Raw genomic sequence first — 121,896 nt, forward strand, 5'->3', positions numbered from 1 at the left:
TATATATAACCTTTCTCAAATCAGCCTGTTCTGTGAATCCCTGTTTTTGAAGGGAATGCGCTGATCCATTTCTGCCTAAATGTATCTTTGTTCCCACGAATCATTTGTGATCAAGCTTCATCAACAGAAGAAATGAGTATCTTTGCAAATCACCTTTACTTATATATGCTATTAAGCAAGTTTACAGTTTGTTCATTACCCCATGGAAGAGAGGGGCGGGGTCAGCAGAGCTCATTAGCATTTAAAGCAACAGACTAGAACAGTGTGCTGAAAACAGAGCTGATTTTGACAGGGTAAAAATTATGTTTTTACACTACCATTGAGAAATGAAATTTTAACCAAAGTATGTTATAGACTTTTCATTAAGACCCTAAACAATCATATCAGCTTGTGGAAAATGGGTATCTGATGTCCCCTTTATTACTTCACTCTAAATGGGTGGTTCTTACCTAGAATAAGCTGCTTTGTAAACCGCACCTTTTGCAACAATAATCAGTCAGTTCTGGACTTGAAAATCTATTTTCTTTCTTCTACATCCACTTTAAAGTAAATGAACTGTGAGCCACTCCTTCACACAAGCTGTTTGAGTAAGCTTTCCTTTCCTCAAACACTTGTTAAACAACACAAAGCAGGTCAGGCCAGGTTAATCTGTGCTACTCAGTAGAATAGATATTGATAAGCACTTGTGAATTAGGGGTGGGAACCTTTAGGCAATTAAATTATACTTATCAATTCAATATCATGTTTGTATATCTAATTTAATTTGTGCAGGATTTACTTTATTTTTTTATGATTATATAAGCAGACAACTTTTTAAAACAATTACTTATTTAAAATGAGTGTTCTTTAAGTATCCGAAAGTTTATAGACAATAGGCTAGTTATGGGGTTTTCTATTTTTTTCTCAGCATTATTTCCATTTGATTATTATTGATGAGATCATAGACAGTGGCAGCTTTAACAGGTTGCATTTACACTAATGCACAGATCTGTTTCGATATATCAGATGTTATGTCCTGCTCTGAAAACATAACTGGCTGTATTTACATCAGTTTAATCTAAAAGTATTTGGAGATGCAATGCATTTAACCACAGCCGTGATCGAGCTTCAGGCAAACAAACACAAAGTGCACGTGAAAGTCTGTCAGTGCACGGTTTCGTACATCTAATAGTACTGCATTCTAAATGAATGCATATCTAAAACATATTTAAATTAATTATCTAGCGTGCACCTGTGCCATTTGTGTGTGTGTGGGGGGGGGGGGGCATGCTCGATTCTGAAATATTCAGAATAGTTGAAAAAAGAATTGCGATGCATTCGAGAATACATTTTTTTCCAACTACTAGTGTGAATTATTAATAGAGGGGAAGACGAAACTCAGGTGCAGAACTGGAAATGAAGTAACGATTGAGACATTTTAAAGGCATAAAACAACGAAAAAGACAGAATTCAGTTTTGAATGAAGAACTTCAAGGCAATGCCATGAGAAACTGAGAGTGGGCCGTCGAAGGACGGTTGGATAACTGAGTGGAGGAGTAGAGAGAGGGTGACAGAGGCCTCCTTCGGTGAAATGATAAACACAGTAGCCTTTAGAGCCCAGGGTTTTCATGAGAGGGGTATCAAATGTAATGCCAAAGCAGAACCTCAGGAGAGGCTTACTGTATTTGCATCTCAGTCGCATTTACTTTGAAGATTTCCGCAATGTTACATACGCTTGGACGTACTGCACTTTTCCGTCCGCTGAAGTCAAGTCGGCCATAAACGGCATTTTGCCAGCTTTTTTCCCTGTTGTTGTCTGCCGCATAAGTGAAAGGTAAATTCGCTATGGCTTTGGTGCCACCATAACCTCCAGGGTTAGAATGTTAATCGGCATGGTAAACATGTTTTTGAAAATAATTTCACATTATGAAGGAACACAATACGATGAAGGGAGTTAAAGGATCAGTGTTGTTTCAGCTGTCTGTTAAATCTTTCAACTTATGCGAACGCGCCGGGAAAAAAGTACCTTTTTGAACAGAGTCGGAAGAATCAAAGTGTTGAAATGAGGAATGGTTACCACCAAGCAGTAAATGTGCACATTTTATGTGTGCAAGTTAATTATGCCACTTCAGAGGAGCTTGTGAAAGGATAAGGAAAGCTGCATAAATTTAGCTGTAATCCAGGCAGGCAGAACTCATTTGCAGGGATGGTCTTATCTGGGCACTGCAGCTTTCTCACAAAATTAACCTTGGATATTTGGGCCCAATTCAGAGAGTGTTTGATTCTCTCTCTCTCTCTCTCTCTCTCTCTCTCTCTCTCTCTCTTCCCCCCTCTTTTTTCACTCGCTTACCCCTGTAATTCTCTCATCCTTTTCACAATCCCTTTGCCGCTCTCATTCTAAGTCTCTCTCTCCCCCTCTCTCTCTCTTTCACGTTCAACCTCCCCTCCTCTGAGAGGAGGCCATAAAGAGTAACGCTGAGAAGAACAGAGTTCTTGGAGCGATGTTTGACAGAATAAATAAACAAGGCCACTACTAAGCCCTTATACATGAATGACAATGTACACTATACACAATTACACAACTGAATGTGTCCTTCAGTGTAAATTCTGTTTAATCAAAAGCATGTCAGTCTCGCTCTCCCTCTCTCCCTCTATGTCTCTTTTTCCCGCCCTCAGTGATCACATGGTCATTATTTTCTCAGAAGGGCCTCTGAATTTGACTGTAATTTTTTTTTTTTTTTTTTTTTTTTTGTGTGGTGCAGTCATGATTGTCATCATTATTATTCCTAAGAGCATGACTATTATAGATAAATTAGGTCTGCGAGTCGAAACTAATTTTAATCAAATTAATTATAAGATATGTTGATTAATTAATTAAATCACAGTTAATTGGATATATAAATATTTGCTAAGAAACCCCCCCAAGTTAAAATAATTAAAGACCTTACATTGATGTGGCAGAGTGAATCACTGGATAGGCAATTCAAAAAGTTGTAAATATATTACAAATTGACTAACTTAGCCCTTTAAAACTGTTGCTCCACAAAATTAATTAAATAATAAATTATTATGCTTTTTAACTAGGATATATTCCCAAGAGACATGACATCAATATAACATAAACTTGATGTTAGTATTTGATGCAGATTTGATGTTGACTTGATGTTGGACTGGTTACACAACCTAAAACAAAAAAACTGTGCATATGTTTTTTTTCATCAATGTGGCTTGCGATATGGTCTCTGTTAACCACTGGCATCACTGTGTCCATCTGGTAAGGTGAAGTCAACAACAGATAATGTATTAGACTGTGCTTTCGTTTGCTAATAGCTGCTTCTTTATGTATGTATATCTAGCTTAGTCGCTTCAAGCCCTTATGCTAACATATGCTAATCATTCCTCAGTGTCCACGAGGCAGGAGGCTTCAAAGTAGTGCTGCGAAATATCAAATTAAGATGTTATTTTTATTAAGTGGAAGAGCTTGAAAATGCTAAAGCCTCTTTTTATTGCACACTGTACTCTCCTCTAATGTTTGAGTATTCGTAGAAAGACAGGAAGATGACGTGTCCTTTTAAATCGGGGGAGGTTTGGAGAGAGATGTAGCCTTTGGTTTCCAAACGTTCACTTTCAGGAGTTTAACTGTACTTAGGATAAACTTTGAAGGTATTTGCTACTGTGCTGAACTTTTCTCATCCGCTATTAGCTAACTAAATATAGACCTGCTGTTTTCAGAAGTTTGTGAGGAAAAACAGCTACATTTAGTCTCAAAAAGACTAATGTAATTCCCTACGGTGTAATAATGCACACTTTTTGTGCATTCCAAGTCGCTTCACCAACAGACTCCGAAGAGTTAAGTGGTAATATTGAATTTCAAATTATAATTCCAACATCATATAAGCCACTTTAAGATGGTGTGTAAGAAGTCGCTCAGAATACGTGGCATATTCCTGCTGACTCCTCAGTTTGTGCTGCAAGGATAGAGCACAGTTCACTCCTTTGGGTATCGGAAAGAAAATCACAAACAGCATGGCAAACACAGATAAGCCCACAATTCGACATATTATTGACAGCGGCATGAAAATCACGGCTGATTGGACTAATTGAAATTCATGCACGAGTCATGGCATTTAGCTCCCTCTCTCTCTCTCCTCCCCCATAGAGCATTCATCCAGACAGCATGAAGGATTGATGTTAATTAGTTAACACTAAAATACCAAGCTCACTATACCTGGATCCCACTGCCTCCCACCCCACCCCAACATAAGGAGGGGTGCTCAGTGACTGTAAATGTGCTTTGTTTTGAGAGCATATCTTTCAAGGATTCAAAAAGGCCATCTAGGACACACCTCATTTCATTTCATGTATACATTATTGTCCAGAAAACGAGCTGAGCATACAATCTCCGCACAGTCGTGGCATGCTGCCACTACAGGAAGCGCAATGACACCCAGAATGAATTCGTACTGTCATCATTTACTCACCCTCATGTCGTTCCTGACATTAGGTGAGTGAATGATGACAAAATGTGCGATTTTCTTTCAGCTGTGGAACACAAAGATGTATATTTAGCATAGTGTCCCAGCTACTCTTTTCCATAAAATAGTAGGTGTCAAGCTACAAAAATAGACATAAATTATTATCAAAAATTGTAAAAATCCATATCCATCTATATATGAGAAATCGACTGGCAATGTAAAATAGCTGTCAAATTTATTCACTGAAAATGTATCTGGAGGCATCAGGTGTGTACAAGTGATAAATGAAAACCACATTGTCATTTTAGGTTAAACTATCCATTGTTTGGGGTCTCCGAGACCCTAAAGCCATTTGCAGGATCACTGAAATAATGAAATGAAAGTGTGTGGTTGATATGATTTATTTGTTTGTTTGTTTAGGATTAACTGATTATGAAAAAGTTTATGGGACTCTAGCAATAAAACATTAATGAATCCGAGGAATTTTCAATTTTTCAAAAAGATTGTTGTCCAAACCTGCCAGTTGTTTATTACAATAGATTTCTTTGAATTGTATTTTTCTACAGTGTGTTTATATGCCATCACATTTCTGTAGAGAACATGATTGTTATATGATAAAACAGATGGCTGAATTATTGTTATTACTATTATTATTATCATTATATTCCAATTTAATAACAACAATAATAATAATAATGTGCCAGATTTGTTGTGTCAAAGTTGAAGCATATGCAATAATTTTAATAAATAACCTATATACAAATATAATCTATCTTCAAAAAGGCAGAATATGTCTAAACCTTGATGCTGAGAGTGATTTTACTGTTATTTCCCTTTAAATACTTTAAAAATGTTCTTTTAACTAAATCAAGGCACAGACAACAGATAATATTATCTCTGGATCCCAAATATACCGACAATAAAATCATTATCAACAAAATATTAAGGTTTAGACATATACAGTAAGATTTGTATACAAGTTATTGGTTAAATTGTTGCATGTATGTTTCAACTTTGACACTATGTCTGTCCTACAATAAAGATTTTGGCATGCAGGAGTTTTCTGGCACATTTCAGGGAACAGTAAGAAATGACATTAGCATTCGTAGAGAAACAGATGGCATTCATCACCTGCTACCAAATCTATGAAAGCTCTCCAGTGCATATTCTCTATAAGTGCATGCATACTAATGACTTCCAGACTTCCCTTTTTCCCTAATTGGAGCGAAATGAAGTTAAAGAAACAGCAAGACAATTAACTGGGTGGTTTTATCAGGCTGGTGCAGTCGTGAGAAGCATCACTGCTAAAATGGTGGTGGCCCATCTGAGCTGCCAGGCACAATCTCCTCTGCACCGTTTCAGGGGCTTTGTTTATCTCATTTTTCAATTAACCTCTTCGATTTAACTCTCATCATAAAGCGGTGTGCATGTTTGCTCCAAAGAGCAAATAAAATCGCCTGGTTCTCTCCCTTACTTTCCTCCTCTCTCTGTTTCACACCAGTGTTCTCTCTCTCTCTCTCTCTCTCTCTGTGTGTGTGTGTGGTTGTAGACAGGCAGCGGTGGCTGTGCTTCACAGGACTGAGGTGGATTTTGAAGAGGACAGAGCCGCATGTTTCAGATTTGAAAGGCTGAATCTGTCATAAGCAGAGAGCACTTCGGAGATATTGCAGTGTTGTGATAAGTTAAAGTTCCTATACTGTACTTTGTTACTATGGCATCCTTTTCTGGCCGGATTTTGGCAAACAGAGCAAGACTGTGAAGAAATCTCTCTCTCTTTCTCTCTCTCTCTCTCTCTCTCTCTCTCTCTCTCTCTCTTTCTCTCTCTCTCTCTCTCTCTCTCTCTCTCTATATATATATATATATATAATAAATATGTATATGTTTATGTATAAATCTATCTATCTATCTATCTATCTATCTATCCATCCATCCATCCATCCATCTATCTATCTATGTATCTATCTAATCTACAATTGTGTTTAGTTTATATTTGCAGTGTACAGTACAAAAGTCAAGATCAGGAAGATATTTTTATTTATTATTATTAATTATTAATAAATTAAGAAAATTTATATTTATGCAAAATGTATGCAAAATATTTATATTTCAAGTAAATTCTGTTCTTTTGACCCTTTTATTTGCCAAAGCATCTTGAAAAAAAAAAAAAAAATTCCATAAAAATATTAAGCTGTTTTCAATAATACAAAATGTTTCTTGAGCATTAGCACATTAGAATGATTATACAGCTATTTTAAATAGTAATAATATTTCACAACATTTCTATTTTTACTGTATTTTTGATCAAATAAATGCAGCCTTGGTGAGCATAAGAGACTTATTTCAAAAACATTAAAAATCTTAAAAAGAGACCACTGTCCCTTTTATGGAAAGTATTCAATTCAAATGCCATAGGCTTAAGATAAAAAAGAAAAGCCAATGAAAATTCCCAACTTTGACAGGAAGTGTCAGAGAGAAACACATCAGCCTCAGCCAAGTGTACACATCCTTCTGTTTTTAAGGAGTCACAATAATGTAGCATGTTCCCTTTAATATTAAAGTTCCCCTACACTGTTAGCCCACTGAGCACTGTTAATTCCTTTCTTGAAAAGTTATAATGCAGGTCACTGCCTTGAGCTTTCCATTTAAGATGAAGGCTGAATTAACTCAGAACATAATGCTGGTGGAGTCAGACTTTGGAACGGGGTCCGGCTCAAAATGGAGGCTCAGCAAATGGAGGCTAAAAAGCAGCGGCACTCGCCGATTAATCACTACTAATGAGCTACGGGCCCTGAGGAATACAAGAAAAATCAAAACAAATTAATAGGAAGCAATGGAGAAGATTGTAAAATACTCATTTGCATCCCCTCACAACAGACAACAATTCCCCTATCCAATCAGTGGTGGGGCTTTAAGAAATCAAACATACTCTTATCTAGGGAGGGATGCTCCTCTGACAAGCCTGTGATTGAATGAATGCATTATCCATTGCTCAAAGAGACGCGCTGTTTCGTTCAACTTTTCCCAGTGTTGCTTGTCTGGGTCGGCTGCCGAGGTTGTCCTGTTATGGATGACTTGGGTGCATGGTGGAGAAAGACTCCTTCAAACTGATGGAGGGTGCGCTGCTTATTTCAGCACAAACGCTCACCCCGAGAGCAGGCGTTTAGCATCTTAAGCACAGGCCGCGATGTAGAGCGTGTCAACAGTACAGCTCTGATAGATCAATCTGGCTTCTCAAGATGAATTCAGTTCTGAATAATTTTCAACAGCATGGTGAACCTTTCACTGCTCAGCAAGTATATAAGACTTATTGAGATGTTCAAAGGGAGCACACTTGGGTGCGGTGTGTGTACTAGTGTACGACAAGTTGTATGTGCAGCCTTTATGGTGCGGTGATAGTATTTTTATTTATTTATTTATTTATTTATTTAATATACAGGAATGTAATGAATTATATTTGGTATATTTAATATTACAAATCTTCACAGAATGTTTTAGTCATTTTTCAAGTCCCTTGAAGGCATAACCATTATAAATTAATCAAGTGATTTTAATAAATTATGTATTTACTAGTATAGTATTTATTCATATTTTAAATAAGCTTTTATTTTGTATTTCATTTAAATTTAATGTTTTAGTAATTGAGTTACGTGCTTTTTGTTAGCTTTTTTAGCTTTATTTTATATTTATACTGGTATATAGTTCATTGTCTTTGGTACATTTAATATTAAAAAGCTTCCCAGAATATTTTCTTTTATGTATATTTAATTTTTCAGGTCCCTTGAAGGTATAATCATAATACATTCAAGACATTCCACTAATCAAAATGCAATCGAGTGATTTTAATCAAATTATTTGTAATTATATTCTAAAGAATATTTCAACATTTGCTAAGAGCCTATAATTTAAAGCCTACAAATGTAATGATTGCATATTACTGTGTCAGATAAGTAAATCATTAAATGACAATATAAAAAAGTGGCTTATTTTTTTACATTTCTTTTTATTTATTTAATTGTTTATTACATTTTGTTAAATAAATAAAGTGTTATTGTAGTGTACTAATAATGTATATTTCAATAATTAAATTGGTTAATTTTTGGTCATGCCATTATATTATATTATATTATATTATATTATATTATATTATATTATATTATATTATATTATATGAAATTTATTTTAGTATTGGGCATTTTAGTACTATTAGATTTTTTTTTTAATCTAATTTATATTTAGGAAATAATTTCTAATAGTTTTAGTAAACAGTAATACTGATAGCTAAAATAATAAAATCATAAATGGATTATTGAACATTTTTATAATATAATACATTTAAGTTTTATTTTACCTTTCGTTTCCATTTCATACAGTAAACAATAAACATACAGTAAGTTGCATCTCACTGTTTTTCAGTGCCTTGTGCCAGGAGCACCACATTTAAAGATGCTTTGTCATCCATTTAGTTTGTTTTCATTTGACAACAAAATGTGAGGGGTAAAGGCATTTTCCATTGCACACCTTCTAGCTATTTTTGAATGCAATGCATTTGTCCCTTATGTATGGCTGCTTACTCATTATGTGTTGCTTGGTTAAATTCCTTTGACATTATTTTTTATATAATTAACTGCATTAAATGAATGTGTTGAAACGACAGCCATAGTTTAAATGAAATGAGGCATGTTGATGAGTATTTGTGTTTCCTTAAATCTGCCCTTCTTGCTATCACACAATGGCTGCATGAGCCACATGTAAATCTTCCATATAGTGTCAATTCAGATTCAGTTCACGCACAGAGGGAAAAAACTCACAGCAGAGAGACGCTCTGATTACTACTCAGCCATAATCCCTTTTCTCTGATCTCTGCTGATTTTAGTTTAATATTCCTGGGACTTTTTTAGAAGGGGGAATTATTCAAATACAAGGTGGAAATCGCTTCTCTACCTGTAGGCATTTTAAGGCAAGTTTGGAGGGAGCGAGGGTGGGTGGGTGGGAGATAAATCACAGCAGAGTGCTTATATGGCCCCTGAGGTTTTTCCTCCCTGATGTTTCCTTCCACGTCAGCCGGACATCTCGAACACTCGAGGTCATTTCTCCTCCTGCCCTGCTAATTTACTTGCAGGTGGCATGTGTTTGGAGATGGCTAAAATCTCACTCTTCAGCTTCTGCTACCCACCCCCCAGGCCACCCAAACTCTCCCCCCAGATCCAGGGTGTTCACTGATAGCGGTGTGATAGCTGCCATGCCTTGAATTTCATTCCAGGATCACCCCTCGCCAGCAGAGGAACAGGGGCTGCTAAATCACCTCTGATAATCGGTTAGACGGCTAAAGCAGCCTAGCATGTCAACCATTTACAGGATATTTCCTCATTCTGTAAAGCTTGCAGCATGTGTGTGATGGGCTGTTGGTTGTTGTAGGTCTATTACTTCCTTTAAGTTCATACAATATGAAATAAAATTAAAGGTATATACCAGATTCAATCAGTACAAGTCAAGCTCAATCGACAGCATTTGTGGTACAGTGTTGATTATCACAGAGGTAATAATTGATTTGTCCCAAAAAACTGGGGCCAGTTTTGGGAGGATTCAAAAGGAGAAAATGTGAATCTTATCATTTTGTAAAATCATGTTAATTATTGTGGTAAAATATGTGTGTTATTTAAGTTGTAAATCTGTTTGAATAATTTATTTTTTATTTTGAATAGGTTATTTTTTGGCATTTCAGGATTTTGATGATCATTGTCATGTAATCATAAGCTTACAGAGAAAAGGTAAGTAATATTGTTCCATGCTAAATTAGTGTTAACATTCATGTGGTTTACATCTTGTTGCTATACTATTGGAACAGCATGTATTTTAATGTTTACAGACTTTTTTTCTTTTTTTTTTTGGTATTTAAGGAGAACATTCTGTTTTAAACCTCAAGCATGTCATTTCTGCACCATTAGTGTGACCAAATTTGGTCTATTTCATATATGAAGCCACTATAATACTTCAGGCAAGAAGAAATACAGTAACAAACAAAGAAATACAGTGCATGTGTTGTATGAATCACTTTTACTGTGATCCTGCATCTTTGTTAAAGCTTGGAATATTTATTTGCCATTTATTGTGACCAAAACATTCTTCAAAACATCTCCTTTTGGATTCCACTGAGAAAAGAAATGCATACAGGCTAGAAACAACATGAGGGTGAGTAAATATGGACAGCATTTTCAGCTGTTTGTGAACAAGTCATTAAAAACATTGAAAACATATACACTTCACCTTTCAATGACATATTTGTGTACCTGATAAACAAAGAGTATAGGGTGCAATCTATTTATCATAAATTTTGCAGAAGTGATGTATTACTGATGAAAAAATGCCATATTGCTGATAAAAACGCATACAGTATATTGAACAGACAAGTGACGTAAGCATGACAGCAAGACACATGATAACAACTGTCCCACCCATAATTAATTTTTTTTTTTTATAATAGCGAGTCTGTATTGGGGGTTGTTTGGCTGGAAAGCCAGGTCCAGAATGCAACCCCATCCTTACATCCAGGACTAGCTTTGTGTCAGTGCCAGCTTGGGGATTCACACTCCGGGAACAGTCACTTGGAGACCCACTGTCAACACAAACACAGCACAAAGAGTCCCAAACCACCTTCACTCTGACAATGTGCAGCTTTAAGCTCTCTGCCAGCTACCTGATTGGGGATGGTTGATGCCAGCAGAAGAGCTTAAGTACAGGCTTCAGAAAGGTTTACTACCAAGATCTGTATTTGCACAGCTTCCCTGCAAACTTCTGTTTTGCCTTTTCAAGGTATAACTAGCATCTTAATTTTCATACCAGATGCTGGCATAACATGTTTCTTATAAAGATGTCTTCATATTCTCTTGATGGTAGAATTGTGAAATTTTGTTCAGAAGCAGAATTGAGAAACCAAAACAAGAACTGTTATCACACAGGTTTCCCAGTTACTCTCCTATTTGTTGGTTGAGCCAGTGTTTATATGTTATAGGTTGGTCCTATATTGTTACAACACTTTTAAGACAGTTTATGGGAAAAGGAGTTACATTGAGATTGTGGCAAATTTGAAAATGATGGAGGAGGCAAGAAACAATGCATGGACAACGAACTGCCAATGGAAGTATTTAAACGCGTAGTATGGAATTTTTGGCCACCAGGGGTCACTCAATCAAAATAATAACATAAGACGTACTTTGATGGCGTCGGGAAAAGTGAAAGTGAAAGTGTAGGTGAAGTGACATTCAGCCAAGTATGGTGACCCATAGAATTTGCCTCAGAATTTGTGCTCTGCATTTAACCCATCCGAAATGCACACACACAGAGCAGTGAACACACACACACTGTGAGCAGCCATTTACGGGGAGCAGTTGGGGGTTCAATGCCTTGCTCAAGGGCACCTAAGTCAAGGTATTGAAGGTGGAGAGAGAGCTGTTCATTCACTCCCCCCACCCACAATTCCGTCCGGCCTGAGACTAGAACCCACAACCCTTCGATTGGGAGTCCAACCCTCTAACCATTAGGCCACGACTTCCCCGAGCGTCCGAGCGTACGAGCGTAAGAGCGTAAGGCTCATGCGAGTTGTTGTTCATTGGAACACGCGCTCTGTCGCTCCCTGTCATTCCTCACTCATTCTAACTTAGTATTTTGACAATCACGTCTTTTCAAAAGGAGAGATATAGACGGTTTCAACGGCAACAACATAAACAAACGTTACTGCGCATGAGCGCTTTTGTGGACCTAACTTAACTTCAGGTAGACTTCCAAATAGAATCAATAACAACAGCCAAGTCCCTCTAGAGTAGATATTTTTTGATAACAAACAAAATGTTTGCTGCGTGGATCAGGCGGACTTAATGAAAATGCAATTCATTATTTGCCAGCAGGAGATGTTTTAAAGCATAGACATAAAGCGCGAGAAATAGAGGTTTCCCCAGTGACAGCTGTAAACGAAGCAGAGCTGGTACGCTCACACGCTGCTTTATCAGGCATATAACATGCAAGTCTTTCTTCAGAAATACAGCGATATAAAATCAAATTTTGATATTTAAACATATAAATGTAAGGAATTATTATTATTAAACGTGCAGTACTTAACGTTACTCAATTAAGCCTTTTTACAAAAAATCAGTTTTAAAATTGTGGTGAGTCTCCAAAAATAAATAAATGTATGGGAAACACATCCCACAGCACAACCACCTAAGCCCAACTTCAGTCTACTCATCACCTTGCCTTTAACTGCGTTTGTAGAAGGCACTGCAGCCAGACCGATATACACAACACAGACCGGAAGTTAACTTTGGTCCAGGCGCGTTCGACCGATGAAACCGTCTATATGAATTATGAGACCCCTATTAAATCAATATTCCATCTAGCTAGTAGTAATATATGTTAAAAAACACGGCCGCCTTTCGTTAATAATTATAATTACGTTATACTATGATATCGAACAAGTTAGAGAACTGCATTTGAAGCTACTTTATTCAGCTAGATATAGAACAAATGTAGATTTACATGAAAGCTAGTCCATCTGCTTTTTACACAAGACATCATATCGTTTCACAAAATATACGGATAGATACAGTTAGCTGAATGGATGCATACCTGTTTATCAGAATGCAAGCGAGTTCGGCATCTCTGTGTAGTTTCAGCTTGTCACGAAGCTCTCGTAAATGCAACTCCAATATTTACCCGTGTCTTGTAGCTTCTCTTGTCCCAAAACCATCTCGGGTCATTTATTTCACCCGTGCGTTTACGCTTCACAGAACGTGCAGGCAAAGCATAATCATGATCCATAACTAAGTTATTGATTGAGGTTTAAATACGAATATAAATATAAAATATAATAGTCTCAATCAAGGCTACTACTTTTTCTTCTTCGTCTCGTCTTTGTTTCTGTTCACCTTTGTATTTGGCGGTTCCGCAGGAAGTTAGATAAACTAGAGGGGTCAAAGTTTATATGACACCATAGACGGGCGACAAAACGGAAATAAAGAAACGTGCCGTGTCTTCTAATTAAACTATAATTTTCTCCGGATTTGAAAGTTCGTGGAAACTGTCGGGATGATGTAAGTACACAACAAAAAAATATATATAACATAGATATAGTGATTTCTGCTATTTTTAAAGCAGAAAAATTACATATTGCGCCTTTAATGAGCAAAGTGAAAAGAAACTTTGTTTCTTTTCTTTACAAAATAGTACATATATTTTCATTACGACAACTCTGAAGATTTTAGCATGATAATGGATATGGTATGTTAATGGGTTTGGTCTTGGCAGAATAAATCTGCTACGCTGCTGCTGCAGTTGGTTATTGCTGCTGCAATGCAAGTACTTACTCGTTGTCTACACGTTGATCTATATATAACTACTATAAACTGCTCTAGTGAATGCTAACCAGACATTTAAAAGTAAAGCAGCAAGCTCATTGGCTTTCAATTAGTTTAATGCTGTGAATATCATATCTGTTATGGTGCGAATGAGACGAGAGGCATGCAGATCCATATGCAAGGCTTTATTTAGATAGAGACATGGTCATAAAACAGGCATTAGTCAGACAATGGCAAACAGGTATATTGAGGGCAAGACAGAAGAGTAATCCAGAACGGTTGTGGTCAATCAGCGGCTAACAATATCCAGTGGGCTTGACAAAAACCAAGGAATCCGAGGAACATGAACAATATTCCAGGCAAGGTGCAAATATAATCCAAGAGACAAAATTAAAGGTTAAGCCAAATGCTCAGGCAAGAATCAGAACACAGGAAAACAGGCAAGGCAAAACTATGACTAGACTTTGACCAGAACTAGGAACTAAGGCAAGGAACTGGCTCCATAAAGTAGCTATTAACTAACACAGTGATAAATGTTTTACAGAATTCTGCGTTGAATGGTGGTGTGAGACTGATATATAGTGTGTGTGATTGGTTTCAGGTGAGCTTGTGATTAGTGCAATGGATTATGTGAAATGTAGTCCAGGGTGATGTGTAACAGTTTGTGTAGTGCATTCGTGACTGCTGAGGACCACCACAGCTGAGAAGATAGGTCCGAAGATCCCCACGGCGGAGCAGAAAACCACCAGAGTAGGACAGAAGCCCACCAGGCCAGAGCAGAAGACCACAAAGGAGGAGCAGAAGATCCACAGGCTGGAGCCGAGAGAGCAGAAGACCTCCACAATGCAGCAGACGGGACTAAAGCCCACCAGGGTGGAGCAGACAGGACAGAGGCCCACTAGGCCAGAGAAGGTGGAGTTTAAGGCCTAGGGAAAGCAGAGACAGACAACACAGGCATGGTCCCAGGGACCGAGGCAGGGAGCACAAGAAGTTCATCAATGTTCTCTATGGCAGTGACAGGGTTAAAGGGAGAGACACAGAGTGCATTTATAGTCTCTGGGCTTATGACAGGCAAGTTTAAGGGTATAAAGGTGGGTTTTTGGGCTGTGACCGACAGGGCAGTAAACTTAGTCTCCTCAAGAGTGACTAGATAGATAGACAGTTCAATATTAGACTCATGGACTGTAACAGGAAATACAGATAATCCAGAATTAGGTATATGTGGGAGTTGTGGACTGACAGACAGATCAAGACTGGGTGCATTGATTGAAACTGGACAGGTAGATATTTCAGTAAGTGACATTAAAGAGGCAGACAATTCACAGTCAGAGTCCGTTGAAACAAAACAGGCAATACAAGATCAGAATTGACTGTAGAATTTAAACCAACAGACAGTTCATAGTGGGATGCATTGAGTGACACTAGATTGGCAGACAGTTCAGTGATTGAAGCTGGACAGACAGATAATTCACAGTCAAGCTCATTGACGGAAACTGGATAGATAGACTGTTAACTAGGGGTCACTTAGTCAATGGCAGAAGTAATGGGGCAAATATAGAGTTCATTTATGGTTCCCGGGTTATTGAAAGGCAGGGTTAAGAGTTCACAGGTGACTTTTCTGGCTGGAACAGAGCAGGCAAAGAGTTCATGGACAGCCTTCTTGGCCGGAGCAGAACAGGCAGAGAGTTCACAGACGGCCTCCTTGGCTGGAAACAAAACAGGCAGAGCATTCATACAGAGCTTCCTTGGCCGGAACAAAACAGGTAGAGTTCATAGACGGCCTCCTTGGCCAGAAAAAAAACAGGCAGAGCATTCATACAGAGCTTCCTTGGCCGGAACAAAACAGGTAGAGAGTTCATAGACGGCCTCCTTGGCCGGAACAAAACAGGTAGAGAGTTCATAGACGGCCTCCTTGGCCAGAACAAACCAGGTAGAGAGTTCACAGGTGGATACCACTGACACCTCTGGAGGTTCTGCAGTTGATGTGACGTGACTCTAGATGATCAGACGTGATGTGATGTTACTCTGGATGATCAACTATGATGTGATGTGACTCTGGATGATCAGCTGAGATGAAACCTGATTCATGAAGATCAGCAGTGTCTTGACAAATAAAGATCAACTGTGCCTTGACTCATGAAGATCAATTGTGATATGACTTGACCTATGAAGATCAGCTGTGACTTGACTTGACTCAGGAATGGAAGCTGTGACATGACTTGACTCATGTCGATCAACTGTGACTTGACTTATGATGATCAACTGTGACTTGACTTGATCCAGGATTGGCAGCTGTGACATAATGCGGCCCTGTTGTGTCCGCCATTTTGTGAGCATGCTCTAGTGTGGCCGCCATTACACGACTGAGTTAGTGCTTTTTATAACAGAAGATAAAACTTTCTTCAAAAAAGTGGATAATAGGCCAGTATGTCTTCATATTCTGTTAATATTAAAGGTGAGAGCTTTTTTGTTCTGCAGGCACCACCGAGCAGAAGTGAGAAAACAATGACTGTTTTCACACAGGTTTCCCAAACACTCTGTCCTCTCTATTAGTCAAAAAAAATAAACATAAAAAGAAAAAGAAAAAGATTTAAACCCTTGGTTGAGGTTATATTGCTGTCAGGCTGTTCCTATTTGTTGAGCTTTTTTATATGTATATTTGATTTTATTCAATTAGCAAAAAAACGTTTAACATTGTTTTAGTTGACTACAAATTTGATCATTTTGACAAAATAATACATCATTTTATTTTATATTTTATTTTGTTTCCATGTAGTTGCACATACTTTTTTTTTTTTCTTTTTTTTTAACATTCTAGGGCACTACGCTGCACATTTGTCAGTGTAAATATGCTACTCACATGACACCTCAATTGTATAAAATAGTATACAAGTATGCATAGTAGGATAGTGCCTCAGTGTTTTATAATTTTGGAGAAATCTTTTAGCAGTCCACTTCATCTCAGTTACAGTTGCATGCATTTGAATGATGTTGCTAGTCAACCAGAAGAGGCTAGCTGGGCCATGCTAACCAGCTAAACCTTGGCCCATTGGAGAGAGAAAAAAAAACACAATGTACTATTGGCTTACTTCTAGTTGTGTCTTTATACTAAGCTGGGAAAAGAAAATATTCAACATCCACAGTATTACATACATTAACTTTCATGTGAGAATTGTCTAATACATTCACATTTTTAGTGTTAGCTTTGGTTAAATGAGCTACAGTTCGATATCAGAGCTTTGGCTGAACTTTTCTTATGAGTTTGTGTTTTGACGGCAGCAGTCTCCACTTCTTTGCTCTAATGTACAGTGCCCTCTGCAGGCAATTTGTAACCCTCAAATTTGACGGAACTGGCAACATTTTCACTTCCTTTGAACACAGTATGCACATAATAGCCCATAGACACACGCAAACAGACACAGACACACACACACACACTGAAATACACGTATAAACAAAATTAACTTGGTTTAATACTTTTTGCATTGTACTTTTGACATGACAGACACTAACACAAACATACAGACTCACATATCCGCTCCTTCTAAAAATGTAAACGCCACTCAGAACGCGTAGAGCCCATATGAATTTTAAGCAGACAGATGCATGCTAATTAATCACACAAACTAATGCCTCGTACCCCAACAGGCTGTTTTCCCTGTGCTCTTCCTCTTGATATGGCAAATAACAGGCCTGCCTGCCACGCAGCTAGACACTTTGTCAAACAAATATGATCAAAACAAAGCTAATGACGTGTAAATTGTTTATGATGTTCTGTGCAATGAGCAGCCCTAGCATGTGTGTGTGTGTAAGGGAGGGTAATCACTGCCATCAGCTTGACATAATCAGGAGGAAATGAATATGAGTATTTCACAGCACACTTTGAGCCAAACAGCAATCTGGGGGCCTGTGATGGATGCAGGGCAATTCGAATAATGTGAGTGATCGCTCGTGTATATTTTTCCCTGTGAAGTATAGATCAAATGTGGGGCGTATGAAATGTATTGGAGTGAAACAGGTACATAATGGACTGGCATGTGTAAATGAATCAGGTTTTGAGGAAAACTGCAGGAGAACATGTGCTCTGAATTTATTATAGTAGTGTAGTATAAGAAATTTTGAAAGCTTTGAAAGCGTTGTTTGTAGGCCTATACATTACAGTCATATTGACAAACAGATTTAACATCTACAATAAAAACAAAAGGTTTTCATTGAAGAATCACTGAAAAATACTAATAGACTGTTTTTGAATACAAATTATATATATATATATATATATATATATATATATATATATATATATATATATATATATATATATATAGTTTTTTTTTTTTTTTTTTTTTTTTGGGTTACACTTTATGTTTCACAGTGTCTTTGTTACTGAGTACTGAGTAATATTAATTTACTACATGTACTTACTTTCTGGTTAGGGTTAAAATCAGGGTTTGGTTTGGGGTTAGTTGAATGCAATTGTGCCTAATGTATTATTACTATGGAACATACATGTAATGTGTAACAAGGACACTGTAAAATAAATTCTTACCTTATTTTCATGCCAGAAACTTGTCACATATGTATCCATCCATCCACTACAAAAGTAATTGCAAATAAGGTCTAAAATGATGAAAATTATTGTTCAGTGCTGTAAGTAATGCATAATAACAACATCATTGGCAAGTGTGTGTAAAAGGAGATGTTCATGCATCAAATTGAAAATGTACTTTAGCTCTCCAGACTGCAACCCAGCCAGCAGTTCAGGCAGTCTGCAGTGTCTTCTGTTAGGGGAATGCAGTGTGTTCCTGCTGGGTTGTCACACACCAGCCAAACGGAAGCAGAACCAACCCTAATCCAACACACTGAAGCAATGCATCGTTCTGCTGAATCCTCTGGCAGAAATACAGCACACACTCACACGTTTAGATGCATGCAAATGCAATACAAATACATACACATATACTATTTATTTTAATTCTAAAGTACATACTTTAAATTAATTATATGATTTTTATCTGCATAGAGAATTGTGATATGTCTTATTTCATGCATCATCATTCCATACTGTTATTGTGGTGTTCCTAATTAACCATTTAGAGCTGCCAAAGTGGTTTTGATACTTTATTTATGTAGAATCTAAGCCAGAAAACCAAAGCTTTAACATTATTTAGTGCTTCCTATAGTTGTCTTAGGTAAGGTTATCCCAGTATTATCACTGAAACAGATATGATTCAGTCTGAATCTTATAAATCTTTGAATTGAACAATGTGGTAAAATCATTGCCTTTGAGGAATAATGGGCATATACATATTTATAACCAAACATAAATACAAATACAAAGACACATACATCAAAACAAACAAACAAAGAGGACTAATCTGAATTTCAACATTTGTGCTATGGCTGTTCATGGCTCATTTTAGTGCATTTTGCACTATGCATAATCTAGAGCATTGAAATAGTAAATAAAATAACTATGGTAATTTCATGCAATTTCACGATATATCACTGAATAGTGGTTCCAGCTCTACTTGGCTCTGGTAGCACATATAGCGTTTGAACCTGAAAATAAAAAATGAAATTTCTTGACACAATCTCACCATGCAAGAGATGGATTTCCCTCTCCAGGAAACGAATGAACAAAAAGAGCATTCAATATGTAATTACCTGTCATAGACACAGTCACACCGGTGAAGGGAATTCAATATGCACCCGTGACACTTCCGGCGTAATGTGATGGAAATAAGTGTTTGTTTTGGTGGGTGGAAGGGGAGCTAGGCTAGTGTATGTGTATGTGTAGTTTGGTGGTGCCAGAGAAACTGCATATAGTTGTTCATTATGGCCAACCATAGAAGAAAATGAAGGCATGGGGAGATGTTTCGTTTCATGGACCAAAACATTGTTTGTGACACTTAAGTTTATCTCAGACATTTCAAAACATCTCTCTCTCTCTCTCTCTCTCTCTCTCTCCTTCTTTCACTCTTTGTAATGGTCGTGTGAGTCTCACTCAATATTTCTCATTCTTATTAACTGCATGGGTGCAATTTATTTTCCTCTCAGGCAACAGAGGTGGCTGGAAAGCTAGAGACTCTGGTAGACGCTGATAAGGCCACACTCACATACAGGCCTGCAGGAGGGACCAGATTTATCATGAAGACAATGTCCACTAGGTCACATACGTGCGCTTACACATGGACACGAGTGGAGTAATTTACTGCGACAACATAGATAAACTTAAACAGATAAACATACTAATACATGCTTATAGGAGCCAAACATGCATAATATCATTAAAAAAAAACTGTGTATAAAAAAATGTGTATAACGTCATATAACACATTCATTCAGATTATTCAGACCTTTTTTATGAACTCAATCAATTGAAAAGTTCTGATTCTAACGAATAAATAGTTCACAAAGCAGAAATACTTGAATTGCTATATGAGTTCTCAGGAAAAAATATTTTGGCCATCAGCATTTTTAGTGAATGATTAAATTCAACATTGTTTATCACATAAAGCAAATAAACGAGTCATTTGGGCCACTTTTAGGGGCTTTTCACACAAACACGTTTTTACATTTGAAAACAGGAGATGTAGAGCATAACAAAAATGGATTAGAAAAAATAAAACAGCATTCAACTTATTTTAACTTGAGTTCTAAACAATGTTCAAATTCATACGTCTAGCATAGAAATAGAAAAATAATGGAAAAAACAGAGCAGTGGAATGCAAGCATTCTGTGTAATTCGTAAAGAATTAAAAGAATTTGAGTAAATATTATCATAATTTTCATACATGAACAACGTATTCTGTCTGTCAGCAGCACTGTACGCAGATATGCTGTTTACACTTTGATCTGAACATAAACAACGTATTCGTGTACATACGTTGTTGACGTATGTGATACCCTCCAACATGGCACTATAGGGTGAAGCGGCAGAGCCAATTTGTTGAATAAAGTCATTATTTTTGTTTTCTTTGTGCACAAAAAAGTATTCTTGTAGCTTCGTAAAATTACGACTGAACCACTGATGTCACATGGATTTTTTAATCTCCTTGCTACGTTTCTGAGCCTTGATTGTGTAAGGACCCTTGCTGTCTATGGGAGGGTCGGAGAGCTATCGGGATGCATCACAAATATCTTAATTTGGGTTCCTAAGGTGAACGAAGGTCTTATGGGTTTGGAACGACATGTGGGAGAGCAATTAATGAATGAATTTTCATTTTTGGGTGAACTGTCCCTTTAAGTTTCTTCCCAACTTTCTAAAGGTGAATTAAACGAGATATAGTCACTGAATAGCAATTCCTTTTGTGCTGCTTAGTTAGTAACTAGCATGAAAGAGAAAGTTTCAGAGCTGTAAAAATATGTAATGATATTCCTCCCTAGTTGCTTGTTTGTGTTTATGTCTAGGAACCGAGCAGAGCAGCAGGACGATAAGGGAGAAAAACGACAGCGCGCACTGTGGCGTCAGGAGCACAGAGACGTCTATAAACTGAAAGAAGCACTGCACTGTCGGAATATGACAGCCAATCCATCAGGGGAATGGAAGCTCTGTCTACTGCACCAAGGAGAGAGTGGCCAGAACTTTTATAAATAGTCACGCATTTTTAAGGGAAATTGAAAGTTGTCAGACATACGCTTTTCAGTCTTTCTGTTGATCATCCAAGTGGGAGCGCTGGCTGAATATGATTGAACCATCAAAGCATACAAAGTAGGAAGGGTGAAGGCTAAGGGCATGATGGGTTGATTTCATTTGTGGCCTTGTGTCTAAGCAGATCTCAGCTTCGGTCTTCTGCAGGATTTTTATTGCCAAGCTAATAATTAAAATCAAATGTAACATTAAAACAAACAAATTGTACTGAACAATTATTTGATTAATTTTGAGCATCATTACTCCACTCAAATGATCCTTCAGAAAACATTCTAATATTCTGATTTGCTGCTTCAAAAAAAAAAAAAAAAACAACAACTAATAAAACCCTGATAATAATAATAATAATAAAAATGTTTCTTGAACAGCAAATCAGCATATCAGAATGATTTCTGAAGAATCATGTGACACTGAAGACTTTAGTAATGATGCTGAAAATTTACATTTGATCACAGGAATAAATTATAATAAACATTTTAAAATATATTCAAATAGAAAGCAGTTATTTTAAATAGTAAAAATATTTTACAGTATCAAATAAATGCAGACTTGGTGAGCATAAGATAATTCTTTAAAAAACATTAAAAATCTTACTGTTCAAAAACTTTTGACTGGTAGTGTATATATAAATCTGTTTACTTGCATGCCATGTGACCATTAATTGACACAATCTGCATTGTAAAAATTGCTATATAAATAATGGTGACTTGACATCAGAGAACCATGAACATGCAAATGTTCAAGTTATTTATTGAAATATTAACATTAAAATATCACAGTACTTCAAGTGAATGTTTTAGCTCTAATTGGTTATAATGAAGAGATAATGAAGGGATGATACTAATAGAATATAATGGAATAATGTAGAAAAGTGAAGCCTTTTTGGTTAATAACACTGGATTTGTTCCTTTGATCCAGCCAGGGCAGAGTGAGGTCAACCAGGGACAATGTGATTCCAGGATACATTTGTTAAAGATAAAATGGGAACGGGTTGATTATGGTCTTTATATAGTCAATAAGAAGTAAGAATGTCAGGATGTTTTCTTTATTTTGTCAAGAGACACCCAAAATGGTTGCTACCTCAGATATGAATCGTCATATGCAACCAAAACTTCCATACGAAACTGGAAGGGTTTCGACTTTTTACATTTGGGAAGAAAAAATGGAAATAATCATTGAGGATACAAAAATGAAATACAAATTTAACTTCAAAGAGGAAACACAGTGTATCTAATTCAAAGAATAGCAGAGTGAAATAGGCAGGAGAGGCAGCTGATTAAAGCTGAATATCTCCTCATGTGGAAATGTTAGGCAGACTTTTGAGAATGCCACACTGAAGAGACATCCCCCGAGGCTCGGGATAAAATACGTTACACGGACGTGTGGTCATCCTTTCATCTGTGCATGGCCTACGCTATTAACCTCATCTAAACTAGCATGGCCTGCAAGTCAAATATATGCCATGTCCTGAGGAATGTTTGCCACTGTTGTTCTTGGACAATAACTGAACCCACATGAAAAAGGAGTTTAACTTTGAAGTAACTGCTAGCGGTTGCAAAAGCAGTTGGAAAGAAGAGTCACATTAAGCTGACTGCCAATTAGCAGAAGGTGTAAGATAAAAGGAGGCCTGAAAATTAGCACCATCGCATGGAAGTCATTAGGTCCAGTGACTGAAGGAATATGCAATACAGTTTTGCTCATTTAGGTAGAGACAAATAAGTACAAAAACAAGTTTTTGCTTTCAATGTCAAATTCAAATAGCTTCCTCAATCATCAGACCTACACATCATTAGGGCTACAAGCAGGAAACTGTTATTGTTCAGAAAGTATTTAATTCTTAATTTCTTAATTCATAACCAATTCGATTTTTTTCTTTTAAAAACTGAAATTCATGACTTTCGGTTCCTTTGGTTATAGCATGAAAAGCATTCTCAGACTGTTCCCTGCAATGTTCAGCGCTAAGCACCCAGCACGACTAGTGAATGATTCCTATGAGCCCATTTTTATTGAATCAAAAGTGCGACATACAGTGTGTCCAGTGAAGTCCAATTTCCAAATGGATAACTCCTTTAAGGTGGTTCTTTGTAGTGAATCAAAAATAAACAGTCCGAACCAGGACAGTTTCTAGCCTTTCATAAGTACTTGGGCACAGGCCCCCCATCAAAAGTGCACAGATATTTCTGATACTCTTTCATGATATTGTTTTAGATATATGGATATAAATGGTGTATAACTGGAGAACTGAGTGTGTTGCTTATAGACAAACCGAATGGTGCAATAAAGAGCAGTTTTGTCACTAATACATATTAGACATATGTGTATTGTTTCATACTGTAGGCAAAAACTACTACTTCCAGGGATTTTTTTTTTTTCGTCTCACAAAGTAGCTCTTTAAGGTGTGAGAAACCATTGCAACTGAGTTAGTGTGTGTGTCAAATTATTCAGTGTTCTGTCCACATTAATCAAACTTAATTGCAAAGCAGACCTTTTTGTAAACACTTTCCCAATCACTAGTTCTGATTATAAACAGCTAATAGAAAACAGGCAAGACATGACTGCTGCAATATGGAAAATTATCAGTTTGGTATACAGTAATCTCCATCATCAGACAATAATTTATTAGGAATATTTCACTATTTCAGTAAAGGGTGGTGAAGCCCCGGACGCATATTTTATATGTATTTTATTTTTTGTCATTGGTATATATATATATATATTTAAAAAAAATACATTATGCTAACACATTTTGTTCTTAATGTCACTTTATGTGTCTTATTTTGGAACGATCCCAGAATTTGGAAACACTGTACTTTTGTTATCCAAGTATTCATTCCTCACATTTCCACCCCCTTGATTCAACAGTTCTTTTCCTTAAATGAAGAACAGAAGCTTTTCTGAACTCCTTGCATACTTGTACTCCTTAATAAGCTCTTTATATTGTAAGGGAAACAGGTCAATTTAGCTCAAAGGGAATCATTTAAGATTTTAAAGGGAATTTGAACAGAATCACTGTTTCACGGCTGTTCACGGAGACGCGCCTGCGGTTCAGTGAACGAGCCGTTTAACATCAAATCTGCGCTGGATACTAATATCCAAACTATAGTGAAACACTATCAATTAGCACAGTAACAAGATCGACAGTTTAAGACATTAACTTGTAAGCACAAAACACAAGATACTTCTGTTTTCAATATGAATAAGGCTTTATTAGATAAATCTAAGACATATAAACTAATCTAACACATAAACGCACGCACACACACATTCACACAAGTTGCAGGAAGGTCGAAAGTTAGGGAAAGATGAGTTTAAGAGAATGGAAATATGGAATCCCAAGTTAACAGCAATACGTTAAATTGCATAAACATGAACAACCATCAATCACGTAATTAGCGCTCGCATTGAGTTCCTCAATGAGGTTAAAATTATATTAGATACACCAGTAAAGGTCACAGTCTGGAGGTAAAGTTACTTGCATCTCCTGTGAAGAAGGAGCCTCGGTGAAAGGGCTATCCCGAGGTCGTTGATTGGCTGGAAGTTCAGTCTCTGAAGTGACGTCTTGGGAAGCCCGTGGTTGTTGGGCGTTGGCTGAAAGTGCAGAGTCGTGTTCGCTGGTTGAAGTTGAATGGACGTTACAAAACTTAACTCAGAACACGAAACTCTCAAACGGAAAAGAAAAGAAATAAAGTTTGACGAGACTAGGTTGTGTTCCTTCTCATTGTGGCATAAGTAGCAGCAGGCAGGCACGCTGGAACCGCGCTCAAAGAACAATGACGACTAACCGCATGGCTAGATGCTTATAGCTAAAGCTAGATAGCAAAGCTACAAGCTAAAGCTGCAAGCTAAAAGCTGGCATGACTGATAGCACGAGCAAGGCTGGAACTAAAAGCCGACATGGCTAATAGCAGCAGGCAGACTAGAACTAAAAGCAAGATTTAATCGTGTCAAAAGTTTTTAAACTTCCTTGTTGGCCAACCCTCAAATGTTGCCTTGACCAATCAGATATGTTCTTGGGGTGGGTATCATAAATCATTTGTTTATCTTACCAAGCATGTGGTTCTTGCCTCACAGGGTCTAATTTTGGACATGATTCCTATAACATGATTATGATATATTTTACAAATAAATGATTGTCAGGACAATATCAAGCAAGAAAATGCGATTATTTGAATACTAGACATGACTAGGTATCCTATAGTTATCAAAAGACATACACAATAAGTGATTATACATGATAGTCAAATGTGTGGGTTACACGTAAATGAATATGGAGTTAAGCAATGGAATGATTCATTCATAAGTCTTTTTTGAGTTCATTCTGGTCCATATATAATGTATAAAAAGCAGTTTCTTTGCCATTCTCTGGCAAAGGGACTTTTCTGTGAAGACAAAGGTTTAAAGCCCTTCCCCCTTAGGAATTTCAGTCTGGTTTCACTGGCTGGGGGGGGAAGTCAATGCAAGTATTTAACTTGATCTCCTGGGTTTACATGTGATGTCCAGCGTTGCATTCCAATCACGAACAATAAATTTGACAATCTCTTCTTCGAATTAAAATTGTCAATAATTGTTATATTGGTGTAAATGTTGAAAGCTGTTGTGTGAACAAGTTGGTTGGTTGGTTATCTTGCTTGGTTCTTGTGGCACTAGAACTGATTTATGACTTCCTGAGGAATTTGGCTCTCGTTTCAATGCACACAGCTCTGATAGACTCTTTGATTTGTCTGATTTGACTCATTTCTGCTACAATATATTGCCAGGCATATCAATTATTATGTCTACCTTTTGTAGTCATGTGCAGGTAATTTTAAAACATTATGAATGTAATCATGATTCTGCAACATAAAGATATCCTGCAATTCTTCTGTCAAATGCCAGATCAGATGTTTACCAGAATGTATGAGCTGCTCTCATCCATACAATTCAATTGAGAACCAGAGGGTTTCAAGCTCCAAAAAGCACCATGAAAGCATGATAAAAGTACCTTATGACTCACACACCATTTTCTACTTCTTCTGAAGCCACATGGTAGCTCAGTGTGAGGAACAAAGGTTGAGTAAATGATGGCAGAATTTTCATTTTCGGGTGATCTATTCCTTATAATGGCTTTGTTTTGCTCGGATGAGCTCCACGCTAATCATTTCAACAGCTTTCATAAGAATATTTCTTAACTTCTCTTTGCCAATTAATTTCAAGCATTTCAGTTTCCAATTGAATAAAGGATTGTGCATTGGTAAAGACTGTCTCTTTCCTAAGGAGTAAATAATCATATCTAAAATGACGATTAAATTAGAGCAGCCCTGCACACTGAGGGTGACATTAAGATAACACACAGATAACATCTCCACACAGGAGCGATGTGTTTGTAATCAAATTCACTCAATTTCAGCCACACGCTCCAGTGAAAGAGCTCGCGAGGAAAAGCAATGGGCACCTCAGCAAAGATAAACGGCGGCCAACGTAGTATGATTTACAACATATGAATGGATAAATATTTCAATTTAAATGCAAAACATTAAACTGGCACAGGCAGTCGATCAATGCAAGCATTCCGTAACATACTTCTTTAGGGTTCATAAATAATAGCCCATGCAATTACTCCTCTTCAAATGAAGTTTTAAAGCTGCCATTGCACGGCTTACGTCTTTATAGTAATGTTTGGATTTCCTAAACCTTGTGTTATTCTTGTTCTTAATGTAATTGCTTCTGTCTTTTGCATCATCAAGCTGACAGATATCTGCAGCACGATAGTTTCTCAAGATCTTCATTCCGGCTCCTCTGTGGGTTTCTCCATTTACAACCTCTTGGTCCATCACAGATATCGTCACTAGATACTGAATAATGCTGTATGCAAACTTAACATAGCCGTGAAGGTGTATTTTCAATGTAAGATTATAAGCACAAAGGTTACATGACTAGAACATACATTCAAGTTATCTAGTGTAACATTATCAAAACTATAAATTGTTTATGGAGCATTTTTCTGAAACATTTTATTTTTAAATGTACACACTTACTAGAGAACACACAGTAGTAACATTTCAGTAATCTTTGCAAATTAATAAAATGGAATGTTTCCTTTAATATTGTCTTTAACATTGACAGTGTTTTTTTTTTAACATTTAGAGAACATATTGAAATACTCATTACTTAATAGGAATATATAATTGGGAATAATACGTTCTTAGAAAATTATTTTGTTAATTGGGCAAGTCTGGGATTTATTATGTTGAGTAAAATATACTGTAAATTATTTTTATAATTACACATTTTTGTTTTCTGTTTTAAGATATTTAAAAATGTTATTTAAAAATGTCTTCAGTGTCATATTATCCTTTAAAAATAATTTTTAGTATGCCGAGTTTGTGCTTGAGAAACATTTCTGATTATAATCAATGTTGGAAATAATGCTTAAAATTTTTGTGGAAACCATTTTCAGAATGTTTTTTTTTTTTTTTTTTTTTTTTTTAATGAATAGAAAGTTCAAAAGAACAGTATTTATTTATGTTTGTGACAATGCACATGTCTTATGGTCAGTTTTGATTAATACTGTATATTATAATATATTAAGCATTAATAATGCAGTACACAGCAATTCATAAACTGCACCATAGATGCAGAATAATGCATTATTAATAAAAAATACAAATAAATAAATAGCACTTACTGACAGATATGTGCTCCTGCACAATCATATTCTCCTTGTATGAAACATTAATTTAATTCTTTGGCAATATCACACACATGTTGTCAACAACGGAAAATGCTGGCAATAGAATGGTGACAGTGATGATGACGATGATGCTTATGATGATATCCGAAAAGTGTTTTGATGCAAATGGATAAAAAACTGTGGCTTTCCAGCACAATACAGTGCCATTTGTCATCGGGCAAGGACAGTCGTAATCATCCCTTGCGCGTGCCTTTCCCCATCAGTCTTCCCCTCGTCGTGTATCAGGATCAATCTAGGCTCATTTATTTTAATCGTCTCCTGTTTGCTAAACTGGCAAAGTCAACAGAGGACGACAGAAATGAGCCTCGCTCTCAAAACAAGCCAAAAACAACATTTCCAGTCTTATAATATGGTTCTTGTTATTTAACGTACAATATGATAGATTCAAGACTTGTTTCAACCTTAAATGTGTCTTTAAATGTAAATTAAATTTTGGTCATTTTCTTTTCTAACAACGTTTAGAAAAAAAGGTAATGAAATGAATTATTAAACATCGTGTTTGAACTACAAGACAGGCCCAACCATAGTTATAAAAGTAAAGACTCATTATATTGAGAACTAGAGTGACCCTATTAAATATAGCTTAACAGTGTAACATTTATCAAACAAAACAGAGTCAAGTAAGTTAAATTAAATTTAAATTAATTTTCTAATTTCAAGTAAGTTAAATTCACAGCAAGCCCATGACAGTCTAACAGAGAGAGATGAGAATCTATTTACATCATTTTAACAGTGTGTAAAAAAAAAAAAAAAAAAAAAAAAAAACGGTTAATATTCAGTGTAGCATCAAGATTTAGGGAGAAATATAAGTGATAACCCTTACTGCCTCTTGATGCATTTTTCAACTCTTGATGCAACTCTACTGTATATCAATCAACAACACAGTGATTAAAATGATAGTTCAACCCAAAATTAAAATTTGATGAAAATTCACTCACCCATCTAAGATTCTCATTTGTAAGTCGCTTTGGATAAATGTAGAGGAGCTTGGTTCTCAAATAGAACAGAATACATCACTTGTTCACCAATGGATCCTCTGCAGTGAATGGGTGCCGTCAGAATGAAAGTCCAAACAGCTGATAAAACATCACAATAATATATAAGCGAGCACCATTTACAAGCAAAAACAGTTCTAAACAACATATCAGTGGATTTTGGTGTGAGAGGGCAGCAAGTGATGGACTTCCGAAGGCCTCGTTAGCTATTATGGACTATTATTTTTTTTCGATTTTTTTAATAACAAATAATGAAATGAATGAGTGAGTGAAATAGCCTATAGTTTTAAAACCACGACGCAAAATGTAAACAACACGATAACGTCGCTGATCCAACTGAAGCGGCGGTTGCTATGGTTTCCAACTCCCACTTTGTGAGTTGAACGTCAGCAAAATGTGTACACGTGATACACAATATCGTAAACGTAACACGCAGAACATGAGCTGAAGAGGCGTTCGTTGTACCTTTGTGCAAACTATCCGAACGCGAAAATCCCATAAAGTGAGTAATCGTCGCTATTATGTTATACATTTTGAAAGAGAAGAAATAGCGTCACTGAATCACCATTAGAATTTACAACATGTGATGTGAAATGAGAGAAATAAGCGTTAATAGATAGCATGAGGCTACTGGGGCTTTAGCTAGTTGGCTAACAGATGTGAAGTTCCTTTCTCCATCTTTCTACAAAACCTACAAAACACATAATATCACATATTTCAAAGAAATACGAGCAGTTTTCCACCTCATGTTTATATGATTATAATACAGTGCATTCTCGTATCTCCAGAAAGCTTCTGTTGACAGCTTGATAAAACAAACAGACTTTGTTTCTCTGTGAGCTGACAGCATCTCGGGGCATCACAGACCTGTGTGTGCTGATTTTTTTAGCCAACATAATGTGTGTGTGTGTGTGTGTGTGTGTGTGTGTGTGTGTGTTTGTGTGTGTGAGTGAGGGATTTGAAGCACAACTAAAGTCTGTCGTTATTTATTATTCGTTTCAAATAACGCATTTACACACTGAATACATTTACAGTCAGAGAACATAAGTGTGAAGATAATGTTTACATGGTGGTATGAAGGTATGAAGGTATCACACTCATAAATTGTGTTACCTATGTCAGTTACTGTATTTATATTTTTATGTATGCAGTGCAGCTTTATGACAGTTAAATAGAGTTGGTGCAAAAAGACTAATTTCCAACTAATTCCAAGTATTTGCAATCATTTAGTTAATTTTTAATTGTTTTACATCATTGTATTGTGCTTTCATATATGATATTTTAGTATTGTATTTCTTTCTAAAAAGTCTGAAAGTCTCATTGGGAATTGTTATTTCTTTATCTAGTGGATCGGGGGTCGAAGCGGCGGCAGGTGAAGCCTTTGGCTGACTCTTTGCTGGATGCTCTGGATTATGACAGCTCAGATGACAGTGATTTTGAAGTTGGAGATGCATTAGGTAAAAAAAAAAATAATCTCAAAACTTATTGTCAAATTGTGTTTTGTACACTGGGAATGTCAAAAAATGGTATTGTTGATCCGTTAAATAATGACAAGTCGTGATGACAAGTCTCATACAGTTGAGATATTCAAAACATAACATGGTTACATTTATATTTATACTGCAGCTGGCCATTTTAGACTTGGTCCCTGCATGGGTTTTCTCACCTGTCATGAAAACAGCTGCTGAGGTGGAGATGAGACCTTCATCATTACGTGCGTGCTGTTTTCCCCTGCCTGTAGATTAGACCTCCTGCAATGCTTTGCTAACACTGGAGTCACACAGGCGATGGCTTCATATCACCATGACAGACTGGAGGTTAACGCAAAGCCATCCCATCAAGCTGCTGTCAACAAAAGTGCTGAAATATCTGCAACCTGATAATGAAATTCTAACACTTTGACCCCTTTGAGTATTGAAGTTTTGCTGCATGAAAAAATTTCTGGTCAGAAATAAAATGCAGTGTCAAATTATTCTGATCTGGCAATATATCATTGTCATAGGCTGTATGAAATTATATAAATGTATCAATTACCAGCAACACTTTCAAAGTTCATGGTGGTGTTAAATGCATGGTGTGTCACATTTCATGAAGCCTTCTGTTGATGTTACATGGAAGGATGAGTTTTCATGTTTATACACTTTTTACACTAGGTTTAATTAGATTAATCACTCTTAATTAGATATTTACTCAGATTTAATCAATGTTTTCAAGATTTATTTGCAATTCAACATGTAGCATCTATGTTTACTAGGGGTGTAACGATACGCGTATTCGTATTGAACCGTTCGGTACGAGGCTTTCGGTTCGGTACGCGGTACGCATTATGTATACCGAGCGGTTCGTTGGACTAATTAATTATATTATATTATACCTTGTTGAACGCATATCATTATATTTCTCTTTTTTTTTTTTAAATATAATTAATTAGTCCAACGAACCGTTCGGTATACATAATGCGTACCGCGTACCGAACCGAAAGCCTCGTACCGAACGGTTCGTTGGACTAATTATATATATATATATATATATATATATATATAAAAAAAAGAGAAATATAATGATATGCGTTCAACAAGGTAGCCCAATAACCCAAACGATGTAACAGGCAACGCCACTGACACCCCCGAAGAAGAAAAAACATGTCAACTAATTTACGCCGACATCACCTTATTGTGTCAGTATCTGGGAAAAGACGAAAAAAAGGAGAAACATACAGGCAACAAACTATCCCCGCAGCATTTAGACACCGGTACACCATTATAGCTTACAGGGAATCCAAAGTGCTCCCAAACACCAGACCTGTTGGTTATTGGAGGATCTTCTATTTCTGGTCTGTTAAATGCATTAGACATTTTGCAACGAGCCTTCAGCGCATGCTGAGTGAGCGAGCACCTTAGGGGCCATTCACATATCGTGCTTAAAAACGCGTGGAAAACGCTAGTCGCGCCGCTTTCTCCTCCTTTCCAAAGCGCTTGGGCAGAAGCGCTCATGAGGCGTCTGTCTTTGCTAAGCAACAATGACGTGCTCTCTCCATGAGGCTCGGAAATTTCAGCAAAGGATAAATGGATTTGCAGCTCTAAAAATCGCTTGCAGTAGCTCTGCTACTAAATTTATTTCAAAATTGTAATCCATATACAACTATGATCAGCTGTTCCTTCATCTTGGCTGAGCTTTCAACGTTGTTACGGGAAAGGATGAAGCTGATTGGTTAGTTCTTGTCACATGACCCGCGCTGCGCTTGCGGCATTCTGAAAAGTTGAGATGTTTTTAAATTTTGCTGTATCTAAAACGTACCGAACCGAACTGAACCGTGATATCAGTGTATCGTATCGAACCGAACCGTGAATTTTGTGAACCGTTACACCCCTAATGTTTACATAACCAAATATAGGATGTGTTGGACAATATTTTTTATGTTGAAACAGTCACCCCAGAAGTACAAATATTTACTATAAATATTGCACATATTTAAAAAAATAATCATATTTTTACACATGCATTTATATAATAAATTCAAATGGTTATATATATGGTGAAAGTATCAGCATCTCCATAAAGGCCCCGATATACTTTAAACAAAATCGAAGAACGAACTGATATGACGTCATTTTGAACAAACTCAGGCCAAAACAGCTGACCAAAGAAGCAAACTCTCTGGGGGAGTTCGTTTGGCACCTAAACACCTTTGAGCTTCTATTGGTTTGCGGAGGTTATGCAGTTGTTGGGAGTGTTTTGAAACTCCACCTTATTTATTAGGGGTGTAACGATACGCGTATTCGTATTGAACCGTTCGGTACGAGGCTTTCGGTTCGGTACGCGGTACGCATTATGTACCGAACGGTTCGTTGGACTAATTAATTAAATTTGGAAAATAAAAAAGGTGTGTGAAATATAATGTTATGCGTTCAACAAGGTAGCCCAATAACCCAAACGACGTAACAGGCAATGCCCCTGACACCCCCGAAGAAAAAAAAACACCAACTTATATGTTTATGTTAGGCTACTCAGTCAGGCGCTCGTTCACTCAGTACGCGCTGAAGGCTCGGTACGGAGCCCCGCACGTCACCTGTAGGAGAGAAAAAACATCAATCCGTGGCGACGGTTTTGCAATCCGTCCCCTCAGTTTATAAACCGTGCTCATGAATTAATAAACTGTTCACTCGGTTTAACAAATCGTACCCAGGATTAACAAACCGTGCCCACGAATTCCCAGTCCGTGCGTTTAGATTGTGTAAACCGTACCCTCGGTTTTTGAATCCGTACCCACGAATTCATAATCCGTGCGCACGCTTTCGCAATCCATTCCCTCGGATTTGAAAACTGACACGCATTTTACACTTAACAGTGAAACATGCATCTAACTCCGGCAGGTGGGGTGAGGTGGGTGGAGCTTAGTATAATAAAATCACAAAAATAAGTCTTCATGTTAAGAAAGAATTGTACACAAGCATTTCCAAAACTGTCCAAAGGTTATTTAAAAATAAAGCAATTCACAAATTATTTTATGACAAATATTTTTACTGTCTTGTACTCATTTATTTAGCCTACAAATTAAAATTATAAAAAATAACTTTATTTTTATTTGTATCATTATTATATATTATTAAACAGGTTATGCATAAGAATCTTTTATCCAAAATAACTTACAAAAGAGGAAAAAATTACTCCAGAGTCAGTCACAATGCCAGGTTTATTGCACAATAATAATCAAGTGCTATTATAGATTATCAGCAATTGAACAAGATTTTAATGCGCATCTTTCTTATTAAATCTTTGTATTCCACCTCGTACTACACTTGATAGAGAATCACTTAAGACACTTTGCTGTAAACCTATTCCACATAATAATATTCAATAAAACTGTATGTTAACACGTAGGAGTTTGCTGCATGAATCCGTGAGTACGGTTTACAAATCCGAGGGAACGGATTGCGAAAGCGTGCGCACGGATTATGAATTCGTGGGTACGGATTCAAAAACCGAGGGTACGGTTTACAAAATCTAAGTGCACGGATTGGAAATTCGTGGGCATGGTTTGTTAATCCGTGGGCACGATTTGTTAAATCGAGTGAACAGTTTATGAATTCGTGAGTACGGTTTATAAACTGAGGGGACGGATTGCAAAACCGTCGCCACGGATTGCTTTTTTTTCTCCTACAGGTGACGTCCCGGGCTCCGTATACGGACATCACCGCAGCGAATGGTGCATTTACGTTATAGCCGCCGATATGAGACCTTACTCTGTAGTGGAAAACGCAGGTTTTAAGAACATGCTTAATGTAATTGAGCCCCATTACAATATTCCTTCACGAGCCCATTTCAGACAGACCGTAATTCCTGCTTTGTTCCAAAAAACATAAGCCCAAATAGAGAACCAATTGAGTAAAAACACACTAAATATAAAGAGTTATAGAGTTCCATATAAAAAGAGTTACATCTTTGTATTTGTTCATAACCACTACAACAATATTACATTTAATTTTAAAAAAAATTTTTATAAGGAGCTATTTTTGTTTTATACAGTATGCTGCTAAGAAAACACCATAGAAGATGGGTAAAGAATAGCTCCATCATTGTTCAATGTAAAAAAAACACATACTTTGTTAGTTTTAATAAATAAAACATTTTTAAAAAAATCAAGGAAATTTATCTGCCAATTTTTTCTTTTTGCTGTATCTAAAACGTACCGAACCGTACCGAACCGAACCGTGACATCAGTGTATTGAACCGAACCGAACCGTGAATTTTGTGAACCGTTACACCCCTATTATTTATATATATGACCTATATATATATATATATATATATATATATATATATATATATATATATATATATATATATATATATATAGGTATTTTCGTTTTTGTATTTGGATAAAAAAAAAAAAATCATCTATTTAATATCCATTTATTTCAGTTACCGCCCAATGTTGTCCAACACAACAATACATATTAAAGGCTATGAAAACAAATAAAGTTAATTTAACCATGTAAGCCTATATATTATGTGCAAAAAGGGTTCAAATTAGGGGTGTAACGATTCACCTATTTTCACGATGCGTCGATTACAAACCCTGACGATTCATATGTATCGATCTTGAAACATGATTTTTGAATCGTGAATTACGGATCTTGGACAGTAACTGATTTAAATCGCTAAAAATCGAATGAATCGCAATTTCTATAATAAATAGATTTCTATAATAAATAAAATTTCTGAATGATGCAGTGCTAATTGACATATCATTTATTACAGTACAGAAACTATAAAGTATATTTTCTACCTTATTCTGTGCAGAACATTTTTATAATTGCTAAATAAATGTAGCCTAGACAACTAAAACAATCATAAAATTGCCATTAGGAAAATATAGATTTCAAATGATTATTGTCCAGCAGTGTGTTTGATTTCTTACAGCTAATTAAAAAGTAATAAAACAAAGATAATTAAAGGGGTTAACCTATGGTTCTCTAACCATAAAGGCTGCTGTTATTTGACCCTGACTAAGCATCTAAAGAATTTAGGGAAACATTTAAATAATCCTGTGAATGCACTTAAAGAATGTGGAATCGAATCGTTATAATCAAATCAAATCGAATTGAATTGTGAATCTAATTGAATTGAATTGTTCTAAATTTGCAAAAATCGTTCTTGAATTGAATCGAAAACCTATGAATTGTGAATCTAATCAAAACGCTGCCTTCCTTAAAGATTCACAGCCCTAGTTAAAATCATTGTATTTTTTATTTAATTGATTTAAACGGGATTTAGTCATATCAAATTGCTTGTAAAAAAATATCAATATATCATACAAACTCGATATACCACCCAGCCCTACTACTGCTGCTCCTGTTTTTTCTTTCACTAAACTAATTTAATATTAAATGAAATGCCAAATGAACATACAATGATAAAACACCACGTGAAATTTAAAAAGGTATAACAATTTATCCAGTTTAATAAAATAAATCAACGGCAATAAAATAAAGTAACAAACTAGCCCCAATATTTATTTCCACTTCATGCTAAAGTTTTTAAACTTTGAGACATTCACACTTCCCATAAAGGGCTGATTATGGTTCTTTTGTATTGCAAACATGATTCTTTTCTCTGAACTGCTTCTAATCATTATTCTTTTGTCTATAATATTCTGATCATTGGGGCCCGTCTCTCACCTAGATTGCCTACACTTCATCATTTCATAGTTGTTTAGGGGATAGGCATGTGTGTTGCAATGCATATTTGCAATAATCTACACCCTGCCTCCAGCAGCGCAGGGATGTTGGAATGTTCGAAAACAGTATACCGTCGCCTTTTCAAACTTCTTTTTGCCCCCAAACAAAGAATGAAATCTATAAAGGGAATTTAATGCCTATTTGCATACACAGGTAACTGTACATAAAACTGTAAGCATAAATTAAGTTTGCATGCACAAGAAGCTTTGAAAATGTGTAAATCTCGTTTCAAGCGTAATTAAAAAATTATTTATAGCATTTTCCTGTTACTTGTGAGTGTAATTAATGTATTGTGAAACTGCAGTTTCATGCTAATGCAAAATAAACATGATATGCATTCTTTTGACTTCCATTTTTTACACCTTTACAAAGCTTCCCTTGGGCATAGAAACTTAATTTACGCTTCCTGTCTTATGTACATTTCCACACCCCCTACCCTGCATATGCAAGTCTTTTAGACATTCAATTACCTCCATAGAAAACGAACTTCGTTTGAAGCCTTAAAGCTTATCAGCAGATGGAAGCATAAAGTGCTCCAAAATCTCCTGGTAGACGGCTGCATTGACTCTGGACTTGATAAAACACAATGGACCAACACCAGTAGACTCATTTGGCAGCTAGAAAAATAAACTCTAGTGAGGAGCATTTTGCTAAATATATCAACCATATAATATTTATTATAACTTTTACTGTTCTTCAGTGCTTAATTTTTTCTTATTTTAGTTTTCTGACAGCCATTATTTAAAATAATAATAATAATAAAAATCTGTAACAAGTTGTGAAGGGGTAAATGAACTAGTTATAGCTATAACCTGTGAGAGAGAGAGAGAGAGAGCGAACAAAAGAAGGGTTATGTTGGAGCCCCATAACTCAAATTTGCTTAGGGCCCCCAAATCACTAAGTCTGACCCTGATCTGAAGTATGTTGTATTCCGCTCAAAAAAACACACTGCTAATGTAATCTCACGTACTTGTGTGTCAGGTTCAGAAGGCACTGGCAACGGGAGTGACGAGGAGGGTGCAAAGGACAGCGCTGCGGGCTCTGAGAGCGACTCTGACGCTGTTGGCTCAGCCGATGAAGAGGGCATAGATGACGAAGAGGCCAAAGAACTGAATGAAGACACCGAAGAAGAGGAGAAAGCCAAGGAGGAGTCATTTTCCGAGGAGACCAACAGCAAAGAAGCAGCAGGGACCTCCAAGAATCGCAAAAAAGGAGAAAAATCCTCAGATACAGAACCAAATGGTACTGGCATGGCGGAGGAAAGCTCGGCAGAGCCGAAAAAATGGAACCTGCGGCGGAACCGGCCCATGCTGGACTTCACTACAATGGAAGAGCTAAACGAAATGGATGATTATGACAGTGAGGATGACAATGACTGGAGGCCCACACAAGGAAAAAAGAAAGGAAAGGCATCATCTGGAAAGGAGAAAGAAGGGAGTGAGGAAGAGGAGGATGGGGGTAGTGATGAAGAGGACAATGAGGATGATGAGAACGAGACCTCTAGTAGTGACAGTGAGGAAGAAGAGAAGAAATCGAAGAGTAAAGGAGGCAAGAGCACAGGGGCGTTTGATGAGGAGGAGACCAATGACAGCCACAGCACATCACATGGGAAGGGCAATGAGGTAAAATCTCCTGATATTGCACCACCGTTGAAATGTTTAGCATCAATAAGAAATGTTTTTGAAAGGAGTTAATTCAGCAAAGATGCCTTAAATTGGTTAGAGGTGACTGTAAAGACTTTATAATGTTCCAAAGGATTTCTTTCGAACAAAGAATCCAGAAAAAAATCCATCACTGTTCTCACAAAATATTAATCAGCACAACTGTTTTTAACATTGATGATAATAAGAAATGTTTCTTGAGCAGTAAATCTAAATTTCTGAAGGATCGCGTGACACTGAAGACTGGAGTAATGGCTTTTATATTCCAGGAAGACATTACATTTTAAAATATATAAAAATAGAAATCAGTTATTATAAATTGCAACAATTTTCCAAAGTATTATTGCAGTTTTTAATGTAGTTTTGATCAAATAAATGTTTGTGAACATAAGAATCTTACAACCCTAAACTTCAATTATTCAAGTTGAATTTCAATTCAACTTTTCAATAGTAGTGTATGTAAAGATCAACAACTTATTACTTAACTAATTCGTACTCGAAACTAAAATTCTGTATTCTTCAAAATGCTCAATTTAATTTCTGCACACTTTATGGGCTTTATACTATCTAGTTATCAAAGATATATTGTGGCAGTCTTCCAAAGGTTTTCTCATTCTTGTTTGTTCAAATAATCTTACTCTAAATGTCATAACTCATACATCATGTTTATTGTTAAGATTTGAATACAATTCCACCTACAATTAATGCAAACAACTTCACAAAGTGCAATTCAGATTTGATTTATTAATAAACTAGGCGTCTGTCTCCCATAATTTACTGAAAACTGCTATGCGTGTGCCCTATTTTTCACATTGAATGCAGATCAAATCAAATAGCTGATCTGTCCACATGTTTCAATTTGTCCAAAAGTTCAGTTGTTTGGAATCGACTTGAATTCTCCAATGCAAATGTATCATTGTGCGTTTAGGAATGCACAAGCAATCAGATGATCCAGTAACTGGCTCACATGCCATCAGATTGTTGATACAAAAGAGCAATCCTTGTGAATGGGCTTATCGGAGAACTTCAGTTTATAGGATTGGCTAATCTTCCAAATCTCAGAGGTGGAATTAGAGCAGAAGTTTTGGAGTGGCTTTACTTTTTTGTCCACACTGGTCCTTTGCAGAGGAAGATATTTGGATGGTGTTGTAACATCACTTACGAGAGCTGGATTGCTAAATTATCCATTGCTTCCTCAGGACTCTCTGTTGGAACGGCCCCAGACCTGGAGCTCCCAGCGGATGGAGCATATCCTTATCTGCTGCGTGTGTCTGGGAGACAACAGCGAAGATTCGGATGAGATCATCCAGTGTGACAACTGTGGTGTGACCGTGCATGAAGGTAAAATCCCAAGCTCTGCAGTCTCACACCGAAAACTCAGCTCAAATATTGATCTCAAATGTTTGCACAAAGTTTAGAAAAATGAGTTTTAGAATAGATTTCAATATTCAGTTCATCCTTTCCCATCGCAAATCTCGGTGAACTCATATTTTACTGATGTGTAAGTGTCTAGCAGTTTTCAGACTTCATACACACATCAGTCTTCTAGACAAAGCTCACATTTATTTCAAATAATTAGCATTGTTATGCAATTCATGCACTTCATGTAAACGAGTTACTACTAATAATAAGGATGCACCTTATTTACATAGGAATTGGTACTCTTAAGATTAATAAGTAACCCTACATTTCAGGTAATTATTTGTCACTTAAATCTCAAGTAATAAATCTGTTTCTTGTTTGAGTTTGATGTGAAAATCGTCTCATGGTATGCCATACAATCGCTGTGCGCCTGTACACTAGATTGCCTTGTGTGAGGAGAATAAACACAGAACGGAGAGTGATCTTCATCATCCCACATTATTAGCTCATTGTGACTCTGACTGGTTGGTAACAAAAATCAATTACGCTTTAAACCGTCTTTTAGCGGCGGCCGTCTCATTCAGACAGGCCCGCTTAACACCAGCCAGGCTGGCTGGATCAATGTGTCACCACTAATTTTCAATTACTCACTGATTTATTTCTTTAATTATTTATTTACTGCTTGTTTTTGTGCTGATGTTCTGTTGATTTGCAGAAGCCTCACAGGTAGTACTACACGGGGGGGAAAAAAGAGTCGTAGAAGCCTGTTCTGCTTGAATTTTTTTGAGATTCAGTTTTGTGCACGTTTTAGGTATGAATGGAAATAACATTCAAAATAAATTAGCTAATTACAAATATTTTACTGGTTATGTGATCTCAAGATATGCAAAAAAAAAAAAAAAGCTTTAAATAATCTTATGAATATCCGTAGATAAATAGTTCACATTAAATCAATAATACACATCTGATGTGATTTAGTTTCATGTGGTGTGGCATAGTGCCAAAGGATGAGGATTGTTCAGAGTAAATCAAAAGGTTGCTTGTTCAAACCCCCCGAGGAACCACAGTCACTGTTGTGCCCTTGGGCAACAAGCTTAATCTCCAGAGGGATTGTCTTTGTAACAAGTAAGTCACTTTGGATTAAAGCATCTGTTAAATGACTGCTTATTTACCTGCTCGCTTGGTGAGGACGCTGCGCATTAGTTAATTACTGTACATCTACAGAACATAGGCCTGTTTGTCCTTTCAGCTCAGCACATAGTAATGATGAGTGGTTTAAGAAGTGGAAAACAAAGAATATATGCACTCAGTTTACTAAACCATGCATTGAGTTCCCCTGTACGTATTGTAATAATACTGTACTTTAAGCTACAGCATATGTTCCACCCCCAGTTGATTTCTTAATGCATGTCTCATGTGGATACTGGAAGGTTGAATCTAATGCAGAAGATATTCCTGGGAAAAATGTCACCTCAAATTCAGAGGGAAAATTAAGAGTTTGCTTTGTACAAAGCGAATTGCTATTGTGGAAAAAAAGAATCTATCAATGTCTCGTTTTATTCAATCGATGCTTTTTATGCTAAATATAAAGTAGAATTTAAAAGTTTGGGGTTGGTAATTTTTTTTTTGGACCAAAATACAGTAAATTATTAATATTGTGGGACATTATTGACATGTGTAATATTTTTGTTTTAATTTTATATTAAAATAGTAAATATACTTTAGTCTTCAGTGTCACATCCTTCAGAAATCAGTCTAATGACAATAAACATTTATTATCTTTGTAAATGTTGAAAACAGCTGCTAAAGATTTTTTTTTTTTTTTTAAGAATGGAAAGTTAAAACTAATAGCATTTATTTGAAAAAGAAGGGGTGGGGGTCATATACATTTAATCCACAAATGTTAGGGAGCATGAGCAATGGCATTTGCAAACTGATAGCAAGTTTGAGTTAAAAATGGTTAAGTCTGTCACTGACTCTGCCATCCTGGTTAGATAACCCATATACAACAGTAGTGAGTGATCCATTCCAAGCACACATTATTTCTCACGCCACACACACACACACACACACACTCCTCCACCACCTTTAGTGTCAGCTCACTGAAACAAGCTACTTCATAACCTAGCACCACTGAATCAGAGGGCAACCTTGAAGCATCCAGGAGTCCTTTACCGTGCCAAGAGCAGTGTTGCAGTGTCAACTTTCAGAGCTGCACACTTCTCAGATTCATAGACATGCAGAGACTCTCGCTCTCCTCTTCAGGAGTGAAAAGTATAAAATGCAGTGATGCTAGAGGAGTGCAGAATCTCTTCTGCAGTTCTGTTGCTTCATAAGCTGTTTGAGTCCTCCTCCTCTCACTCTCTTCTTCTCGCTTCATCAGTCCTGCTGTGGGAAAATCTGAGGACTTTTAAAAGTGGCATTATTAATACTTCACTTCATGGTACCAGTGATTTAATAGTACCAACATATATCACGGTGTAGCTGCTTTGAGTAATATTGTAGTAAAAATAATAATTTAAATAATGTTCTAATAGTATTTTATAAGAAAAATATTAATTTGGATTCAGAATAATTTGATATCATGTTACAAAACTTGTATTTTCTATTATTATTATTATGCAAATTAATAAAAGTACAAAAACAACTGCTTCAAATTGTATAACAGTGATCCACATTCAAAGTTGACAAATTCTTGCACAGAATTGTGAGAAAAAAAAATAACAATAATACAATTGCACTTAGTTAACAAAGCTGACTATGTTGGAAACGAAAGTTTAAAAAACGCAGTTTTGCTCTTAAAATGGGTAAAGCAAAATCTCTACCAATTTATTAAATTATTATTATTACTTCTTTAAACCACTGTTTACATTACCATACTGCTCAGCCTTTGACAAGTCATTCTTTTAGCTCAAATATTGTCAAAGATTGTGAATGTAAATTGATTGTAATACTTTGAAGATGTCAAACCAAGTTAAATAATAAAATGATAAAGTGCCTTGCCATTTTCTAGTTGTAATCTATCTTCCTGCGTTTGGTAATTTGTTGAGTATTTGATTCAGTATCATTAAAATGTTCTATATATAGGTTAGGTTATAAAGACAGGTCAGCCAAAAAAAAAAAAAAAAAAAAAAATATATATATATATATATATATATATATATATATATATATATATATATTTTTTTTTTTTTTTTTAATATAATTCACTCACCCTCATGTCGTTCCAAACTTGTATGGCTTTTTTTTATTTTTTTTGGGACACAAAATAATATATTTTTGCACAGTGATGGTTAAAAAATTAATGTTTTGTTACCCACAATCTCAATTCTAAGTAATGTTTTTCTCAAAATACCATCCCTTGTGTTCTACAGAAGAAAGAAAGGCAGATCCCTAGTCACAAGTCAAGTCTAACTCTTTAACAAGAGTTTTATTTGTTTGAACTGATTCAGTATTCACTTAAATGATATTTTCCTATAGATTACATCAGGACAGAGAATGGCAGCTGCTCCAAGTGGTTGGACAGCTGTTTCAGAGCAAAATTCTTGACCTGGGCCAGTCACTTGCCACCTGCTAATACCAGCTGCTCCATGGTACCACTATTCCCAGTGGAAGAAGGCATGATTGGTCCAGGAGGTGGGGTGGCCCTCATGGCTAACTGCTTCACAAATGCTCGCTTTATGTTTGTGCACTAGTTTGAAAAGGTGACCTTTAGACAAGTGCCACTGAAAAAGGTGCAAATTCCGTAGTGCTCTTCGCACACAGACAAAAGTAAGGCATGCAGGTAGTTTGCTGTCCCAGCCTAGGGATCGGCTGCTGTTTCTTCACGTCAGCTATTTTGGGTCAGGCTGCTTCCACGAAAGCTATAGAAAAAAGTCTGTTTTCGGCAGGGTGTCGCAGTAAAAAATGGGTTGTCACGTCTCAAGCTGCGGGGTGCATGGGTGGCTGTTGAAACAAAGGATTTAGATTCTAATCTGTCTATTTACCGAGAGAAAGTTCAAGTGGCAGTTTTGCTTAACATTGCACTATTTGGATAACTCCACTAGGCATCGAGATTTGGAAATGTTATTGGGAAGAAGCCAAGAAAAGTGGAATGATAAAGTAATGGAGCAAAGGGGCCACAAGAGCAGCACCAAAGATAAGAGACAAGCTGTCATCCTTAGATGCGTGCAAGTGTCTCGCAGCTTGACTCTGAAGCTCGGCAGTCTGTGGAGGCTGTGACCTCGCATATGGCCTCACTCAAACTCTAAAGGGAAAGACTCTATCAGAGAAAAGCGCTGGAGACTTATCTTCAGTCAGAACAGAGGGGAAGACTGGAGCCTTTTGGTTCCAGTAGTTGACACGCATTTCCCTTCTGACCTCAAACTAGTGCTCGCACAATGCTTTTGATTAGCATCTAACTCTAACGCGACCAATTTGCACGCTCGTCATTACCAGAGAAGTGTTAAAAGAGGATCTCGTCACCATACTTGATCTGGTCTGCAATGGCTATTCAGGCTAATTATGAATCCTTGTTTTCTGCCACCGACTTGTTTGTTGTTTTTATGTCCTTTAGTAGTTCATTAAAACAAAAAGTGGAATTTTACTGGCTGTGTTGTAATGGTCGCCACTGTCATTCAGTGGAATGAGTTTATTAAAACCGTTCCCCAGTAAAAAGCATCACATCGTTCAGTAATGGCTTTGCACTCATTGAAACACCAATTACCATGCTGCTGGTATTGATTTCAGTAAGACCCTAATGAGTTCTGGACCGTAAAGTTAATTATTTCCCCAAACATGTGCAATTCATTTAAGTTGGTTACTTGCTTAAATGTTTTTTTTTTGGTCAAATGAAGTCCTCAGAGAATATTGTTTTGTTTTTATTTTTTTCATGTTGTTTCCTGCTTTGTCTCACTTTGTTATCTTGAAAGTTAGTCCAACTTGCATATCCAAATTTATGCTTGTTTAATATTCATTAAAATAAGCATGAACAATTCATTTTTCAAAAACAGATAACTGTTTTTTTTTTTTTTGCATTCCAAATAAAGGGGCCAATATGATGCGATTTATACTTTTCTTTTCTCTTTGGAGTGTTACAAGCTCTTGGTACATAAAGAAGATCTGTAAAGTTCCAAAGTCTCAAATCCAAAGAGGTATTCTTTATAAAATTTTAGAGTCAACCACACCTACCTAAAAAGGCTCATTCTAACATGCCCCCACATGTCTATGTCACAATGTGGGAAGATTTGCATAACACCGCCCAAATGTTCAAGCAAAGAAAGAAGTTGTAAATTAGATTTTTGCTGATGTATTGCTGTTGCCGCTGCCGCCGTTGTTGGGATGTTGTGTTTTCATTGTGAAAGTGAAACAACTTTGTTTGGCCTTCCAATAGAGGACGATATCCGCTTAGTCATGCCTAGAGCTGATCCATGCTGGTCACTGAGGAAATGCATCAGCTTCTAGCTGTGAATCGTCGGATTGGCTTTCACCGTGGATGAAGCAGATTTCAGCCTGGGGTGATGACATCCGCCGGCCCCGCTGTTCTCAAGCCCACTGGCCGCTGCTCACTCAGCCTGCCGTGTGTGACCCTGTGTTTCATTGTGAAAGTGAAACTACTTTGTTTGGCATTCCAGTAGAGGACACAGCTAGAAATCAGTGGTAAAGTTGTATTTACAACACTGTTCCAGAACAGTGCAACCCAAATATTCAGATGTGTGCAGCACATTTTTACGAGAGGTCTCAGTTCAAACTTTGCAAAGACAGTCTGGCGCTTCTGACTCACAGCCTGTAAGTATGTTTTTTATATTTAAAGAATTTTCTATTGAGCATAACCGTATGTTAAGGGGTGTAAAATTTCCATTACATGCTAGAGGTATTTTAGCCAATCACAATGCATTGGATAGCTGGCCAAAAGGTTTTCAGAACGATGAGCTTTGTAAAAATCGACGCGTTTCAGAAAGGCGGGCTATAGAGGAGGAACAATAATGTACATTATGTGGAAAATAATGTGTTTTTTCAACCTTAAACCAAATACCGTATTTCCGGACTATAAGTCACACTCTTTTTCATAGTTTGGCTGGTCCTTTGACTTATAGTCAGGTGCGACTTATTTAACAAAATTAAATTTACATGAACCAAGAGAAATTAACTAAGACCATGTCAACCAATATACAGACAACTACATCAGTATATCATCATAAACAGATGAGAAAGAAACACATATACAGTATTTTTGCTTAAAGAGACGACAGCCTAATAACCGCGCTGCCTGTCATTAATGTTAATCAAAGAATTAACAAAAGAAAATCATTCACTGATCTCGACTGAATATTTTTAATAACTTTAATTGATTAATCTATTTTATTTATAAAAAGAAAACTATGCAGTGTTTTAAAACTTTTAATTACAGTTTCTGTACCTGAAATTTTGTTTAGTTGTATTTATGATATTTACTTATCTTTAACATTTTAATATTTGAAATTTATATTATCTAGTTGTTTTTGAAATTGTATTTTTTTAAAGCACAGGCAAAAATTCCTCTTGCAGTGTTTTGTAGGCTGCTGATTTTTGCTCGTTATTCAGCTACAACAGAATGCTTTGTAAAAAGACAATACATGTTTGACATCTATATGTTCAACAATTTTTTTAAAGAAATTTATATTGGATTTTTTATCTTATTGGAATCGCAACTAGGAATCGATAAGAATCGGAATCGATAATATTCAAACGATACCCAACCCTAGTAAGAAATGTTACGAACATAGATAAAATAACTGCTGATAGTGAGCTATGATGTCAGATCACTGATATCTCACCTTTAATAGTCAATCATATTTACAGTACAAACCTTTTCAGTGAACTATGAGGGCAAAAAAAATAAATAAACAGAAACAAAATAATCGTTCATTAATCGTAATCGATGTAAAATGTTCAGTTAATCAAGGTTTTTGATTTTAGGCCATAAGCGTCCAACCCTAGTTATACTTCTAATTCTTTTCATGCTGTCATATAAACGACCAGTCTCACAAAGCCTCACAAGTCTCAAATACAACAAAACACAGTTATTCTCTCTAAAAATAAAAAATAAAAATAAAACAATTACTGATTCATTCATTAACGGAATAGAATGTCATATATATATATATATATATATATATATATATATATATATATATATATATATATATATATATATATATATATATATATAATATAATTGGAATGGCTCCTAGTATAATATAATGTAATTTGTAACTTTGTACAGTAGATCTAGTGTATTTTGGAAAACATTGTTTACTTCTTTACTCTTAAAACTTGGTCTAGTCCAAACCAGTCTAAAACAAATGATTGGAGACTAGTCTGTTTTGCTTTTAGCTGTGTATTTGGTTACAGGAAAAAGGCCTTGATTTAATTTTTTGTTATGACAGTTTTTGTGATAGGTCTATGTTTTGGGAGCACAGTGAGAGGCTTTGTGTGCTGAACTGCCTTAGTTTTATGAATATGTTTCTCATCAGAATTTAAAAAAAAGTTTTGCTTCCAGGTATTTGCTATGTGGAGTGTAGCAGGATGTATTGAAACCACTTTGCACATGTATTTCACATTGGTACACCTGGTAGAAGAACTCACATTAATTGCTAAATTCAGGTTAAGTATTTTGCTCAAGGTTAAAAAAAACATCTGATCTTTCAGTCCTTAGACCATAAGCACTGTTCCCTTGCTCCTGTTAAAGTTTCAGCTTGCCTTCAAGGTGGATTGTATTATCACAATGAATGAACAATGGCTGCTGGGTTGCGGCTCTCTGCCTCAGACGGTGTGTCTGTGGGTTTACAAGGTACCAAACTGCCAAAAAGACACTTTAGGCCTAGTGCTTATTGGCTAGAATAAGTTACAGTGTGGTGAAAAAAAGTATTTGAGTTTCTTCTGTTGTCTGTTCTTGTTTCTAAATAGTTTCCATTGTTCATGGAATGAGTCTCATTGTCGCATAATATAATCAATTAGAGAATATGAGAATATTTAGCCATCTATGCGTCACCTCAAGTTAAAGTATAATTGGGTGATGCAGGAGATCAATCATCCCAAATACAGAATCAAGTTCATATCTGAATGTCTAAAATAATCAGATTTAAAGTCTGAGTTGCCAAAGGACTTTGGAAAGGATGTGAAAGGACCCAAAAACATTTTACCGTTGTGCTTTTAGAAATGCTCTTAATCCCAGGGTGCTTCAGAAGTTTATTGAACTATATAGTTTGAGTTGGTTTAAATAAAAAGCATCTGATTGTGTAATGTTGTAAAGGAATGAAAGCCTGAAAAATTTTGTTTTTAAGTATGTAATGTGTTAGCTACAATAGCTACATGCCAGAATAGTGAAATACTTTTGACTTTCATTGACTATTGAAACAAAGCATTTCAAACACTGCTGAATAAACCCGCAAATGCAAGCCTTTGTTCTTAAAAAGATGCCTTGCTGAAGAACAGCTGAATCACATTGGTTTCGTCCCAATACAAAACCAGCTTCACAATTAAACAAGTATTAAATTAAAATGTTATCTGGTTTGATAGAACCTTGAATTTTTTTTCATTTAATTTCTTTTCACTCACCTCTTAATGAGGAAATGATTTATTCCACGCATTGCTGGTTATGAAAATGATTGTATTGTTTTGTTAAAGAGAGAGTGCTGGTTTTCAAAAGGCATTTTTTTTTTTAGTAACTGTGAATCAGTTTTGCTGATTTACATCAAAGCAGCTGCCATTCATAGCTTTTACCTCCTTTCTCTCTTTCTCATCTTCCAGGTCTTTGAGCTTTAATTGGCCCTATTCATTCATTCATTCATGTGCCATCCCCCCAACTCGATTCTGTTGTTCCTCTCTGTGATCCTGCTTTGAATGCTGACTTGGCTAATATTTGAACTATTGAATAAATCGACTTCATCCTGGATGAAAAATATAGCATTTAGGGAAGAAACGGAGTGAATATAACTGAAATGCATCACTGCGCTAAACGTTTACTCATTAATCATTTGACAAAGACAGAAAGAGTCAAAGAACTTCATATTAAGTCAATGTTCTGGCTTCAATATGAAGTAAAAGTTGCAGTTGTTGATTACTATAATTTTGACTTTTTTTTTTTTTTTTTTTTTTAAGTGGTCAGAGTCTTACATTAAACTTTAAAATATACTAGTTATAGCCACAAGTATAGCATAGCCAAATCATTATTTACTTAACATTTTTGACAACTTATTTTTAATTAAATAATTGAATTTTTTTCATGAAAAGAAATGCTACCATTTAAAAGTTTGGGGTCAGTAAGATTTACTTATTTTTAAAAAAAAAATATTTATTGAGCAATGATGAAGAGTGACAGTAAGGAGTTTAATATTGTTACAATTACTTTTGCATTGTTATATTTTAAAGATTAAAATAATTGCTATTCTTTAGAGCAACAATCATATGGACAAGACTGCACAAAATCAGCAAATTAGAATGATTTCTGAAGGATCATGTGACAATGAAGACTGAAAGCTGAAAATTTAGTTTGCCATAACAGGAATAAATTATATTTTAAAATATATTCAAATGCAAAAAATTAATAAATAATAATAGTAATATAATATTTTACAGTATTACTGCTTTTATTTGTATTATTGATCAATGCAGCGTAATGGCGCTTTTCCATTACCAGTACCAGCTCAACTCGACATGACTCGCCTCGGCTCGGCTCGCTTTTCACTTGTGTTTTGCATTGTAGATAGTACCTACACAATAGTTGGTCATCATAGCGATGCCGCAGGAAAACTGCCGTGAGTAATCTTCTACGCGACACACACCCGCTACCCACACAGGATACTCCGTCTGCCACGTGCACTGATGACAAAGTGAATAGTGACGATTCTCTCTGACCAATCAGCAATCTACCGTGTTTTCACGTCACATTTTAGTATTGCCTCAGCTCGCTCGGAACCGTCAAGCCGAGTCGAGGCGAACTGGTACTTAAGTCTGGGGTATATGGTCTTAAGTCACTGGGGTATATGAAGTAAAGAAAGATCATGTTCCATAAAGATATTTAGTAAATTTCCTATTTTAAATATATTAAAGCAGATTTTTTTTCTTCATTTGGACAACTTTAAAAGCAATTTTCTCATTATTTTGATTTTTTTTGCACCCCTCAGATTCCAGATTTTCAAATAGTTGTATCTCAACCAAATATTGTATATATATATCCTAACAAACCATACATCAATGGACATCTTATGTATTCACTTCTCAGATGATGTATAAATCTCAATTTTGAAAAATTGACCCTTATGACTGGTTTTGGGGTCCAGGTTCACACTTGCTTATATTAGATTATTTCAAAAACATAAAATCGTACCTCAAAAATATGTGATAACCACTGCAGCCTTTAAACGCTTTGGATACTGGTTCCATTCAATTCTGTTGTAGGTCCCTGTAGATGACCTTTGTGCAAGTATATCACAATCTCTTCAAGGATTAATTTGCTTGAAGTCAGAACTGTATTAAGTTATTTTGTTCCCTTTGGCTATTAGAGATGCAAATAAACCCAACTCGCTGTCATTTTTATAGTATGCTGATAAATGATTGCATACCGTCATTGTTTGCACATCATAAGAGTGAAGTTGAACACCTAATGAATAGATTGATGAAGAACACACACACACACACGTGTACACAATACCAGCAGTCTTTGCCTCTTTGTCTGATTTCAGTTATACTCTGACACATACACACACCAGCCTAGCCTGTTAACTCATTCTGAAGCCAATCTCGAACCTTCCTCCATTAAATCTTAAAAGCGTTCCTCTTGATTTTGTCACCACCCTTCCCCAGGTCGCTCTTTAACTGCCAAGCTCGTCATTTCTGACAAGGATAATCTTCTCCTCAGGGATTATGAAGCTCTCCTATAGTCATCACTTTTTTTCCAGCTTAGCTCATATTAGCCAGCACCCTGTGGCTTAGCAGGTCCAGCTTTGTATCTGAGTTCAAAAGGAACATCGGAGATTTGTTTGACGGTTCAGCAGTAAGTCCGTTAAACCAGCAAACTGATCATTGCGAGCTCCAGCCCCATGGTTCAAAGCCCAGTCAGTAATACGAACCCAACTGTTGCCAGCAGTGTTCCCATAATACCTTTCTTTAAGAAAATAAACGTCAGTCTGGGCATCGTAATGGCACCCATTACGACTTGGTTCAAAATGACTGCAAGATGAGGATACGAAAGCCTCTTATTTGCTCCCACTGGTGGTGTGCTCTTCACATGCTCTAGGGTTACCTGTGTTTCCTCTTGGAAAAAGTGACCTGGATGATTCTAGCAACCATAAGCATATTTCACTTCACGAAATTGCACACCCTAATTTCCCACCTCAGCTTTAATATCTACCACTCCCAAGTTCTGCTGTGTTTATCACCACAAACCTAGAAGTTTGAGCCTGCCGTTTGGGACTCAAGAGAAAAGCCATGTTTAAGCATTCTCTGCACATTTTGCTGTTTGGGTCTTTTGTGGCGAGTATGCAAAGTACCTGAACTTTTATTTGCTTGTCTCTCTCTCCATTTCTCCAATGCCCGGGGGCTGGTTTGCTGTATTAGGAAGAGGAACGTTATCTCTGCAGTGTTGAGAAGCAGCTGATTGCGGCACTTATTGGTGGCATGGAGCACGTTTGCTGAGTGTAATAGGCGTCATGGTACTGTAACCTGATCAGCACAGTAATTGTCTTGGCAACCTCAGGAAATTAAGGGGACAGCATTAAAATGCTTTCGTTGGCCCAATGCTTCCATCTTTGACTTGTGATGCTACAATTTGATCAAATGGCCTTATTATTAGCTTTGTCTGGGAAAAAGTTTTAGCAACAAAAGCATTCTGTGCTCTAGATTTCTTCCTTTTTTTGACATGGTCATGCACACTTGCTACATCAGGCAGCTTAGCACTAAGGTTATTTTCTGCTATAGTTTAGATTTTAAAATGCCCTTGCAACATTTTCACATTTCTTCCCAAACAAATAATCTGCCAGATTTACAAAAAACAAGCAAACAAACAAAACAATACTTTTTAAAAATTATTATCATTATCATGAAGTATTGATGTTTCTTTCTTTGCCAAAGTTGGCAAGACCATTCTCCGTGAGAACACAAGTCCGTTCTTTGAGTTCTTGGAATTGTGAAACAACCTTTCTTTTCTTTTTCTTTTTTTCCCAGGTTGTTATGGTGTCGATGGTGAAAGTGACTCTATCATGAGCTCAGCCTCAGAGAACTCGACAGAACCGTGGTTCTGTGACGCGTGCAAGAATGGCGTCAAACCCAGCTGTGAGCTCTGTCCCAGTCAGGACGGCATCTTCAAAGAAACTGATGCGGGGAGGTGAGTTTTAACCGATGCTTGGTCTGATATTATCCTTTATCATCATTAGCACACTCATTAAAGGCACAGCCATCCCTGTCACACCTTTCATGCTTCAGTTACTCCTTTAATTATTCTATATTTGTTAAAAAGTTTTTATTCCACCCTCTGCGATAAGATGCTGGAAAAATGCTCAAAAAAGAGTAATACTTGAAGAGGCACAGGTATGACTGCAGGAAGAGTGAAGGAGAGAAAAAGTGGTAGATTTGGTTAGGAGGGAGAGGAAGAGAGAGGCGTCTGAAGCGTGAAGACTCAAGCCACGTTATCACTGATAGTGCTCCTCAACCCGCCTGCACCCAAATTTGCTACTTCACTAGAGCATGAAAAACACAGCAAATTAAAGTGTGGAGCGTGCGCTCACCAAAGATGGATATCTTTATATTGGACTTCGGATTCTCCTTCCTAAAGTCTGCATTTGAAATGTTGTCACACCGACTGGTCAAGTTAGAGTACATTTGAACCTGTATCTGAATGGCTTAAGGGTCATAGCATTTCTTCAAGGAATAGTTAATAGTCTTCCATTAACTAGATGCTGCTTTGTTCTGCCAATGGTGGACCTCTGAATTAATGTCATTACAATCATACGATTTGTTATTCAGCACATGAAGTGAATAAAGAACTGTCCTTATACTATGATGAGTGTAAAAATAGATATAATGGCTGAATGCTCAACTTTGTTTTGTTCTGCTGAAGGTGGGTGCACGTGGTGTGTGCCCTTTACGTTCCAGGGGTTGCATTTGGAGACATCGACAAGCTGCGACCTGTAACTCTCACAGAGATGAACTACTCAAAGTATGGAGCAAAGGCAAGTACCAAAAGTTACTTATGACATACAGCTAAAAAAATAAATTAATATTACCTCAAGAACATGTTATTATAAGAAGCAAGGCAATATGCTAATCAGTTTTTGATCACGATCATCAACCACTACTGATCAACTTGCTCAACTGCAAAATCGCACCAGACTGTTAAATTCTAAAATGTTATGAAACACAATATGACTGAAGTGTTTGGGGTTGGTATCATTTTTCTTTAACCACAAGTCTCTTATACTTACCAAGACTGCATTTATTTGATCAGAAATACTGTAAAAAAAATAAATAAATAATAATTTAAGTTGAAAATGTAATCAGTGGTTATTTGATATGAAGGTAAGCTGACTTCAGTGTCACATGATCTTTTAGAAATCGTTCTAATATGCTGATTTGGTGCTCAAGAAACATTCTGAAAACCATTGAACACACTTGTGCTGCTTAATATATTTGTGGAAAATAAATAGTAATCGTTGTTTTTTTTCCCTCAAAATTTTAAAATGAATGTTTTTTTGAACAGCATTTATTTGAAATGGAAATGTTTTTTAACATTATAAATTGGTTTTGATAAATGTAATGCAAAGTATTAATTTCTTAAAAATAAAAAAATCCTACTCCAGACTTTTTACCGGTAGTGTATATGAATATATGGATACCTTTATTTCATATTATAGCTGTTAGATTATCGGTTTTCTTTCTTTCTGTTTTTGTCTTGACACTTTATTTAAAAAATATAAAATAAAAGATGTGAAATGCTGACTTCCTTTTCTGAGCAAAGGGCGTCTTTCACTTCCCTCCCAAGAATTTCTGTCGACTGTAGACATTTTGACATTTACTCTATCTGACATTATTTTATGTGTCAGTAAGTCAGAAGAGGTTCCTTTTACTGGGAAGCAAATTACTTTAGAAGCACTTGAAAGGCTTTCTTTAATGGTTTGTGCTGTACATGTGAAAAGAAATTACTCCTAGAGAAAGGCTATTATTATTTTAATTTTGAACTCCAGTAATTGGAGAAAGTCAAATGGGCTTTTAGAGACTCGTTGTCCACTTTATCTTACATATAGAACTATACAGTAAATTAATGTGGGATTGTTATAATGGTGTTTTTTTTGTTCATATTAAAGCTGTTACACATTCAGCTTTCGGTTTACCTTTCTTGACTTTGCAAAAATAGAAATAATCCCAAGACTTTAGATGGGAAGTAACCAGATGTAAAGTTAGCAAATGTTCTAAAGTTTTCCGTCATGTTTTTCTGTCATTTGCTGTTGTCACAATGTCCTGATTGGGTTAATGGTTTACAGGAGTGCAGTTTGTGTGAAGACGCACGCTTTGCTCGAACAGGTGTTTGCATCAGCTGTGATGCTGGAATGTGCCGCTCGTTCTTCCATGTTACGTGTGCTCAACGAGAAGGACTGCTGTCTGAAGCTGCTGCAGAAGAGGTTAGTGTATGGTCATCCTCTTGGAACGACATTATTTAATGTTTTTCTCCAACTTGATGCCAGCTTGGTAATGTTTAGAGTCCAGCTCTTATCTAACTCTTTCAAGGATTCCTCTATAAAACAAAAAACCTCATATCCATGTTGTTCACTTGTTCCAAAATCTGTTGGACTGACTTCTTTCTGTAGAACACTAAAGGTGCATTTTTAAAGAATATTCTGGCCAGTCTTCTTACTGTAATGAAAATGGATGAGGACTGGGGTAACCGAGCTATAAAATGACAAAATCATCATGGAAAATATCATAATAATGGTCCCTTTGACTTATATATGGTGTAAAAGTTAGCTTTTAGCTTTTAGAAGAAACTAACTGATCTCCATCTTGGATGGCCTGAGGGTGAATGGACCATCATTTTTGCGTGAACTGTTCCTTTAAGAAGATTCTGATTCTCTGTCAACACGTGTTTTTCAAATGCACGTTTGAAGTGCATGTGCGAGAGTTCATCAAACGATATCTTTAAGCGTAAAGAGAGGGCTCAGAGCACGAGGTCATCAAGTTGAACAAATTCCTAGCCCAGGCCGTGGTCACAGACCATCAGCCTCATGGCTCAAATATGCAGTCCATGTTGGAGAATCATATGATGGTGGCGTTCAGCGCAGATAAACCCTGGCGAAAGTGCCTGCTCACTGCAATCCACTTAATCCAGTCAGCTGTGCAAGGGGCCTCATATCAACAGGTGAGTGGGCTGATAGCATCCAGCGAGACACCTTAAGCCTAAATGATTCTGTGGATGACGCAAAATGGCTGTGCTTCCATCTGCCCTCGAGGGAGGGGGCGAAATGCTATGCTTGTGACGAAGAGATGTGAGCTCAGCGCGAGAAACTTGCTGCGAACGTCTCACCTGCAGAAATTTAAAACTGCTGAAATGGGCTGACATTGTTCTAAGAATCTCTCCCTTTCCATAGAAAGCTGTTTCTGAGAAAGGCAGGTCTGCAGTCCCCTTCCATTCCTGGAAACATCCCGCCAGCCTTACATCAGTCATTGTCTTGCCCCCCCAGCTTCAGCTCCCATATTCTCTGCAAAATGTATTTGTCCTTTAAAAAGGGAGGGGAATTTTTACAGGCCTTTTGTGACTGGCTATTTATCATGGCTATCAGAGAATGCAGACACCGATGGTCTATAAAAATCTGGAGTGCTGGGCATCAACAGCCAGAAAGCGTGAGCCTGTATTTCAGAAGATACTCCCGTTTCCCCCGCAATCACATTGTAGATTACAAAGATCTAGAGCCCACAAGCACTTAAAATGAAACCTGCGGCAACTGTGCCATGTTAACAATAGTGAGGTATTGGAGATGATGGGAAATATCTTGAAATAACCCTAATCAAATCACTTAGAGATGTTGTTCTTAAGGACTTCAGCCTTTCCCTCACATTTGTCCAAGTTGTGCACATTTTAAGAAGTAGGTTTTACAACACAGCTTTTTTTTTTTTCATGCTTTTAGACAAATAGACATCACTCTGGTTTTGCAAGACGTTGAACAGTTTTATTGTGTTCTTTGTTGTTGTTTTTGTTTCTTCCAATTTATTGGTTGCCTTAGGAATTGCCAAAATAAGAATCTATCTAGAACACCCAGGTTGACCAGTATTTGTTTCAAGCAGGTTTTTCAGCAGAAGGGAGTTGGTCCATGGCCAAACATAAGAGGATCTGTTAATCATGTTGCATTTCATAATAATAATAATAATAAAAAAATACTATACTAATAATGCCATATTATTAAATAAAAAAACAAGTTCAATTAACTTCAACCAAGCTAAAGAAGCCGTAGTTTAGCCACTTGTTCCATTGTTCTGATGTCCCTCCCAGAATAAATTATATTAAGTACTGTAAGTAGCAAAAAAAAAAAAAAAAGTGATGTACATGTATGAATGAGTACATTAGCTATTATTGTAATGGCTTTGGAGAATACACAACATTCTAAATTTTGGTTATTTATTCCGCCCCCCTCCCCTCTTCGCCCTACACTTATGCTTCTCAAGGCTGTATTCGTTTGATCAAGAATAAAGTAAAAATTAAAAACCGTAATTAGGTGAAATATTACAATTTAAAATAACTGATTTCTAATTTAAAATGTAATTTATTTCTGTGATGTCAAAGCTGAATTTTTGGCTGCCATTACCTTCATTAGTCTTCAGTGTCACATGATCGTTTGGAAATCATTATAGTATGCTGCTTTGCTGGTCAAGAAAACACTTCTTATCAACGTTTATAATGGTAGAGCTCCTAAATTAAAAAAAAAAATAAAAAAAAAAAATTCTGGATTCTTTGATTAATATTAAGTAAAAAAATAAAAATAAAAAAAAACATTTATTTGAAATATAAATATTTTGTTATAATTTTACTGCATTTGCTATCACTTTTGATTAATTTTTAAAATGTATGTAGGGGTATCATAAATTATGAAAATGCATTAAGTGGATGCTATACACATTATGTTATAGCCAAGGCTAATCATCAGTTTTGCACAATAAACAGCTCTAACAGCTCTTTGTTTACCAAAAGGGTACCTGGTAAGAAAAAGTTGGAAGACCCCTATTTTAGAGAATAAAAAATAAAGTAATTAGTTTTGAGAGGCTGTGTTACACTGTATACTGTGTACAGTTGCCAAGCAATCTAGTTGCTTGCTGCATTAATACATAAATACAGATTTGTGTTTATCGCCATTTCACAGTGGCTGTGTATGCATTTCATCCTGCCTGAATTTTAATTGGACCCTTATTATAACCATAATATAAAACAGATTATTAACAACGTCATTCATTACTGATTTTTCTTTTTCTCTGTTTTACCAAGCTATATTTCAAGATTTAAGGTCACGTGGGAGTCTGTATCTAAAGTCATGATCCATTTTTACCCACAGGACATTGCGGATCCATTCTTTGCCTATTGCAAGCAGCACGCAGACCGCTTTGACAGGAAATGGAAAAGGAAGAACTATCTGGCCCTGCAGTCTTACTGCAAAGTATCTTTGCAGGAAAGGGAGAAACAGCTCACACCTGAAGCTCAGGTCCGCTTTACTCTGAGGCAGACATTGACTTCCATACATCAGACAGGCTGTTGAATGATCAGTCGTTATTTATTTTTGGTTGCTTGTGATTTCCCAACCTCTAGGCTCGAATAACCACGCGGCTCCAGCAGTACAGAGCGAAAGCAGAGCTGTCTCGAAACACTCGGCAGCAGGCGTGGGTGCCCCGAGAGAAGCTTCCCCGGCCCCTCACCTCTAGTGCTTCAGCCATCCGTAAGCTGATGCGTAAAGCAGAGCTTATGGGTATCAGCACAGACATCTTCCCCGTGGACACATCCGATACCAGCGCAAGCGTGGACGGACGGCGTAAACATAAGCAGCCTGCCCTCACGGCAGACTTTGTTAACTACTACCTAGGTAGGTGGTTTGAAACCATTTTCAATACCGCAGCTAAATCTAGTTGAACTTTGAGACATAATAGGTGACCAAAATAATAATAATCTACAAATTATCCACAGGACTCCAGTCCATCAATGAATGTCTTGTCAAGTGTCAAGCTGGATGTATATAATAAAGAAATCCATCAAGACGTTTTTAACTTGACATTTTAGATGTCCTGGGGTTTTGTAAATTTTTCATTTTTCATTTCACAAGTAAATAATCAAATATAAAAAAAGAACAAGTAGTGGCACGAATAAATATGATAGAACAAAGATACAGATGAAATAATGAGTGTGTAAACAGTCAAATGTGAAACAACACTGCAGTCTTAACTATATAGATTAATGCTCATTAGAGTTACATGCATTATTCAGTCAAAAGCACTGAGCGATTTCCTCTTTTTGTCTTTTGTTGTTTGATTATCATTAATGATACAGACAGCAGCAGGTATATTAGGCCTTACGCACATATCCAGTATTCTGATACACATGCAGTTTTTTTCTCAACTGTTTATTTTCACTTCAAAAAACAACTGTGTTTGAGGATACCCGCCAAGACTTTTGGACTTTTTAGATGTGTTTGGTTCAAGCACATGGTGATGTGAAAGAGAACTTGACTATTCTCTTATGCGTGGTCTTGCGCTTGAATTGTTTGAAATTGCTTGAATATTTAAATAGGCAAGACTTAAAAACATGTCACAATTCTGTCAGATGTCCCAAGTGTCAACTGTCTATGTTAATATGTTCCACTTTTTCTTTTTAATGGCCAAAACTAGCAATGATGCATTTGCAGCATGTGAATTGCTGTCCTTAACATACTTGAATGTGTCTGCGGAACAGCAGGCGGTATCAGACAGTGAGCGTGAGACATGCATCCCGCTCTGAAGCCTTGCAGCTAGGCACTTGCCCTTCAAATGAGTGATGTTAAGAGCAGATGTGTAGAGTAACCTTGGGCACACACTCCATTAGGTTCTAGCAGGAGGCCTATCCTCTATCAGCGCACTTTGTCTCCCTCTTTTTCCTTTTAGCATTCTTTTTTTTTTTTTTTTTTACACTTTCTCCCTCAGTCTTCCTTTGATATACTTTTTGCTGTACTCTGATAGCAATCTCAGTATCGATTTGTTCGTGTCTGTTGGTATTCAGAGCGGAACATGAGGATGATTCAGATCCAGGACAATATTGTGGAGCAGAAGAACCTTAAAGACAAGCTAGAGACTGAGCAGGAGAAGCTGCACATGGAGTACAACAAGGTTTGTCTAATATTGACACTCAAGGCTATAGCTAGCATCTGTTTTTTTTTTTTATTAGCGCTTGTCCATAGCACATTTGTTTTGGCCATTGGTGCTTAAACAGAGGCACGCACACCAGGAAATAACGATGCGCTGTTGGAAAATGATCACAGGAGCAGGCGGAAAAGCTCCTAAAGAGCTACTATATAATGCCAATTATGCTTCAGTCTTTCCATTTACTATACAACTGTGAAGTCTCCTTTTAAGCTACTTTATGCCGGACCAACTGCAGAGAGGAATAAAAAAGCAAGGATCTTGTATAACACAAGGTTATTTTTGTCAGTGTAAATTCAATAGACGAAAACTGTTAGTGAATACTATTTCTGTTAAAGGGGGGGGGGGGTGAAATGCTCGTTTTCACTCAATATCCTGTTAATCTTGAGTACCTATAGAGTAGTACTACATCCTTCATAACTCCAAAAAGTCTTTAGTTTTATTATATTCATAAGAGAAAGATAGTCTGTACCGATTTTTCCCGGAAAAACACGACCGGCTGGAGGCGTGACGTGTGGGCGGAGCTAAAGAATCACGAGCGCCAGTAGGCTTTTGCGTTGAGAGCGTTTGGAAGCTTGAGGACAAAACCAACCAAAACAAACCATGGCAGATTCAGCGTATATTTATGATCCAGAATCAGATCCAGAGGCTGTAATTTAACAAGAGAAGCATCAGCAACAATGTCTCTATGTGGTATGTACTGAAACTGTATATATTTGCTTAGCGGTTTTGGAAAATGACTAAGTTCCACTTTGTCGTCTTTTTTTTTTTTTTTTTTTTTTTTTTTAAGCTGTACATGTGGAAAGTGCAGTTTGATGACAACATCGCATGTTGTTTACTTGATGTGCTTACGCGCCGATAGCTAAGTTAATAACACAGAGATATTTGAAGCAGTTTTACTCACTGCATGCGGTTCCAACACACGATCGTGACCCTTTTTCGTTGGGACTGCATTATCCTTAAGAAATAAACGATGTGCAAATCCGGCGTCAAACTGGACCCTGGAAATTCCGCTCCATCTAACGTCACACAGAGCCATACTCGAAAAAAACTTTCCGAAACTTGTGACAAACCGGAAGGAGTATTTTTGGAACAGAAATACTCCTTCAAACGTACAACTTAATTTTTGAAACTTTGTCCATGTTTAGCATGGGAATCCAACTCTTTAACAGTGTAAAAAACTCAGTATGCATGAAATAGCATTTCACCCCCCCTTTAACGAAAATGGAAAAATACGGAAAAATTTAACTTTTGCTACTATTTATGTATTTAGAAATAATTTTTATTAATAATTTTAGTAAAATTAAACATTTGTATTTTTTGTTTTAACTTTTAGTTTAAGTTTTTGTAATTGTATTTCTTTTATTTTTATTACTTGTTTTTTATATATATTTCTGTCTAGTTTTTATTTCATGTTTTAGTGATTTTATTACTTCAACTTAAACTTCAGTTAGTTGGCAAGTTTGTTTTTCAACAAATATTTATATTTTATTTATGCTTTGTTTCAAGTAACAAAAACAACGAAAAATTAACAATACAAACGGATCAAAAAAATTGGAGGAAACCAACCAACTAAAGTTCAGAAATACAAACAAAATACAATTATATTTATAAACAATTAAATTAAAATTAAGCAAAAAATTATATGCTGAATCCAAAAAAAAAAAAAAAAAACGAAATAAATTTTCAAATCCCCGTATATAATGGCAACTAATGTTCTGTACTGCCTTATTTATTTGCCTCCTACCCTCAGTCCTCCTAAACATGATCTCTTGAAGCAGATTTGGGTAGATGGTGTTTTCTCATATGGCCCAATGAGAAATAGAAAGCGAGGAGTTAATGTGGCATCCAATCTTTCTGCACCACATGTATTAAGCGGTATTAATGGAGTGTGTGTTGTTAATTACGGCACTCAACATGCATTAGCACGACGCCGACCTTAGAGAGCGATCCCGATGGAAATCAACATCTGTGGAAAGCGGACTGCTTATTCACAAAAGTTGTGTCTAAGGCAGGGACTGAGTCATCTGGAAATTATGTCTAATAATCCTGAATTATATAGTATGTTACATGGTTAATTGGATTGTTTGGTTCAATGTTTTTAACATTGTATAATTGGAAACTTCAGTGCATCTGCGTCACCAATGAGAAAATTCAAATTTCTTTGATGACTTCATGTATGAGTAATTTTATAAAACAGTAAGTGTATCTCAATAGATATTGTTTGTGCTTCTATGGAACACAACAGAAGATATTTTGATAAAAAATGTATGTGTATACAATTAAAGTAAATATTGTTTGAAACCCAATGTTCTTTAAAATATTTTCTTTTGTGTACAGCAGAAAAAAGAAACAAGGACAAAAATTTGTGGTATTTATTCAACTGTCCCTTTAAATGCCCGAATACTTGTAGGGGCCACTGTATAAATAGGATTTAAATGTATTAATAAAATTTTAGTAGAAACAATTAAAATTAATGATATGTAACTATATGAGTAATTGCATTAATATGTGTTAGCCACCGCTTTATCCATCAATATTAATCTGTAGTGAGTGGTGGAGAGAAGCCGGTTTTAAATGTTAGCTCAAGCTCCCCTCGAAGAGCCTCATCTTCACAGACAGCGGAGATAAGGAACGGCTCTCTGTAGTTTCGTTTCACATACCCATAATAACTTCACCTCTCCAATGTTTCCTCTCATCATCGTCTTTATCAAACGCCTGCCTGATGCTTATCTACTGTCTGGAGCTGAGAGTGGCCCCTACATGCTGAAATGCCACCACAGTGCGTGTGTGTGTGTGTGTGTGTGAAAGAGACAGATGTTAACGCAGGAAGTGTAATGCCTTATTTCATGGTGTCCTGGGCTCTGAATCTGTTAATGGTTAGAAATGTTATTTTTTGCGCAGTAGTGTTTAGATTTGTAACATTTGCTGTTTGCCTAAAGTCAACCTGGATTTTGTAGTGTGTATGTATGCATGTATTGGGCATTCAGATGTTCACAGATTTGTGTACACCTTTGCATTTGTACACACGTTAGTAAATCCATCCGTGTGTGTGTAACAGACTAAGCTGGCCAACTTGTCCTTGTCTTATCTTATCTCCCGCCTTGCTGCGGTTTTATCTGCCACAGCTGTGCGAGTCTCTGGAGGACCTGCAGAATGTCAATGGCCAGCTGAGGACCGAGGGCCAAGCCATATGGAGCATGATGGGGGGGGTCCTTGGACAGGTATGGCTTACCTTCAACCACCTCATCCTTTCTCTCCCCTGTCCATCTTCATTCTGTCTCTCTCCGCCCCATCCCATCCTTGATCCGACTGTACGCCTCATCTATCACAGCTCCAGTGAGCTTACAGCCAACCCTGATACAAACCGCTTGCTTCAAGCACTCTGATCAGGTTGGAATGAGCTCATATTTTATACTATCATAGCATATTTCTGAATTCCACTTCAATCCTATGTAACTCAAGGTTTCTTAAAAACAAAGTTTTTAACCTTGAGTTTTTTTTAATTTTATTGTATTTTTTATTTTTCTGCAACTATTTTCCAGCCTCTCAAAGACCCTTAGATTAAAGAGGCTGTTTATGTTACTGTACCTTTAAGATTTATGTATGTAAATGCACTGTGTGTCTTTTTAAAATTGAAAAAAATATATATAATAAAATAAATGAAGCCATCAGTTTTAATAAGATTATTCACAGATAATAGTGTGCGCTGGCGTCTTCCCACAAGTTAAGAGATTTTAAACAAACACTGTTAATAGACATGCAGTTAACCAAATGAAACGATACACATTTTAATGCTATAAAAGTGTGCACATCGAGAGAAATAAACAGCAGATGTTCATGTTAACAAGTTCTTTGACTTGAGCAAACACTGCTAATACACATATAGATTTGTTAATAAAGCAAATAGAACTGAAACATGCATGTTTTAATGCTATTGAATAAAAAGAAAGGATCCACTCGCAACCCTTTGCTCATGACAGTACCTGGATCAGTGAGCTGCGTCTCGGGCTTATGACGTCACTTCCAGGGAGGCATCTTGTACATGCCTCCGTCTCTTGACCCCACCCCCACGTCTAAACAGAAAGCGAGACGCACAGAAAAATGAAGTGCAAGGGGAGAACGGCATCGCAAGCTCAAACTACACTGACATGCAAAATAAAAACAGCGTTGCAAATAAATCCATAGAAAATATGTATTGCAAAATCCTTGCTTTTGCGCCGTTTCATTGCGCCGTATTCATTGCGCCGTATTCATTGCGCCGTATTCATTTTTGTTTGCAAAACTTCATTTATTTTTCTCCCAATACTTTATTTTATTTTGCAATTCTTATTTTTGTTTGCAAAAAGCTAAATTATTTTAATAATGTCCTTACTACCTTCCTTGGTCTTTAACTGGTAGTTGCATTGCTGTTTATGCAGGGTTAAAAAGCTTTTAAACATTACTTTGTTCCATGCATATTGTAACCATTCAGAAATTTTAGGTCAGTTATTTTTTTTTATTTTTATTTTTTTAAAGAAATGTTTATTTCAGCAAGGATGTATTAAATTGATCAAAAGTGACCGTAAGCGGTTAAATTTTTTTTTTTAATGCTGTTGTTTGTTATAATTCCATGCTATATATTTAAAATCAGACAATCTTACAGTTTTCAGCATTTATAATAATAAGAAATGCTTCTTTAGCAGCAAATCAGCATGATTTATGAAGAATCGTGTGATTGACTGTTAAATTCAGTTCAGAAAATTAATTCCCTAAACATTACTGCAGCTACTCTGAAACAACCTTTGTAATAATTAGCTAATGTCTTTTTTATTGAACTATTAGCATAGTACATACTATTATTTTTGGTTATGACAAAAATTTATATATTTATAACTATAGCTATCCATATTTTTTGCAGCTTAGCTTCTATTAATTGGCATTAATGACTGAATTTGAACATTTATGCCTACATGGTACATCAGACTCTTATTTTGAAAGCTATATTGAACATTATAGCCTATTAACCTTTAGTCAATAAAGTGTGAAGTAATTTGAGTCAACATCTCTTCGGCTAATAGACACCTTTCACAGTTATGGGTACTGAGACATGTCATGTCGATCTGGCGACGGGAGCATATTGTTCGCAGGATTCGTTTTGACTTCATAGTGAAAAGAGTATAAAGAGAGCAGAAGTCTTCTCCCTGGATTTTTCGCACCTGGGTAATGAGCTGTGATTGAAAGAAATCTAGATTGTAGGCAGCACCCCACAGGGTAGACAGCGTTGAGGTAATTCTCTTCGCTGTAATGGGCCTCCTGTTTGCGAAATTCTTTCATTTGCGCTAACTGATTGACCTGTCATTGGCCATGCACTCAGCCCCGACTCTGTAGCTAAAAGCCACCAACCTCTCCCCTGCTCACTATGGCAACCACTTCACCAAGGTGCGTCGCCATGGGTGACGGTCACTTAATGAGTGCGAAAATGTGAAAGTCTGAAATGTTCTGTAGATCTCCCTTTTTGTCTAAATAACAGTCTGTGCTTAGAATGCCATTAAGCAGGATATGCCCCGAAACAAAAGTGTCATTGGCAACAGCAACCGTGAAAGGAATTGTTAGGATTCAAGGTTTTAAAATATTCCAGAAGTTTGTCACAAAAGTTTATCCTCTTTGTTGGAGCTAAACGTTGCTCAATTTCATGCAGATTATGCATGTGTATGTGGAGAGTTAGTGAAGTGGTAAAAAGCCCTGGTCTTACAGTGTGGCTTCAGAGTGAGAGGTTTTGTCAACTTTTTAATCACTATTATACACCCGGGAAGAGTGAATTTGATGAGATGCCTGTCTGGAATGAAGATGAGAGTCCAAACTTCCTTGTGATAACCTACAACTGCAACAGTCTGGACTGCCGCTCGCATCATTATCTCATTTTTGATGCAGTGACAAAACATTTTAAGGCACCCATTTGTATGCACCCATGCACACTTGTTTAAAACTTAATTTGCGTTGAATAACCAGTTGCCCGGCTTAGAGAGTGTGTAAGATGGTTAATTAAAAGGATCTCTTAAAATGTCCTCTCGGCAGATAAATGCCGCAATAATGAAGCGAGGAGGTAGAAGGAGGCGAGGAGAGCCGAGTGGTCTGGAAAAGAGCGAGCCAGTGAATCTGCAATGATGGTCATAAATCACATAATTAGAAAACGCGCAGCGCTTAAATAGCAACATCAGTCATGGCCCCCTCTCCTTTGTGTCATCTATCTACTACATTTTCGTTCCCTATCAGTCATTGGCGTCTGCACATAACCCTCAAATTATTGATGATCTCAGGAGAGGGTCTCGTCTCTCGTGCAACCCTGGGTGAGGGAGAACTCTCACCGGTGCACTTTGAAAGGGATACGAAAAGATCTTTGGTAGCGAAATGATCTTTTGACCTTGTATGCAGCATATAATTTGTTGTCAATATGATCTTCTAAATTTTAATTACAATGTACAGTACTTTTTTATTGTTAACTATAATGTTAGCATTAAATTACAGTGTGTTTCTAATGCAATGGCTGGAGCGTGATGGCAAATTTGACATTTTCCTCTTGACACTTTTCTTACTGTTGGAGCAAATGGCAATGCAAAAATTATATTTGTTGTAGTGTCTGTTTCCACTTTGACCTCTACTTCTGAGAACCTTGGAAATTTGAAAAAAGTCCGTTGGTGTGCAAAATATTTCCAAAGATTTTATACTTCGTGTCCCTCACTTACATTTTAACTCGTGTTTCAACAATGATGTCAAATTGCACAGTGATCTGATTCACAAATTGCACTGATCCGGTTCCTGACGATGTGAACAAGCTATTATTTGTGAAAAAATAATCCACAGTTTTGGATGTTCTTATTAAAAGACAATTAAACTTTCATCTTGGAGTTTAAGTTTATTGGTGAAAAAAAGTTATTTAAACGTATTCAAATGTATTCAAAAGTTGTTAGTTTAAAAAAATCGAATCAAACTGCGAATGGCAAATCAAACTGATCTGGTTCAAATCAAACTGATCTGGACACATTTTGCAGTTCTCTCACAATTCTGAAGAAAACATTAGACAACTAACAATGAATGGAATGTTTCACTAACTCACTCAAGATTTGTTTGTTTCACTACTGGATTTATTAGTGTTTTTTTGAATGAATTGAATGAATGAATGAATGATTCAAAGACATACATTTTTAACAGCCCCTTTATCACCACTTAATAATAGTGTATATATATATATATATATATATATATATATATATATATATATATATATATATATATATATATATAATAAATGCACACAGGCATTGATAGGTGTAATTGAAATTTTCATTTTACAGCAAGTATCCAATTCCTGACCTTAACTATCTGATTCTGGAATTGGAATTGATTTACGATTCCGAACCCTAGTCCTAAGTTGGCACAAGAACAATCACAACAACAAAGTACTGATTTACGTACAGTACACAAACTCACAAACAATTTTTTTTTTTTTTGTTAGTCTAATAATTCTATTTATTTTCAATCAAGTTCTTTTAGAGAATGTTAGAAAAATGCTGTGGACTTAAATTTGCTGACAATTTATCGGTCATTTTATTATATTTCCCTACATTAGATAGTGTTTCTTTTATTCCTGTTTATCTTTAGTCATGTTAGGAATTGTATGTTTTTGTGAATGTAAAAAAAAAAAAAGTCTTGTTGTATTAAATGAAATATTTTATGTGGACACCAATGTGGGTTCCCCATACAAGTCCAGCCCATTTGGAAATTTCGTGAGTTATATGACCCCTCTCAGTGTACCAATGGGATTCTCCACAATCTCAGCAAGACAGCAAAGTCTGTCTGGCTCCCTCAGCAGATGGCCAACCGCCTGTTCAGCTGTTTTGTGAAGCTTTTTTTGTTGATGTTGTTGTTTTTGTTTTGTTCTTCGGCAAACACCTTTCTTCAAATAATATTCCCTCTGAAATAGCGTGGATAGGAGGGACAGTCCACAGTAACCCAGAGCTTGCAGGATGTGAAAGCTGGCATCTCCTCCTCACTTATAATCCCTGTGGTGCGGTGGAGAGGGACCGTCACCATGGGCACACTCAGATTAGAAAGCCTCTAGAGAGAAGCCGCTCTGTGTTGCTGCGCGACCGGTTCCTACTAGATAATTTTTCTAATTAACCCAGACAGAAAAGATGCAGCACAGATGTATAGACAGAAAATAGAGAGAAAAAATTTCCTGGCCTCTACCCTCTCCAAACTCATCCAAACATCTCTAGAAGAAACTTTCTTAGTAAAAACTTATTTACTTTATATTATTGCAGTAGTTGTACTGATTGTCTATACGTAAAATGTCTAATGTTGCCTATTTGCCATTGTAGAAAGAAAGTCACATAGTCACCACCTCAAGGTGTCTAAGATCTAGCTCACCCTTTCTTTAATTTCCCTTTAAATATAAATACAAAGTGTATGTCAATGTCAAGTGACCTTTCAAGTTCTTTGTTTGATGCATCATACCACGATGAAAGATATTAGGAAAGTTACATGAAGAGGAAACCAGATAAAAACATAAATATATAAATTGAGTTATTTCTGTGCAGAAAACCGCAGTGAACTGAAAAGCATTAAAAAGGGGCGGTTTACTGGTTTTTTTTTCTAGGCTTGATTTTGTTCATGGGGTGCAGTCTAACATTTGTTCATGTTTCGTAGGGCTGCCCGATAAATTGCACGCAATATTTAATGTGTATCTTGTCAATAAAGCTGGTTCTGTAATCAGCGGTAATTCTCCAACACCTGCGCGCGTTCACATGGAGCAGCATTTACCACAGAGAGCCGTTGTTCATTGACAAGCTGCGCAAAATATGATTGTGGTTTTGCGCAGCTTATCAGTGAACAGCGGCTCTGAGTAGTAGACCTGCAATCGGGCCTTAAAGTTAGGCCCGACAGGACCCGAGCCCGACAGGTTTCAGCTCGAGCCTGACAAGTACATTTTGATTGACAGCTTTTTTAAAGCCCGAACCCGTTTACAGCCCGAGACTATTCAAATGAGCACACGCACACAGCTCTTTTGCCTTTGTCAAAAATTATTCATTTATTCATGTTTTAACATAATTTATTAATAACTAACGTAGACTACACCACTTAGAAGTTGGAATAAAGAAATAAAATAAGTCCTCTGTGACATCTTAACATCTCAGCACTCTAAATAGACATAGGCTCATTTAACCTATAAATAGACCAACGCACCAATAAAAACAAGTCTTTTTTAACAAATTAAATTAAGATTAATTTTAAATTAAGATGGGTATGTGGCAATAACGAAATTAAGATAAAGGCTCCGGATTTGCTTCGCCACGAGCATCTGACATTTAATAAAAGAATAATGACAACATTAGCGTATTTATACTCTGTGTCCACATTATGCATTTAAGATTTAATGAATATTTGGTTTTCATAAAAAAAAAAAATGTTATTACTCACAGCGATTAGGCTAAGCCTACATGTTTTTGGAAAATGATTGAATCCACTGTAGATGTCTTCAGCGCGTTCCTGCGCTCACTGATGGTGCGTCATTATTCACTCATTATTCTCATTATAGACATGGTCAAAACTTTTCCACACCTCAGACTTTGCTTTAGTTGCTGGTGCAACCAAAACGTAATCGCCAGAGGCAAGCCTCCGTTATACCTACTCAGCATCCATTTTCCCATGTTTCTCGCGCTAATCGAAATACATCACATCACCACTCGTTTACCTCGCAAACCGGAGCGCAAGCCCGAGCCCGACCCTGACCCGAACTTGCGTAAGATGATAATAAATTAAGACCGAACAAATGTCTGGGCAAAGATCTTAAGCTCTACTGAGTAGTCCCAAAAAACAGCTGTTTTTGAAGGCATTAAACTGTAAGAATTTTTAAAGATCATATCTCCATTTGCATTGAACTTTAAGCACTGCAACTTTGCAGATATTGTTTATGCTCAAACAGCAACATAACACACTAACTAATGTTAAAAAAGTGAAATCGCAATCAACCACCCCTTTTAATTAAAACAACATTCCCAAATGCTCCGGCCAGCTTCCATTGTCTCAAACCCACCATTTATTTGTTAATGCTGTGTTTCAAAGTCAGGCCGCTCAAACAGACATATTAAAAGCTCCGTAGAACCACAGTGTTTGTGCTTGTTGTGGTCTCTTCACCTAAGGATCGGAATAAAAGTATTTTAACATTGAAGAGAAACATAAATAGTGGGGGAGACAACGAAAATCCTGCACACAATATTGAAAGAAGACATTTCTGAGAATATTAATAAACAAGGGGAACAAAATGCCCAAGTGCTCAGGGACAAAACATTCTCGACTGAACACTGAAGATTAATTAAATATAAAGGATTTTGTTCTTGCTTTGAGCTCTTTTTTTTTCTCAGTAAATTTACTTTATTTTTTAAAGGAGTATCATTTCTGTTTGCATTCCTATTCATTTTTTTAAGCCTATGTATGTGTCACCTATGTCATCTGTTGATCTATCTATCCATCCATTCATCTTTCTGTCAAAAAAATCATCAAAAACAGTTGTGTGAAAAATCTAAATTTACTCTAAAATGTTTAATTGCATTTCACCAAATAGTGCTTGATAAGGACATGATCCTCAAGTTGTGCAGTTATTTGAGGAGAGAGATGTGCTGATGTTTTTCTGAAGTGACTGACTGACAGTTTTTGCCTGGCAGACAGTAAAACAGGCTGAAATGTCCAATAGAGATGCATTGAAGGACTCAAGCCATGTCTAGTTACCCGGATGTCATACTGGAGATGCTTCACTCAGATCACCTTTTCATCCGCACAGCACTGCCCTGGCAATCACTCAATGTTTTCTTTAGAATATGACCTTAAAAGTAACATTCTCTAGTTATGAAGGTGTGGTTTAATATAATGCTGTTTATGTCTTTCAAATGTATCCAAGTTTCAGTGCTATGCTTTGTTTGCAGAAATTGAACGCTCCTGCAGTTCTGAAAGCTCCCAAAGAGAGAAAGCCAAGCAAGAAGGAGGGAGGGTCACCAGGGAAGTCGTCGAACCTCCCAGCTATGCTCTACAGGTTAGCTAGCTGCTCCTAATACAGGGCTCCACATCTGGCCACTGTTATTCTAATATCTTTTTTTGACCTAGAGTTCATGAATTATTAAGTGCTAAAAGAGAGAAAAATGTGTGAAAAAAATGTGTGCTGTAAATAAGAAACAGTTTCATGCTCTGTGCAGCTGTGGGATCTGTAAGAAAAACCAAGACCAGCATCTTTTACTGCTATGTGACACGTGTAAGCTGCATTACCACCTGGGCTGCCTGGACCCGCCTCTCACACGCATGCCGAAGAAGACCAAAAACAGCTACTGGTGAGAACAGGAGTGGGAGATGGAATTCAAATGTGATAGAAGTAACTTCTAGAAGTGCTGACATCTCTGGAGCAGGGCTTCTGATAATCAATACTGGCTAGTGATTATAAAAATGTAATGTTTAAAAAAAATCATTATATACTCACTAAAAAAGATATTCAGAAAATATTGAATTACAGTATGTACTTGCATGATATGTGTACACAACATCAGAAATCTAATTATTTAAAAAATAAATTATTGAAATCCCCAATTTTGTGAATCCCGGCTCTCGAGGAAACAAAAAAAAGTTTTATAAACAATTCCCTTTTTTGGCCATGTAACAAAAAGCTGTCAAAGTAGCAAGAATTTTAATCATATTGTATTCATATTACATTACAATCTTAATGTAATATATTACAATCAGAGGGCATGATTAATTGCAGGATTTTGATCACATTTTTGTTATAATTAATTACTAAATTAGCATGTTAATGTTTTTCTTTTTCTTTTTTATGTCTATAACAAAGTAAAGGTGCTATTTCAAATTCTAAGTGCAGCATTTCACTTGCAGTGCTTCATAAAGTCCCTCCATGTTTACTTTCATAAGGTTATACTAACTGTCACTTGGAAAATTTATGTGGTGCTCCACAGTAGCGTGCGTGAGCGTTTTTGTGTTTTGTTTATTTGTCAAGCTGAGCCCAATGCTTTCGCTGCTGATTCGAGTAATTCATTTAATCCATGAATAAGAAAGTGTGATGTTGTTCCGCACTGCTGGATGGAAATTAGAAAGCATTTGAAAGAGAAAATTGTGTGGGGGGCCAAGTCGTACCTAATTACTGGCAACTGCCTGCCCCTGAGACAGTAATACTGTATAATCAAAAAGCTTTTGCTCGCACTGAAGAACTCAGCTATTCCTTCAATTTCATTTATTGTTTGTGCGGGATATTTTAACAACCCTTTTGTTGGAATGAATATGACACGTCTGCTTCTGATGGAAAAACATTGACATGGACCTTGAAAGCCACTCTCTCTCATCTCAAAGAGTTCTCCATATTGGGGAATCAATAAGGTCAAATGAAAGCAAAAGAAAACCTGACTCCTTTGTCTTTCTCACTCTCTTTCTCTCTGTCGCTCATCCTTTTCCAGGCAGTGCTCTGAGTGCGACCAGGCCAGCAGTGATGAGGCTGACATTGCCATGGAGACGCTACCTGATGGAACCAAAAGGTCCAGGAGGCAGATCAAGGGACCAATCAAATTCATCCCTCAAGAAATGAGCCCAGAACCCAAGAAGCCTCAAGTGAGAGGGACTGTGAGTATGAGCATATCATGAGCTCACTGATGACGAACGTGTGTTAAAAAGCCTATACTTGAAATTGGGCTTCTAAAACCCACCAGCTGCGTTTCACAGATTTCCACTAAAGATAAAGATGGATTTCTTGAGAGAGACCCACACATCTCTTGAAAAATGGGAATTACTTGTCCACTAGTCTGTTTTAAGCTTCGTCTAGCTCGCTCTGATTGGTGCTTTAACTCTAGCTGTTGTCTTAGGTCAAGCATTCATTTGCTGACTTGAAATTGATTCTTTGCTCCTCACGTAAAATAGATAATTGACCTGTTCTTTAGTCTCTTGAGCTTCCACGGAGGTTATCGGTGAAGGTCACAACAACTAGCTTTGTTGATTACTTTAAAATCGACAACCTAAACAGTATATCATCTTTAATTGTTTTATAAAACCACCTTGAAACTGATGCAGCCATAATTAAGCCATCAGTAAAAACCCCACTGGATTTCAGTTTTATTAGAACATTAGCATTTAGAATTGTTTCCGAAACTTAATGAGCTGCCTTTCTGCCTACTCCGTACAAAAGCAGCTGCTATAGAAGATAGCTCAACCTCCCAAATAACTGATTTGGACGCTCTATGACACAAATAGCGCCACATCTTGCTTTTGACATTAGCATGTTGCAAAACTTAACAGCATAATATTAAAGACTATGTATGAGTACCAAGATGGTTCACTCAATGGGAGAAAGCATTACTCACATTTTGGCAGAATTATTCCTTCATAAATAAAAGAGCCAGCTTCCAATAGACCTTTTTCACGTTTCTGGATTTTTAGCAGCGGAAGTCGTCATAGTTCATAATTCGAGAGCAGTGAATGGGAGAGTACCACACATATAGTTTTTTGCATTCCCAATTGCTCAAATAGCAAAAGTAAAAACTCCATTATAGTGTTTTCACGACTTTCAATCAGAGTAACAAATTGAAAGAGACTGATATTGTCTGATATAAATGTAAAAAAGAGGATTTAAGATGCTTATGACCATTGAAAAGCATCATCACAATCCTGTGAAAAGGGTCCATTGGTAAAATCATTGAAGATGCTATTGGAAGTTCCTGGTTTCCATAGAAATATTGTGTTTTTTAGATGCACTCTGGGCTGCCCATGTGCTTTGGATATACCAACGTGAAATATACACCTTTTAAATGATATTTGAGGTTAAAAATAACAACATTTATTGGACAGTTTGTCATATTTGTAAAAATGTAAGTTTGGCAAGCAGTGTTTTCAGTATTTCTCCATTCATTTTAGAGAGAAGTTGGTCTTGCATGCCTTGCATCACACTAGTAAGCATAAAAAAACAAATATTAATATTGGACAAAATCCATTTTTATTTGCAGCTAGTGGTTTTATTGATACTTTTCATTATTAAATATAATTTGTAATATTTAGGAACACTTCATAGTGTCACTGATTTAAGGCAGTTAAGTTTTGTACAGCCTTATAGTCTGTGTGAACTGGAAGACGCTTCCGACTTTATTTCAGTATGGTGACGCGTTTCGAACTGAAATGGAATATTGAGTAGAGGGTGGGGTTTTATTTTTGCACTCCTTTCATCTTTCACTTGCAGCAAAATAACGGCTGGAGGGGCCCAAGCCATCAAACTGACATCATCAAAGGAGGAATGCCATTCCAGAGAGGAAGCAAATGATCAGATTATGATTAAAGATTACCAACACAATTTTTTTTTTTTTTTCAGAGGATTAATTTGCATGATTAATTGCTCACTTTAAGACTAACAATGTGCACCAACAAAATACATTTTTGATTTCATGCTAACTTTAAGATGTGGTTACATTTACTTTTGTTTGGCAAATGTTCTCAGCAATGTTCTGCAAGATGTAAATAGATTTACCCACATTGCCCCATTTTGCAACAGGTTCAAGTTGGTTTCACATATTCATAGCATTGTCCAAAAGAAAACTGCTGTTGAGCTGTGCTTCATACCACGCTACACAATAATAGACAATTGACTTTTTTGCCAAGTGTGTGTGTACTATTGTTCACTTACCTTAAAATGCTGCCTTAATAGGCAGTTTACTGTAACAGAGTGTATATTCAGTCGTCTGTTGAATGATCAAATGTGTGCACCAATACCTCTAGCTGTAAAGGCAGAGCGCCACATTGAAGTGTGTGTGTGCGTGCGTGTGTTTTTTCAGACTTGAGATATGGCTTGTCTTTCAGGCTCTCCATGGCTTTCACTTATCACTGTCCAGCATTCTCTGATCCTGCGATAGCGCTCCTGCAGCCTGGCTCCCTTAAGAAAGACAAAAGATATCCATCGGAGAAACGACATGCTCTCCAGCCCTTCTTCATTTTGTCTTTTTCAACCTTTTGTTTTAAAGCTTAGTCAATAAACCTTTCCTGCCAGTTTTTTAAATCGAATTCGAAAGTAAAGCACAATTTCAGATGGCTCCTGCTGCACTGCAGCCACTTGGCTTGGCTGACGGCTGTCAAAATAGCTCACACACAGGTTAAAGGAATGACTTCTGGACGATATTTTTTGTTTGCTGTATTTATGTGTGAGTGTGGGCTTGCATATGCCAGGCAGAGTTAATGTGTTTTCCCTTTAGTCTCTGAGATGCGTGCGCAGAAGTGAGGCGAAGGCTTCAGTGGAGAGCAGCTGGATTAAAAGACTTTTATTTTTCCAAACTCCACCAGAGAAAGATGCTTTATTGCAGAATTTATCTTAACTTCCATTCCAGAGTGTGGCAGCAGCTGAAGGAACCCTGCTTTGCATTTTTAATGCCCTTAACCAGCCGGTGTGGCAGTGGCAAGCCCTTGTAAAGCTGTGTTCTGATTTATCACGGCCAGCTAATCGACCCCCCGCCATCCCTCCATTCAGGACTCAGTGGTTTTGGCTTCACTAATGTGCCGCGCTGAAAACCGGCTCTTCTGCACACCTGAAATGGCTCTCATGACTGGCACACACTGAGATTTTGTCCGGACTCTGGTGGACTTTATTCATAATTTTCGCGAATAAAGGCATTGGAAGTCTTGCTATAATTAGTGGAGTTTGCAAAAGCAAGGGTCATTTTGGTCATACTTTGATTTTTCAATTATAAAACTTTGGCTCCTATTGGCAATACATACATGAATGATACATCAAGTTTTGCAGTCTGTAGAAGAGATTACTGGTGTAAATTTTTTGTTTGTGGCCTTGGTAGACAATAAAATATTGTAGGTGGTAAAATCCCATATACTTACTGTAATGGAGAGCTATTAGGGATCTTCAGATAAGGCCCATTATTTAGCCACCTAGCAACCATCCATAACACCCTAACAACCACAAAGCAATACCCTGACACACACCAGCAAAACAAAGTATTTTATTTTTAATGGTCCGGGCACATCTGAAATAATTCAATAGTTTTGCAAACTTTCTCACAAACAGTTTTTCTGATAAAACACCTTTTAATAATAAATAACATATTAAAAAATATTTAATACAAAAATGTTGAATCTTTATTCATACATTTTGTAATTTATATATTTTTTTCTTTCGCCTCTGTGCCCTTTAGACCAAATATTCCTATAGTTGTTCTATAGTTGTTATTGATTTAGTTTTTTACTTTGTAGCAAACTTTTTTCTGATTGAACACCTTTTTGATTATTTTACATATTTGTTCTGGATTTTAAGCCATTAGTCTTCTTTGAATTACCACAGTAGGCTACTCTTTGTTACGGTCCGTTCGTATGCACCAATAGTTTTTCCAATCTTGTGGAAATTGATTCAGTGTTTTTAAAGATGCAGCATTGCAAGGTCTTTAATTAAAAAGTAGAGTTTTTTCGCAGAGTCGTCTTGTCTGTCCTCCAAGTGTAGAGTGTTGTTTACGTCAGCCCTTCACCACATTTACAGTACTTTACAATTACATAGAGGATCTCGGCACAGAGGACCACTGATCTAAGCCTTTAATAGATTACCTTAATCGAGTCTGCCGTAATGAAGGAATAATGAAATAAATGTGTGCCTTTGTTTGGTGCCACCATCGAGGGAGAAGTGGCAGAGGCATTTAAGTGCCAATTGGCATTGTGGAAGCAGTTAGCATTTATAATGATAAGTGTTCCATCTGCTGTGTGGTGGCAAGCCAAAGGCGACAGATGGAATTGTTTTCACAATCTGTTTAAATATGTTGTCGTTTTTTCTTCCCTTTTTAAAAAGCCCCAGCTTGGCACACTCATGCGCCTGTTCTCATTAAGGTGGAGACGTTTGATTTGACTCGTGCGATGCTGCTGTTGTTTTTCTTGTGTTTATCAGCTACTGATGGAGATGAAGCGTTGATCCGCCGATGGTAGACAAGAAAAACAGCACAAAAAGTGTCTCTAAGTGAACAGGAGAATGCTCTGTGGAGGACGTTTGGATACTCAATCTTGGTTCATGGCACACACAAAAATCAAATTTAACAGCCAGAGTTGACCCAATTGCGAAATGGCCTTATATCTGGATAGAGAGGGGCAGCGATTGAGGCTGTGGTCTGGGCTCTAAACAAAGGGATTGAATCCCTATATGGCACACAAGGGGGAGCAGGACTGAATGAGAGATTTGGATTAGAGAAGAGCACCACTGTTTGACATCTGTAGCAGCTACTTTGAGCCACAAGTCAACAGCTGCTCTGCGTGAGCTGTTTACTCGTGGAGAGTGTTAAACTTTGTTCTGTTCAGCTTACTGCCACATTGCTTGAACAGTATCACATTACACTCTTAACTGAGCAGCTTTTCAAATCTCATTTTATATATATATATATATATATCAGGGTTTCCCCTACCATTATATAAAGGGGGGCCCCCTTGACAAGTGACAAGTTTTTTTTTGTTTTTTGTGTGTGTGTGTGTGTTCAGCATGGTAGGCTGCATTTGTATTTGTGACGGACTGTGGGTTGAGAACCACTGGTCTAGGGCATAAGCTGCTGGCTTGCTTCTGGCAAGGCTTAATTTTCTCATCTAAAATAGATATGATGCCGACTTTAAAGGGTTAATTCACCCGAAAATGAAAGTTATGTCGTTTGAAACGTTTTGCGTCTCCAGTATGCATTAATCCACAAATGATTTCAGCTGTTAACTTTTTTTTTTTTCGAGTTAAAACAAACCAATATCCCGGAGTAATTCATTTACTCAAACAGTACACTGACTGAACTGCTGTGAAGAGAGAACTGAAGATGAACACCGAGCCGAGCCAGATAATGAATAAAAGACAGTGGTCGACTGATATATCGGCCGATAGCAGCATAGACTGTGCTTTCACACAGGAGTCTGCTCCTGATCCATGGCAGTTTACCACAAACACAACATTTATCCATTATTTTGATTTTAAATCCAAACCTTGTTACTTAAAATGCTTTTTCAACATTGTAATTCTTTTTTTTACACAGTACAGTAATACAATCTTTCATCAATTATTCAGTGCTTTTTACTTTTGCATTTAATTTTAGATTTATATATTAAGTTGCTTAAGCAAAACATTTAATCTACTTTTCTTACGTTATCCCAAACATTCTAAATTAAAACTTACCATTGACAGAAACAGTCAGCTCTACTGCCTTTTCTTTTGCATTTACATCTTTATTACAAGCTATCTTGCGGTTCATAAAGACCTTTAATTAAGAACTTATTTAATTAAGAAATTATTGCCTTGTTTATCTAAAAGTGCTCTTTAACAGTGTGAACACTTTAATCCGTAAACATGAGTGCGGAAAAAAACACACACCACATAAGCACTGCAAACGGAGTAACATGAACCTGGCATTATTATGTGTGTGCGCCTCGAGTGTGAATGAGCGCACAGTCTTCAGGAAAGCGTGCTAGCGTTGAATGGTTTAAATACTGGCAAGAATTAAAACGAAAAAATGCAATTTATAAACTTTAGTTGACGATGCGACACTGCCTCGATAGTGCAAGTGACAATTCCTTTGTCGACTGTGCAGCGTGCAGCTTGCTTATAGTGCAGACGCAATGGGATTTGAAGCCATTTGCATTTTGAGAGAGAAACAGAACGCATGGTAATACATTCATGCTGTTTACGAAATTATGTCTCACAGAAACAAATAACTTTATCAATTACTTTATTTAATTATTTATTGAGGAAATATGAATTGTACCTCACCTAAAGCATTCTAATTATTTCATCCGCGCCGGACAGAGAATGAGATGGTGCCACTGCATGTCATGCCAAACCTCTCACGGCAGGCGTGTCATCAGCTTGAGATAGGTTTTATGAGATCTGCCTTTTTAGAAACCACCGATCAATTATCCCAAAGGGATTATCAGCCGATTGTGATCGGTAGCCGATCAATCGGAGCACCCCCACATATAAGGCTACCTTTTTTTTTTCACATCACAAAAGATGCATTCACTTGTCCATTTAATAAATTGTGTAAACTTTTTCACTCTTTTTACAAACGTGATTATTCCATGCAACTTGTTCCATATCCGAGGTTTCCTAAGGCATACAGTAGGGTTTGCAGTGAAACAAATTGATTTATTATTAAGCGAAAATCTCCAGTCACTGCATTCGTGATTTTTACACTAGCGGTTCGCATCGGTGCGCCTAGGAAGAGCACACAAGAGAATCATTTTGAAACAAAGATTAGGTAAAATTATGACTTGAATCATGATACTTTATTTACTGAGGTGAATATCTCTGTTCTGAGACAGTCAGCCAGTATTATACAGCCTAGAATGCATATATATATATATATATATATATACACTCATTTCAACTTCAACACAAAATACTTCAGAGAGAACTTAATATTTGCACGTGTTCTGCGTGCAGAACCGTTCCACCCCTGCCTGAGACCAGTGTTACATATTGTAAAAATGGGCGTAATAAGCATCGTTTAAGGTCAGTTAATCCATTCTGAACATGAACATTCTGAGGTGATGTTACGTTAACAATGACTAGGTATTTTTTTCTTCACCTTTTGCACTTCAGGACTTACTACAGGAAGTAATTTTTCATTAGTTCTCCTTTTTTGTGGATTGTTTCTAAATGGGATTTTAGGTGAGAATCCATTTAAAATAAGAAAGTAAATACTTGATTCAACAAGAATTATTGACGTCGCTATAATTTAATTCCCATGTCGGTTTTAATAATCTTAAATACAGTAATCTGACATTAGAACACTTGCATTGGTCTTTTGAAGTCCGGCGTTCTGTATTATGACCAAATCTCATTTTCCCTTTGAGCAGAGAACCAGAGGCCAGAAGAGGAAAAGAACGTCCATCTGCGAGGAGGAGAAGATCGAGGTGAGCGTTCCCTTCCTCACCCCGCACTCCTTTAAGACTCTTTCTCCCTCATCTACCTCTAATATTTAGAGAGTGTGATGAAGGAAGACAGCTTGTGTATGTTTACACAGCAATCTCAGCCCTCTCCACTCACTAGCTTCATTCAAACACACACGGCGGTCGCCTTTAATAGCTTGCGTTTCCATAGGAACCTTCACCGCGGGAGCGCAGACAGAGGCAGTCGACTCTACAGAAAAAGCCCAAAGCCGATGACACGCGGACCGAGTGCACCACCTGCAAGGGCCCCGGCGACAATGAAAACCTAGTGAGGTGGGTAAAGCCTGTGCGACGCACGTCTCTGAAGCATCTGTGCATGTGAGAGTGTGTTTAATCTGGGTGGGGTGGGGGGAGGGGTGTTATATTCGCCTCATGATTAAAGTTCAGGCTTCGTTATAAGGACTGTGTGAGTGGGAGGCAGCGCTGGCTCCACAGGGCCTTCTCTATTTGGCTGCCACATGTATTTGCTCACTTGGTTTGGCAGTAATGAGCTGTCTGATTTACTGTCGCCATTTGGCCTCCGGTAAGAGGTTGCAGTTCCTTCGAACAGGATGATTTTAATGTAAGCGTCAGATCCAGATCTATTATCCTGTCTTTTTCCATCCTTTAACACCTCCCCGTCATGCTTTTAACCGTGTTATGTTTCTGCTAAAATAAAAAAAGCATGACTTTTAATTGAGACTGACATAAAAGAAGTGCCAAACAGTCACCACTCCCGCCGCATCACGATCTGACAAAAAGCTGTTTTTGGGTAATCGGAAAATGGCTTGTCAGGTTACAAGTACTTCGAATGCTTTTAGGAGATATGCAGTGTTTTGCGGCTAGTTCGGGGTTTGCCGCCGTTCGGCCTCGGCTGTGGTGTGAGGTGTGTTGCCCTGACTCTTTCTGTCTTTGCATTGAACAGGTTGTGAGAGCCGGGCACCACCTCCTCCCCTAGAAAAGGACAGATGAGAGAGAGACAGGGAGAGAGAGAGAGAGGGAAATTAACTCGTTTGAAGAGCGGCGTTGGGGTCGGGGAGGAGCCACCTTCGACCGTCCCTTCTGCCCAAATCCATGGACCTAATCATGGTTAAACGACGGTCCGGCGAAAATATTCTGAAAGACTATCGTATATGGACTAACGTAAAATTGGTTCAGTTTGCACTGGGAGGGGGCGATCGACCCTCATTGGACACTTTAAATGGACTTTATATGGACAGAATACTCAGTTAGCCAGTTTGGAGGCACATAGCGTCGTTCTTTGTGGAATACATGAACAGTAACGCTGTTTCTGGGCCTTTTGCTCTATGGATTAAGCCAGATTCTGGGCCGTTTCACCATCTTTGCAAGCGATTTGCTGTCATCTGGCCTTCTTTGGGCCTCCTGGACTTTCCTTTTCTCTCTCACTTTTACATTGGCTTTAAAACAGCGCACACTTCACTCGATCAGCTGTGTTAATTGAGTCCAAGGTGCTTCTGAAAGCTAATTGTGTCCTCTGTCTTGCTTTTATTATGAATGCTTTTAATGCTTTTGTTTCGTGACTCTGCTCTTTTTTTGCCTGTGATGTTTGGATTGTATGGTTAAAAGTGGTTAGACGATAGAATCAGTCAAATCTGTGTTTGAATCTTTTTACTAGTTGTGGTAGCATAATATAGCTCAAAATGATAATATTCATACTTAAACTTATAGTTCTTTCCTTAGTATCATATCAGTGATAGCCTGAATCTCACAAGAACATATCTAGGTATATTTCACCATTGAAATTCACCACATGATACTCATACATTTCCTATCCCGAAGTAAAGCCGGTTCTATAATTAGAAGTAAATCTCTATCACCTGCTTTCAAATGGAGTGGCATTTACTACACAGAGCCATAGTTCACTGACAAAGCTACGCAATATCGCGTTCATTATTGCCGATTATCGCCTGCCTGTAGCTTGTAAGTGACAAGATTCACAGGATAATCAAATTTGACTGACAGGTGACACGGGGGTCTAACTTCCCACTTTGACGGTATCCTGTGACTTCTGCCTTTATGCCATTGGGGACAGCCACATGCTTTCTCAAACTGCTTACTCGCAACAATTCCCTTCCCTGGGATTTACACAGCTTTCCCTCTCTGGATGACTTTAGCTGCCCTTTAACCTCTCACCCCACTGTATCTCTAGCCGCAGCTTTATCTCTCTCTTCTACAGCTGTCTTGCCTAGCTCACAGCATACTGTGTGTGTAAGTGTTTGTTGGGGCACATACTGCATCTGCTTTGTCGAGATAATGCTGCAAGATGGAGCCTTTTAGATTACAGGTCGCCTGTTAAGTCATGTGATGTCAGTTTAGCGAAGTATTGAGTTCTTTCTGGCTTGAGCTGTGCTGGGTTTATTTTTTTTTGTACCTCAAATGTTTTGGATTTGAAAAGTTTATTTGTACTTGAATTATTTTTCTTCATATATTTATTTGATGTAAATATCTGACATGGTAATGTATTTCTTAGATATTCCCCATAATTAATGTGTTAATGTGACTTAAACTGAGATTATGGCAATGCATCCATGAGTATTTGTGTCCTGTGTATATGCAGTGATTTTGTTACCGTGCGTCATTTCGCGCAAGTGTGGTCTTGGGACAGAGGCATTGCGTCATGCAAGCCTTAATAAACTTTTGACTTTTTCGCCTCATTGCCATCATGATGAATGAGTCTCAGTCGGTCCGGCTAATAGATTGTGCAGGTTGGCTTTTGTTTATCACTAGAGATGTGTCTGGTTTTGCTGGTCCACTCTGCAGCTTATTCTGACCAGAACTGCCTAGACAGAAAACTAATGTTTAAAGTCAGCATTAAAAATAAAAAAAATAGATTTTTTGGCTTCATGTAGCCTTGTAATTTTAATCAAAAATATTAATTTCCCCTTCCCTTTGCATTAATATCTCTTCTCTGATGACATATGAGGGCTGGGCAATAATCCTTCCCATCCAGCAGTGATCCATGTAATCCCCGTTGAACAAAATCAACCCTACATTTTTTTTTCTCATTTCACTTGGATATCATCATAATAGTAATAGGAGAAAAAAAATGACCTCGATTTCCATTTTTCATTGCATGCCAGCTTTGACAATGACAAGTAAACTGATCAGTCAGAACTTGTTTTATTTTCTTTGTCATTTAGGGATGGGTTTAAGCTGGTAAATGTGACTTTTTTTTTTAATTTAATTTAATTTAATTTAATTTTTTCCATTCAGTAAATTTTCCTGTTTTTTCTAATTAGTATTGGAAGCACAGATTTCACAGTTCACTGTTATAATTTGTGTTTTCAGCTACTTCAGTTCCTTGATTACATTGAATTATTATTATTATTTGGTTTACTATTTACTAGTGGTCATATTTGGCATTTTTCCAATATTAAGTTTTTCTGTTTGGCCAATGTCCTCGAGGCGGGATTTTTATTTTGACGTTCTCCCTCTTGTTTACTATCGTTGTTAACAGTTCTGTCTAATACAGACAGAAGTCTGTCTAATAATCCGATAGAACGCTTAAACAAAGGAATTCATGTATATAAAAAATATTATAACGATTGATTGTATATTATTAGTAATATAAAGACAAACATTATAATACTTTCTTGTTTGCCGTCAGCATTAAACAAATACACATTTATATAATTTAAACAAATTGTTGAATGACTAATGAACATTCATTTTCACAAACCTTGCAAACTTAGTTGAATCCAGCTGTTTCAAATTATGCTGCGCTTTATGCATTTACCCACTGTTTCTCTGTGTGCTTTATGTAAAATGAGTGTTACCCTGGTTTTATTTGAAAAATATGATTCCCAGTGCACACAAACTTCCCATAATACTGAGTCCCCTGTTGGTTACTGTGTTTACTTCATTTTTTTATTCTATTTGTATTAAATATACAGTATTGTTCAAAATAATAGCAGTACAATGTGACTAACCAGAATAATCAAGGTTTTTAGTATATTTTTTATTGCTACGTGGCAAACAAGTTACCAGTAGGTTCAGTAGATTGTCAGAAAACAAACAAGACCCAGCATTCATGATATGCACGCTCTTAAGGCTGTGCAATTGGGCAATTAGTTGAAAGGGGTGTGTTCAAAAAAATAGCAGTGTCTACCTTTGACTGTACAAACTCAAAACTATTTTGTACAAACATTTTTTTTTTTCTGGGATTTAGCAATCCTGTGAATCACTAAACTAATATTTAGTTGTACGACCACAGTTTTTTAAAACTGCTTGACATCTGTGTGGCATGGAGTCACCCAACTTGTGGCACCTCTCAGCTGTTATTCCACTCCATGATTCTTTAACAACATTCCACAATTCATTCACATTTCTTGGTTTTGCTTCAGAAACAGCATTTTTGATATCACCCCACAAGTTCTCAATTGGATTAAGGTCTGGAGATTGGTCTGGCCACTCCATAACATTAATTTTGTTGGTTTGGAACCAAGACTTTGCCCGTTTACTAGTGTGTTTTGGGTCATTGTCTTGTTGAAACAACCATTTCAAGGGCATGTCCTCTTCAGCATAGGGCAACATGACCTCTTCAAGTATTTTAACATATGCAAACTGATCCATGATCCCTGGTATGCGATAAATAGGCCCAACACCATAGTAGGAGAAACATGCCCATATCATGATGCTTGCACCTCCATGCTTCACTGTCTTCACTGTGTACTGTGGCTTGAATTCAGAGTTTGGGGGTCGTCTCACAAACTGCCTGTGGCCCTTGGACCCAAAAAGAACAATTTTACTCTCATCAGTCCACAAAATGTTCCTCCATTTCTCTTTAGGCCAGTTGATGTGTTCTTTGGCAAATTGTAACCTCTTCTGCACATGCCTTTTTTTTAACAGAGGGACTTTGCGGGGGATTCTTGAAAATAGATTAGCTTCACCCAGACGTCTTCTAACTGTCACAGTACTTACAGGTAACTCCAGACTGTCTTTGATCATCCTGGAGGTGATCATTGGCTGAGCCTTTGCCATTCTGGTTATTCTTCTATCCATTTTGATGGTTGTCTTCCGTTTTCTTCCACGTCTCTCTGGTTTTGCTCTCCATTTTAAGGCATTGGAGATCATTTTAGCTGAACAGCCTATCATTTTTTGCACCTCTTTATAGGTTTTCCCCTCTCTAATCAACTTTTTAATCAAAGTACGCTGTTCTTCTGAACAATGTCTTGAACGACCCATTTTCCTCAGCTTTCAAATGCATGTTCAACAAGTGTTGGCTTCATCCTTAAATAGGGGCCACCTGATTCACACCTGTTTCTTCACAAAATTGATGACCTCAGTGATTGAATGCCACACTGCTATTTTTTTGAACACACCCCTTTCAACTAATTCAACTAATTGCCCAATTGCACAGCCTTAAGAGCGTGCATATCATGAATGCTGGGTCTCATTTGTTTTCTGAGAATCTACTGAACCTACTGGTAACTTGTTTGCCACGTAGCAATAAAAAAATATACGAAAAACCTTGATTATTCTGGTTAGTCACATTGTACTGCTATTATTTTGAACAATACTGTATATATCTATGTGTGAAAAATAATTTCTCATCTAAAGTTTAAGTATTTTTATTTGACACCTTCATTTTTTAATCCATTGTCAAATTCTTACAAATTTCTTAAATATGAATTACAATCAGTAAAAAATGATATCGGCTTTATATCGGCCCCCTGCTTTCCAAGATATCGGCATCGGCTGTCAAAACAACAATATCAGTCGATCACTACTTTTTACACATTTATGTATTTAGCAGACGGTTTTGTCCGACTCGACTTACAATTTTGATACACTTTTTTTACATTAGAAAAGCTAAATTAGGAAAAAAAATTTAGCAGAAAAGAAATGCAGAGAAGCACATCTTAAAATGTTCTATTTACTTTAAATTGTGATGCACCAGCTTTATATTGGCCATTCTGCCCTTTAAGATATTGTATCAGCCTTCAAAAACCCTTTTTGGTCAGCCACCAATTAAAACTGTCAATTTCAGTCAGCTTCTGCCATTTTTGTGTGCAATACGCATACAAGGACAGTCAGTGAACAGACTTTGAGTGGTCCATAGCCTTGATCGTAAATGAAAAAGAGCCCCGGCAGACATAAGGTGGCTGTAACACATCTCAGTTAGTGTAATACTCTCTCTCTTGCGGTTTTCTCCTGATGTTTTTCCTTCTCTGTATTGCCGTTTTCCCATTTAGCACATCTCATCTGCTCACACTTGCGCACTCTTCCTGTCTCTCTCCCTCTATTCCACCCGCCATCTCTCTCTTCCCCGTGCCAAGCCAGCTCTACAAAGAGTGAGAGGAAGGGAGAGAGTGGAGAGGCTTTCATGGGGAAATCTAGTTAGCGGCATAACAAAAAGCTTAGTGTGTCTGCTAGTAAGCGAATAGCATTTGTGCTTATACAACAGTGGCGGCGGTGGCGGGAACAAGCTGCTTCTCTGTGGCCCCGGCCCACCTAAGCTCTGAGCCTCTTTTTGTGGACCGGAAAGATAGAATCAGTTTGGCATGACCAAAACCTGAGCACCCCAATTTCTCATACTCAGTCCAGTGGTCTGGTACGACGGGTCCAGCGGGATGAACGGTTCTGGTCTGAACCCGGGAAGCAGAAAAACAGGGGAGGAAGATATTCTGGAAGAGCAGTAACCTTTCCGATGATGAGCGCCTTTCCTATTACAGACCTGACACGGGATTCAGGGAGATGATTTAATGGCGGCATTTTGTTTTTGCTGACTTCACCTCTTTTTTTTTTTTTTTGCACTCCCAACCACTATTAAAACAGAAAACCCATGCGGCAGGGCTGCAGAGTGTGGGAAGAGTGGCCAAGCAGCTAAAATCTATTACGCTACAGCTTCTACAGTATCTTTTATCCTAGCCAGTTCACTGCAGCGTATATGTGCACCGTTGGTCTTCAGGATCGCGTGCCTCCTCCCTTTGTGCATTTGCTAGATGACTTGCGCTGCCCAGAGGTGCCTAACTAATTAGCAAAAGCATGGTAGAAGCCGGTGAACTGCTTGCTGCCAAAGCAGACTGCCTGGAATTGATCCAGAGTTGAGCTGCCTTAGGACGCTGGGGTAAAAACAGCCAAACTTCCCTTCCAAATCCACAATCAATGCCATTTAAATGCTTTATAGGAATATTGTGAGTTTAATATACTGCCAAATACTATAATATAGAACAGACTCTGCTATTATTCAGATTTATTTGTTTATTCATTATTTTCATTGAAATTCAGACTATTTTTTCCAAATCTATTAATTTTCTAAATCAATAGTTTCATACAAAATACTATAATGTAGAACAGAATCTGCTATTATTCTAATCAATTCATTAATGTATTTGTTTTCAGTTTTGTTCATGAAATTAATAGTTTTTTTTTACATTAATATGTCTACATATTTTAGTAAAATGTGTCGTTTTATTCATATGTATATATTTATTTTAAATGGTTTAAATTAATATTCTGTATTTATTACAAGTTAAGGTTAATCAAGATTTGTTACCAAAAGAAAAAAGAAAGTTGATTTGACCCCTTAGCCCTTAAAAAGGTTAAAGGTAAGGCCTATTTGAAGTACTTAAAATGGATGTAAATAGGGCCAATCTTTTTTTTTTTTTTGGATGATTTAAAATCAGAAAAGTGAATATCGCAATTCCATAAAAGCACTTACATGAATTCTTGTGTTAAAATGTTTATATTTTTTAAGCTATAAAACAGTTTTGTCTTTTTTGCACTCTAAAATCATGTGTATTGTTTACATCTTTATGAATATACTCATGAAACTGGACGTATTTTAATGTTTACAAGTTGTCTCTTTACACATCCATTGCAAGTGCCTCACTGTATCCTGGATTTTGAAGAAGAAGAGACAAATGGAAATGATTTTTTATGGTAATCAACATCATACCACATATCCTGTTGAGCTTAACTTGCATCGAACCTGTAATGTTTCTTTTAACCTTAACCAACATTATTCAAACAACCAAACTGACCCTCTATCATCTGTTAGAGGCAATATGTGCAAAAGTTGACACATCATGGCCCCCTGCTGTCTACTCAGAGAAACACACTGAGTCCCTCAGGTGGCTGGTGCTGCTTGGAGTTAGCATCCTCGATGGCCATCCTGTCTTTGAGTACCAGACTAAATGAATGAGTGAGCCGTGTGGTAATGAGATAATAAAGAGGAGTTACTTTGTCAGTGCATCGGCCGGCCACTGCGGCTTCAGACATAAGCCCATTCATTGCCTCTCTTCCTTGTAAAACAAAGGCCTCTTAATACTACCATTCCCACCTCAACAGTAAATCAAAAAGGAGGAGGCTCACAAAGGCTGATAATCTGCTCCCTCAATAGAAGGGATTCACAAAAAGCCACGGGGGCACTTTGTCACGGCCGGCAGTCAATGGCCGGGCGTCTGGTGCCATATTGATCCCTGTCACGTGGTGGCTCCCCAAGTAATTGTGCTGGACCCAAGTGATAAATTTGCTGCGAGTGTACCATCCATATGGGTGAGAGCAGCGGGCCCAAGAACTAAAGAGTTGCAGTGCAAGTCTTGTTTATAACACTTTGGATCCGAGTAAATCCAAGAAATAGCCAATTTATCGCTCTATCAAAATTATAATACGCAATCTTCTGGTCCGTACACAGACAAGACAAAGTAACCGTTCAGACATCGCTATTGTTCAAGAGATTTGCGTTTCTGCCACCCAAGCGTTTTTGCGGGGTCACTGTGGAAATTGCTCTCGCTCGCAGGAAGATAATCCACAAAAGGGCCAGTCAAAATTACCATGCAGATTAATCCCTTAACATAAAACCTTTAATTACAATGTTCAAACATTTAGGAAGTAATCCTGTCTTTATTTTGGTATTAAAGGGGTGTTTTAGCTGTAGCTTATCAGGAGTAGTGCAACGATTCTTGTTTGTTGCCTTTTGTTGTTGTTTTTTTCTTTCAACTAGTTGTAGATGTCCTCAAATGACATTCAGTGTTTCCCATACATTGAGTTATTTGTGGTGGCAAGAACTGACCAAGCTCATTTTCATTTTATCTTGCATGTAAGGTCTGATAAAGTATTTGCGAGCTGACTCAGCTGAGCGAAGCTTTGTGTACAGTGTTACCAGGGAAACATCGGTTTCCCGCATCTTAGCACCTCCTGCTGGCAGAGAATGAACCTGCATATATATAAGGTCTGATAAAGCATATATATATATATATATATATACACGCTGCCACAAATACAGGTCTTATTTTTTTTTTTTTTTGGTAACTTTCTTATATTCTAGATTCATTGCACACAAACTGAAATATTTCAAGAATTCTTTTTTTTTTATTATTGTTATTTTTTTATTCTGATGGTTACAACATACAACTTAGGAAAATTACAAATTCTGTATCTCAAAAAAAATTTAATATTCTATTTTAAGCTTGATTAGTTTGATTAATTTTGAGTATAAATACTGGGTGCTTCCGGGGCTAGTTTAGAACATCCAACCACAATTATGGGAAAGACTACTGACTTGGCAATGGTCTAGAAGACAATCATCCACACCCTCCACAAGGAGTTTAAGCCACAGAAGGTCACTGCTGAAAGGGCTGGCTGTTCACAGAGTGCTGTATCAAAATATATTCATAGAAAGTTGACTGAAGGAAAAATTGTGGTAGTAAAAGGTGCACAAGCAACAGGGATGACCACAGCCTTGGAAAGATTGTCAGGAAAGCTGATTGAAGAACTTGGGAGAGCTTCACAAGGAGTCGACTGAAGTTGAGTCAGCGCATCAAGAGTCACCATGCACAGACGTCTTCAGGAAAAGTACTACAGCTGTCACATTCCTAGAACTAAGCCACTCCTGGACCAGAGAAAAAAACAAAAAAAAAAACACATGAAGCATTTCACCTGGGGTAAAGAGAAAAAGAACTGGACTGTTGCTCAGTGGTCCAAAGTCCTCTTTTCAGATGAAAGTAAATTTAGCACTTCATTTGGGAATCAAGGTCTGGAGGAAGACAGGAGAGGTACAGAATCCAAACTCCAGTGTGAAGTTTCCGAAGTCAGTGATAATTTGGGGTGCCGTGACTGCTGGTGTTGCTCCATTGTGTTTTATCAAGTCCAAAGTCAGTGCAGCCATTTTTGATTTTCCTAAACTGTAAGTCATAACCATCAGAATAAAAAAAAAAAAACTCTTGAAATGTTTCAGTTTGCTTGCAATGAATCTAGAATATAAGAAAGTTTGCTTTTTTGAATTAAATTACAACAAATAAAGACCTTTTCCCTGATATTCTAGTTTTTCGAGATGCACCTGTACGCTTCATACTTGTGAACAAACCCCTAAGATGTGCATCCAGCATCATCTGGACATGATATCTAAAATCATGCCGCTTGTTACGGAGGCTGTGCTATTACTTTTTCTATGCAATCAGACTTCAAACTTTTCCCTAGAGAATGTTGAAATTTGCAAATAAAAAAAAAAAAAAAAAAAAAGAAGCCCTAGAGACTGATGGAATGACCTGAGCAATATCTAGGGACCAGAAAATCAGACTCAAGGGGTGGGCTCTTTTAGGTTGTTGCTTTGTTGTTTTTAATTCTAATAAAAAAAAAAAAAAATACAATATACACTTCAGTTCAATTATTTAAAAAAAAAATTAAACACATATCTTATGCTCGCGTAAGAGCTGCATTTATTTGATAATAAAAACAGTAAAACTAATATTGTGAAATATTGCTAAAATAACACTTTAGTTTGATTACATTTATATATACCGTATATAATTTAATCCTGATCCCTCACATGAGGGATCTCTCAGAAATCATACTTTACAATCACTTTTGATCAGTTTAATGCATTCTTGCTAGGGCTGAATGATTTAATTTCATTTGTGAAATGATAAAAACATGATTGTTCAACCGCAGAGGCTGCGATTACACTTGGTCATGTGAGAATAAAGAGGTGTGTTCGACTTGAAGAGTACGGCGAGAGAAAGCACAAGACGATGTCTGCTCTCATAACTCTCGCGATACTTTGATGACATGCACCGATCATTCTAAGCAGCACTGCTTCAAGTCAAAAACATCGAAACAGTCTTCAGAGGAATATATAAGAATAAATAATAAATAAGAATATATATATATATATATATATATATATATATATATATATAATTTATTATTTATTCTCATTTATTTACTAAAGTTAACGGAAGGTAGTTTTTAAAAAGTGCAGTCCACATGTTAATGTATGTTTATTACAGTGACTTTGAATTGCCTAAACTAGTGTGGTAAAGCAACAGATTTGTTTTTGTAGTTCTGCAATCTACATTAGTTAGTGTGATTTGTTACTGACTTCCATATTAATGTTTACACCAGGCTTATTTGTCAGTGCTTTATGTTGCCATAATTATTACATGCTTGCAAGGTTGGAATTCAACAAATCAGTCAATATACTACTGTGTAATGTAGTTGTATAATAAAAATGTAATACATTTAATGTATCAACTAATTTCATCGTAACATATAGGCCTGGCCTACAGAAAAGAACATTTGTTTATTTTGTGTTGTGTTGGTCATGCTAAACAATGATTTATAGCTTGTCTTTGTTGAATAATACATATTAATAACATAAAGAGCTTTAAAAATAATTGTATATTAAATTGCAATCTCGATATTGGTAAAAAAAAAAAAAGCAAATAAAAAAAAATTGCAATAGCTTATTTTCCAAAATCATTCAGCCCTTATTCTTGCTGAATAAATGTGTTAATTTACTTAAATGAATACATAACAATGTAGTTTAGGCACTATTTCTTGCTATTTACTAGATGCTTATTAGCATGTGTATTATTATTATATTGGCTGTTTATTAGTACTCATAAAGCACATATTCTGCATTACCATATTCAACATTCCTTATTCCCACCCAATACTTGCATTTAACAACTAACTATTAATAAGCAGCAAATTAGGAGTTCAGTGAGGCAAAAGTTCTAGTTAATGCTTATAGCCATAATTGGACATTAAAAAAAGACCAATAAAGAAATAAAAAAATATTCTTACTGATGCCAATTTTTTTAATGGTTATATATTTTATATATTGCCTAAAATATATATATATATATTGTTTTTAAAAAGCCACAATGGCTTCCAGTGAAACCTGTTTCATTTACTTAAGTCCCTTTAACTTCTACACATTTGTGTCAGTTTTTTTGTTTATTTTCTCAAATAATAAATAGCAACAGCTATTCTGTTTTAGACTTGGTATATGTCTATTTTATCCTGCTTTTATTCCATCTTTTGCTGAATGTCTGTAGTCCAGGACTGACCGATTTATTCTGATCCTCTCAAACAAGGCCACATTATCATTTAATGAAAACTGATATAAATCTCCAGAGTGATTTTTCTGTTGTGCCCCTTTGCAGCCTCTTCTCGAAATTTCCAATCTGGCCTAAATGTTCCAAGAATTTTTCTAATGTTGGCGATTGTCCGTGTCTCTTCTAAATGCAAGATGATTGCAGTAATAACGATCCGTAAAAGTGCAGCCAGGAGCCAATTTAACTTAAATACATCCTCTTTGCTTTATCCAGGGAGATTTAGGATCGTACATTACGCTATTAAAACACGCTTTGATTAAACGGAGTTGTCATGCGTTATCTCTCCAATCAGCGGCCTGTTCAGATGAAGGCCCCTGCCCTGAACCCAGCTGACCGGATCAGCCTTTAAAAGGAGCGTCGGGCCGAAATAGAGTTGTAAGTGGTTGGATGAGAAGAGATCAAGCAACAGAGCCATCGGGCTTTCACCCTGCACCCAGAAACCAGTGAGACGACGGGGGGAGGAAGGGATTCTGAGCGTGCCAGGGGGTCTCTAAGAACTCCTTTTAGAGATTAAACAGTAGATGAAAGAGGATAGGCATCGCTAGCCGAGAGCAACATGTGTCACAGACAAAAGCAATCAATCGTGTTTTCCCCTCACCTCACATCCCAATAAGATTACATCAATCAATAGACTCTCTTATGAGTGATTGGATTCTGTCCCAGATCGGAGGAGAGAGTTGGAAGGGTGGAGAGATACAAGCAGCTCAATTTTACCAATGATTAAAGCGGACCCAAATTGCTTTGATAACATCAAGGACTTTGTGACGGGGTCCAGAAGGGCAGTTGTGGGAACGAGGATGATGCGTCACCTCACGGCACAAAAACTTCTCACATAGCTAATGGAGTGGTGCTTTGTTATTAGTAGAGTTGTTCCGATTCCGATACTAGTATCGGAAATATCTCCGATACCACAACAAATTCTGGCATCGGCATCGGCGAGTACATGAACCCATATACCGATCCGATACCATTTTCTTAAAAAAGACCTAGTTATGACCGCAAGCTTTGCCTAACCGCTGCACGGTTCTTCTTCGCTGCTCAAAATGCATTGAAAACACAGGAAGTTGTGCTGTGTTGCCACAAGCAACCCCTGTTTAGAGCAGCGAAGAAGAAATGAAAACGCGTTAGCAGCCCTTATCTATATATGACTGGATCACTCATCACATTCTAAACTGCCAAAACACAGTGAAGCCGCTACTATATTATAGATCAGTGGTTAGCAGTATGTCTCTGTAGTACCGGTAGTTACAGACTCTCGAGTATATTCAGTACCGGCAGCTGCGTTCAGTCGCTTCCGTGTAAGTCAAAGCGCAGGGCTCCAGACAGTAGCCGAATATATACTAGTGTCTGTGAATATTAAACTGCAAAATACTATTTAAATATTACTCCCGCAAAATCTACATCTCTGTGGGTGACTGGCACAGATGCGCGAGAGCTCGCTGTTTTGTAGTCTCTGCTGTGTGTCATGAGGACACGAACGCATAAACCGTCACTTCATGAGAATTTACCGTTTCATTTGAGAATACTGTCATATCATAAACACAGACACTCAAAGATCTTCATGGCAGCCCATTAAAATAAATGTTTGGTTTACATGAGTAAATTGACAATATATAAAGCTACTGTTGTAGCCTACAGTAATAATAATACGTCTCTATAATAATAATAATTATGCCTAGATGGTTGCTTGTTTTTTACTTGTTTTGTTGTAAAGAGATTATCTGATTAATAGATCTTTTTTGTTGCAGTTTTTTTATACAGTTATATTGTAAAACTTAAATACCTTTTTTAGTTTGCGGTGTTAGATTTTTGGCTGCATTTGAAGTTCTTTTTTGCATAAGAAAATAAATAATACTGTCAAATTCATGTTAGATAATAAAAATACTGTAATAAATACAGTAGTTCACCATGTATTTGTTCATGTTTTATTGAGGGATCTGTCTGAAGCACACCATAAAAAAATTCTAGCAATTTACACAGGGCTAGTAGTATATACAGCTGTATATACAGATATACACCCAGGTATCGGATCAGTACTCGGTATCGGCCGATACCCTGAGCCCAGGTATCGGAATCGGTATCGGGAAGAGAAAAAGGGTATCGGAACATCTCTAGTTATTAGTAGAGAACAAGTCGTCTTTTTTTCTTTTTCTTAGAAGTACAATGTAGAGTTTGATCACTTCCCTACTGGAGAAGAATGATGCTGGATTTCTATTATGAGAGAATGTCAACTCAGTTCTTAGAAATCAGTGATTCTCAACGGGCTTTGCTGCAGGCTTTGTATATTGGACATCAAGTGGTAAACCAACACAGTACTGCTTTTGTTTGTTATATAAAGTAAGCAATAGCTTCTTTATAATCAGAAATTGAAATGTATTAATGTTACTATGAGCTGCATAGACCCGACAAATTGTAAAATTATAAACATGATGTTGAACTGGACATATAGTACACTACCGTTGAAAAGTTTGGGTCTGTGTATTTATTAAATATGTTTTTAGTTTAAAATGCAATTTAATATGATGGCAAAACTGATTTTTCATCAGCCATTACTTTAGTGTCAAACATTCTTCAGAAATCATGCTAATATGCCGATTTCCTGCCTTAAGAACATTCTTCTTTTTTTTTGTTGTGATTCTTAATATTTTGTGGAAATCAGGATACATTTTTTCAGGATTCTTTGATGTATAGGAAGTTCAAAAGAGCAGTATTTATTTGAAATATATGTTTTTTGAATGTAAAATCTTTACATTCTGTCTTTATTCAAAGACAGAGATTCAAGTCTTTATTATGTAAGTTTAATCAGTTTAATAAAACCTTTCAGAATATAAGTATTAATAGTAGTGTGCATGTAATTGCACACTATTTTATACTAATTTCTTTATTTTTAACCATTTTTATGGGAATTAATTTCCCTCTCTTTAAGCCTATAAACTTTGCTATCTTAACTGTAAATGATTATATAATTAGTTGCATTTGATTATTTTCATATTTGTATTGTTTTGAGTGTTCTTGATACACCAGAAGAAAACTGCAATTGAATTTCAGGTTACAAGCCTCCAGTTGAGACCCACTATCACACAGTTTCCCACTGGAACAAGACGTCATCACAAAATGTAGCAATTCAGCATGCACTGAAACCAAAACACATAGTGATATATAGTATTGTAATAAAGTAGATTTGTTCTCAGTAGTCAGTAAAAATACAAACTATTTTATGTATTCTGCTGCGCTGAAAGAGAAATTAAAAGTATATGTATTAATTTTGAAAGGTTACTTCCTGTTGAACCACCTATGATGATTGGCCGTCGTCAATTTGAATTCCAATTAAGAATAATCATCGGCCCGTCTGTCTGCTTGGGTCTGCATCACTGAGTAGTGTTTTAATTCAAAGATGTTAAACCGTGATACACAACAAATGCTACAAAAGGTTCATTAAGGCAAAGTAATTAAAGAAGTAAATGGCGAATCGGGGTGCGCTCCTCTAATAAAACGCAAGCCTCCCGTGGCTCCCGTAGGTCCTAAACTTTCCCCCCGCAGAAAGCCAGAGGAGTCTCTCACTCTTTCTTTATTTGCCTGAGCGAGGGATTCATATGAAATCAATCGGCAACTGTGTGCAACAATAGCCGCGTGCTCATTAGCGCAGTACACACGCACTCCTGGTCATTTGTCTTCTTTTTACAAGGAAGCATGGAGGTGATTTAAATTCCCCTTCCCTGTGCAGATATGCCTGCTCAGCCCCTTTATGTGTGTGTGTGTGTGTGTGTGTGTGTGTGTGTGTGTGTGTGTGTGTGTGTGTGTGTGTGTGTGTGTGTGTGTTTGAACATGCCGCTGTATGTGTTTGTACTCGTAACCTGTCCTCACATCTGCTCAGACAAAAGAATGTGCACTTGTGGTTACGTTTGTAATTGTAATTGTCATCTTGCTTTGTGATTTCATTGTCTCACATTTGTTTTTGTTTTTTTTTACCTTGATAAAATTGCAGTAAATTCAACTTTCGGGATAATTGTTACTTGTGTTGCTTTATTCACTTTTTAATGAAAAATGAAAAAGATTCTGGGGTTCAATACAAGTTAAGCATAGTGGGCAGCATTTGTGGCATAGAGATTATTAGCGCCAAAATTAATATCCACTTGACCCTCCTTTGCTTTAAAAAATTCTGGGTTACAAGACACTTAAAATGGAAGTGAATGGGACCAATCCAAAAGAAATACTCAATAGTGCAGCAACAATATGAAAACTGTACACTTATTACCTGTTCTGTATTATATAAAAATACTATTCTTAAAACCCAAATGCTTCATATAGTTTCATGCGAGACCAGTTTATGTTAGCTGTCTGGCTCATTTAACAGCTCTTTTATGGACAAAATAATAAAACAGAAGGGCATTTGTTCTCGTTAACTATTCCACTAACGAGTGAAAGGCAACCGTTATTGCAAGGTATAATGGGATATGAGCAAAATTCTGGGAATCTTTCCGTGGAAGGATGATTTTTTCTTCTACCTTTACCCGCTCTCTCTCTTCAGAGGAGGATCATGTAACGGAGGCAGCTTAGAGTTGACAGTTTGTCGCCGAGGCCAAGCCATTTTCTCGTTGCTCTGTCACAATAAATATATGGATTAGAAACAGGGAGAAACGGTGCGTGCTGAGGCACAAGCAGTATGCACCGTTTAAATGAGCTTGTGAATGGACTGCTGCTACAGTCTCGTGTGTTTGTTGAGGGAAATTAACACGTTTTATATTTGTGTCATGTAACAGAATAAGATGTTTATTGTATTGTATGGTTTGCTTTAATCATACACGACCATACATGCAATTGGCATTTAAAAGAGCAGTATTTTGTGTTTTTAGCATTATATTTTTGGTAACACTTTAGTATAGGGGCTAATACTCGCTATTAACTAGCTGCTTATTTGCATGCGTATTATTAATACATTGGCTGTTTATTAGCACATTTTTTCTGCATGACCATATTCTACGCCCCTAAACCTACCCAATACACGAATTTAACAACTACCTTACTAACTATTAATAAGCAGCCAATAAGGAGTTTATTGAGGAAAATGTGGGAGTTAATGTTTTTTTTAATAGCGAGAATTGGACCTTAAAATAAAGTGTGCCAACACTTTTTTTCCCCACAGTGTCCACTAATGATGTTAGTCATGTAATGTAAAGTAGCTGAATAACGATTAGGTATTGATATGTAAATCTGGTCAGCTATATATTCATTTTGCTAATGGTTGTCAGGAAAAACCTGGATTAAACCCTATAAATTAGGTAAAACTGGAAATGGGCTGTATTTATTTGAACATAAACCTAGTGAAAACAGTAATATTGTGAAATAATATTGCAATTAAAAACAACTGTTTTCTTTTTTATAATATTTTAAAATGTTGTTTATTCCTGTTATGGAATTAATGGTATTAACGTGCTCATTAAAAAAAAAAAAAAAAAAAAAAGTAATAAAAATAAAATACAGACCCCAAATTTTGAACAGTGGTTATATAAATGTCCAAAAATCATGGCTATAGTAACAGATTTTTTCTGCTGAACCTATAAAAATACTTTTTGCACTTCTAAGTAGTTAGACTTCTCTGTATCCCTCATTGTGACACAATAAAACAGCTTGAATTGTAGTAAGTGAGTCAAACCAATAGTTCACGCTTGCGTCTTAGGAGGTTCCAGACTACAGTAGTTTTGATCCAGTGGGAATTTGGGAATGCATTTGTCTTTGGCTGCCCTAAAGCAGCTCTGTCTGGGTTGGCATGGCAACCACAGGTGAGAATCGGCTCGTTCCCTTTTGCAAAGGCACCTTGAAGTGCTCCCTCGGGACTTGAGAAGTTTATTTGGTTGCTTGATCAGAAACGGTGTGAAATGTGCTGTGTGGATAAGAGCAGCAGGAGTCATTGTTGGCTTTTTGATCTTCAATCAGACTCTTAATGGCAAGTAAACCTGTTGAACGTCAATATGAACAAGTTTTTGGTGTTTCTTCCATCGCATTTCCTTAATAAATGAAGCTAATAAAGCAGAAATCAAGACCTTTTTGCACTCTCTCGATGATATGCGGGACTAATGACCAGAAAACTATATTAATGTGTTCGGCTTAGCCATTATATGCTGTATTCTAGCCATTTGGTGTTGACAGAAGGTGTACGTGTGTCTTCGGCATGAGACCCTCTGCTCATTAGCACTGAGCCACATCCCCTTCCAGTCCTTTAATTAGCATTTGAAGTCTGTGATGGGCCTGAGTTTGAAAAGGGCTTCCGCGTCACCCAGCGTGGGGTTCGGTGACACCCAGAACAACCCTGCCTCCGCAAAGTCTCATCCTGGCAGCAAAAAATACGGCATCTGTTCCTGTCTTTTTCTATCGCCTCATCCTGCGGGCTTGCTGATAAGACCGCTGCGCCCCCGTCCCGCAATGGAGACGAGGACGGGGAATGGGCCTATTGACCTCTCCAGCGCTTATCTGCTTTATCTGATTTACATTGGCAAATCAGAATCTACTATATTGATTACAACATAATTAGTTAATTATGGACAGGAAGGAGAGGAGAGCATGGACTGCAGGGTGAAGGGCATGTGGGTCTTCAGGAGATACACCTCATGAATGTGAAATGAGAGCGGAACATGCACTGTGCGTTACAATAGTCTTATGAATGGAGATATAGTTCATGTGTTTTGACAGCTGTCATTTTATCTTAATTTATTGCAGTTAATTATTCAGAAAGTAATAAAGATGTGTTTATTTGTGCCCACGGACCTTGAATATAAATTTAGTTGGGAAAGTTTATGTATAGTTAACGTTATATACATACAGATATGTATTTTTAACATTGAGTTGCGTTTTTACTTTGTGAATAATGTTTTTGTGTTATGAACAGAAATTAATTAGTAATGAAAATAATTTATTTTGAACTTTTAATTTGATCTAAAGTAATAATGTGGGGAAAAAAACAGTAATATTGTGAAATATTATTACAATTTAATATAACTATTTGGAATTTCAAATGTAATTTATTCCTGTAATCGACAAAGCCAAATTTTCCGCATCTTTACTCCAGTCTTCAGCTTTAAATGATCTTTCAGAAATTATTTTAATACGCTGAACTGCTGCTCAAGAGTCAGCTGTGCGGTTTAATTTTTTTTCTGGATTATTTGATGAATATAAAGTTCAAAAATCTGTATTTATTTGAAATAGAAATCTTTTATAACATTATAAAAGTTATTTATATATTTACTGACATGTTGTTGCAGACTAAATGTTGTATAAAAAATGTTTGATGTTAATTTTAAAATGTTATATATATTTTAACACTTTTTTTTAACAAATGTCTAAATGCTCTTTCTAACACCGGAGCAATTCAAACTTCTTAAGACACTGATCCTCGTGTGTATGTATATGTGATTATTTGTCAATAATTTGATTATTCACTGTATCATGTAATGAAATGTTTTCTGTATTCTTCTGAGGATGTTGCATTTTGTTTTGACTGGCAATATTTAGTACAGCACTTTGAACGGCTGCAGAATATGCAAGATAGAGGTCTTTTACAGTTTATGTAAAATTGGATAGCAGGAGATGGTGGTTGAGCAGACATATAACTAAGGACAGGATCTCAAGTGTCTTTCTTGACACCTTGACTCCGGAATAAAAATCCTATAGAGATTTATCGACAAGATGAGCTGAAACTCATTTCAGCAGGACCAATCGAGCAGTGTGTTTTATGACGGCTGTACAAGGCCGTGTGAGAGGTTGTGTGCCAATGTGTTTTGAATCTATTAAGCATCTGTTACCTGACAGCAAATGGCTCTGTCACCATCTATCATACCTGCCTGGTTAGGGCCATACTGGCCTCTTGGCAGGGTACAAGCAGATTGCACGCGTTTGTGTGTGTGCGACGGCACCGCAGCTGCATTTTAATGTATTCTCGCTGCTAATATGCTTCCTGTTTTCCTCATAGGTGTGATGAGTGTCAGCTCTGTTACCACTTCGGCTGTCTGGACCCTCCCCTGAAGAAGTCGCCCAAACAAACGGGCTACGGATGGATCTGTCAGGAATGTGACACCTCTTCATCAAAGGTAAGAGTCAACAAGAATCCCTCTCTACCCGCTTCAGTCGTATCCTTACATTCTCCAGGGATTCCAGCTGCATTATGGCACATGGATGGTGCTAAAAATGTTTGAGTTTCACATCAATCGGTATCTAAAATCTAGCCAGTCGACTACCTAAACATCGTTTTGAGGCACTTCATTACATGGGCACTTCCAATGAGTTCCAAAACGTAGACGGCAAAATTATGGTCCTTTCTATACTCGATTTTCACCTGTTTTAGGGAGCATCGCAAATCTTTTTGTAATAAAATCCCAAAATGACCAGCTGCAAGAAAGAAAATCTATCCATTATTACACTCAAATTGAAGAGAAATAATAACTATATTAAACACTGGACAATATTGACGCATTTGTATTCTAATTGACATGGACTCTTTCTTTGCTGGAAAGAACATCTTAAATCAGCCCATGGTTTGCTAATTAAAAAATAATTAGTGCTGTCAAACGATTATTTGTGATTACATACAAAATAAAAGTTTTTTTTCCCGCATAATAAATGTGAGTGTTGTGTGTATATTTATTATGTATATATAAATACATACACACACATACAGTATTTATTTAGATTTTTTCCCCATGAATTTACATCTCTTTATTTGTATTCACATAATTTATATTATAATTAAATATGCTTATTATGTAAACATAACATATTTACCTGAAATATATACATGCATGTGTGTGAATTTATATATATTAATAAATATACAGCACACCTGCATATGTTATGCAAACAAAACTTTTATTTCGGATGCACTTAGTCATTTGACAGCCCTAACACACACACACACACACACATATATATATATTATAAAATATTTATAATTTGTAAAAGTTTTTTTGATTGCACTTAATTTCAAGATGTCCTTGTTACACTGTAGTTATAAAAATAAATACTGATTAAATAATTGACTGAATAAATATTAATTAACAATGTTTTCATATTTTAGGGCTACTTTATTGTAATTATGCATAATTCAATGTTTAGAAAGAAAAAAAGAAACAAAAGAAACCAAGCAAGAAAGAAAGAAAGAAACATATTTCCTGCATATCCTAAAAGTATTCTTACCAGGCTTATCTGTTCCCTGCTTGGTTAATTACAGATAAAAGCTAAGCGGATGTTGTTTGAAGATGCAAAAAAAGGGTGATAGCAGCAGTGGTGAAAGTCAGCTACTGGTATAAATCCTTAAAACCTTCCTCCTCAAGCCCTAAAAACCGTGCACACACATCAGCGACTCCTCCCGGTCCTTTCCTAAAAGCCACGTTTAGCCGCACTGTTGAGTTAGACCTTACCCAGCATTCATTTGTTAATATTATTTTGGGAAATTGGCGAGTGCATTCATGTTTCCCCAAACATTTAATTTCTATTTCTCGTTGAATTACGGTGCAATCAAAGGCAGTGTGTGTCTTCTGGGAAACCTAATTAAGTTAATAAATGTATCTGCTTTTCAATTCATCTTTAAATGGACAGTCCTGCAAGCCTGACTCTAGCGGCATGGAAAATGAGGGTTAATTGATGTTTGCAGAAGAGAAAGTACAAGATGAAAAATGATGGTGGTCGGACTGCATGGCGGAATGAGTAACATGAAATTATTGCTCAGGATTAAAATTAAAAGGTTAAAGCAAAGAGCATGATGATAGAATGAGAAATGTAGACACTGCCAAATACTCTAGTCTATACTGTATATGTACATGAATCTTAGCCTGGAGATGCTAAGATGAATGGTAGGACTAGTTATATTTTCTAACCATCTTAGCTGTGATTTAATGACTGAACCCCTCAGAGATATTAATATATACTCAAATTCTTCCAACACTATCAGTTATAAAGTTCAATTGAATACTATATGAGAACAATTGTCATATTTGTTTCTCTATTTTTACTTATTGAATGTTTTTTTCCCTCTACATTTTTGTTATTTTTAAAATATGATCTAAAATATTTATGTAGATTAGTGTTCACTATGTTATAGCTGTCATGGTATTATCATGAGACCATTTACAAAAACATGTTATTTCCATACAAAATGTACAAAAAAACATGGTATAACTGTGAAATCATGGCAAAAACATGGTATTGCCATAAATGTACAAAAAACATTACTATAATACCATATCAGTTAGCATTACAACTGCAGTTATCATACAGCATTACAATTATAAATGTACACAATGCATAGTATTACTATAGTGAATATGCCAAAAATGTAATGTTACTATTATACCATGTAGAAAAAAAGAAAGAAAACGTATTACCATGATAAATGTACAAACATGTTATTACTCTGATAATATAAAAAAAACATAGTATCTTAGTAAATGTACCAAGAATATTGTATTATGATATCATAGCCAAGGACATGGTGTTAAAATTATTATATTATATGATTCCATGTGCAAAAATATTGTATTACCAATATAGTAAATGTTCAAAAGGATGGTGGTACTGCGATAACATGCACAAACATGGTGTTACCATAGTAAATAATACTTGACAATTTCAGTATGTGTTTTTTAAAACTTCGTTAAAATTTGTTCACATGTATTTCTTTCATCTGTTCAAAATTTGAGGATAAAATGAGATAAAAGAGCTCCCAGTCTGCTCACAGGAGCCCTTTGTTTCAAATACATGTAAAAATGCCTAATGTCTCTCATAAAATCGACTGATAAAGAATTATGTTCTGGCAGCAGACCCCCTTTGTGTGTGCTGTGTATCTGTTGTAAATAGGCCTATTATAAGTCTAAGGCGTTGAAGAAAAGCTGCAGATCGGTAACCTGCTGCTACAGAATGAGAGCTGTGCAGTTCAGAACAAAAGCGATGGAAGGAAGGCGAGTGGCGACGGAGAAAAGAGCTTTAGACAGTGGGAGGTGCAGCAGGGCCACGGGGATTAAACAAGTCTTTGCCTTTAGAATGTGTTCAGTGACAGCCTGCCATGAGACCAGCCACTCCCCGGGGACTCGAAGAGACCAGACACAATCCTGTTTAATCACACACACTCAGGAACACCAGGCCACACACCTCTCTCTCTCTCTCTCTCTCTCTCTCTCTCTCTGACACACACATATACTGTATGTGGTATTAGTACGACCTGCTGTCTTATCTCACCCTCACTACCTGGTTTCTGCTGTCCTCTTTGGATTTTTCTTGCTCCTTCTAATGCAATCGTTTTATATCCTTTCTTCAACTAATTTCTAAAAGAACGATGACAGAACAAGAAACAGGAAAAACTCTCCATCCTTTTTTCTTAGCTCTAGCAGCAGTCCGCTTGCAAAGCTGTGTTTACACTGAGAATGCCTAATTCAGATCTTTTAAATGTGATCAGGCACACTTTTCATATATTATATTGTTATATAATTATAATAGGATATATAAGTATATTTTATATATTGTGATATGATTTAGAATGCAGTGCTATTTTATTGTCAATGTTACTGATACATACATATACATACATTAGTGCTGTCAAACAATTAATCGTGATTAATCACATACAAAGTAAAAGTTTGTCTGTATAATACAGTATATGTGTGTGTACAGTGCTTATTTATTATGTATATATAAATGCACTCACGTACATGTATATATTTCAGAATTTTTTTTGTTAAATATATTAATATATAATATAAATTATAAGGATATAAATATAAAATATTGTCAAAATATATACTATGTGTGTGTGTTTATATATACATAATAAATATATTATGCAAACAAAAACGTGTATTTTGTATGTGATTAATTGCGATTAATCGTTTGCTACACTACTACATGTATATTGTAAATCAATGTTATTTGTCACTTTATTTTAAGGGTCAATTCTTGCTATTAACAAACCATCAACTACGAATTTTGCCTCAATACACTCCTAATATGCTGCTCATTAAGTCAGTAAGGTAAATGTTAAGTTTAGGTATTGGGTAGGATTAAGGATGTAGAATATGGTCATGCAGAATATGTGCTTTATAAGAACTAATAAACAGTCAATATGTTAATAATAGGCATGCTAATAGGCAACCAGTTAATAGTGAGAACTGGTTCCTATACTAAAGTGTTAGTGTTAATTTGATACTATTTGAGTTTTTATTAATATTGAGATTTTCATTTTAATTTGATGCATTTTTTTATCAATGGAGTGTTTTTAATTAGTTTTAGTTTTGCATTATATCTATATTTTATTTACTTTAAGTTAATTAACTTATTTCTTATGCTTTATTAATATTTAGCAGACACTTTTATCCACAGCGACTTACATTGCATTCAGGTTATACAATTGATTATATTTTTTTTTTTTTACCAGTATGTGTACTTAATTACAGTTTGAGATATCGTAGTACTTAAACTTTAACCAAAATGATTTTAAGTGAAAATATATTTCAGTAAATTAACGCACATTTTATTAATTTTATTGGTTTATTTACAGTTTTATTTAAATTTATTTATGACTTGGATAATTTGCCCAATGTTAACACAAATTCTGATTTGAATAAAAGCTTTTGCTTTAAGATTTTTGTTTTAGCATCTGGTGCTTTTATTCACATTTTTATCTTTAATATTTCAGTATGCATGTTCCCAAGTATAACTCATGACCTTGGTGTTGTTTGTGCAATACTCTTCCTGACAGAGCTAAAGTGAAAACAACTGATTTGTATTAGATTCGTGCCATATTTAGCTGTTGTGTGGAAAGTACAGTTTTTTGTTTTTGTTTGTTTTTTTGTGAATTTATCAATTTATTGTGAATAGTTTTAGAGTTGAAGTAGACATTCAAATAAAGATCTGCAGGGTTTCCAGCTCTAGACATGAAAAAATCATTAACGTATTTGGTAGAACAATCATCGTCCTGTAAATGTAGACACATCTGACCCTTGCAACAGAAAGTCAGGGTAAAGGGTAGAAGTCTTTTGGCTGTGGCTGCCATTTGAAACATAATTGATTCCATTATGAGAATCAAAGAGCACTCCAGAGATGAGCACTGCATTCAAGTACTTTAAGTTCAGTAATCTGCCACGCTGTGAACCTCTTTACCTGCGGTTGGTCCGAATGTTTTTTAAAATGCCATCTTAAAATGCAGCCAGCTTCATCTGTAATTCTCCTCCTCGGCAAGATTGTGGGGGTCGACATTAAAGGGGGAACGGTGCTTTGGTTTTGCCGCAGAGAAATGAAGAAGTAGCAGTTCAGGAGTGTGGAACTGAGTAGGCGATTTGTTATCCCTTCCAGCCTTGACTTCTAGATTTGAGCGGGGAGCATTAGCAAGAGAGAGAGAGACAGAGTCGAGAGGTTCATGGAGCCGCCATCTTTTTCAGCCTCTCGATCAAAACACAGGACAGGCCCACTCCCACTGTGGACCCTAAACCCTTATGCATAGGGCCCAATCCATGGGTGTCGAGACTGTGTGGTTATCTGTCTCTCAGTGCGTTTCTCTCACTCACTGCCTTTTTAAAGGTCACCATAAATGGGTTTTTGCCTCTAAGGTCTTGATTAATAAAAAATGTTGTTTAAGTTGTTTCTCGGCGGATGATTTGTCGCATCGAGACGTTTGTGTTATTAAATCACTTAATTGCGTTTGCCTTTTCCTCCCTCGCACAAACCGATTGTGTGAAAAAGCTCATTTTCATTAGTTTACGAGCACGCAGATGAACGGGGCCGACGCTGGTATCAGTTCATACGTGGCCCGGCAATAAAGACTTTATTAGTAAGAGTTGAGTTCATTACGAAGGCTGTGTATTTCCCCGCCTGCGCACGTCAGATAACCCCCCGGCCAACGAAGGCCACATCCCTCTGCTGTCACTTCGGAGCCCTGCCGAATTGATTCGGGTAATAAAATGACAGTCCTGCCACAATATACGGATGGCCTTTAGTTGGAGAGCCCGTTAGGTGGTGGAGAGGGGCTTGTTTGAGCTTTATTTACACCCGCGTGTCACCGCGGCTCACCCTTGTGATAAAACGTTTCAACAGATCTGTTGTGTGTTTGAAATTCCACGAGGCGCACCCGACTCAGGCGGGAAATGGAAATGCCTAAAGGACAGCTTTTGTGGATTGTTAATTTAGTTGCTATCTAGACTCGGGGTCAAAAGCCTTGTTACTGCAGCAATTACAACACTTATGGAAATGCATTTGTCGTCTAGCAGGCTGATATGACAACAAGTAGAGTTTGTTTTTGAAGTACGCTATTCTTGACCCTGAGGTTTAAACGGAACTATTTTAATATACTAAGACTTTTCTCTTGTTTATCTATGAGACATTTTAAGCAAATATATGCAGTAATTTTTGCGTCTTTCATTTATTTTTGCTTTTTTATTGGAAATCTTTTCACAGCTTTATATTTTGCCATCCCACTTATTATAAGTTAATCCATTTTGGTTTGGACTTTGTGAAGAAACTTGAGGAAAGTAAATGTTGGAATTAAGTGTATTTTATGTGGAAGATGAGAACGGGGAGACCTGATGGCTCGGATTTCCAGGTTTCTAAGATTTAGGACAATTTCCATATCATTGGGTTACCTTTGTTGTAAAAAATTAAGTATTTGCTTATGAGGATGGGTACATATATAGAGTGTCAAATTTTACTTAGTGAGCACAAAAAAATATTTAAGAAACAAATGTTTTCATATGTAAATCATGGCTGTTTAATTGAGCCACTTTAAATGGTTTTATTTCATCAAATTTACACAAATAAATGATGTTTTCTCACAAAGAATGATTGAATTTAACGCAAATAAAAAGCTTGCTCGAGAATTTAAAGCGGTGGAGAAGCTTGTGCTTAAAACAGACTGGTGTGGACGCTAATATGGTTGTCTTTGTAGTTATCGTTCTTAGTGTACAGGCCTTTCATACATATAACATTTCAAATTAACCATTAATGGCCCTTTTTAGAAACAAAAAAATGGAAAATAATTATTCCAGATCATATCAGCTTGTACCTTATTTTACCACTGAAATATTAATTGTAGTTACTTGTACGTATTTACTACTCTGAGGTGTTAATATGCACATACAATTTTTGCAAGTTTATACAGTGTATAGGTTGAGTCCTTTTGAGAAAAACTGTCATTAGTTTTGAGCATTTTGACCAGCCTGATGCTACACCACTGACTCTAACTGAGTGTAGGTTAGGAAGCGGGAGTATCTGTTTACTAGGCTGTGGATGACAAGCGAAGTATTTGAGAAACCCGTTTGAAAACAGTCTTTATTTATAGTCTTTAATGCCATTTAGTAACACTAGAAGTGCAAAAATGACGAGCTTTAATATTCAAGATTATGGGAAAGATATGTCTCATCCAAAGCCTCCAAATAATGGAATGCACTTCCTTTTAATACCAGAAATGTACCAACTATGGATCACTTAAAAAAGTTGATTAAGACGTATTTATTTAATTCGTGTTTTTAATTAATTCTTGTATCTTTATATTGCTCTTTTTGTGTTGTAGATTTATTTTAGCGCTTTGTGTTTAAGAAAAATGCATTACAAATAAAATGCATTTTTATTATTATTTGATGTGATGTCATGTTCATGTTGTTGGGTGATTATCTTCCAAGCGCAGTTATCAGTCAGTGCCTTGACAGACTGACCTGCTAAACAGCCTAATTAAGTTAGGCTAATTAACGTAATGAACTTGCTTTACCGTGGAATGAAATCTGTAAGGGAAATTAAAAACCATTACTTATCAAACTTTTGATTGCCACCTGAAAACATCAAGGGCAAAATCACTAGCTTAATAAAAGTTGATTCCATTTATACTGGTTGAAAAGTTTGTAGCCTTCAGTCCTTCAGTTTACCTTTTTACACTGTTCTTAAGGCCAGTTGAAGAAGTGTTCAGTGGGGCTCTGAGAGGTCAGACATAAATAGGGTGAGTTATTGTAGCTGTGCATTCATAGATGCAGTCTGGACCAAAGGTTAGCATTTCAAGAAAAGGTAGCATGATTTTTGAGAGAGGTTACCTTGCGCCCCTGCTTGCCAGTGAGTTGGATGGAGAGTGTTAAGACATAGGGAAAATCAATGCATTGGAGTCACGTCCATCACCTTAACAAGGCAAGCTGGATGCTTCATGTCCTCTCAGGGGCCAATTTAAAGAGTAAACAGGACCCTGGAGGTGGCATGGCAAATTTCAACTGTCCTGTTGGTCACTTTCTTAGTACTTAGAGGGTTTTATTAACCCACTTACAATGTCTTTACAACACAACCTGGGTGGACCTGTAAAACCCTTCAGTGATGTAGAGGCTTTATGATTTGGTAAAATGGCCCAATTTAACACCGAAACCATGAACCTTTCAAATCCATCCCAGTGCTCATTTTTTGAAGTGATTGCAGCCTGGTTCATTGGTCATTTCTGCTGAACTTTAGACAGCTTGCATTTATGCTCTGATATCTTAGTGACTTACTGATTATTTTAAAAGGGTGTCACAACGTAACTAAATATATATTGGGTTTAAAGGTATAGTTTAGTAAAAAAAAATATATATATTCTGTTATCATTTACTCACCCTAAAGTTCCAAAAGTGTAAAAAAAAAAAAAAAAAAAAAAAAAAAACCTTGTTCCAAACCTTTTCTTCTGTTAAACACAAAAGAAGATATTTTGAAGCATGTTGGTAAGCAAACAGTTTTGTTCTAAAACAGATCCATTAATTATTTAAGGGAAGTCAATAAATCAATTAGTTTGAAAACACTACTACTTTCCATTTTGACTGGTTTGTTCAAACATTGCAAGGTGGTGAGCATCAGAGGTGGGTAGAGTACCCAAAAACTTTACTCAAGTAAAAGTAATTCTAGAAATATTTACTCAAGTAAAAGTACTAGTCTTGAATAGTTACTTGAGTAAGAGTAAAAGAGTATCGGATAAAAAATCTACTCAAGTAGTTAGTTACTAGTTACTTTGGGTCATATATACGGAGCCTATTTTTATTTAGATATATAGATAAAATGTATGTAATGTATGTGTGCGTGTATAAATGTATATATTTCATCAGCATTTACTCCAAATTTTTTATAAAACCCTGTCTGTTTACTTAAGTAACAGATATAGGTTTCATGCCATAACATGTTTTTAATACGACTTACTTTATATTAAATGTGAATTTAACATCGAAAGTTAATGTGATATAAATATTGCTGCTAATCTTTCATTGTTCAGAAAGAGAGCAAATAACATTTACATTATTAAAGATCATTTTCACTGACAGTCTAGATTTCAATCACTCTCAGAAACTCCCATTAAAATCACTGAAACTGTTAACACTGTGAAATCAATATCTTAATTATAGATTCGTACACACATCTGCACTTTGTTGTTTCTGACGAGAGAATTCGCCAGAAAGAGGTATTCAGTTAGTGAGCGAGTGAAGGAAGCACTGGCATTTTAGCGATGACTCATCTGAGCGCCTCTGATTGGCCATTGCATTCAAAAGAATCATGTGTGATTGGTTATAATGGGCAGCGCTGTAAAAACGCGTCTGTCTCTGGCTCAGTGCCAGCAAGTGATCACAGATCTGAATTTAACAGCTGATGATATGACTTGCTGAACGTACTCGCACCGGTGTGATTGTATTAAAATTAATAAAATCTTAATCGGCTATTTTTTTGTCTTTTGGAAGCTGCATTCAACTTGACTCCCCTCTGTTATAAGCCACACGTACAACAAACTACTGTCACAGTGGTATCGTGTACTGTAATCGAATGTAGCCAGAGTTATTCCCTGTTAAACAGTATACAGCACACACGGTGTTCATCTAATAAGGATCTCCATCGCAAGCAAATAATAGCCTTTGCAGATTTGCTTTCAATTCAGTGCAGTTCCATATCCACGTTTTCAACGCTGCTGATGATCTTAGACGTTACAACTCTGAGTGAACCGCTTCAGACGCTCAGCGCGTGCGGCAGGGAACTGAACGACTCCTTCAGACTGATTCATGAACCAATTCACTCGTTTGCCAATTGGTTTGATCAAGCCTTTGAACAGAATTGACTCAAAAGAATGAATCATTAGCGAATGGGCATCGCTCATTGCCCAGAGAAAAGTAGACGGCGCGTTTGGAATAAACTGAAGCATTTATAACATTTATTGCATTAAGATAAAGTAACGAGAGGAGCGTCGCCAACAGTAACGAAGTAAAAGTACAAATTTTTCCCCAAAAAATTACTAAAGTAAGAGTAAAGTACCCATCTTTAAATATACTCCGAAAAGTATTAGTTACCCCGAAAAATTACTCAAGTAAATGTAACGAAGTAAATGTAACTCGTTACTACCCACCTCTGGTGAGCATTTGGCAGACCTGTTTGGTAGCAGTCATTATTTTTGCTATTTCAGTATTCAGTGAGAGACCAGGTTTAATATCCAAAACTCCCAGTTTATCATTTATCGTAGGTGGACCCTTTCCTGTCTTTATTTCAGTTAATCATAATTAGCTACAAGACATAAAATAACCCCAGAAGGTGTGACTGCTTTCTTGGTTCATTGAAATAAGTAGGTGATACGTGAAGTAGCACTTCTCAACCCACCAAACAACAACATGAGGGTAGCAGAGGAGGCGGCTCTCCCCTTCAAATGCATTATTAATAAAGGACCAGGAATTGCCTTATCACACGCCTTAAAGGTGACATTGAACATGACAAGACAATACAACCCTCGAAGCTTCTCAGAGTTGTGATGCATGCATGGAGTCCGGGACCATGAGTGCTTATGCACTGCCTTATTTAATTTGGCTGTATTTGATGGGACATCCCACCAGTATCTGCTGACACAGGAAGACTCGTAACAACTGTAGGGATGTCTCCACACCTGCACACACACTAACAGATCTGTTCAAAAATTGATTCTCTCACACTCCCATATGCACACGTACCGACCGGCACACTGTTTAACAAATGCAGCCTTAGAGGAGTGTTACTGTGTGATGCAATAAATCACATTAATGGGGATCAGCAGACTGCATACTGTTCAAAACAGAAAGGCCACACACACACAGTCAGTCCTGAGGTCTCCATTCTTTTCTTAAAGGGATAGATCCTAAAAAATCAAATTATCTTATCATTTACTACTGCGTTTCATGTTATTTCAAACCTTTGTAATCACTGCAAAATAAATTGATAAGTTTTTAAGATTTATTATACAAATCTATGCATATTTTTTGTTTTGTTTGGTTTGGTTTTATATACGCTGTAAGTAAATGATTGCATTTCTGAAGGGCTTTATTTTACCAGCAGTCGTTTGGCACAAGTTGGTGTAGGTGTCCGCTACTCTGCAGATGCAGCTCATCTGTTTTCACCTGTGAGCGCTTGTTTTAGTTGCTACTTTATTAGCGTGCTCTTTATTGCTTCTGCTTTTATGGTTGCTGTTGTTTAGCTTTTAGTTCGCTATCCGTTCATTTGCTGAGAGCCTCCATCCATGCATGTAGCCATGTAACCAATTTTCTCAGCGAGTTTGAGCACTTACATTTATTTGTGATTTAATATTTCACCTGAAATTGGAAATGGAGTGAAAGTAGCTCCTCTTTTCTGTATACCACACCTCCTCCCCACAGCATTGGCTCTTATCAGATGCAAGTTAAAAAAAAAAAAAAAAAAATCTTCTGGCTTGTGCATTTTACTGCTGATTTAATTAGCCATCTCTTGGTAAGTTCACCTCAGTATCTGTCACACCTCACTAAAATGAAAATCCATTCTCTAGGAAAAAAGGTAGATTAATGAATGCCCTTTGTAATAAATGAAAATGGGAAGCGCAAATATGCATAGTCATGAAATTTAATTGTGCTTTCTGGTGATTGGGTTTTGCTGGGACTGGGAGTGTAGAGAAAACTGCGATAGGGCCAGAGGTGGCTCAATGTAGCGCATAACGCACAGCTTCAGCTGCCTAATGAAGCGAGTGTTTATGACCGAATGCAATTGTGTCATATCCACTACGCTGAAACACACACGCCCTTGAGTATGTGCTTACAGACCACCATCACTCTGAATTTGTTTGCTCATGTAGATTGCGTTTAGCTTGTTGTACAAATCCAGACATTTAAGTTTGAGTTTTATGAAAACAGACACAGAAACTGAAACTTACAAAACTCTTGTTAAAACTCTTGGCTTGGTAAGATTATTTATGTTTTTGAAAGAAAAAACATTTATTTGATCCAAACTAGAAGTAAAACCGTAAACCTGTAAAATAATGATATGCATAAAGTAATACGCTGATTTGGAGCTTTCTTATTATTATCAATGTTCAAAACAGTTGAACTGCTCTTGAATCTTTGTGGAAGCAGTGATTTTTTTTTTTTTTTTTCAGGATACATTAATAATTTGGGTTCATTTTAACCCAAGGGCTGGGTAAATATAGGACATAACACGTTTTATAGATATGTTTTATAAATTGTATAGATAAAATGGTGTGCACAAACTTATCTTTTACCAAAGAAATGCATCGATTTGAAGTTGCTTATAACAGTTCTGTGAAATAGCCTAGTTATGTCTGAAAAAATGATTCAAAAAATGACCCAAAATGTTCAACCCAGCATTTGGGTTGAAAAAATAGCCCAGGATTTTTTTATCGTATGAAAAACTTAAGTTCAAAAGAAATATAAATTTCATCAATTACTTTCACTTTTTCAATATAATGTGTCCTTGGTGATTAAAAATTAATTTATTTAAAAAATAAATAAATCTTACCGGTTTCTCCATATTGGATATAAACCTGAAAAGCTGTAATCTGATTTGGCTGATTTAGGGATTTTTTTGTTCAGTTTTCCTAAAAACAAACTCATGTTTATATGGTACCTGGTGAATACAGCTGCTTTTGAGAATTAAATAATGATTAATTAATTATTTTTTTGGATTTTGCCATGTCAGTGCCATTAAACCTTTAAAAATATTCTGTTGTTTTATTTGATTCACTTAACTTGATTTCACTTAACAGTTTAATAAGATAATAATTAGCTAATCTGTATAAACCACTGACGTATTGACACAAATTTACAATATTTTTAACGGTTGCTTTGTCACGGCTCAACAACAGTTGCGTCTGGTGTAGACACAGTGCCTGTCTTTATTATTCCTGGACAGTCTTTACACCTTTTCTTCATTTTGTATGTGTAATGTCAGACTATTGTTGTGGTTTAATATAATCCAGATAAACATGCCAATAAATAGCTCAGAAACCAAAATAATGCAGTTGGTCACTTGAAGTGCCAGTCAGTCAAGGTGGTGTGCATTTGGCAAACCTGTTTGGTAGCAGTCATTATTTTTGCTATTCAATTTCGTGCCACTAATTTGCTCAGAGTGAGAGACCAGGTTTATTATCTGTTCCCCTTGTTTAAGAAGGCGGTTCTTGGTTCGAAACGGCTGCGGTGTGAATCAAAACTTCTGCAGTTCGGTTAAAGTTCTGGTTACGCAAGACTAGCCTTCTCTGGGTGAGTATAGCTTTATCAAATTACACTGACTGGTAAATATTTTTGCACCATCTCTATGAAGAGAGATGGTTAGGAGGGGTCATGAATAATCCCGGGGCCTGATAGTGCTCTCGCTCTCTCTCTCACATCTGCCTGGAGACACCCATTGGTTTGAGCCACTGCGTTTCATTTTCTCTGGATGTCTCTCCTGCTTCCTTACATGCTGCGTGTTTTCATCATCGTTGTGGGACATCAATCTGTCTTCCGTGGAGCGTGCGGGATTGCAGATGCACGCCGACACCTATCAAACGGGAGGGAGGCCGGAAAGCCGCTTCTTTCCTTTACACCACATAAAAGCCGTATATAACACACATGCACAAATAAATACAAAGAAAGCAGAAAACGCGATAAAGAAATAAGTCATACTAATTAGCCCGCTAATTCTTTGAGGACTGTGCCAGCTTGATAAAGGATGCTAAAGCTTATTAAAGCAAAAGCAGCGTTGTAAATTTATAATTCTTTATGTAATTTTTTTTTCAGCACAGCTTTATTTTAATCCCACTTTATGAAGTTTGCTGCATGTAGTGTGGGTGGGTGGGTGGGAAGAAAAAAAGGAAGGGGGTTTGATTGTGTCGCTGTAAGGCAGCAGGGGTCTCTGACTCAAATGCATTAACACGCCACAGGCCTTGGTTGCCACCTAGGGTCCAGACCACGCTCTTGATTTTCTTCTATCTTTCCTCGCTTAAACTCTCCCGCACATTTCTCTTGCTCTTTTACTTGAGCTAAGGGTTTTTTTTTTTGCCCTTTTAAAATCTAAAATGCAATTAGAATGAAGAATGTGGCATTTCATTATCATACATGTATAAGCAGTAGCCAGAGGGCTGGCTGATGCATGGAGAGTGAATGGCAGAATGAAGGATCCAGCTTTCCCTGGAGGAGAGTGATGGAGATATCCCACAAAGCCGCTGCCTGTCAGCGTGATCAGGCCCGCAGTGGGCCAGCGTCTCCAACATGTCTCTGTCTCACAAAGCAAATGTCACACTGTCAGCAAAATGAGCACCCTGTTCAAAAAAAAAAAAAAAAGAAGAAAAAAAGAGGATTTGAAATTGAAGCTTCATAGAGCGTAGAAGAACTTCACATTTTGGAATTATTTTGATTTTGACATATATATCTAAAGCATTTCATCTGGTTGGGGATGGACGACGGGTGTTAGTCCTGTTCTTTTATACCCTATAGCTGTTCTTCTCAAACTTTTCATATACTTTGATTAAAGCAGGACAGGAAGTACCACCTAGTACTGACAATGTTCCCTCCTATTTTCTGTATGAAGCATACTTTCTCTGTTTCAGCCGATGGAGCTAGTCCACCCAAACATGGAAACTCATCATTTACTCAGCCTCGTGTTGTTCCAAACCTTTATGACTGACTGACTTCTGTGGAGCAGAAAAGTAGATATTATTGATTTCCTTTGTATGAACAAAAATGGGAACAAAACTGTTGTCTACATTCTTCAAAATATCTTCCACAGAAGAAAGTCAGTCGTAGAGTAAATTGTAATTGTAGAGTACAATTGAAAGTAAATTTTCCCTGTAAATTGTGAACATACACATATATATTAGGGGTGTAACGGTTCACAAAATTCACGGTTCGGTTCGATACGATACACTGATGTCACGGTTCGGTTCGGTTCGATACGTTTTAGATACAGCAAAATGTAAAAACATCTCAACTTTTCAGAATGCCGCAAGCGCACCGCGGGTCATGTGACAAGAACTAACCAATCAGCTTCATCCTTTCCCGTAACAACGTTGAGAGCTCAGCCAAGATGAAGGATCAGCTGATCATAGTTGTATATGGATTGCAATTTTGAAATAAATTTAGTAGCAGAGCTACTGCAAGCGATTTTTAGAGCTGCAAATCCATTTATCCTTCGCTGAAATTTCCGCGTCTCATGGAGAGAGCACGTCATTGTTGCTTAGCAAAGACAGACGCCTCATGAGCGCTTCTGCCCGAGCGCTTTGGAAAGGAGGAGAAAGACGCGCTTAGCGTTTTCCACGCGTTTTTAGGCACGATATGTGAACGGCCCCTAAGGCGCTCGCTCACTCAGCACGCGCTGAAGGCTCGTTGCAAAATGTCGAATGCATTTAACAGACCAGAAATATAAGATCCTAAAATAACCAACAGGTCTGGTGTTTGGGTTGGATTCCCTGTAAGCTATAGTGTCTAAATGCTGCAGGGATAGTTTGCTGCGTGCATGTTTCTCCCTTTTTTCGTCTTTTCCCAGATAGTACTGACGCATATATCCCAGATATTCCCGCTGGTTTTTTTTTTTTTTTTTTTTTATTCCCGCTGGTGTACCCTGTCATGTTGCAGATGCGACATACCGTTGTTTTTTTATCCACCACTCTCTTGCCATCACCATTATAGCTTAAAGGGAATCCAAAGTGCACCCAAACACCAGACCTGTTGGTTATTGGAGGATCTTCTCATTTCTAGTCTGTTAAACGCATTGGCTATTTTGCAACGAGCCTTCAGCGTGTACTGAGTGAGCGAGCGCCTGCTGAGTAGCCTAACATAAACATATAAGATGGTGTTTTTTTCTTCTTCGGGAGTGTCAGGGGCGTTGCCTGTTACGTTGTTTGGGGTATTGGGCTACCTTGTTGAACGCATATCATTATATTTCTCTCTCTCTCTTTTTTTTTTTTTTCAAATATAATTAATTACTCCAACGAACCGTTCGGTATACATAATGCGTACCGCGTACCGAACCGAAAGCGTCGTACCGAACGGTTCAATACGAATACGCGTATCGTTACACCCCTAATATATATATATATATATAGTTGTGCAAAACCATGGTGTTTTAAGACCCCTCATCAGCCCATTTTGCATACCTGTAGGTTTCAGACAAGAATCTAAAACTACAAGAAAATGTAATTTTCATTATGCAAATTTTGCGGTTATGTTCAAACGTATTAATACTAAATACATTTTTGCATTTGATCTTAAAATTTGGTTACACTTTATTTCAAGGTGTCCTTGTTACAGTGTAATTATACATTTAAATGCTGAATAATATGAATCAGCTATGTACTTACTATATGATTAGGATTAGGGTTTGGTTTAGGGTTACTTGCATGTAATTATGCATGATTTATTGTTATTATAATAGTAAGTATACGTAACAAGGACGTTGTTAATAAAGTGTTACCTACAATTCTTACAGACCTGGCTACATTATGACATGAATACAGTGTAAATGTTCTCAAGTTAAATGTGCTGTATGGTCACAATAACCTTGAAATCAATAAATGCAACTGGAAAACATTGCTCAAGGTCTCAACTCTTGCCCTACTGTCATTGCAGTAGTAAAATTTTATATTATATACACTAATGTGAGATAGACTTTAGTATTTCAAAGTTTAGGGTAAAGTAAGATGTTATTTTTAAAAGAAATTAACACATTCATTGAGCAAGGATGCAAATCAACATATTAGAATGATTTCTGAAGGATCGAGTGACACTGAAGACTGGAGAGTAATGATGCTGAAAATTCAGCTTTGCCATCATAGGAATAAATTGCATTTTAAAACGTATTCAAAACAGTTTTTGTTTTTCTTTACTGGTGAGCTCCCTGTGTAGCTGGTGTCCCATGTCTAGTCAACCAAGAAGTATACAAGAGCCCTGATTTCACCCCGGCCCAGGATAAACACTAAATCACAAACGGGCCATGAAATGTGGGTCAACGAGTAAGCGTTTGTGTCCATATGTGTCCATGGGAGTGTGAAAAAGCTCAATCGAGGCACTCCATGAGGCTTTAAGCATGCACCAGACCACCCACCACTCTTGTATTCCTTTTAAGTGCTGACTTGCCTGATGATAATGTATGGCGCCAGAAGTAATTGGAAAATTGGCAGGCTTGTCAGAGAGATTTGGTGTCGGTGTCGTCCCACCATCAGATTTATATCGCCACACGGGGCCGGCAATGGCAAAGTACCTAGAGTTCAGGAAAAAGTAACTCATTTTTCATAAAGGCCTGGCTGCATATCAAAAGTCATCCACAGACAGAGACAAGACCCATATGGGAGCGACATTGCTGAATAAAGCAAAGCTGTCTGCCCAGATTAACTGCTGAGGTAGCTCTTGAAGCCGTATAATGGATGTGTATCACAATTCTGATGATTGTATGTCTGGAAAATAAGCTGGCCTAAAGTTTTTCCTTATATTTTGAACATAGTTCATTACAAAGCTACTACTATGTAATGATTTGGTTATAACTGTGTAATTACTATGTTGTTACTATGTCTTGAATGTAAACAAATTGGGAGCTTTAGGGGATAATGGATACTTTTAAAGTTGTCTGAAAAATAAAACTAATTTTAGTAACACTTTATTTTGAGGTTTACTTGTTACGCATGTTACATGTACTGACTATTTGAATAATCCCAAGCCAAAAGCTAACCATATAGTAAGTAAATGTAGTTATTTAAAGAGCCACACAGATGGGAAATCAAAAATTACCTGTATTACAGTGTATGATGTAGCTGTCCATCAGTGTAAACAATGTGCAAAGTAATTAAACCAAAAAGTACACAATTTATAAAGTAAGGAGTCGACTCTGAATCGCTGAAACAAGTCGTTATAGATTTCAAATCTTTTGCCCATCTCTATGTACGTCACTAGGAACACTTTGCATAATAATCTCCGCCTACCGTCTTGGGAGAAACGGAACTCTGACCTGCCCCACCCCCCACACAGACGCTGTGGTTGGTGTGATAGCATCATGTCGAGGAGACAGTGTGTTTTTAATTGTAAAGGCAAGTTTGTTTTATTTTCACTGCCAAAGAATGAAGATCAGAAGAACCACTGGCCAAAATTCATTTTTAACACAATAACAGCATAGTACAACAAATCCGGGATTTTCAAAGCGTTTGGCCATAAAAGAGAGTTCATTACCAACTTTATTTAGACCAACAGCATCTCCGAATCACAACGCGAAGTATAATTATGAAGTTATGTGTCTGTTTTCTCCCGAGCGTCTTATCAGTATGTGTGCTGTCTGCAGCCTTTGTCTGAGCTGATCTTCATGTACAAACGCGTCATTAAAATGAAGTGTAACAAGTGCTGCTAACAGATATTCTGTGATAAAGTAATCCATATGAAAACAATGCGATGTCTGTTTTTCATGTCTCCCTTCATTATATCTAATGTGACCACACCCCCGCGCTGAACGAGCTATTCAGATTCAAACTGAAGCGCGCGGCTTGAATAAACACACACAGAAGAAAAAGCAGCGAGACTGTTCAAGTTTTTTATTTTACTGTTTGCTTCGCGATGAGAGGAATAAGACATAATTCAGCCCAAAAAGATACTAGCGCATTGTTTACCATGAAGTTTTGTGCGGAACAACCAATCAAAACTGACTATGTTAGTTGACCAATCAGAACACAGTATGTTACCGAAAGGTGGGGTTTAAGGAAACTGAATCTTTTGAACAGCTTCGCGCAAACCGTTTGGGGATCTCTGAGAATTGAGGTAATTTTAAAATGATATTTTGACAAAATGACAATGTTTTTTAACCTTGGATGGATTTAAACCTATTGTACAGGACTTATAAACAGTGATAGGGTGCTTAGAATTTTCATCTTACTGCCTCTTTAATACTACTCAGTACTTAAATGTATAATAACACTGTAAAATAAAGTAGAACCACAGTTTTCTAGAGAGAGAGAACACTTTCATTACAAAGTTATTACTATGTAATTACAATATCATTATTATGTAATTACTGTTATAATCAGATTTGTTTCTATAAATGTATTAAGAGCTTTAAGCAACATAAGGTATTTTAATGAGATGTTGTTGATGTTTTGTACTCTTGATTCTTTCTGTAAGTAAAGCCATGAATCATCATGCACTTCTCAGCTGCTTTGAGTGTAGTGTGTGGTCAGGGCTCTGCCATCACACATGGTTGTGCGTAGATGTGTTTATTAACCTTTGGAGGAGGGGATAATTGCATCTGTCAGACTCACTTAAAAGCTGAGATGGCCGTCATTTCCTGTTTGTCATCTCCTCTAAATTTGCAGGTTGTGTAAGTGACTCTGGCATGACGTTTGCTCTTTGTTCTTTTCCGTAGAAGCACTAAAATTACCATTATTCAGACTTAAGCGTGGCATGTCAAAATGCAGTTTAAATTTTATAGTGATTTTTAACAACTTGCATCTAAATTAGATAATGTATGCAGTTAAAATAATATAATTACAGCCTACATTTTTTTGAGCATAAAATCAACTAAGATGTGTTTTCAGGTGTCAAGCCATTTTGGCATTTAGTTGTTTGAGCAGTTCGAACTAAAAGAACATTATTATTAGAGATATTATTTAATACCAATAAGATGTTTGATGCCAGTAATATTGTGCCAAATACATTTTTTCTAGATTTTATCTTGATTTTCTATCTGATATTCTATCAGTTTAGAATATCTACCTCATTAACTTCGGATTTGGATATCACATCGGATCCCACAAAAATGTGTATATCAGTCATATACCAATATTAGGGCCTTTCACACCGCAGGAACCTTTTCATGGTACCAGAACTAATTGTGGAACTACCCAATTTTGGCCGTTTTCGCACCACTGGAACTAGGTGTGATTGTAGTAGCGGACTGCCTTTTTTGAGAACAAAATTAGCTCTTACCAGGGTCTAAACAACACAACTGGTACTAACTCTGATGTAAGTAGACATTGATTGGCCAGACGCATTTGAAAACGCCCTCATCAACATTTAAATTTACATTTATGCATTTAGCAGATGCTTTTATCCAAACGCGACTTACAATGCATTCAGGCTGTCCTTTTTTTTTTATCAGAGTAAAAAAAAAATACAGTGTAAACATTGTGTCAATTTATTTTGCAAGTATGATGAAAAGCATATTTAACTATACGGAAGCTGAAGTGCAGGTACTTGTATCACTGCCAGTTGTCGTTATAGAGATTCTTAGTCCTCCTTTCTGTTCTTCCAGTCACTTTACGTATACATCGCCATTCCATGTCCATTATTGTGAAACCCGCGAGACACTACAAAAACAAAGCTCCGATCACAGCATCCTCGTGTTGTGAACGTTATTCTTTTTTGTTAACATTGTTGAACGCCGCGCACAAATGACATCGCTGGCGACCGGCTTATGTCACATCTTAGTACCCATGGTCAGTGCGAATGCAACCCTTTAAATGGTATTGGGAAATAGTTTGCGCAAAATCGTACCAGTTTTTTTTTTTTGTTCTGGAACTAAAGCTGTGTGAAACGCCCTATTGATCAGTACATCCCTGATTATTATGTGTTATGATGTTATATGTCTGGTAATGACCTTAAACTGAACTGATTATTCAAGTGGAATCATTTATAAAGCTATTTTTAAAATAAAATGTTTTTGTAGTTGTTTTTTTCAATGAAAAGGCTATTTTATTTTTATTTTTTCAGGAGGAAGAACCACAAGAGGCCGAGGATGAGTCTGTGAAAGAGGAAAGGACTGAGCAGGAGATCCCAGACTGAAAATCTCTCAACATTACCTCACATGAAGTAATCGTCTTGTCCACACAGTCAGCGCCATCACCTCATTTCCTGCTGAATAGTGGGATGCGAAATAACTCACAAATTAAATCAACAGACGTGAACTGCCACTGCTTCAACAAACTGAAATGTTCCTTCTTTGTTAACCAGAAAAATGATTAAATGACCACAATTGTTAGCTTAAAAAAAAAGTCAATGCTGTGATCTCTCTATATTTTTTCAAAGACTCGATGTATGTTCAAGTCCACCGTCAAGAATGCTGCAGCTGATCATGATCTGCATATGAGCTTGTTTGTACAAGTTATTTTTCATACACTAACTGACGTTTCCCATGACTCATGGATGAGAACATGGTATCCAGAGATTACTCAAGCAGTGTTTCTAATCATATTTTTTTATATACAGAGACTGCACACAATTCGTTCCTGTTCCGCCAGCACCCTCTCTGATTATCAGCTTTATAATATTTGCTTTTGTTTCTATCTCATATTTCTAAACACCGATGCATTATACGCATATGAACTTGCAAACTGACAGTGGCTTGTGTTATATAAATAATGCATTACTTCCTGATGTAAGAGCAAAGTCTATTTTATTATTTTTTACAAATCTCATTTTTATAACTACAGTATATTCCAGAACATCCTTTATCATCGACAGTGTTGTTGTCTGCGCACAAGTTTGGGGCTATTCTCAGTTTGAAACATTATTTCAGTGTAAAAATAGTGGGACAATTCATCTGCCTCAACGCTCGAGTTCAAGGCGAGTCTGTATTTAGGTACGTCAAAAAAATGTGACCTTGGTAATAAACAATACTTGTGAATTTATTATTTCTGTTATTGATGCTAAACAACAGTACTGCAACTTTCAGATGTCAATCAAGATAAAGTGCACTTAAGAGCTCAAGAAAGAGCCATTATGGGGGACTAAAGTGCACTTTCCACAAATAGGGTAGAAAATAGCACTTGCTTCTGTTTTCGCTCTCTTTTTTTTTATTTTTTTTTTATAAATGGTCAGTGAAAGGTGGCAATTAAATGTTGGTCATCAACCCTAGGATATCAAACTGAATTTTTAAAATACTTTTAAAGAATTTGTTGTGACATTTCTACTCTTTTCCCGTTTTATCAATAATTTGGAATTTTAATAGCGATTATCAGTAAACAAGTGTTTTTTCTTGCAGAATTATTTTATTTAAATTTTTTAAAGAGATTATTATTTAGTGAAATTATATGTCTATTTGCCATAAAATTATAATGGACATCATTGTTGAGGACAAGTTGTGGGACATAGCTAAATATAACTTACAGCAATTAACTGAATTATCAATTTAACATCTTACGTCAGAATTATGATTTTAATCCTTTGGACAGGCCAATTTTTTTTATTTTAAGGGACATACAAATGTTAAATATGGATGCTTTAAATGCTAAATTAACTTTGTTACATATCTTCATCTGTTGGTTTGTGCACACACACACACACACACACACACAAATGGAATTGGTGCCTAAAAAGCTTTAAATAGGCAATAAGACATCAAAGTGAACCACATTCTTAGAAAGTGCTGCTCAGATCTTCTAAAATATCACTGAGCGTAATGATTTGATAATGAAAGCATTACTTTCATCAGACCTATGATAGATGAGTTCAAAGCTGTTTCTCAAGGGTTCGGTGATGCTTGCTAGTGGGCAAACCAACAGTAAAATTGTCTTTATCCAGCTCTG

At 36.7% G+C, this 121,896-nt stretch overlaps 1 protein-coding gene across 2 annotated transcripts; it reads left to right on the top strand.

Annotated features, from left to right (window-relative positions):
* Window positions 1-29,555: 29,555 nt before the first annotated feature.
* LOC127979050 (PHD finger protein 14) lies at window positions 29,556-120,999 on the top strand. Of its 2 annotated transcripts, XM_052584167.1 has the most exons (18): window positions 29,556-29,679; window positions 30,524-30,634; window positions 37,400-38,040; window positions 39,279-39,420; window positions 51,625-51,784; window positions 52,517-52,628; window positions 53,937-54,074; window positions 56,991-57,137; window positions 57,242-57,512; window positions 58,679-58,785; window positions 61,947-62,042; window positions 69,780-69,886; window positions 70,047-70,178; window positions 71,307-71,469; window positions 78,691-78,747; window positions 78,935-79,056; window positions 99,091-99,208; window positions 120,083-120,999. In XM_052584167.1, coding segments are annotated over exons 1-18 (2,697 nt in total). In that variant the 5' UTR covers window positions 29,556-29,678; the 3' UTR covers window positions 120,155-120,999. The 2 variants fall into 2 exon arrangements, with proteins under 2 accessions (XP_052440127.1, XP_052440128.1); XM_052584168.1 differs by lacking the exons at window positions 99,091-99,208; window positions 120,083-120,999 and adding an exon at window positions 79,688-81,437.
* Window positions 121,000-121,896: the final 897 nt, after the last annotated feature.

This window comes from Carassius gibelio, chromosome B19 (genome assembly GCF_023724105.1).
Source record: "Carassius gibelio isolate Cgi1373 ecotype wild population from Czech Republic chromosome B19, carGib1.2-hapl.c, whole genome shotgun sequence".
NCBI lineage: Eukaryota > Metazoa > Chordata > Actinopteri > Cypriniformes > Cyprinidae > Carassius > Carassius gibelio.

What these genes read in the sequence shown, in the direction of transcription:
- LOC127979050 (XM_052584167.1), top strand. An exon ending in CTGAAGCTGCTGCAGAAGAG is followed by an intron (nt 54,075 to 56,990) that starts GTTAGTGTATGG and finishes TTTTACCCACAG; the next exon opens with GACATTGCGGATCCATTCTT. An exon ending in AAGACCAAAAACAGCTACTG is followed by an intron (nt 70,179 to 71,306) that starts GTGAGAACAGGA and finishes ATCCTTTTCCAG; the next exon opens with GCAGTGCTCTGAGTGCGACC.